A 144,179-nucleotide genomic window follows, 5' to 3' on the forward strand; every position below is an offset into this window, starting at 1 on the left:
TAGGCTTCTCTATAGAACTTTAGCCAAGAACGGCACCAATTTCTATGGCGCCATACCAAAAGGCCCTTGCGGAACTAAGGGAGCTCAAGACCCAATTGCAAGAGCTATTGGACTAGGGGCCTATCAAGCCGAGTACGTTACCATGGGAAGTATCGACGTTGTTCGAGAAGAAGAAAGAAGGCACGCTTCGACTGTGAGAGGCTAGGAAGGTTTATCTTTCCGTGACTGCAAAGGTTCCTTTAGTGCCTTTGCGAATACTGAAGAGTATCGTAGGGCTTACTTACTGATGTTCAATGGAGAGCTTACGCTTTACGATGTTGAAAGTAATTTTGTTTTGGAAATGGATTTAATATCGTGAAGTGGGAAAGGATCATAAGATACGAGTTCACATAATGATTTGGTAGAAGTTTTGCATTTGGCACTGGTATTTACGGTGGAGACCTTACCAAAGGCATACGACGAAGCAAGCTGTTCGACGGCAGAAGCAACTTCAAACCCATCTCGTTAAGCAAGTGATGAGGCTTAATTCGATTGATGGTGATCTACTCCAATTTTTAAGGGGGATAGTCGATGATTCCGAGATCGGTTTAGCGACCTAGTCTAATCTGTAGTCGCGCGCCAATTTCGGGGACGAAATTGTTTTAAGGGGGATAGATTGTAACGCCCCTGAATTTTGGTCAATAAAAATTTCGTTAAATATTTGAATTTTATTTGAATTACTTATTTTCTCTTAAGTGGCTATATGATTCTTGTTAATTTTCGTCGTAGTTAGATTTTGGTTGTTGGTTAACTCTCGACTAGAAACCCTACTTGACCAATTTAGTTAGTTTCTAACTAACTAGTTGGAGGAACCGAGCAACCAACTCGCCTAGTTACTAGATGAACCTTTTGGACCTTTTGAACCTTTTGCCTTTACCCATTGGTCAATAGATGCTAGGGTAATCTTTGTCCATTGGACAATAGGTCTCTCATTTAAATATTTTGGTAAATACAAAGATATAGTATTTTAATGGGGTATATCCACATGTGCAAGTACATTTATTCTTTATTTATTGGGTATTCTTCCACCCCTCCATTATCCATTGGTTAATAACCACAAGGGCAATTTTTGTCCATTGGACAATAAGCTATTCATTATAATATTTGACTAAAAGTACATTTAGTCTTTTCAAAGTCTTATTTTAAAGATAAAAAGTATTTGTACTTCTTTTATCCTTTGGTCTTTACCCGCTAGAGAAATTATTACCCCTTGGTTAAAACCATTAGTCATTCTTTAGTTGACTTGTACTTGAAAGACTTGAGATTTGACTTGTACTTTATTATTATTTTAATGAGGAGAATCTTAGCCTTTTTATTTAATTGAGATACTTGGTACCACACCTATAATATAGGGCTTTTGTCACATGCTTTAAAGGACTTTGATTATTTTAGTATAAAAGTTTCCTTTTAACTTTTGTCCATTGGACAATAAAAGTTAGGAGAATTATTATCCATTGGATAATAGAAACTCAATTCTTTATATAAAAAAAGATTCAATGAAAGATTTGAGGGAAGTACTTGAATAGACTTTTATAATTTACTTTAAAGTACTTTTTGATTATTTTACTATAAAAGTTTCCTAGTAGCTATTGTCCATTGGACAGTAAATGTTAGGAGATTTATTATCCATTGGGTAATAGAGTTATTCTTTTAACCAAGTACATGAGTTTAATAAACTAGTCTTTTTCAAAAACCCCATGGGATGATGTACCAATATTTTATTATGAAAGTACTTATTAGCCTTAGTAGCCTTTAAGGCCTAAGATTCTTAAATTACCCTTAATATTATTTTATATTGGGGTTTTGTACCCAATTGGATTAATTTATTAGGGAGTTGATCTTCATAGAGTACATTAGTACACTAGTCTATTTGTTTATTAGAAACATGTGCCTTATTGGATTTCTTTAATCTAGTACTTTGTACCTTTATATTATATGTGCATATATATATATATATATATATATAAGTATACTTGAGAGAGAGAGAGAGAGAGAGAGAGATGGGCCGAGAGAGAAAGAGAGGAGGGAGAGAGAAAGAGAGAGAGAGAGAGGAAGGAAGAAAGAAGGAGATTTGGTTGTACCTTCCATGATCTTTCTTCATCTTTTCAAATCCATGAGTAAATCTTCTTCCTAACCAAACATAACTCTCCATTGTACTTCTAGGATTTGTTCTAGACCAAATCTTGTACCATTGTCTCCTTTCTTCCAACAAATCTTTCATAAATCCCATCCAAGGACAAATCCTAGCCATGCAAACCTAGGGTTTAGACTTTGACCTTCCATGAGTGCTTGACAAGTGTCAAAAATTGAGGAATGAGAGAGAGGTGGGGTCGGCCTTAGAGAGGGAGAGAGAGCCAAGGTTTTTCCTATAAATAGGACCCCATTCCAAGCATTTCAACTCACACCTTCACCTAGCAATTTCTCTCTCTAGAAAAATTTGTGTTCTTTCTTGTTCTTGTTAGTTCTTCCTTTGTGCTTGAGTTCTTCAAGAAACTCAACCTAAGCCGCCACTAAACCGCCACTCGACCACCCTTCGATCCATAAAGTAGAGTAGCGTTAGTCAAGAAGAAGTTTCAAGAGAAACCATTCTCTTTCGAAGCTCCCGAAGGCATACCGTAGGAAGTTACTCCGTCCGACCGCCGACTAACCTTCCGTAGCCGTTACTACCGCCAAGAAGTAAGGTAGGATTCCCTTATCGTCCACCCCAAGTATAAAGTAGATTCTCCCTATCTACTACTCCTAATTATATGTAGTGCATCTTTACTTACTTATCGTTTGTTTAGAAGTATTTGTATTTTGATCTTTAAGATGGTTATGAGTATGCATATATGAGTTGCTTGTATTACTTGTGGTATGGTAAAGCATAAGTGATTTCACTCCAAAGGCGTCCGTACATGTGGTGTTGTGCTTTGAATAAAGCATAAGTGATACACTCCAAGGGCGTCCGTACATGTGGCGTTATGCTATAAGTGGTGATTTAGCAAGATGAGTAGTATAGAATTGGATGATCTTGGTAGTATGTTTCATGCTTACCTTTGTCCTACCGCGGAGTCTATGCATGTAACGAGACACGAGAACCGAGAAAGTAAAAACATGACACCTAGGGTGTGGTTAATGAAAGGAAATATTTTTCGAGGAAGGAAATATTTAGAAACTACATAATGACCAGTTTTGGGTGGCGTTATGTGTGTGTTTTGTGTGCCAATGGGAACCCGGGACGGCGGAACCATTGTGAGGATACTCGGGAGATCGGAACGGCAGAACCGAGGTTGGGTGTGTGCTTGGTTATCCATGGTACGGAGCCAATGCAATGTGTGCCAATGGGAACTCGGGACGGCGGAACCATTGTGAGGATACTCGGGAGACCGGAACGGCAGAACCGAGGTTGCGTAAGTTAGACGAACAATTTTTGAAATGTTTTGGAAACCGCAATGTGGTCGGACTTGCCCATTGTGTGGTGTGTGTTTTGTGTGCCAATGGGAACCCGGGACGGCGGAACCAATGTGAGGATACTCGGGAACCCGGAATGGCGGAACCGAGGTTGGGTGAGTTAAACGAATGATTTTTGAAATGTTTTGAAAACCGCTATGTGGCCGGACTTGCCCATTGTGTGGTGTGTTTTGTGTGCCAATGGGAACCCGGAACGGCAGAACCATTGTGAGGATACTCGGGAACCCGGAACGGCGGAACCGAGGCTGGGTGTGTTAAACAAATGATTTTGATAGATGGATTGGTATGAGAAAATGTTGACACGGTCTACGATGAGTTGTGTAGGAGAAATAAAGAGAATCATGGACACCTACGATAGTTCGAATAACGATTGTGGATGTGTTATTGATATTGTCTTTTGTAGCTGTGTATATACGTATCATGTGGAAATTGATGTTTTATTATAACCTATTGTCGTAAGGTAAGATAGGTGGGTAAGGATTTTTCTATTGAGCTTTTGTAGCTCATGGTGTTACCTTTGGTGACCCTAACATATTATATTGGTGGTGACGCTGGTATAATGTGTCAGACTTTGTAGATGATCAAGGTGAGCAGTACACCTTGGAGGCCTTTGGAGTTGAAGAGCTGGCTCAGATGGAGAAGCAGGCGGAGCTGTAGTTAGGAACCTTAGTTCCCTTCCCTTGTGTAATAAAAGTACTCTCATGAGAGTTATGATGTAAGAATGAGCTAGACTCACTTTGTTTTTGTAATAAAATGTCTTCTTTAACGTACCCAAAATTCGGGGCGTTACATATTGTATTCTCTTAGACATCCTCAAAAGGAAATCAATAAACTGAAAAACGCAATTTTTACATTGCTACCCTAGCTTCTGTATTCTACAAGCAGAAGAATCTTGTGGACAGCAAGGGCACGTTAGCCCAAGGCCAAGCAAAGCATATCTATGGAACTTGTCCACCCAAGCATCAAAGAACGGGGATGTAGGCCCACTGCCGTTACCACATGTCAACTGGGCGTGCCAGCTCACTCAACGTTTATCTGTCTGGGTGCGCATCTCAGAAGCAAAGCAAAAGACAGTAAAGTACTGGAGCTCAGTGGTAGTCCTTAGGCATTGTTGTCCTTCTAGGAGCCGCCCTTAGCTTGTGTCTGCATTTTCAATTTGTGCATTCATATTGTATACATATCATCGCATATTGTGTGTATCAAAAGTTTAAAGCAGGAAAATTCTATGCTGGAATCGCTTATGTGGGATAGTGCAAGTATGGGGGAATGCCACACGCCACTTTCCTTATCTCATTTGTCATGGCAACCGTCAAGCACACAACCTCTCTATCCTACTCTGCTGGCACTGGGAATGCGCTTTGGGGATCAAAAATCAACCCAATCCACAACGGCTTGATCATTCTGCACACTGATCTGCCCTTTCAAATCAATGACAGCCGGTTCTGTCCAAATCTCAACGGCTTGATCATTCTGCACACTGATCTGCCTGTCTCAAATCAACGATAGCCGGTTCTGTCCAAAACTCAACGGCTCGATCATTCTGCACACTGATCCGCCCGATCCAAATCAACGACAGCCGGTCCTGTCCAAAACTCAACGGTTTGATCATTCTGCACACTGATCTGCCCGTCTAAAATCAACGACAGCTGGTTCTGTCCATTTCTCAAGGGCTCGATCATTCTGCACACTGATCTGCCCGTCTCAAATCAACGACAGCCAGTCCTATCCATTTCTCAATGGCTCGATCATTCTGCACACTGATCTGCCCATCTCAATCAATGATAGTCGGTCCTGTCCAAAACTCAACGACTTGATCATTTTGCACACCGATCTGCCCTTTCAATTCAACGACAGCCGGTCCTGTCCAAATTTCAATGGCTTGATCATTCTGCACAGTGATCTTCCCGCCCATCCGAATCAGCGACGGTCAGCCATATCGTCCATCTCAATCATTCAACGATGGTCAGCCATATCATCAGCTACGATCAGCCATATCGTCCATCTCAATCATTCAACGATGGTCAGCCATATCATCAGTCAACGATGGTCAGCCATATCATCAGCTACGGTCAGCCATATCGTCCATCTCAATCATCAGCTACGGTCAGTCATATCATCAGCTACGGTCAGCCATATCGTCCATCTCAATCATTCAACGATGATCAGTCATATCATCAGCGACGATCAGCCATATCGTCCGCCTCAGTCAAATCAACGATGATCAGTCATATCATCAGCGACGATCAGCCATATCATCAACGACGGTCAGCCATATCATCCGACTCAGTCAACCCGACGGTCAGCCATATCATCAACGACGGTCAGCCATATCATCCTGTAGGGAGGTATTCCCGATGGAGTTTAGCAAATCCTTGTACCTCTCCCAATATTGATAAAATGATTCCCCCTCTTTTTGTTTAAACGTTTGGATTTGATGCATGAGTTCCTTTGTGAGATGAGGGGGAAAAAATTTCATGTAGAAAGCCTTTGATAAATCCGCCCAGTTTGCCAATGATTGGGGCCTCATGTTATTTAACCAAATCTTGGCTTTGTCTTTTACTGAAAATGGGAAGAGTTTTAGCTTTGCGGACTCAAGTTGAGTAGGCGTGGACACTATTGTGGACACCAATTCCTCGAATGCCCTCATATGAGTGTACGGGCATTCTTTGTCTTTGCCATAAAAAGATGGCATCATGTTAATGTGATGCATTTTCACGGTGAAAGTATTCGCCTCGGTTGCGGCCGGAAGGACTACAGTGGGCCGCAGAGTAGAACGGGCCGGATTCATGTAGTCACTCATGGTCCTTTCAGGCACAAGTGGTGGCATTTCGCCTTCACCTTTTCCGGCCATTCTTTCTCGAGGAGGGGTTAGGTCAGAAAAAGGAGTTCTTTGGGGTGATGGTGTCCTTGCTCGAACCCGACGAGGAGTTTTGGGTCTAGGAGGAGAAAAAGATCTATGAAGCCTTTTAGAAGTTGGGCTTCGAAAGGCTCCACGATGACCACCACGCATACACTTGAAAAACCCTTCTCGAGAAACAATGGACAACAAGAATAAAGTAAACAGACAAAAGGGGCTATGCCGCCGCCTCGATAAGAAAAGCAATAAAAGAAAAGGTGATTCGTACTTACTCTAGCTTCGTTACACCTCACGTTTGAGAGGCTCAAGTTAGAGGTATCCACTAGATTAATTACAAATCACACAAAGTAAAAATTAACGAGATACTTACAATGGGTTGGCGAACCTCCAAAGATAAGCTATAAAAGAAAGCGTTCCCCAGCAACGGCGCCAAAAATGCTTGCAACCTTAATGTGTGTTGCAATAAGAATGAGTAGTGCTATATGTACAGAACTATACATATACACACGAAAAGGGGTGCTCCGATCAAGCACCCTACACACCTCGGATGACATTGATTCTCGCGTAGGGCCCCTCGGTTTTTTTTTTTAGAATTTTTGAACGGCTCGGATCGGCCGTCCGGTGGCCGGAGACGGCCCACCGGCGGCCGTCGGTACGAAATCTCTCCTCTCTTTTTTGTACCTCTATCATTTTTGAATAAGAATACCCCAAGCGTAGGGCTAGGTCGGTTGAAAGCATAAATAATACCTAGAAGTCCGGGGTCGAATCCTCAGGGAGCGCATCCATAACTTGTCTCAGAGATTAGCTTGCAGAGAGTTTTAGCGTTAGGACCGCCAACCGATCTTTGGCGTTTAGACGGCCAACTAGAAAGATTTGGTTAACTGGCTACTTATCCTAACTACGGCTTTTTGACTGGAGATTAAACTAAAGGCTCGGTTTAGGGATAACTAACACCCATAACGCAAGGATAAGCTCGATTCTTCTCTTTTTAACGAAAGTGTTAAACATATCTGGGGTCCTTTTTGATCATTTAGACAAACACGAGGAGGGACATAGCTCTAGGTATCAAATGTGGCAAGAAGATTAACCCTTGCCTACATTTGATCCAAGAGAGTAACACCTCACAGTTTTGATTCATAAAATAGGTCCTTGCCATGTTTAAGCTGGAAAACAGGAGTTCTCGAGGGGAGAACGAGCTACACCCCTGGTTACGGGATGTTAATCATCCCATAACCTAGCCTTGCTACACTACTCACACATAATGAAAGGAGAAGTGATATGGATTAGGATTCGGATGAGAGAACACGAAATCATGCTGAAAACAGAAATAAAAACTAGATTAATAAGGATCCCGATGGAACTTACAATATTAATGAAAGCAATCACCCTCCAAATCCCCCAATCAATGCTCCATTAATGAGGGAGAAAAGAGTTGGTGAGAAGAGGCGGTAGAGAGAGAAAGAGCTGATGTCCAATAACATAACATAACCCTAAAAACGTGCAAAAGAGTATTTATAGCACCCCTTTAAAGTTACAAAAGAAAATAGAAATCTACAGAAACTGGGGATTCCTACCGGTAGGCATTGATCTTCTACCGATAGAACGGCTTCGAGCAAAAGGGGGACACTGAACAATCTGGCTTCCTACCGGTAGGCATTGATCTCCTACCGGTAGAACTTGAATGGTGCAAATTTGTGACCTCTTTGATCAGGCGTTGGACCGGTAGAGCAGGCCCTCATACCGGTAGGAATGGGATTATACCGGTAGGCATTGATCTCCTACCGGTAGAACTTCCTTTTCTACGAATATTGATCAGCTTCTTCTGGACTTCTCCAAACTCTCCGGGGCTTCGACACAGCTCCTCTGGACTCCGCTATCGCTCCATTTATACCCCACGGGTCCCCGAATCATGATGGGATAAGCTCATGGCGTTAAATCCGCCTTATTAATGAAAAGAACCTGCAAACACCAAAAACGCACCATTTGCGCAATATCATTCAAAAACATAAAGGTATGCGCGCGCGCGTACCAAAAATGAGCGAGATAAGCCCGAATATAACCACAATTGTGGGCTTATCACCTGCTAGACCGAAAATCTAAGGAGGCAGTACTAGGCAAAAATAAATAGGCAAAATTCAAAAGCTCGCTAGGCCGAAAACCTAAAAAGGAGGCGCTAGGCAAAAGTTAGAGCGTAAAAGGAGAGGTAAAATACACGAGCGAACCCTTGCCTGAACTACGTTCTGACCTGATTCCTTGAAAAGGGATACGTAGGCAATCTCACCTTGAGATTCGGTCATATCCTATCAAAGTTTTGATCCAGGGTTGACATTTTTGGGTCCGCATCGCAATTTGAGATGGTCGAGCACAAGTCAAAGCCGCATTCAAGAGAGTCGGAAAAGGGGAAACCCATCGTCTTTCAACTTTATTGCAAATTACTACTTCTAATACATAAGCTGAGCATAAAAGCCTTAAAAACAGTTGAAGCATGAAAAACAGAACAAAATGCTTAAGAAGCCTAACCGCTCACAGTTTATTCTAAGCATAGCAAAGCGGCCCGGAGTCAGTTAATGTCTTCCCTTGCGTTTACATCTGCTCTTAGCCACTACCTGTAGCGGCTCTTTAGCCCTGTGGTAAATTCTGGCATCTCAGCCTGAAGGGCTCTAAGGCCCCAGCGCCTCTGGTAACCATTGAGTGTTTGAGCGTTGAAATTCGGGACACGAAAATCTCCAAAGCTAATACGGTGATTCTCCTGAGAGGCGCCCAGCTGTCGAAGGATACGGCCGGGAATGTAGAAAGTAAAGATCGACAGTCTTGCAATCACCATCCTATCGAATCCATCGGAATGAATAGCCATGTCCGGGAGGTCCAGCCAAGGGCACCTCCAGGCGATCTCGTCAGGCTGCATTTGTTGCATGAACTCGTACCAGCCTTCTATGTCCAAGTCAGGATACCGCATCTCCCTCTGATGAATCCTCTTCGGAAAGAGATTCCAACCCACCACTGGTGGGTTCAGTAAACTCAATTTGTCCGACAGCCATAACTGCATGAGCGAAAAGACAAGTAAGAAGTCATATAAAGCGTGAGCAAAAAGACAAGTAAGAGGCTAGGAAGCAGCCTAAGCCGAGCGTCGAGGTAAAATGAGAACGTGTAAAAAGCCAAAAAAAGGTGAGCTGAGTGAGGTTACCTGAAGCAAAAGCGGGCTCCCGCTGAAAACGGTCGACTGGCCCGTGTATACCAGATCCAAACCCAAGAGTGTCTCGGCCAGGACCAAAGGGATAACGTTCCTTCGTGCCCCCATCTGGGCAGCAACGCTCACAAGTGAAGGGCTGACCTGCCCATGGGCCGGAATGAGCAGGTAGGCGGCGAGCAGGCAGATTACCAAGGCAAAGCGACGGCGCGCTTGAGCTTCGTCGCTATCCAAATCTTCGTCTGGACTGTACACCTCAATCAGCCGCATGATGTTCATTTGGCCACCCTCAAGGATAGCGTTCGCCAAACCTCGGGAGATGTTGAGCGAGCTGGCTAGCAGCTTAGGCATGCTCGTTTGATAAGGTGGAACAACAAGCGTAGGGGACGAGTAGGTCCGGAGGTATGCCTGGAATTCCTCGATGGTTGGACACATCTCGTCATCACCAAAGCGAAAGACATGGACGTCAGGGTCCCAGAATCTGAGGGCAGCCCGTAGGAGCGCCGGGCAGAGCGGCACGTGTCGAAGAAAACGGAATGAAGCAAGACCGTGATATTGGAAATTGAGCCAGTCTACGCTTAGAAATTGCGCCAACCAGGGCCTAAGTAAAGTTGGGAGGGGGTTGTCCATGGAGAATGCTGAAATATACTGAGGAAAAGAGGAAACAGTGCAGCCGTGAAGGCCACAATGCATATGTCTCTGCTTTATAGGCCTTGGCCATTCCTTTCCATTACCAATGAACCATTCAAACATCATGCTAGCTTCCAAACCACACACCTGCAAAGGACACTGCCTTCTGGGAGCTCAGAAACCATGTGCAAACCATGTGAGGGTAAAAGCAAAGTAGCCCCTGAAAAAGGACAGTTGGTCAGTCAAGTGGATCTGACTCTCAGGAACCTGGCGTACGCCAGTTTATGACTGGCGTATGCGTGTCCCCCACTTACTGGCGTACGGGGCCTACTTCCTGGCGTACGCCAGTAAGGTTCACCAGAAACCATTTTGTAGCGGCTACTGCCTCCGCATGGTCGTTTTCAATTCCAGGGCTGGCTTTGGCCATTTGTGGGTTCTTACAAGTCACAAATGTCATTTGAGACTATGGCAAGGCGTCGGATTCCAAAAGCCACGCTCGATGAAGATTTCGGACCCTCGGCGGCCCATTTTAAGCCAAAATCAAGGATACGGGAGGTCAAATCTCGTTTCAAGGGTTTTTGCCAAGTGTTGTCATACCATGCGTGTTACAGAGGACTTATGTGACTGTATGGGGGTGTCGGTTTCAATCCAGGACCATATCGAGTCATCTTTTGCGTCTTATGTCCATTTTTGTGGCATTTTTGGCTTTTCCTCGGTATTTTCCTCGCACCAGGTCGATTCTACCAGTTTTGGTGGTTTGTACAAGTCATTATACATCTATGTCATCCTTTCAAAGGGTCAGTTTCTTTCGTTTAGGAGAATCTTGGAGTTTGGCCTACTAACGCCCAAATCTCCCGTATCCTTCGCGTGTCTGGGATACATGTCGTATCCTAGGACTTTTCTGTCCATCTTTTCTTCGAGCTAAGTCGATCGTGAACATTTGCAAGTGTCTTTTTTCGATTCAGAACATTCATCAATGCATGTTAGATATTAGCGGATGGTTTGTTCTTTTCCTTTACCAAGTCTCATCAAAGCAAAAGGAAAACGATAAACAGAAAATGCAGAAATTTTATACTACTATGTCAAAGCATAACGGTAGGAATGTATCAAGTATCAAAACGGCACAACGGCCCGGGCAGAACCGAAAGTATCAAGGCACACTCACCCAAAAGGTCAAAAGGCACGCAGGCCCTATCCAAAATGTCAAGTATCTACTCAAAGTATCAAAGTAGCAGCAAGATAAACTAAGGCTTGGTGGTAGCCCTCAGTCATCAAAAAGGTCCTCATCGTCGTCGTCCTCCTCCTCGCTCTCCTCCATCTCTCGAGGGTCCATCTGGAACTTGGGGTCGCTCGCCGAGTCAGAGCCGCTACTAAGGGATGTCTGCTCTTCTTCTTCTTCCTCTTCTTCTTCCTCCTCTCTCCTCTTTTTCTGTGAGGGTCCCTTGGCAAGCCTCTTCTCCACAGGCCTCTTCCTCAGCTTTTGGCGGAACTGGAGCTCCTCGCTAGCCGGAGTGATCTGCACTCCCCGTTCTACCCTCGCCGCTGGCCGAGAGGAGCTCAGTGCTACCTTCTTTGTTGGAGGAGGCCGCACACTCTTCCTCCTAGGAGCCGCCCTAGCATGTCCTTGCAGGGTCATTCAAGTCATTTTAACATACATTGTGCATATTGTATATATTGAAATGCTAAATGCAGGAAACTTTGAAAGCAACCCTATCCAAAAGCAGAATGGAAAGTTATACTTGAGGCTGCACAGCAGGGGCTGGAGTTGGCGGAGGGTAGTGCAACTGCAAAGAGGCGCCGCCGGCTATCTTGTGAAACTCTTTCTCCATGGCCTTCATCAGGCGAGCCACCTCGCGTACCCATTCCATCGGAGCCTGTGATACAGTTGTGGGCAAAGTCAAAATGCAAGTCAGATATATGTGCCGAAAGTAAAGTAAGGAAACTACAAAGGGATGAAGAATGTCATACCGGCCCTGTGATCTCTGCAGGATCTGTCCTGGCAGGCTCAAACCGAACTATGGCCTTCTCTCCTTGCGCGTCCCGCACTGCTAGTGTCCAAGAAAGCCGAGGCAGCCCGGTCGCTATGGCATAGTCGCTCCTCTCTCTCGGCCGAGCTGCCCTGCTTTCCCGGCTCCATCTCTCCTCGCCAGCCTCCAATGCCTCGCCTTGCACGGCAATGTGCTCTAAAACTCCAAGCGGCCTAGCCAAGCGTTGCCTCCGGTAGACAGCATAATCACGCTCGGGCCTCAGGAAAGCAGCAAGGCCGACCGGAACGGTGAAGCGCCGCAACTCAGCCAAGGTGTACTTATCTGTGTGAGAGGCGTGAGGTGGAAGTGGCCCGGGAACCTGGAACTCGAGGGAGCCCAGTGACTGCCGTGTCACCCGGTCACCCAGGTACCACCGCCACCCGAAGGCAGACTCCAACAGCACTCGGCTCGCCGTCACCACCCTGCTCTGCGCTAGGTACTCAGGCTCAGGCTCAGGCTCGGCATTGCTCCATGGGTTCCACTCTACCTGCAAGACAATTGCACAAATTCAAAGGCATCAGCGACAACATTAAAGCAATTCTAAGGGCAGAATGATCAATTTGACATGTTGCTTACCTGAGTACCTGACAGCTCGTCAAGGTACGACCTGAAGGCTAGGAGGCTTCCTCTTGACTTCTTCTTGCCGCTGTACATAGGGCCCCAGATCATGGCACGCGGGAGCATTCTCAGGTTCGGGCACTTGTTCTCCGGTGGGTTCATCTTCAGCACTTCATAGGCCCACAGCTGCAAATTTTCAGACAATCAAAGCATCAGAATACAGTTCATATGCAAATCAAAGACAAGTGCAGGAAAAGGAAAAATAGGAAATGAATTGCAAGCTTTGTTTCTTACCTCCTGTAGACACCCCATTCTGGACTGTCCAGATAACGTTATTTGTCGATCTTTTATTTCCCCAATGATGATTATAGTCGAAAACAGATCGAGGACAAGGGTGTGTTTAAGCCTTGAGCGTCCAAAACCCCTTTCAAACCCATTTCAAACCCTTCAAACCAGAGCCAAACGGCCCCAGCAAAACCCAACTGGCTTGCGCCAGTACATTGGTGACGTACGCCAGTAAGCTGCCACGTGTCAGTCATCGACCATGGGCCCAGCTTTCACTGGCGCACGCCAGTTAACAAGTGGCGCACGCCAGTCAAACCCAGTCAAATCAACTTTATTCAGCCACTTGGGCGGGACTTTTGTGCCACCCTGACGTCGGCTACAGTGTGCCTGATGATTGCTTTCGGCAGGAGGCGTCCCCTCTCTCTCCTACACTCCCCATCACCTAGTCCCATGCATTAAATGCATGGAAGGCTCAAGCCTTGTCCCAACCAGCCAAACAAGGCCTGGCCTTAACTGATCTCAGTCCATTTTTCCTCTATAAATACCCCCCTTGCATTCATTTGCAAGGGGTTAGCCACATTAAAGGGGTGCCATCTCTCTTCTTCTTCTTTCTTCAAGCTTTCTATCTCCTTTCATCCATTGAAAGAGAAGAGAAAGACATACACCTCCACACGTCCTGCTGGAACCCAATCACCATATAAGCCACCATCTTCAACCTTTGAATCCAAAACCACTTCCAAATCTCTATACAAGAAGGTATACCACCCTTGTGTTCTTTCCTGTTTTCAACTCCTGAGGGGGGTCAGTAGGGCCCAGGCTAGTAGATAATGCTAGTCCTGGCCTCAAACTGATAAAACACAGCTATCGTAAGCGATGACACATGGCGCACGCCAGTTCACAACAGCCGTACGCCAGTTTTGGTTGTACGGGCGCAACTGGCGTGGGGATCATGGATCGTCATTTCCTTTGTTTTATCTTTCTGTCGATCACCTCAGCATGCTAATAATCAGTTTACTGCTTTCCGTATGTAGAACTGTTTAGTGGTGGCATCCTGTCATGTTCATTTGTGTCGTATAAAGGCCTCTGGGATCCTTCTGGTCATGTTCCAGAACCCAGATGATGCAAAGCCAAACACTGGAATCAAAGGCAAAAGTGGCGTACGGCAGTCCCATACTGGCGTACGGCATTAGGTTTCTGGGTCCAGTGACTGGCCCTTGTATCTTAGCATCGTCTTGGCCTATCTTTTGTCCCCACACTGTTTTGGGGTATTCTGTTTTCTTTCATGGCCTAAAGCCATTTCTGCTGCCTGTAACTATGTATATTCTGATATATTGGACTGCGTGGTTTGCCCTGGGTGTGCGCTGGTCCTTTTCCAGAGCCCAGAGGGTTGCAAACAAGGACTGAGGAATCAAGGAAGTGGAGTACGCCAGTGTATGTGTGGCGTGCGCGGGTTGTCTCACCATGCAGTGGCCCGACCAGTGCATGCTGGCAGAATCTGCTCACGTCACCATGTGACAGCGTACTGCAATTTGCTCGGAATGATCAGTGCTTGTTCTCAATCTATGTTTAGCATCGTAATCAAATCATTCATAAACATCTTGTCACATAAAATGCAACTTGTTACTGCTTTCGTCCCCATTAACTGCTCCCCCGCCCTAACTGGCTAAAAAATGATAAAATGAGAGAAAAATGCAGAAAGGTTTTCATAAAATGCCCGAGTAGAGACCGATCTCCGGATTGGGCGAGAGGGGTGCCATAAAACCCTTCCCCTCTCGTAACCTGGCTCCCGAACCTCAGATATCGAAGGTGACGACGGACCGGTCCAAGCCTTTTTCAAAATCAAACAAACGTGGCTAACGTTTTCGAGTTCGGTTCCTTGGGTGTTTCAACCGCTAAAACCCGAGTGGCGACTCTGAATCGAGGCGTTTCGCCGCGCATTTTCAAAAGAGGGCCGCGCCCAATCTTTAAAAGGGAACCCGAGGCCGAGCGATTTTCGGGGCGCGTGCCCACACCTCCCACACCCTCTAGTAGCCAGCAATCGCCTTCTTCCCGCGAGAGAACTCTCCCATGAAATCGTAGCACGTGCCCAGAGCTGCTCCTCCCCAGTCGAACCGTGAGGCCGTGCCCAAGTCATAAAGGGCGGCAAGTAGGACAGGTGCACCATGGATCACTTGTTCGGGTACAATGTAGCCCCGAACAAGTACAACAAATAGGCCCTCGCCATCTGCTCCGCCTCCAACTCCGAGTCCGGCTCCCTCCCATGCAAATACCGCTTGAACTGGTCATAATGCACGGTCTCTGCCTCGCCTGCTGGTGCCTGCCCTAAGAACCACTCCAAAGCCCTGGGATCCCTGTAAATCTCCGAGTCGAACGGGATACGCTCCCCTCCTACCCTCAAACCGGTGAGAGCTGTAAAGTCAGACGGAGTCATCGTCATCTCCCCGATTGGCAAGTGGAAGGTATTCGAGGAATCCACCACCTCTCGGCCAGCGCTGTAAGCAGAGCGTGATCGCTCTTCACGACCGTCAATGTGAGAATGAACGGCCGGAACCCTGCAACATCCACCAAAGCCCTGACCCGCTCTGGCAACCCTCGGTACAACTCAAGCGAGCTCACAGGACCTCCATGACCCCGAGTGCTGGTTGCTCCCCTCTGCATAACAAAGATAGGCAACAAAAAGAGTTTTATCAATAGTAGCAATTCAAGCAGTCAATCGAATTCAGAACGTTGAAAGTAACTCTACGGTTGAAACAAGCTTCATAAGGGTCGAACAATGCTACCAAGCACCCGTGTTACTTTGTTCAGTTCTGCTATCGGTTGAATCAACTCAAAGGCATTTCTCTGTCGAATTTCGAACCACGAGGCCTTATTTCTCCCAAGGTACGCCTCTCAATCGATTTCACAAGTGTTTTGTTTGTCAAGATGGTCGATTCAAACTATTGGACACGCCATTCGGGCGTTCAACATGTCATGGCAATCTAACTAGTCGAATTCAAGTTCAAGGGACTATCTTATCAATCAAGGCAGCTTATGATTGATTCAAGCTTGGCACTAACGGTTTTTACCAAAGTAATGGTCGTTCTGCAAGTCGATTCAGCTATGTTAAGTGTTCTATCGTTCAAGTCAAGTTTCAAAGCCGAGGCATATTATACCATCTCCTATTTTCTTAGTCAAGCTACAGTTCAAGGTTCTGGCCTACGTACGTTACAAGCCAAGCTATGACAGTTCAAACTACGCATCGTTACAAATGACAAAGCATGCATATCAAAGTAAGTTCAAAAGAATACCTGTGCCCAATCCACGGACAGATGTCTTTGCGGGTCTCTTAGTACAAGCTCTGCGTCATAGCTCTCCCGCAAAGGTGCCTCAACCCCAGACGGGATAAACAGGTGCGGCTCGGGCAAAACATACGTGGCTGCGTCTAACCTAGCACGGGGTGCCAGCCGTATGGACTCTGCAAGCGTCACTGCCTGCTTAAAGGACCACACCTTCGCCCGAGCCTCCTCGGCTGCCCAGGTCTCGCTCACAAAGGCCTTCTCCTCGTCCCTGGCCCTCTCGACCTTCTCCTCGTCCCTGGCCCTCTCGGCCTTCTCTCTTAAGCGCTCCTCTTCCCGAGCCCTCTCAACTTGCCGGAGCCGATCCTCCGGTGCTGCCAACACCGCAGCCACCACCCCCGGATTCTCCCAAAGCAAGCGACCAAGTTCCTCCTCGGACACAAACTCTGCTAAATTCCCCTGAGTGATGAGTGCATGCACCGAAGACCCTACTACAGGCTGAAACTCCACCTCCTCCATGGGCACTTCCTCGGATACCCCCTCCTCAACCACGGGACCTTTGCCCCTCGCCGGATCTCTCACCGATGTCTCCGGCCGGCCACCATCACCACTATCGTCACCACCACCACAGCTGCCGCTACTGACCCCAACCGAGCCTAGGCCTGTCACGACCAGCCCCTCTACACCGCTTTGGAAGTCCAGACGACGAACCCGTGGGCCCTCTGGTTCAATAACACCTGGCGTACGCCCCACTAACCCTGGCATACGCCGCCCGTCGCCGCCACTTGCCTCCACTGCATGGCCACCATCGCCGTCGTGACCGCCCGTACCCTCTGCACCGGTGTCCGAAGCAACCTCCTCTACTGGTTGATCATCAATTTGTGGCCCCGGAGTCTCGATTTCCTCCTTTGATCGCCTTCCCTCTTCTCCATTGCCGCCATTGCCGCCACCTTCACTAGGCTCGGCCATGGACACACTGATTTGAGCAAGTAATGGTAGAAAAGGAAAGATTGAATGAGAGTTTGGGAAGTTGAGAGAATTTGGGTGTTTGTGGGAGTTCAAAACTGAAACGAATGGCAGTTTCTGCACTGGTTCGGAAACTCATACGACGTAAGAGAGCGATTGGGCCAGATTTGGGCCGGGTCTGGGCTCGGATCTTTGCACAAAGTGGCGAAAGCCAGTTTTGTCAAACCGTACGCCAGTACATATTGGGCCTGGGGCCCAAATCACCCCATGCGACGGAGTCTGTTCTCAAATGGTGTTCTAAATTGCCATGAGTCACGTTGGTACCCGAGTTGAAGTCATCCCCAATCAGAGACCCATCTAATTTCAAATCAACGACGATCCGCTCGTCCAATTTCAAATCAACGATGATCTATCTGTCCAACGACGATCCGCTCGTCCAAATTCAAATCAACGACGATCTATCCGTCCAGCGACGATCCGCTCGTCCAATTTCAAATCAACGACGATCCACTCGTCCAACTTCAAATCAACGACGATGACGATCCATTCGTCCAACGACGATCCACTCGTCCAATTTCAAATCAACGACGACCCACTCGTCCAATTTCAAATAAACGACGATCTATCCGTCCAGCGACGATCCGCTCGTCCAATTTCAAATCAACAACGATCCGCTCGTCCAATTTCAAATCAACGACGATCCACTCGTCCAACTTCAAATCAACGACGATGACGATCCATTCGTCCAACGACGATCCACTCGTCCAATTTCAAATCAACGATGACCCACTCGTCCAATTTCAAATCAACGACGATCTATCCGTCCAGCGACGATCCGCTCGTCCAATTTCAAATCAACAACGATCCGCTCGTCCAATTTCAAATCAACAATCCGCTCGTCCAATTTCAAATCAACGACGATCCACTCGTCCAATTTCAAATCAATCAACGACGATCCACTCGTTCAATTTCAAATCAACGACGATCCATTCGTCCAACTTCAAATCAACGACGATCTATCCGTCCAACGATGATCCGCTCGTCCAACTTTAAATCAACGACGATCTATCCGTCCCAACTTCAAATCAAACAGGTTCTTCAAAATCCATGCATTCTGGATAGCCTTGAAGAGGGTGTCTAGAAAACCTTTGACGTTACTTGTTACCAGTCAATGGTACCTCAAGTGTCGTCAAAGGGGGGCTACTGTAGACACCCCATTCTGGACTGTCCAGAGAGCGCTACTTTTCTGATCTTTTATTTCCCCAATGATGATTAATGGTCGAGAACAGCCTGAGGATGACGGTATGTTTGAGCTTTGAGCATCCCGAACCTCTTTCAAACCCACTTCAAACCCTTCGTACCAGAGCCAAACAGCCCCGGTAAAACCCAACTGGCTTACGCCAGTACCTTGATGATGTACGCCAGTTAACTGCCACGTGTCGGTCATCGACCGTTGACTCAGTTACAACTGGCGCACGCCGGTCAGTATGTGGCGCACGCTAGTAAATCCCAGTCAAATCAACTTTATTCAGCCACATGGACGAGACTTTTGTGCCACCCTAACGTCGGCTACAGTCTCCCTGATGATTAACTCTCAGCAGGGACGTTCCCTCTCTCTCCTACACCCCCTATCAAGGCAAGTCCCATGCATTTAATGCATGGGAGGCTCCCTTCCTCAATCAACCAACCAAACAAGGCCTTAGCTCAACTGATCTCAGTCCCTCTCTCTTCTATAAATACCCCCCTTGCATTCATTTGCAAGGGGTTAGCCACATTAAAGGGTAAAAGCTTTCTTCTTCGATCTTCTTGCTCTCTATCTCTCTTCTTCCATTGAAAGAGAAGGGAGGGCAACCCACTTCCATACACCCACTAATGTCCAGTCACCATACAACCTCCATCTTCAACCTTTAAAGCTCAATACCACCTTTCAAACCTTAAAACAAAAAGGTATACCACCTTTGCGTTCCTTTCTGTTTTCAACTCCTGAGGGGGACCAGTAAGGTCCAGGCTAGTAAGCAATACTAGTCCTGGCCTTAAACTGGTAAAATACGACAACTGTATGAGATGCAACATGGCGCACGCCAGTCCAGTAATGTCGTACGCCAATAGTGGCAGTGTGTGCAATGTTGGTGTGGGGATCATCGATCATCATTTTTGCTTACTTATATTTCTGTCGATCACCCTTGCATGCTAATAATCAGTTTACTACTTGCTGTATGATTAGAACTGCTTAGTTGTAATGGTTAGTGCTTATTTATCATCCGTTCACAAGGCCTCTGGGATCCTTCTGGTCATGTTCCGGAGCCCAGATGATGCAAAAGCCAAGCATTGGACCAAGATCAAACTGGTGTACGGCCTTTAATGGCTGGCGTACGGCAGTTGTCATCATGATCCAGTGGCTGGCCCTTGCATCTCAGTTTAGTCTTGGCCTCGTTCGTATCCCTACACTATTTTTGGGGTATTCTGCTGCCTTTCGTGGCTTGAAGCCATTTCGTTTGTCTGTAACTGTATATATTCTGTTCTATTAAACTGAGTGGTTTGCCCTGGGTGTGCGCTGGTCCCTTTCTAGAGCCCAGAGGGTTGCAAACAAAGACTGTGAGACCAGATAAGTGGAGTACGCCAGTCATGTTGTGGCGTGCGCAAGTCCAATCAGCATGTGCTGGATCGGCCAGTGCATGCTGGTGCAGAACCTGCTCACGTCTTTTCGGGTAGCGTACTCCAACTTATTCAGGTTGCTCAGTGCTTGTTCTCAATCTATATTCATCATTGCAAGCAAGTCATCCATAAACATTTTATTACATAACTGCAAGTTGTTACAGTCTTAATCCCGTTAACTGTTCCCCCGCCCTAACTGGCTAAAAAATGATCAAATGAGAGAAAAATGCAAAAGTTTTATAAAAATGCCTGAGTAGAGACCGATTTCCGGATTGGGCGAGAGGGGTGCCATAAAACCCTTCCCCTCTCGTAACCTGGCTCCCGAACCTCAGATATCGAAGGTGACGACGGACCGTCTATGCCTTTTTCAAAATCAAACAAAACGTGGCAAACGTTTTCGAGTTCGGTTCCTTGGGTGTTTTCACTTCTAAAACCCGAGTGGCGACTCTGAATCGAGGCGTTTCACCGCACGCTTTTTCGAAAGAGGGCCGCACCCCAATCTTAAAAAGGAACACGAAAATCGAGCATTTTTGGGGCGCGTGCCCACACCAGAATTGTACCGCCTCGATTTCCACAGAATTTCGGAAGTATTAACCCTAAAATACATTGTATTTATAAACTATTAGGCCCCTATTTGTCGTTATACAAAATTTACATAAACAAATATACGAAAAAATAAATAAATCTAAAATTTTATTTAGACATCTCCAGAGCAACTCTAATAGATCCCAAACATACTTGGTCTCTGCCCTTAGTATTCCTCCTATGGCAAACTGATCCACCATTGAATTTTGCACCCTCTGGCAAATTGATTGCTGAAGCAACCGATTTACCAGGATACAAACGTATCTGTGAGTGATAATTCATCCAGTAGAATAATCCTAACCCTATTAACCCCTTATTCTACAGTCAACAATTCAACAATATAAGAATTGGTAATACACAGAAAGTACACAGAATAATAGCACATCGTCCTTTTCTTTACTATTCATTAACTTACATGAAATCTAAGGATCTTCTTCACAAGGTTCTTTCCTCCCACATTCACTAACTACAACCGTCTCATGAGTCCACCCTTCCTCTTGCTTGTCCTGCACTGGGATCCTAGGTGAGTGCACCTAAATTATGTACTTAGCATGTTCTCACTTAAGACCATAACAGGATGATCGAGTCCTCCCATGACGTATCGTACATTAGGGTGGGACATCCATTACCCCACGCTAATTATAACCGTCTCATGGGACCCATTCCCTTCCTCAAAGAAACTTCTCATGACGTATCATACATTAACGTCTCACTAATTATAACTGTCTCATGGGACCCATTCCCTTCTTCGAAGAGAAACTTTCCATGATGTATCATGTATTAGTGTCACAACATATCTTATCACCGGGCCCCCATCTCACACAAGGCCCCATTGGTTACCCTTGCCATAGCCATGGCCCAAATCACATCCACAACCTCACACCTCAAACAATTTATCATTTTCCATTTACTTAACATCATTTACGGGAATCACTACTCGTAACCACCTAGTTAACCTAAGTCCATTCTAGCACGTACAATATGATACAATCAATAACAGCTTAATTCATAACATGATATATTTCATGAGATAAAAAATACATATCAAATAATATTGTGCGAGTAAGTAAACACATAATATTGTAATTATGATTAGGCCGATGCCTTTGGTTCGTTTAAAATTTATCGGACCAAAGATTCACTATTATTACCTTAGGGGCCCGATTGGATGCCGGCTTATGAAGGGGGATAACTAATACCCCCCATTTATACCTAGGCCCACGGCTTATCTCTCGTTTGGGAAGCCATTTGAGGTTGGGTATTGTTTTATCCCGTTCTTGTGTAACATCGGAGAAAGGGGTATTAGGGGGTCTTACCTATGAGCAAGGTCTGAGGTATCCATAACTTATACCCCCTAATCCCCCTAAAAAATTGACGATTTCATCCCTCCTTATCCCCTCTCCAACCCCTACACCATTTTTGTTTTCTGGAGCAATAAACCAAAAATAGGAAGAAGAACAGTAGCAACAAGAACAGATCGGAGAAAGGACAGATCGGCGGAGAGAGGAGGGATTGAACCAGTCATAGCTGCTACTGATGCTTCTTCTTTTTCTTCTTCTGCCGCCGCTGCTGCTGCCGCCGTAATTCTCTCGCTCTTTCTCTCCCTCTCTCCCTCTTTCTCTGTTAAACCTTTCTCTGTTAAACCTCTTTCTCTGTTAAACGGTGAAAAGAAAAGGTAACAGTGATAAGAAAGGAAGAAAAGAATAAGAAAAATGATTGTGTGCATATGAGACCTGTGCTATTATACACCCTCACCAATAATTAATTAAAATGAACACATAATTAAATTATAAATATTTTAATTATTTTATAAATTATATTAATTAACTAATTTATAATTATTATCTGTGAATAAAAATTTAATTAAAGTTGAATTTCGTAATTATTTATTTAATCTAATGAATAATCTAACTTAACACTACACAAGGACAAAATAGTCAATTGACAGCTTTTTACATCATACACCCTTCCTTATACCCTCAATTTATCCTTCATCCAAACCAAATATTATTTAATCCCCCTTCTCTAATACCTCATCAAAACAACTTATTATTTAATCTCCCTCCATAAACATCACATCAATGTGGGTCATCCCTTATTAACTAATACCATCTACTATCTTATCCCCTTATTAACTAATACCCCCAATCTTTATCCCGCATCCAAACGGGCCGTAGAGGATAAAACAAGAAATTTTGTAACTCTAGAATATCTGGTACTTTAGTTAGGCCTAAGGATCTAAGTATTATTTATTCGGTTCTAATACTTAAAACATAATAACTGTTACTATAGGGGTAGATCTTAGTTCTCGGATTTTCCTAAAGCATTCCATTAGTATATATACAGTTTGTTAAAAATAAAAATTAATGAACTTGTTTAATATATTTTGATAACGACATATGTTTCTTTACTTACAATAATTACTAGAGTAACCATAGTTCAACTTTTTTTTGTTACAGTCACATTAATTTTTCCGAGAACAGAGCATGGTTTAGTTTAATGGGATTTGATACATGGGCTCCATTTTTAACATTATAACTCATAAATCACAATACAAGGACTTAATATACTTAGGGGAGAGTAGGGAAGTGATTCTTCTACCTCGGTTCCGAACGAGAAGTAAAAATGTGACTTTGGATAAACGGAGAAGACGACCGGAATAGTGGACGTCGGGGCTGCTTCTGGTTGGTTGGTGGATGAGGTTGGGATGCTTGATATTTGTGTGAAAGGTTGGAGGATTGAAATTGAATGATGGGTGGTGCGAGTGACAACCTGATTTTCACTCTCTTTAAAACTCCATGGGAGCTTTCGGAAGAGCTCTCTCTATTTTCTCTCCACAATTTTTCAGTTAAAGAAGTGATTTGGGTATCAATTTTTGGAACCCAAGGGATGTGGGGTTTGTATATGGAAGTGAGAGAGAGAGAGGGGGGGCAAGTTTGGAGGTAGTAGGAATGTGGAATGATAAGGGTTGAGGTGATGGAGTGTAGAACGAAAGTGAGGAAGAGATATACTCGGGGGAGATGAGGAAGAGAGAAGTGCCGAAAAGAAAGGGAAGGAGTCATGTTTTATGGGTTTTCAAATTTAATATTTATCTATCTATCATCAACATCCTATAGGAATGTATTTAAGCCCCACAATCTTCCAAACCCCAAATTCTAATTTCTAAGATTTTATATTTTCTTTAATAATAATAAAAACCCCACGCTCACCTTTGTCACACAATTTCTTGATTTTCCATTTTCTTTAAGGAAAAAAAAAACCACGTTTGACTCACACACATCCATACCCACGTTCACCACCCAACCCCACTACTCCTTCAAAACCCCACCACTCCTTCAATTCTCCATACATAATCATATTTGTGTTTTCCAATATCCTATGCAAATATCACGTTTACCTTATCAATATCCTATGCAATTGTATTTAAGCACCACAACCCTCCAAACTTCTATTCCTAATTTCTTAGATTTTAAAATTTTAAAAATATAAAAAAAAAACCATGTACAACAAACGGATTTACAATGAAACACTCAACAAAATTTTTTTTAAAAAAAAAAAAACTCTCCCACGTCCCACGTTCACACTTCACAGACTAAATTTTACGGAGTAAAAAAAAACTCACCCACGTTCACAACTGCTATCTAAGCCACCATTCTCCCCTATTTATCTCTCACAAGGCAATTCCTATCCACTTTTTCTATTCTTCTACTCTTGAGCTCTCACAAATCTACCAAAAGAGGAATGTTTGCAATTGCCGAAAACGTAAGTCCACCACCCTAGCTTCGATATGCATGTATACTTACTTTTCCCCTTATTCTCGGTCCTAATTAATGGTATCTTACCACCCTAGTTAATTGCTTTCTTCGCTACAACGTTTGGGTTCTATTCTCATCAACCGTTGAAAGGTTAAAACATTTCATGCGTTCATGTATATTTCCAGCCTTCTTGAATTTTTTAATATTTCCACATGCTCCCTCCTAATGGTGTTTCTACTTTTTTTGTCTCTAAGTTTTGATTAAAATAAGAAGTTCGGTTCAACAACGTTTCCACTTTTTTGTCTCTCGATCTCCATTTTTATTTTTTAGGTTTGAGCAACGTTTGCATGATTAATCTTATAGCCCAAAGGTTGGACCACAACAATTAATATTGTGTGAAATGTGATTGCCCCTTTAAAAACAAAAGTAATGTAAGTTGGTATAGATATATGATTAGAAACTAGCGTTGTGTCCGTACAATGTAAAAAAATGAAAAAAACACATCATGGATAAATTGTTGTATTTTTTTATGTTACCATGCTTACGAAATCTTATTTGAATATCAGTTATTGTGTTATGCTAGGAGCTGCTTGAACTTCTTGGGATGCCCATTCTAAAAGCAAAAGGGGAGGCCGAAGGACTTTGTGCCCAGTTAAATGGTGAAGGTCAGGTAGATGCTTGCATTACAGCTGACAGTGATGCATTTCTCTTTGGGGCTCATTGTGTTGTAAAACTCATCCGGCCCATTCGATGCTAATGCTAGCATTCAACCTGTTCTATGCACAAGCAAAACTAGCCCGACCTTTATAGGTACATGGTAATACAAACTGGGTAATCTCTATGTACGGCAAAAACTAAGGAAAACCGAACAGGAAAGTGTTTGGTGTTATACGTTTTTCCCATGCAGAAATACCAGGCAAAGTAGGCAGCATAGGTACGACATGTTGCTTTTGTTCCTGCTTCATATTGTGAACATGATAGTGATGGTGGTGGTAATGATGATGGTGGTGCTGAACTTGGACATGGCCATTTGGAATTGGTTGGAATGCAGAGCTTGGATGAGTATTAACTCCAGATTTGGACATTGGCTGATCATTAAAAGCTGCTGGCTTGGTAAAAGCATTGTTAGTAGTAGAGCCCATGTCGTTGTTGTTGCTACTGCCATGGGAACGGTGATTAGGGGTGCCATTTGAATTAGAATGTAGGTTTTGCATTGATTCTGTTTTTGCTGCTTCTGAGCTATTATCAACTGGAGAACAGTTGCCCACTTTCCTTGCTGGATCCTAATTAGCAGTTACAGTTGTATACCAGCATAGCAATGAGACTCAAATGATTTGTTCTTACTACCAAATGGTAAAACGTGTAAGCTATTTGAAAATAATCTTCTATGCAAAACGGTGTCGTTATGAACCTTTTTCTTTTTCATGTATTATTGCTATCTGTAATTGTGTTTAATATTCACATGCTACCGTTATATTTTTTCGTAAATTAGCGTTCAACCCGTTCTATGCATGGGCAAAACTAACCCGTTCTAGTGTTGTGCCCGTTCGATGCACGGGACAATTAAAAAAAGTAGGTTCGAACGGGTACAATGCTAGAACGAGTTAGTTTTGCCCATGCATAGAATTGAACGCTAGTATGGATGCATGTGTATGTAATTATGGGAGGGTGCCGAGAGAGAGAGAGAGAGAGAGAGATCCCTCAATTTCAGGAAACAAACTATCGCTACTATATATTTACATATGCATATATCTAGATACATGTACACATTTCATTACAAATATATAGATGGTTAAAGTTAATTATAAAAACTAACATGTAATCAATTAAAATTTTGTTACATAATAATTATTAAACTAACTAATTAAAAGAAATAAATAAAATTTGGGATAACAATAAATCTTTTTATTCGAAAAAAATTGGGTCAAAAATCCGGATCGTTGCAAGAATATCTTAGGTTCGGAAGACAAGTTACGAACGGGGAAGGTTTTTAAGGCACCTCTCTTGCCCAATTCGGAGATCGATTTCTACTTGAGCGCATTTGTAAAAGCATTTGCGATACCATTTCATTAATCAAGTTTTAGCCATTTAGGACAGGGGAATAGTTTAAATGGGATTAAAACTATAACACATTTGCAAGATGTGATAGATGACATGCTTGCTTAAAAAATAGCTAGAATAGAACAAAAGCAAATTCTGTGGGATTTAAATAGATTTGAAAGCCATTGTTTTAGAGTGACGTGTTCAGGAAGAAACCTACATTCGCTGATCAGGTCATTGCATGTAAACCACACCTGCGCGCGTCAATCTCAGTCCAGCGTGTGCCAATAGGTTTAAACCCACAGTTCTTGCATGGCGTTCTTCGACTCATCATTACTACAGATGGTGAAGATGTTATTGATTGTGAACCAATATTGGGTTATTTACACAGGGGGATGAAAAAAATTGCAGAAAACCAAACAATTATACAATATTTGCCTTATATAACAACTTTCATTCCTCTGAGCTCTAAAAGGACCATTGCACACCTAGGATAAACCACGCAATTAAATGTCAGCTTGAATATACAATTACAAACGATTGAATGGGTCTGAAAGCCAAATAAATGAATAAATACACCCCATAAACAATGTGGGGATATAACAGTGGCCTAAAGCCAACTTACCCATACAAAGGCCACTCACTGGTTAAGGACAAACCAGCGTGCGTAGGTAAGCCACTGGCGCGCGCCAGTTTGAGTCATCCTTCCAGTGTTTGGTTTTACATGTCGTGGGTTTTAATACATGTCCAGAAAAATCCTAGAGGCATTCCAACAGAACATAAATGAATATTGAAAGACAACTATCAATTTTATCATAGAAAGCACTAAACTGGTTATTCACATGTTTAGGATGATGTATATACAAATAAAAACACAAAAGAACAAGGTTCCTATCCCCACATAAGATCTGCACGTGCAACCACAAAGTGGCACGCGTGAGCTATGGACTGGCGCACGTAGGTCCCCTGTGCCACGGTTTTTGAAATCTTGTTAACTTTAGGGCTAGAACTAGTATTGATTACCAGCTTTGGCCTTGCCAGTCCCCCTCAAGGATCAGAACAGAATGGACAGTAGGTGTTAGACCTTTGTTTTTAGGTTTGAAAGGTGATTGAACTTTGAACTTTGAGGCTTGAAAGGTGATTATGTGTTGGTAGTTGAGGAACAAATGAGTGTGTTGTTGGAGTTGATGGTGTTCTTGCTTGATTTACTCACTTTCTTACCCTTTTTAGCGACTTTTTGCCTAGTCAAACTTGGTAATTAACCCTTGGCTTGAAATAGGAAATGGCTTATATAGAGGGAGATGGTGAGAGAGAGCACTCTACCAGCCAAGCCAATGGCTGGTAGCTTTGCACCAAAGCTTTCCTTCTCATTGAATGAGAGGGGAAAAGTGATGGGAGAGGTGTAAGGACACTTGCCCCCTCCTGTCCAGAGACTTCTCTCTCAGAGGAGAATAGAACCTTCTCTTGCTGCACATAGCCTTAATCATGGCAAAGCAAGCTGCATAAAGGTGATGAGACATAGCCTTGACGAGCGCGCGCAAGTTGTGGACCTGTGCGCGCTAGTCAGCTTGCCCCTGCCCTAGTCAATGGTCCAAGCTGACCATTGACCAACAGGTGGCATTTTGACCTGCGCGTGTTGGGTTTGAACCAACATGTGACAGTAGGGCTCTGGTTAGGTTCAAAAGGGTGTCAAACACTCAAAGTTTAACCACTCGCCATTTCCCGGGTGCTCTTGATCCGTTTCATCGTCAGGGAAAAAAAAACCGAAAGTAAACTAATTCGCAAGTCCAGATTGGAATGTCTACACACACTCTCTCAACTCTACCTCTCTCAATACAATAGAGAGAAAGCAATAAGGGAAACAAGTGGGTAATGGGGAGGAATCCCCTATCGTTGACACACCACATGAGCGAAACCCAACAATCACCCCCTTTCCCATGTGGGGTAATCATTGCATCCGTTCAACCTCTCTAGTAAGTGAATGTGTGACTTCCAAGTCAAACATCTCAACACCCCAACACTGGAGTGCACCGCCTGACCGAGTGTCTCCTTACTTGACTAGATCTTCCGAGGCTAAACCCCACAACGCTATCTGTCTGCAATCCTGCCACTCTAGCATCTTCTGCATCCCCCGTTGAGTTCCTCCGTACCACCAAACTGAGATGTACAACTTGCAAATCCGGGACATCCTCATCTCCTACTAGTTCTTCGTGGCCCATACCGACATAACCACCGATATGCCCCACCCCCTCATCGGGTGCCCACATCCAAACCCGGATGCCGTCATCCGTGTCTGCTAAACTACGAACGCCCGTGCCCAGTCATAGGATACAATCCGTGACTCCATTTCTCCTCCTCATGCGGCCGCATAAACTGGAGAGGATCCAGTCACAAACATCCCAGAAAGAGAAGAATCCTGCGATGCACCCTGTGTCTCTATCTCAATCCCTCTGTCCGGAGCTTCAATGAACACCCCCGCAAATAGTAACAATCATCACCACAGGCCGGTATCCTGCACACCTCCTGATTCGTATCCAAGCACACATATCCGTACTTCTTAGGTCGCGACTCCTCATACTCCATGCCTATTCGTTCATTGTCGATAAACCCATACTGCTTGTTCCGTACCAAACATAAGCTGCATCTGGTTGTACGCTTCACAAGCTTGTATCGGTTGCCCATCATCATCCTCATGTAGCTTGAATCCCAACTGCAACTCCCGACGATAAGTCTTCGATCCTGATTGAACCAGACCGTCTCCAATCACTATTGATCATCTCCGCAAACACTCGATTGCCCTAATCAACCTCCGATCTCTAAGGTTTGTCAATCGTCCAGCCTTTCCTAGTCAGCTCTCATGAGTCACCACCTGCCACTCGTCCATCCTTATTCCATTTCCAGCTTTCCTCAGCATCCCTGGATCATCCATCTGAAACCGCTCTATCATTCTAGTAAGCGCCTCTGTAACTACCAACCCAAGCTCATCTGCACCCCCAAACCGGGATACAAAGCTCGAATGAGTGTCTCCTTACTTACTAACTCTGCAACAGATCACCACCGAACATCCATGCTGCCGGTGCATGTTGGTTTCTATTTCTAGTTTTTTTTTTTTTGGTGATTCCAGTTATTGACATTTGGGTATTTTTTTTAAAGTTGAAAATCCAGGAAATTAGAAATATGAGTTTGGAGATTTGTGGGGCTCAAATTGGATATTGATAACACTAGTTGATGGAAAAATATAGTTTAAGATATTCAACTTAATATGCAATTATAGAATATATAAGATAAACAAAACAAATAAACAAAATCTAAAGAAATTACATTTTTTTTCATTCTTATCTAATAAACAAGGCTGCCTCTAATGACACGAGCATTTTTCCTAATGCCACGAGCATTAATTATTCTGGTGGGCAAAATGACTCGTTTGTCCTGTTTTGGTCAAAAGCTTTCAGTCCATAAAATTTGTTACCCAAACTATCCTTCTGCAAACGAACAACCCTGATTACTCTTTTTCGACTTTTGATTTCCTATGCTTTCAACTGCAACCATTATCTCCATTTTTCCTTTAAGTTTTGTCTCTTTTCGTTTGTACTTGATCGCCAGATTCATTGGAGTATATACATTCATGATTTGTATTGTTTATCGAAAATGATAGAGGTACAGAAAAAGGAGGAGAGATTTCGTACCGACGGCCGCCGGTGGGCAATCTCCGGCCATCGAACGGCCGATCCGAGCCGTTCAAAAATTCTAAAAAAAAAAACCGAGGGGCCTTGCGCGGGAATCAATGTCATCCGAGGTGTGTAGGGTGCTTGATCGGAGCACCCCTTTTCGTGTGTATAAATATAACTATACATATACACACGAAAAGGGGTGCTCCGATCAAGCACCCTACACACCTTGGATGACATTGATTCCTGCGTAGGCCCCTCGGTTTTTTTTTTTAGAATTTTTGAACGGCTCGGATCGGCCGTCCGATGGCCAGAGACGGCCCACCGGCGGCCGTCGGTACGAAATCTCTCCTCCTTTTTCTGTACATATAGCACTACTCTTAACTCATTGTGTACTTGTATACTTAGGAATTGCTTTTCTAAAGTATATGTTTACGGTTTTATTACATTATTCACGAACTACTATTGTTGAGATCGAACCAATCTCAACGGGTTGGTCTTGTGGTCAAGACTTGAGATTTAGGAGTTTACTCTCTGTTAAGATTTTTGGTTCGAAACCTATTAGATGCTATTAAATTTTGGGGTCAGTCCATATAGAGTTTTGTTCTAACTTTAATTAGGACCTCTGCAAATAGCGATGAGATTAGTCTCCAAAGATTAGTTATGATGTATGAAAGCTGTCTCGGACAACTAAGCTATCAAAAAAAAAAAACTAATATTGTTGAGCCTATGTTTAGTGTTTCATTAGTGTACTTTGTTTGTCGGTAAAAAACAAAAATTAATGTTTTTTTATTTTTTTTAAAAAACCTTGATTTGTTTAGGGAGTAAGATTAGTTTTTTCAATTAAAAAATTGACTTTAGCTCACAATCAAACAAAATAACGATTCTACAATCAAAACAAAATTGTCAATTGGAAAGCACGAGAAATCAAAAGCCTTAGAGCATCTCCAATGTACCTCCATTTCTCTAAAATAGAGGATGGATGTGACACATTGAGCGTAGATTTTATAATTTATTCTCTTTTTTCTTCACTTTTTGGGAGAATTTTTGAGGGACCCACCGTCCTTTTTAGAGTTTGGTCCTCCAAAAGTAAATTTGGTCCTCCAAAAATGGAGGATCAAAAGTAAATTTGAAGTGCAAAATTCCTCCAAACTCTAAAAATGCCGATGGGTCCCTCAAAGATTCTCCCAAAAACTACAAAAAGTGAAGAAAAAATGGAATAAATTACAAAATCTCCACTCAATATGTTACATCCATCCTCTATTTTAGAAGAAATGGAGATAGATTGGAGGTGCTCTAAGGGTAATTCAATTAGGGTTGTTCCTTCAAGGAAGGGTAGTTTGGGTAACTAATGTTATGGATTGATAGCTTTGACCACAAGGGGGTAAGAGTGTCATTTTACCCACCAGAACAATTAATTCTCGTGGCATTATTGAAAGGCCTCGTGGCATTAGAATTTTCCATAAACAAAAGGAAAAATGACGCCCCATGATATGTTTTGATAATTAATACCCATCAAGGACAAGCTAAGAACATTTGTTAATGCTGAAAATGTCCTTGACATATATTAATTATCAAAACACGTCATTGACCGTCATTTTCCCCAAATAAAATCTCAATTCTCCTAAAATATCTCTCTCCTCCCTTGTTCACAACCCCCTCCCCCACGTCTCTCTCTCTCTCAGCCACATTTCCCTCTGTCCCAATTTTTGTTGATTAAAAAAATTCAAAATCCTAAGAAATTAAGAATTGCATTTTGAAGCTTTATCAACACTTCTCTACATTTCCATATAGTATAGTATAGATAGATAGATAGATAGATAGATATAGATAGATATATAGATAGATAGACAGATACCCATAATTGGAATAAAAATGACTTTGTTGTGATGAAGCCAAATAGCTCAAACAAAAGTTGGGAAAAGGGTAACCTAGCAAATACCCAGACGACGGTGCATAAGATTACTCTAGCAATTGGATTAAATCCATGAGGGTATATCCCAGTTGAAAGAGGAGGACTTAGACAGAGAAATACCAACAAGATCAGATTCCGGTGGTCATTTCTTGTTGATAGAGACATGGGAGGAAGTTTGGAAAGAGGGGAAGAAGGGAGAAATTTCTCGAAGAGGAACGGGATATTTTGAGAGAAAGGGTGATTTTCAGCATTTTTCTTTTCTTTTCTTTTCTTTTTTTGCAGCGTGATTTTGAGCGTGGGGCTAGTAGGCTATGTGCTCCCTAGCCCCGTTTCGCTTAGATTTTTGGGTTTTCTCTTTATTCAATTTTTTTCGTATTTATTAATTTTGAGCTTAATTTTTATAGATTATTGATTCGTCTCGTTAAGACAACTCGAACAAGTCATAAACTATACGTAATTTTACCCAAATATTTTTTGAAATATTCAAGATAAAGTCAAATTTTTGAGCTTTTTAAGATTTTTCGGATTTATTTTGTATATTTTCAAATGTATTTGGGTAAAAGCAATATTGTTAATTCTATTCCATACCGGCGTACCATATCAGACATAAAAACGGTACACATAAGTGTTCCGTACCGCCCCAAATATTGGTTGATACCAGTTTGTATCGGACGATACTGGACTTGTACCGGAATCTTGACTAGTATGAAAAAATTGGATTATAGACTTCAATTTAATCTCGGGCAGCTTGAATTTTAAGATAATTGAGCAAAACTTTGAGTCTATATATAATACTAGGTGAGCGGCTCGTGCTAGCACGAGGTGTCTCATGCCTGTTATTGGTAGGAGGTGTCTCATGCCTGCACAAATAGGAGCAAGTAAATATTCAGTGATTTACGTATAATATTCATACAATAGAATTCTATCTTACATCCAAAATTTTGGATACAAAGTATACAACAGAAAAAGAAAATGCCACAAATAATGGTCAAATACACATTATTTTCTAAAGACATGTAATAGGTATGTAGTTTTACATTGCCCACAAAGCAATCCCAAACCAATAAAACAATTGCTGATCAAAGGCATCACAAATTTACAAACTCAATTTCATTATATCAAAGTACAGAAATTCATGTAACTGAACATACAATGGATCAGAAAAAATGAAATTCACATGCTCATACGCAAGGCCTTTGAAGAAATTGATACAGCTTCCAGCTGATTAACTTCATATGCAATACTTTGAAGTCACGGCAAAGCTAATTACACAAAAGGGAGTTTCATACATCTTCATGACAAACAACATGAATCAAAAGATTTGTCTCGAGTTTTTAGAAAGGCTTCTAGCTAGAATAGTAGACATGGCTACAAAAGACTACTGTTGAGAGTGCCTTCGTTCCACACTTCTTCAGGGTGTTTGTTGATCAAGAATTGTGTCGTAGACAGAGTGGACATTGAAGACGCATTGGGTAACTGCTCCATACGTGTACATGGATGCCTTTAGGATGAGGACCCATTTTTTCGGAGTGGTTAACTTCTGAATCATTTCAACTGACCCACACATTCAACTCCTTCAGGGCAGCTGCAAATCTGCACCCAGAGTCATTTAATCAGATCAAGAGAGAATGAAGAAGGGAAAAAAAAAATAAAGGCATTTTGTAGTGGAAGTACAAGTAAAACCAATTCATAATGCAAGTTATGGTATCTCAATACCGGCAATAGTGATATCCCCAAAAATCACTCCAAAAACCACAACCAGAAATATTTCAGAACATTGGTTGCATTCACCCCATAAAACTGGAATTCTAGGATACCTAAGTCTAGCTCCCGAACTGCACGGAGAGAGAGAGAGAGAGAGATTATAATCACCTAATAATCTGTTGATGCAAAGTACTATCTACAAATACGAAGATGTCGGCACACACCCAAAAAGAGAGAGAGAGAGAGAGAGAGAGAGAGAGAGAGAGAGAGAGAAATCATTATAATCAGCTAATAATCTGTTGATGCAAAGTACTATCTACAAATACGAAGATGTAAAGTTCAAAGGTGTTCGTGATAATTATAGACCAGGCAGCCAACAATGGAGGAAAATTGTGTTTCAATTGTAACATACAGTCTCTATGATCACTTGGAATTAAATAAATTTACTTATCCTCCATAGATAGCTTTCATGTCCATGACTGGAATTAAATAAATTTACTTACCCTCCACAGATAGCTTTCATGTCCATGAGATTCCTTACAGTGTATCAGCTTATCCCCAACCCATTGAGATGACTTATTCACCACTCGCTTGCAGTGCTCATGGTCGGCTGAGAAATGCTCCGGAGCTGCCTGCCATAAACTCCAACCTGGGAACTCAACAACCAGTAAGGTGGTTTTTCCAATCTTAATGGCCATTGTTCTGGCCATTGAGACCCCCTTTCTGATGCATAAACAGGGACCTTGTGCAAACATATGCTTGCAATGGTACGTACCTATACATCACAGAGATTAATTAAGGGCAGTCAGAAACTCAAAGGAATTGGTGTATGAAAACCGAGAAATCTGCTTTGGTTTCTCCAAAAGTTCACATACGTTCTGCTTAAAAACGTATTTTTTGTTCACTGAAAGGTATCGAACGACTCTAAACCATAAGAAACATAAATACAGGGAAATAAGTAAAACATGAATATATTTTAATTGTGCAATTTTATCTTCCACAGATAGAAGGTTTTCTTGGAAACCCATATCGCTAAGAAACCGGATAAGTAAAGCACATATTTACAGAAGCAAAAAATGTACCAGGCAGCATTTGGATCATCAGACACTTGGCAGACAGGATGCTCATTTTGAGATCTTTTCTCATAGCATTCATTTGATGCTGGCTTCTGAAATATAGCTATTCCCACTTGATTCACTCTATCCTTAGTTATTGAGACAATCTCCCAGTATATTGACTTCAGGAGTAGAAGAATACCTGGAGAATCATCTACCATTCCATATCTCAACATCTTCAGAAAGTTTCTGGTAAACAGGAGTAGCAGACCAGACGAAGAAACCTCCAAGTCGCAGCACACGGTTTAGCTCCAATAGAAGTTTACCGCCTGCATTTGTAGCAAACTAATTTTTTACACAAAAATAATACATCATGTTTATTGAAACGACATTGATCGCATAGGCCAACACTGTACTTTCACTGCACATGAAAAGTGTCATTCAAATCCACAAGTCCTATGGACTCTAGAACAAAAAGAGAAAAACGGAGAGTGAAACAATTACCCTTTCAGATGCAAAATGATGGGTAGGGCTGAAGCTTGGATACGCTTCAGATAAAACTCGGCTGAAACAAAATAGCCAAATGGCAAATGGATTACCAGAAACTCATAAAACTCATTGTTTCATCAGAAAAGTCAAGCAAAATAGCAAATGACTACCAGAAATCAAGTTTTATCTTTTCTCACTCACGTGTGAATCCACTATCCAACTCGGCCGAAAAAACTCATCCAACCTAGATGTACCAACTACACCCACCATCACGCCAACGATCGAGAGAACCAAAGCCAACACACACGCCGTAGACATCAAAAACTACCACACACATCGTAGATTTGTAGATCAACTGTTGGCCCATTTCTTCTTTGCTTTTACTCCCAACAGAAAACCCTAAACCAGAATATGCAGAACGGAGATAGTCTTTTTTGATCGAAGAAGAAGTCAGAGAAAGTGGAATCCAACCTGACCGGAACGAGTAACAACCGCCGACAGGATTGGAGAAAGAACACCGTACAACAACCGATCGGAATATTCACCGCCAAGAAACCCTAAAAATCGTCTGGAAGCATCTCGGCTCTGTTAAGGTCTAGAGAGAGAAACAAAAAATGTATACGTTGGTATGGGAAGGCGCCCAACGTCAGCGTGACACATTACAACAGAAAAAGATGAAATTACCCTAAGAAGCACATAAGAAGGTCGCAAGGAAACTATATCTTGATAATCAGGCCATCAATATCTGGACACGAAATCCAACCCTAGAAATACACATCTTTATGTGTTCACGGAAACAGTTGACAATTGGCCAAGACGCATAAACATATGCGAAACCGGGTAAAATCCAAGCAAACAACAATCGAAACCTTATGTACAGGCCTCATACAACAGGTCTACACAAATAACACTTCAAAATACTATTAATCCCTGAGAAATTGACACACACTATCCCAGAAACCATCCACGAATACCTAAAAAGACTACAATACAATAACCAAACCACACCTCCATACTGATTCCGGCCACATGCACAGAACAAATTGAACAAGAAATATACATTTTTGTATTTGCGGGAAGCCCTCACAATGGCCAAAAGATATAAACACAGGAAGAACTGGAATCAAATCATGTAAAGACATGTAACATACTAAATTTCAACATACAACGAAACACCAACCTGGGAGGGACAGACAAGCACCGACCTATTATGACTATCCAAATTCAAGATGAGCATGGCAGATATAATACCCATACCAGCAGTACTACTGCTTGCATTTTGGTGAAACCGATTAACGATCTTATGACTATCCAATCTCAAGATGAGCACGGTATTTGGACCGAAAGTTGATCTGAGGTGAGCTGCACAGTTGCTCGTATTATTGCCGGACATTGCAAGAAGTCGCTCATTTTTTCCTTTCGAATTGGCCCAAAAACCATCATTTTAATTTCTTGTTGGTATTAGCGCGGTGTCATATTAAAAATCTTCAGGAAAAAGCTTAAACTATCAAGAAATGAGGCTAACAGAGAGTCGCGAGTCTTCTGACCCCAAAACCCATTTTCATCATTTCCACTGCAGCCTCAATTTCCTGATTTGAGAATTATGAAACGACAAATTGTGATGCTAAATTGTATGGATTGAGACTTGAGAGTGCATTTGAGACATGCCTAAGATTTTGCGAGGCAAATCATAATTTGCTTCAGAACCTTAAACTATAACATCTTAGCCTGATGATATGTATAAAGTTATCTAGGACTTGACAGTTACCAACGCTTCCTATGTTTATAAGGAAAACCAACATCAAAACCCTCGATCAGCAACGAAGAAACCCTAAACACGCAACTGCACACCGAAATCAACCTCACGAAAAAACACGCCAGAAAAACATGCAACTGTAGAAACACGCGTCCATAAATCGACATAGAAAAGAAAAATCCAAGAAACAAGAACAGAACCTGACGGAACGAGTAACAACCGCTAATTTCACCATCAGGGTCACCCGTATACCATGACCATATCTATATTCACAAACTGCTGCACTCACAATAGACCTCAAGGGATCGTGGATTCATAAAACAAATGTGGAGAGACAAATTTGATTGTTCTTATGGGCCAGAATTGGAAGCTCGGACCGGAGATTCAATGGGAAGTTTTTGCCTGCTGTGGAAATCACCGGAAATTAGAGAAGTGGTCCATTGAATGAAGACATACAAAAACAAAAGACAAATATACCAAATAGAGATTCAAGAAACTTTTTCTACATCAGGAAGACTTTTTCTCCTAATTTTTCTCAGCAATCAGACCACCACATAGCGTATAATTTTTGCAGCAAAAAGAAGTCCAAATTGACCAACAAAATTCTAGATTGTCTAAAGGTAGAACATGTATCTATCAAAAATAGAAATCTCCAAAAAGGAACACTCACCTTGCTTGGATTGACATTTTGGGAGTAACTTTTAACTATTGGCACAGTTTTCAATAAATTTATCTCTCTATCTCTTTCCACTCATTACCACTCCAACTCTCAAAAATAACTTTCTAAAATCTAAACCAAACAAAGTGACTAAATTTTCCCAAAAAATTCACCAAACTGATCAAAGCTCAAGTTCTTTGACTTCTCCACATGTAAATAAACATAACTAAGACCAATTTGTTTATGGGTACATCGGGTCAAGGGGAAGAAGACCATGAATCAGAGGGTGTCTCCCTTGGATCCATGTACTTCATTGCTACACTTCTTTCTTAAAACATGTTGTGGGTAAAATCCATGTATAACTATTAGTATAGACAAATCTTTCCTAGTACCAAAAATGTACTGAAGTTCACAGAGTCTGATATCATGCACGATAGAACAATGCCTACAATCAAGACCACATGAGAGAAAATTGCATTTGAGAGAAAATTTAAGGGAGAAGGGGGAGGGAGAAAAAATTGAATTCTCACCACCACTTGAGGGGTATATTTAAAAGCAAATGCATTCTGACTAAGCTCAATTACTTTTGAAATATCACACAAACGAACATAAATAAAAATGTGAAAGCCAATACTTTAAGGGGGAAAGCCAAAAAAAATACACGAACAACCTACCTAGAATAACTCCATTAAGCAATAAAAAAAATCAAGCTTGGAAACAAACCCCACTGACCACCTACTCTTTGAAGTGCTGAGCAGAGTCGAGATACGCAAGACCTGGTTCCCAAGCTGAGCATGACTGGCACCCGAGACCAGAAGTGCCTACAATAGTATGAAACAGAAGGAAATTTCAGAAAGCTACTTAATGTGAAATAATAATTGCGCATTCAGCCAAACAAATTTAATAAAAGTAAAATGTATGGTCTGGTCTAATGATGAAAGGTCAAATAGACCAGATCACGGACATACCAGACTCATATTGCCAGCAGTTTCAACATGTTAGAAATGTTTTACGCACAAGATTCTGTTTCCTCACAAGAAGTTCCGTTTGGGATACATTCAAAGTTAAATTTGGTATTTAGCATTTTACCCAAAAAAAAAAATTGGTATTTAGCATGTTTAATATACACGTCAACTATAATGAGAAACATCTTCGGGTGTAAACTTTTGCGGTCATCTTTGTCAAGAACACTAAAGATTTACAGAGTTCTAATATTCTTAAGCGGTTACCGATCAATCACATTTCTTTGCAAGACATCTACCTTTTTTCCCCTCAACTGGAATTGCTCCAACTGATTCGTGTAAACCTACAGTCATTTAAGGAAACTCACTTTCTAGACTTCTCGATTCAAGGGAAAACAAATGTCAAACTACAGTTGATTACTCTCTTATGTCGCAAATGGGAACCTATTCATTTTTTCCCCAATCCGTAAGTCAATGCTTAGAAGTGTTATGAGAAGCAAATCAAACTAGGCAATAGATCATATGAGAAAGTCCAACTATACAGACCCATTGTCAATTTACTGGCCATTGTTCCTATATTTTTTCTCAACTTTGATTTTCGTGGGTTGAATTGAAATACCTGTTCAATAAACTTGGTTAGCCCAACAGGCCACCCTTGCATTCCTTTTTACGAAATTGTGGGTGCTCATTTTTTTTGTTCATACGTACACCAATTTGAGCGACATCCACAATAATCGGTACACAAAACAAAACAACTCTCCCTTCTGGGTGCTATTCGTAATGTAAAAAATGCAAGACATCTCACAATAACTGTAAAAAGCGATAAAAAACAGCCAAATCATAGTTAGTGGCTCTATGAGCATATCTTGGCAAGATATTGGATGAACACTATCAAAAAAAAAAAGACAAATAGATTAATAAATTTCACCTTTCGTTCTTGAGAGAGAGTTCCAGACCTCTGAACGAGACCGTTGATACTCCGAGACGACAACCGAGAGAGACTGTTGTTCTACGAAAGAGAAAATTTGTAAAAGAGGGAAACACCATTACACCATTACACCAAGTGAAGCTCATCCTATTTGTCGCAAGGTTGATACAAAATACACGAGGGCTAGGGAAGATTATGTTAGTCAAGTTCTACTAACTCGGACTTTAATTTCAAGTGATTGGATTTGGCTACAGCCTCCACGCATACTTTTTTTTTAAGTAATGTAGTATGTCCCGGAGTAGCTTGTGGGCTTCTCGGCCCTCTAACAGTCGTTGCACATGCTTATGAAAAAGTGGGCTAAATACTACATGTATTGAACTTCGACAGCGGAGAATCAAAAAGGCAGACTACTTCACCCACACCATTGTTCTAGACTTCTTGATTCAAAGGAAAACGAATATGTCAAACTACAGTTGATTACTCTATTATGTCGCAAATGGAACCTATTCATTTTTTCCCCAATCCGTAAGACAATGCTTAGAAGCGTTATGAGAAGCAAATCAAACTGGGCTATAGATCATATGAGAAAGTTCAACTATACAGACCCATTGTCGATTTACTGGCTATCGTTCCTACATTTTTTTTGAACTTTGATTTTCGTGGGTTGAATTGAAATACCTGTTCAAGAGACTTGGTTAGCCCAACAGGCCACCTTGGCATTCCTTTTTATGGAATTGTGGGTGATCATTTTTTGGGATCATACGTACATCAATTTGAGCAACATCTACATTAATCGGTACACAACAAGACAAATCTACCTTCTGGGTGCTGTCCCGAATGTAAAAAATGCAAGACATCCCACAATAACTCTGAAAAGCGATAAAAAAAACAGCGAAATCATAGTTACGGGCTCCATGAGCATATCTTGGCAAGATATTGGATGAGGCCATGCATGATCCGGCATAAGCATAGACTTCAAGTGAGTAACAGAATTATCTCAATAACTTTGTATTCCCTGTTGTGTTGGCAAACTATATTCCATGTTATCAAATCCCATAGGGAAAAAAAAAAGATTTCATGAACCCAACAAATTAGCTGACCGTAGAAATTTTTATTGCGAGGGGATATGTGATCAAAACAAGAACTACGTACTGGAACGGATTTTTCTACCAAACCTCTTATTTTTTTATAGCAACAAATATTTGTGGTGACTTTGGCCAATGCTCAAGGACAAAGCCAAAAGGAAAACTTAAAAAGTAGGAGTATCGACTACGTCAATACTCGGTGCGAGAAGGGGAAAATGTGGGAAAGAGAATATACCACGAAAAGGATCTTCATTCAAACTACCATACAATCACCAAATCATACCTAGAAAGGGGAAAAACAAAAGTTAGTTACCCAGTGATTGAGATGAGCCCACAACTATGATACAATATACGAAGAAAAGGTAAGACACAAATGTCATACCCGTTGATTTGGAGCAAACTATATTGGATATATTGTATGGGATGGCTAAATGTTGATTGCCATGACGAAAGCATAATTGATAACCAATGGATTTAGGAATCTTTACTATTAACACAAACGCAAAAGGAGGGAAAAGGGTATGCTAAATCTAGGGGAATAACATTGCAAATTAAGTTGATATAGCTACTAATGCAACCATGAACATAAAGTGGTTCTGAAGGAAAACCATAACCATATATCACATTAGGTTCAAAAAGAGCTGGCTTGAGGTCATGTTTTTCACCGAGAAGATTAGAAAGCATAGCATAAGTCATATGTTGTAAGTCTGGTAGCCATGAGGGTTATATATACAAGAAGAGAATGATAGCAACGAAACATTCCATATTCACAGAACGTGTTAAAGAGGGAACATTAATTGTAGAAGATTTAGCATTGAAGTGTTTGTGACTTCATTGCCAAAAAAAAAACCCTCTACTTTTGCAATGATCCCATCCAAATCAGTTGGCCTCAAGACAGATCTTCAATCTGAGGAAAGCATTGAACTCTATACTATGAGGCATCAACATCCTCGAAAATGAGTCTTCTACTTCCCTGTGTCTACCTAACTCCCAATTTTAAAAAGCATCAAGGGCCTATAAGCCCCACCATCAGCTACTTCATGATATACCAAAATTAGCATCTGCAGGTGCTTCTGGTTTTGAATAGAAGCCCCAACACAACACAACACAAAACTAAATCCCACTTTAGAGAATACCCCAAGACTCCCAATCTTAGAAAACCAGACATTACACCCCACACTTTGACTCATATAATACTCAACTTAGACACCAAACACAAAATCAGACACTGGCCACACCAGAACCCAAACATACACTCACATTCTATTACCATACGTACCCACAAGCACACATGTGGATCTTTGAAGGTTGCATCCAGAGCATATATTTCAAAATCGCTTGGAGTAGCATGGGATCCGTATATGAAACCATTAGATAACAATCACTGAATGAAATGACAAGTATCACATGATAAGATGTGAAGCCTTAGGATACAAATTGTACAAACTTGTTCATCCACAATAAACTTTATTAGATACCTATTACATAACCATCAAAATATGGACTAAACAAACAATAATCAAGTGAAAGCCATGAGTACAATGGGTAAAACCATATTTTCTTAACCCCAATGGATTGGCCAAGTGGCCAAGGATTGGGACTCAGGGTTTGAGACCTTGAAACCTCACAGGTGCTATCAAATCCTTTAGGGCCAATCCATGCCTTTAATTGGGATCTCCACAAGTGGGCGGTGGGATTAAACTCACAAGTTTTACAAAAAAAAACAAACATATTTTCCTGGCATCCAAAAGAAAGAGGAGGCTCATAGTTTCCCTCAAACAGAAAATCCCAGATATCTTTCCTCCCAAACAATAGAGTTGAATTAATTAAAACCAAAATTCACCCACTGTGCATCAAGTTTTGAAGGCTGCAAGGATATATGGAGCTAATTAATTTTCTTTTTGAAAAAAAAAACTCACGTGTTGAGTATGTGAGGGAGTAGGCAATCAGAGATGCGTTTAGATGGCTTGTACTCATAAGCTCCCTCGCAAAGCCCTTCTCTTTGCTCATATCCTTTACAGCGTCCTCGTAATCTTTCATTACATAATCCAAACAAAATCAGAACAGCAAAAAACCCACACTTCCATACTCACTCTGGTCACATGCACACGAGAAATTGAACGACAAAATCACAATAATCGATCTACAAATCTGTTCACACCGTGCTCAAAACGTAATCGACCTACGAAACGTGATAGAATATGAGCAAGCTCCAACCACAAAAGAGAGAAACAAAATGAATATAAAATGGTAGAATATAAAATGCAGCATAACTTCTCCTTTTAATATATATCTTACCTTCTTTTCTCTTCCCAAAAAAATTAAGTTAGATTCTTGTACTATTTCTGATGGTAATGTCGAGACTGGACACTATGCTGATATGATTGGAGCAAGTTACACACTCGGTCCCATTTATGATCGACATAGCAAGCATGGATTGTTCCATTGATTTAAGTCATCATTTCCTCTTCAGAATTATTTGTGTAAAAATCAGAGTCTTTTTGTAGGAAAAAGCCAAGATCTGTGCGTACGCCCCCATATTCCTCAATATTGATTAAGCCTTGGATAATGTGCCTCATTTTACCCTTTTGTTCGTTTCATGATTGAGCTCAATCTTCCATTTTAACAATTTCCTCTAACACAAAAAACAACCACCCAAAAAACACAAAACAACCACAAAAGGAAGCTAGCACACCGTAACTTTCCTCAAATGCAAAAACAACCACCCAAAAAGATATGCTCATGACTCAAATAATCAACCCATAACCACTGAAACCTTTGATTGTTCACCAATAAACCGTAGGAAACACCATTTGGTAAGTGCAATAATGACAAAACGAAGTAACACCCAAATCACAGTGAAGAAAATAAATTCAAAAAATCACAAAAATCAAGCCAAACCCTAGAAGGAGATACAGAAGCCGTCAATCTAAGCAAAGAACAAAGAAACAAAACGAAGCAACCGGAAAACACACAACACGTCCATAAATCGACATAACAACCGATAATTTCACTACCGGATGAACGAAAGGAACATCAGCAAATCACAAAGTCTCCGGCGAAGAACCCTCCAACACTGTCTCCTCTCTCTCAAATCAACCAAACTCAAGCAAGCAATAAACCTGAACAGTTATCTGTCGACGCTCAGCAAACAGGCAGAGAACCCGGAACATGCAAACAGAGAACTCGAAGAGAGAGGAAGCAGCGCACAGAAGATAGCTATCAAGGAGATACGACTCCACAGGTTTAGATCCTCACACTCGTTTCTTCCAAGAGCAACACCTACCACCGATCAACAACGGGGGACCATGCACGCACGTCACCGTCCGTCGCCCAGGCTTCTTCTCCCGTTCTTTTGTCGCTGTCTCCTCTCTCTCTTTCTCTCTGTCTCTCTCTGCTGTCTGCCCCAAACTAGACGAAGCAAAGAAAAAGGCAGAAGCAAAGCAGAGACGTGGCTTGATCTAGCCCACATTCTTCACATGAAGCGGATAAATGCCCTCGGTGTCAAAACAAGTAGCTCTCCAATTGAGGGGCACAATTGAAAAAATTATGGCAATCGTTCAATTGGCTGCAAGGCTCTTAGTTTTAAAGTTTTAGACAAAAAAAATATGGCAAGTGTTCCAATTGCTTTTGTTCTCTTAACCTTAATTTATTATTAAATCTATTTTAAGGTATATCAAAATGTTAGAATTTATTTTATACATCTACTTTGATTTTTTTTTTACATATATTAAAATTATATAAAATATAGGTTACGGTCAATGCAGAACTGTACCAACATATACACTAGTTCTTGTACGTACTGTCTCGATAAAGAAAATAGTATGTTTGTGGGAACATGATTGATAACTTAGGGTAAAAGTTATAATTTTTTATTTTTGGATTCTTTCATTAAGTCAAATCAATAATTTATTAAAAATTATTAAAAATTAATAAATAAATAAAAATTTAGTAAGAACAAAGGGAAAATCTACCGTCAGCCTTTAGGGCTGACAATAGTGGATGCACGCGCGACTCCACGCGCTCATTTGAGAGCAGTTTTTTGTGAGTTCCGATGCATGACGTTACCCATTGAAATTGATTGAAATTTTTGGGCCAAATGACAATATTAACCCTCATCCCACTTCTCTCACGCAGACCAGTTTCCAAAACCAAAAACCTTTTTAGATCGAAATTGCAACCGACTTGCAAATCCATCGCCGGCTGAAAAAATCGGCAACTCCGTGATAGCAAATATTATTGTGTACTGATTCTGAGACAATTCACTCACAGAAACCCGGAAACTCCCCTCCCTCCCTCCCTCCCTCCCTCCCTCCCTTCGGCTTCCCCCTCTCTGAAATTTTGTATTCTTCAGTTTCTGAACTTCGATTATGAGTCAATGGCAGTGGTTGAAGACAAAGCAGTGTTGAAGAGAGAGAAGAGCGTGTGTGTCATCCTTGGATGGAAACCGAACTGTAACAATTTGCCCAATATTTACTGACCCTCTGTCTCCTCCAAAGAACAAGTCTTTGAGCTTTCTTCAAATACTCTTCTTGTTCACTAGGTGGGTTTATCTATTTTTGCTCCTAGTTTTCTCTTGATCGGCTTTTTTTTGCTCCTAGTTGCTTTCGGAATTACATACTAGTATTTAATTTAATTACCCCAACTTTTCCGAGTAAAAAAACAGCAGCGAAGAAACCCATTTTCCCACAATCTCACCCCCACTCTCTCCACGCAAAAAAAAAAAAAAAAAAAAAGCAGTTAAAAAGGAGTCCCCCCGGCTCAAAAAAAAAAAAAAGCAGTTAAAATGGAGTTCCGAGGCAATATAATTTTTTTCTAATTGTTTTTTGATTTGCTAGTCACAATTATGAACTGATTGTGGGCAATTTGGCTCTATAATTCGACTATCTCACAGTTCTGAAAGGATTTGGGGGGAAAAATTAGAAATTAATTTTAATTTTTGAAATTTGAAAGAATCTGGAAAAAGAGAGCTAAGAGGTCAATTTTTCATCAAAAGCGGGTGAGGAGAAAAGGGTTTTCCCAGAATTGGGAGGGATTTCACTGCCATTATTGTGGAGAGAGAAAGAGAGATAAGGTTATTTTTGCCTTTTTAAGAAAAAGAAAAGAAAAGGAAGGTTAAGATTGTCATTTCGGAGAAGGATGACAGACAACAGTACAAAGGAATACAAAAGTTGACTTAGAAAACAAGGAAAGAGCAACACGTGGTTTTTTTTTAATTTAAAGCGTCAGCCCAGTAGGCGTATTTTAGAAGGACCGAAGAACAAAAATCAAAAAATCCCTTAGCGGAACGGGCCTTGCTGCCTACCTAAATCCCACCCCAAAACCCTCGTCTCGCGCGGCAGCAGCCGCAAGTCCCATAACCATAGCCCGATTGATCCTAACCATACGTTCATCATCTCTCTCCTACCTCCGCTTTCTCTCCTCCGTGTCGTCATCCCTATCCCGGGCCCCACCTCTCCCCGTCTTCGCCGACCCGACCCGGTCCACCTCCCTGGTCTCACACTCCATCCGGGTTGTGTCGCCCAGATTGGCGGCTCGCCTGACCGCGATTCGGTGCAGGGTGAACCTATAGGGCGGGCCGGCCTAAGAAAGAATGTTAACCTGTCGCCGCTCAACCTCCGGATCGAATTTCAGCAACCGCCCGCCGACCGAGATGGCCCCGCTGTTTCCGGGGTGCGATTACGAGCACTGGCTCATAGCCCAGGGGCGAAGGGGCGACCAGGCAGCAGATTATCGATTGTTACGTCCAAACCCTAGCCAAGGTCCTCGGAAGGTAATATAAGTAGAGAGATGCAGATGATCGATTGCTACATCCGAACCCTAATTTTTTTGGGGGTGCAACGAAGAATGTTATATTTTTTGTTTTCTGTTGGAATTTAGGGTTATTGCATTTTGCCAAGTTTATACTAGGGTTTGACTGAGGAATGTTTACAGCTAATTACTTTTGTTTTCTGTTGAAATTTAGGGTTATTGAATTTCACCATGTTTGTATTAGGTTTTGACTAAGGGAATATTTATGGCTCATTTCTGTCTCCGAAGGTAGAGAGAGTTTGAATGAAAGTCTTAACCCTAGCTAGAAATTCTTCAATGTTATGTTAACTTTATGGCTTAGTATCGTCTTTTTAACAGGAATTTTGTTGATTCTATTATTTGGGCTTGCCTCAATTCTGTTTTGTAATGGATAGCGTCTCACGTATGCACTGAAATAGGGCTTTGGCTTTAGCATAGTCTTGTAGAATCCTAAAAGTTCATGTGAACTTTCACTCTCCTCATTTTTTTGGTCAATTATGGTCGGATTAGTTGGCTGAAGTTTCTGTTTGGTTATATTTGGTGAGAAACCTGAAAGCTTCCTTTTTCCCAAACTGTGATGGGGCTCTTAAAATACTTTGTTGTTAAGTTGTTTATGATGTGTCTTTCTTCCACTTACAAAATAAGCACAGTTACAGAATATTGGGTAGATAAAATAATTTGCGGAGTTAGGTCGTTTATTTCATTTTCCATTTTCTAAATTGAATCGGTTAGTTTCTAACATCACTCCTTATTAGCAAGACGTCAAGTAAAGGAGAATGGAAAAATCTTAGAACACCAATGAACATAACATTCTGAACTTGTGGATGAGAGAGGGTGATATGTGAGTAGATTACATACTTTTCACCTCCTAGACTTGCAAATGGTATTCCTAAAATGCCATTGTTTTAATTTTCCCATTCTGGCATTTGTTACCATCTCCTAGACTTGCAAATGGTATACCTACCGCTATTGTTTGGATGGCCTCTCTTACAAAATAAATACTTCTCACAAAAACAAATGGATGGCCTCGACATGAGTCTCCAACTCTGAATCACTCATCAATGCCACCTTCGCGTCTTGCCCTGCAATTTCAGACATTTTCTGATTAATAATGTACTAGGACAATGACCAAATACGAGTGATTTGGGGGAATGGAAATAAAGCCCTTGACTTATAGCTTGGGGTTAGGCAGTTTAAGGGTGAGTTTCACGAATGTGTTGTCAAGACACTTTTCCATTTCATTGATTTTAACAAATGTGCAACCTGTTTCTCTTCTCAGGCCTCAAAATTGTGTTATTGGCGCGTGGGTATGAGTTCCAGTCTCTGATAAAGACGGAGTTGCATTACTTACGCAGCAAAGTAATCTCTTTCTTTGGTATATTGTACACCAGATATACATGGTGCCAATCACATTGACGAGATACTGTTTGGAAAGGTAATTGAATATATTGGAGCAAGAATGCATTCATATGATAGTTGATACATGTGCATTTGGCCTGATTGTAATGCTTATAGCTTTTATGGATACTTTTTCTTTTATTGATTAGTTTATAGACACTTAATGAACTATATTTGCAGAGCAAAGTAAAGAATTGAAGTTACTGTGTCTAGGGAGAATAAGAGACTCTATCAAAGCTGAAGCAAACCACAGAAACTAACATTTTTCATTCTTTTCTCTTCTTTTTCCTAATTCTAAGCACACCCTTAGATTGCAGAAAAACATCCGTTACAGGAAAACACTCTTTAAATAATGTCTAACCAAGTGACAATTGTTATGGTTGAAGCAAAAGTTCGACGCCCTAAGCAAAAATTATGGATGAATGTCTATAGATATAGCTGTATATATTGTAAAGTTGTTTTGGATTGTTAACAACAAACCACACACCACCCCCCCCCCCCCCCCCACCCAACCACCACCACCACACACACACAAACCAGAGCATTCTTATTGTATCCTGAATCTGGTTTCTTATTCTTTAGGGGTTTTTCCAGGTGTGGGCAGTCATAACTGCTTATCTGCCAACCAGATTTAAGGCTTGTAGACATACACTAAGATGCACTCTACTGCTGAAATACACCGATTTGCAAAGATTGGTAAGGCTGCTCCCTCTCTCTCTCTCTCTCTCTCTCTCTCTCTCTCTCTCTCTCCTCAAACATTCCTTTGCCATTTGGCCCATTTCTATAACACATTCCTTGCCCAAATTTCCGGTGGTCGAATGATAGGGAAAAAGGTATCTATATTACTGGTATCTAAACACACCCTTAAACCTTCTTGTTCACAGTTTTTTTCTTCTTCTTCTTCCTTTTGGTTCATTCACATTAGCATGAGAACGGGCAGTACTAATGGCTAACTGGCACTACCAGGATGAAATATTTCAAGTACCAAAGTACCATAATACTTTAGTGAAATGTTTGTTCCTGGGGATGATCATGGAGATTCGGGGATATCTCACCTATGTATTCTTCAGGTTTTTTTTAAAAAAAATTGTTGACTTTGAGAGTATTGTATCACGACGGAAATGCCCTTTTGATGCTTGTGTATGTAGTTGACCATAATCATATTCTTAAGCCTTTGGAAGCAATTTTTCCGTAATCATGTGCAACTGAGGTCGGTTTTCCGTTGCTTTGTTGTCAAGGCAGAAGTACAGTTCAATTGTTGTAGCAGTTGTTGCTGTCCTTGAGAGAAGATGCTCGATTATTGCTCCATTTATGTGTTCGTAAGGCTATGCGAACTGAGGTGAGTAATTTCTAGGGTTTCAATCGCCAATATCAGGTGTGTTTCTTGTTCTCTATTTCTTCCAATAGCTGATCGATTAACCTTTACCTTTGTTCCCTACTGAATGTCCGAGCTTTCGTCCAATTCCTACCTTATTCAGGTTCGATTAGTTCTTTCCAATCTATTTGTGATGATTATTTTTGAGGTATTTTTTGGAATTTTTGTAATACGGTGCGTTGTTTGTATCGTGTACTGAAAATGGGGATCTGATTTTTCGATGTTATTTTTCCATTTCAGACCTAAATTTGTTCTTTGTTGATTTTGCTACGAGGCTGCTTCGTAATTTTGATGTATTTTTTCCTTGGCAATGTCGAAAGATCCTGCTTTCTTTCAAGAAACTGATATTTCATGTTTCATGGATTGATAATTTTCGTAATTTGGTTGGAGTTGTGTAAGTGCCATACGCAGAATTTGTATTATGTGAATCTGTTTAGGCTCACGCAGGTCTGTCAGTCCACCCTCTATCTTGTCTTCCTTTATGCCAATAATTATAGGGTTTTGCATGCTTTTAAACGAGTTTTAGTTGCCTAACCGAACTCTCCATTTACTGTGCTACTTACCGATCTTCCCTTTTTCTTTCATTGTGGAATTCCATAGTACAAAATTGAGAATATATTCTGAATCTGCAAACTGCTTCAAATCTTATTCGCTTCTCATCCGAGGGGGACTTTTTGATGTATGGGATAATGTTACGAGTTTAACGATGTCTGTCCATCGTATAAGATTATAACTCTATTTCATTCTCGAATCATTACAAAATGACTTATCAACGCGAACTTTTAATTGGAAGCCAAACAATGCATTGCTTGTGGTCTCTAGCCTAATGGATACCCATAGACAAACCTCCAAACATTATATAGGTATATCTCGCATGCTTTCCTACAGTATTAGACTTGATAGACAATAATAATAGATAGAGTTCTGAGCAATTTCCATTTTGCTTCCAATCTTAGTATGTTTAACCTTGCATTTGACCAATGTTTTCCTTTATATGGACAACCTGTATCAGGTACTTGTAGTGGGCTCATGTATTTCTGTTGTAATATACTCCGTCCATCCCGTAATGTTTGGGTTTTTTTGGGATTCCAACCATTTAAGAAATATCATGATTACAAATTAAAAGTACTTCAATTTCCTAAAATACCCCTTATTTGTCATCTCATACAAAGCCAAAAGATTCCAAGTTTTTGACTCAAAATTCACAAGCACAAGCTTTCTCACTGTTCTGGAACTTTTCAGCCATACAACTCTACAATTTGATTGTGATTTGAGGGGAAGGGCAAAATAGAAAATTAATCCAATGATACCCATTGAAAAGTCTAAATGGATAAATTTTTTGGGACAACAAAAGATGGCATCATGGGACAAGAAAACGGGACGGAGGGAGTAGGTGCTATCACGTCGTTGCTATTGACATTGATCCTCAACAAGTGGAAATGGCATTAAGTAACGCAAAAGTCTACGGTTTCATTGTTGGAGACTTTATCGAACTTGCTCCTTCTCTAAAGGTATACTTTTGCTATTGTGGAATGAGAAAATATTGGAATTTAGAAGTAAAGGAAGTCAAGATGTTACTTATAGAAAAAAAAAAAAAAAAAGAAGGAAAAGCCAATGTGTTTTTATTCTTTTACCTGGATGCATTCTAATAAGGCTTTTATTACGATAGCGAAAATTTGAGGTCAACAATATTTTCAACACCCCTGCCCCCACCCATCTCTGAAAGACACAAATTAAAAAGCTTGTTTCAATGCCATGAGCTCATTTTTCTGTTCAGAGCGTGGTGTTGTTTTCATGTTTCTGTATATTTAAAGTGAGTTCTTATCTCTATTTTTTGCACACACACATTATACAGGGAGTGCTTAACTTGTTTGATTTGGGTTTAAAGTGCTTTCTGTTTTTTGGGTTTTTTTTTGAAAAGGGGGTTTAAAAGGATCAGTGGTTTTTGTTCTGAAACAAAGTTGAGAACTTTTAAGCATTTTTCCACTTGGGTTGGACTTCCAAGTGTTCAATTAAATTAAGACAACTCATTAGTGGTTTTTGGTGAGAGTCTTTCAAATTGGGGATTCATAGATTGGTGGGTCTTCGGACCGGTCAAATGAGTAACAAACAAAGTTGAAAACTCTTTACAATTTTTTCCCTGTGGTTTTGTGCTAGCAAATGTCGTCAATAAGCTCTAATTTATTATTTTCTTGCTCATGCTTGTTCCAATGTAGACTCATATTATTTCTCCAAATAAACTGAGGACGAAGTTAATGGGGCATCAAAGTCGTAAAAAGAAAGAGGGATCAAACTCTTCAAGAACATTTCCTTCCTAGCTTGAGGATTCTGAGTTTGCCAAGAACAGTTTGTTAGCCACCAAGAGTGGATACTTTGATGAGGAAGGTAAGGAATTGTGTTCTAAAACTAGATTTTGACAACCCATCCATTTGCTAAGTACTGTTTCCAATTGTTAAGTGGCAATAAATAAACTGAAACTGGTTTACTCCACTTTTTACTGCATATGTATTTATTCCAATAATTATAGATTGGTGGGGATTCATAGGTTGGTAGGTCTTTGGACCAGTCAAATGAGTAACTAACAAAGTTGAAAACTCTTTACAACCTTTTCCTTGTGGTTTTGTGCTAGCAAACGTCGTCAATAAGCTCTAATTTATTATTTTCTTGCTCATGCTTGTTCCAATGTAGACTGGTATTATTTCTCCAAATAAATCGAAGACGCAGCTAATGGGGCATCAAAGTCGGAAAAAGAAAGAGGGATCAAACTCTTCAAGAACATTTCCTTCCAAGCTTGAGGATTCTGAGATTGCCAAGAACAGTTTGTTAGCCACCAAGAGTGGAGACTTTGATGAGGAAGGTAAGGAACTGTGTTCTAAAACTAGATTTTGACAACCCATCCATTTGCTAAGTACTGTTTCCAATAGTTTAGTGGCAATAAATAAACTGAAACTGTTTTACTCCACTTTTTACTGCATATGTATTTATTCCAATAATTATTTAGTTGGGACATGATTTTTGAACTCCTCTATTTTACAAATGCAGTCCACAATTTGTCTTTTTGGTGCTTAAGTTAATACACAACGCAATTTCCAATTCACATTAGAAAATGGCTGTTGATTTTGCCACTTCCTTTTTTGTTAATGTCACTCCCCTGCAAGTGTATTTTTGGTGCAAAAATACACTTGCAAGGGAGTGCCGTTAAAAAAAAGGGAGTGGCAAAATCATTTCCCTAGAAATTATGGAGTGCATTTATAAAATAGTGGAGTGCAAAAGCCATTTCGAGATGGTTGTCTCCAGGAGAAACTGCTATGCATATTTGGGAACTGAGTCAATGGATATGGTTGCCAAATGCGCGGCTTAGTTTGGTTGTTTCAGTTAGATCATCCCCAATTTTATTAAAACCACAGTTGTTCACTTGTTGTTTCAGAATCAGTTCTTTGTTTTCTTGAAACTATCTTTTTAAAGGCAAGCACTTTCATTGTTTACATCTGTATTTGTTTTTTACACAAAGTGGTTTTCGAGTATTTAGATTTTAAAAAAATAGAGTCCCACATTGCTTAGGTGTGGAATGGGTGATCACTTAATAACATGAGGGAGCTCTTCTCTCATTGCCAATTGGTTCTGAAATGGATATAAAGTTTTCACATTGGAAGCATCTATTTGGTGTTTACTTAAAAGTGGATTCGGCTTGATAAAATTCCCTACAAACAAGTTTCGAAATCTATCAACTAAGAAGTTTCATTCTATTTGTTTTGATTTTTGGCCCATCCATTCTATTGCAGTTTCCAGTTCAGAAGTTTCATCAGTTAAATTATCAAGCCATGCGATGCCAGAAGCTGGACAAGCTGATCTGAGTACTTTCCAGCCAAAAGAAAATACTAAACTGCATCAATTTTCAAAGAGCGATAGCAGTAATTCAAGTGCAGTTCACCCTGTGAGGTCACTAGGCGAGGGCAATCTTGATTACGATAGCATTGCCAGGTCATGTAGCTTCAAGTTTCAGTAAGGAGAAAGGTCAATGCAAAATCCCTTGACCAGATCACTGTCACGAAATATGCCATCCAAGTGGAATGGAGCGGAGAAATGGATTATGAAGAAGCAAAATGTGCAAAATAGTTATTCCAAGATATCACATATGCAAAGCCAAGTGAACAAGTTATCGGTGACAAATATGGTTAGGGTTGCACCGGAGTCTGGGGGTTATGATCAGAAGTTGGCGGTTAAGAGGGTTGATTTCTGTCAACCGACATCTCAATTTGGCATGGAGAAGTTCTCTTGTGTACCCTCTACCAGTCACCCTATTCACGGTCAAGCCAGAGGGGCAACCGTGGAGGTTGATCTCTGTCCCGAAAGCGAGGATTTGAAGAAAGTATACAATGGGGCTTCATCTTGTACTAAAGAGTAGTCCAACTGAAGATGCCACAGGTAGTGTTCTAAAACTCGCTACTCGGTACTCGCTCGGCCAGACACCTTGGAGTGAGTACTTGGCGTTAGTCGGTGAGTAATGCCCATCGAGTAGGGATTAATCCCCTTGGCCAGGCACCTTGGAGCGAGTACTTGGTGAGTACTCAGCGAGGAATACCTTGTTTTAGAACACTGGCCACAGATGAATCATCTCATTTTTCCTCCTATCCCTATCAACTTATTAGTTTAACAAGGTGATCGTATTGATGAATAGATATTTATCCATTTGATTTCCATATGACTATTAGTTCAGAGTCTTCTTCTCATGGTTTTGTTATTAAAAATTTCAGGTTTTAGACAACCCAAATGGCTGCTTTACTGCATATGATGTTTATTATGGTGCAATGCTGGATTTACCTAGTCCATCTTGGCAAAGCAAAGAGCCTTAAAAGGGCAGCGAATTGTTTTGATTGCTAATGGACTTATTTATAAGGTCTATCTTTAACTGTTATGGGCTGGTCAAACTGGATAGAGTTGCTGACCAGTGGAGATTATACATGAAAATTTGCATTAGCATTTAGGCTTTCATCCTGTGCCGCAGGTGTTGGCTTATGAGCTTGTAAATGCTCCTTTCTCCTGCCTCTTTTTGACGGAATATTGGTCGTCATTGTGAGTAAACAACTAGTATCTTGTCAAATGGCTTTTCATGCTTGGTCTTACAAGCATGGATTTACCAAGTCCATCTTGGCAGAGCAAAGAGCCTAATAAGGGCGTTGAATTGCTTTGATTGCTTATGGACTTACATTAAACCTGTCTCTTAACTGTTCTGGCCTACTCAAAACTCCATAGAGTTGCTAATTAGTGGAGATGAAATATTGCATTATCATCTGCCTCCGGGTTCAAGCTACTTGTATGGTGTTGATGCTTGTTAGGTTTTTGTTCGCAAGGCATTATTTCTTGACAAAATTAGGTCCAGAACAGTATTTCTGTTTAAGTAGGCTCAAGGGCCATAAGATGGAGGTATCTCTCTGGAATTTAATTGAGTCCAGCTTGATAAAGGAAAGACCCTTAAAAGAGCAGTGAACAGCTTTGAATGCTAGTCGTCTCGCATGAATATCTCTTGTTTGCTATCATTGGAGTTGGAAAAAGTAGATTGCAATGTCCCTTTTTGCTTCTGGTTTACACTTTTTGATCAGCGTTTTACACAAGAATTGTGGTTTACTTGGGATTTTATCACGACGTCAATGTTAGCATTCTATGTTTACAAAATCTTGTGCCATGGGTGGTCCGTGGAACACTCTAAATTTGCAACTCTTTCATTGTTTGTTGTCAGTTCATTGTAGCTTTTACTTCTCACAAAGTATCCATTGCTGCTTTGGTTTTAACTCTGTTTATGTTAAAAGTACTTTTGCAAAATAAGTTTAATTTTTGATGAACTGTAGTTTTTCTCAGAAATAAAAGCTCGGGATAGTTCGAAGTGCTTTTGTGAATTTTATGTCATAATATCTTAGGGCTTTTGGTGAGTTTTATATTCTTGACAATCCACTTTGTTGACTAGCTAGCTCTGCTTGTGTGAAGTTCAATTTCTTGTTTATCTTTTCCTTGGACTATTATAATTGGTGGTTCGATTCTCTCTCATCACCTCATATTCACCCTCATAGCTGTGATAAATATTTGTATCCATTAGGGAGGACATTTGAATTCTAGTTTTAATCCTCTATATTTTGCAGCTGAGCTGTTTGTGAATGGAGAGATTGTTCAAAGGTCTCCAGAGAGACAGGAGGGTGGAGCCAGTGCCTCAAAGAGCTCAAGACAGACCAAGATACAATGACAGGACCCGCTATGTCAGGCGCCGGGAAAATATGCGGTGACCTCTCTATTATGCAGGGTGAGAGAAAGAGGGGTCAAATCTGCACAAGAACGCTTATTGCATATTGGTCTACGATATCAGAGAGGGTTGCCTTTCGTATTAGATAGTTGTTATTTACGGTGTCATGTTGATGTTTTGTGCTTGGACGTGTGACTAAACTGTGTCCTATGAACTTCAGAACCTCATATGCGTTGTCAATAAGGCGACTGTATGTTCCTTGTTCTGTAACCTTCTCTTTCCAATTGCTGATTGGCGTTTGTCTCTTTGATTTTGCTTCCCAATGTAGTACAGTAATTTTATTGTAGAGGGTAAACTGAGAAGAGTGTGCTCCGACAGTTGCTTAAGTTATCATTGCTCTAGATTATGAAACTGTTTCTGAAGGCTACATTGTGATACAATGGTTGGCATCGGTTGTGTTAAATTGTGATCAGAGATTTGCGGGCAATGTTTCATTTGTTTTGAAAGTCTACGATGTGCTCTAATTACGCGGAGGATGGGTAATGTGAGTAAGTGCAGGAGGAACTGAAGCTAACTATGACTGGTAGACAATCAAGCTTTCCTTTCCCCTTACCTTCTCTTCGGCTTTCTAACAGGTGCAGCCGTGCAGGGATTTTTAGTCTTCTTCAAGGTCTCAAGACTGACCTACCGTTATTGCTAGAGTACAACACAAGCTAGCGGTTTATAGCACAAATCTTCCGTAGATGCGCAAGTTTCTGGTTGATCCACTTCTACACCATCTTCTACCCTATAAATCACTTGCACAGATCGATCAAGTTGGTTGCTCGATTTTTCAGGATTGATGTTTCTTCAATCTTCTCTTGAATGTTTGTCCTGGGATCAAGTGCACCCCTTCAGAACCATCTGCTTCGAGGTGTACAACCCCTTTCGGAATTTGTGATTTCTACATACAAAACTTTGACACAGTTACATCCTAAACCATGTCTCCATATGCACCCATGGCTTTCGTAAATTGAAGCCACCATATCCGCCTACCTACTAGTGACAAATTGTCTCCTGCTTATCTGTGCCCTTTGACCCAAGTCTAACTCGTTCAGGCCCCGTTTGATAATAGATTTGAGGTTGGGATTGGAGTACTAATCCCATGGGAATATTCAATGTCTATGAACTCTACATACGTCCTGTCGAATTCATGTGCATTTTTTAATACATTTATGGATATTCATTTGTGCCCGATATATAGATAGGTACGTATTTGTACGAGTTGGTTAAACTACATAAAAAGCAATAACTATATTTGATTCAAGAAAAATTACAACCATAAAAAATAAAAAAGTGCAATGGGGGCCGTGCCCAAGTGAGGCTACCGTGGCTTCGCAACTAAGTATGCATGTAAGCTTGTATTTAGAATAAAAGCAATGTTAGAGACACATCGAATATTACATCTATTTTTACATCTCTCCCACAAATAAAGATTAGACCCACAACAATATTTAGAGAGCTAGGGTCTCATAATCACTTATGAAAGAAAATGTACAAATGGATGTACATTTCAATGTGTTCCTAGCATTTTTGTTAGAATAATTACTGATTATTAGAGATAATGATGGTTCTTTAACTTTAAAATTACCTTTACTCTTTGTTTTTATTGTTTTTCACCCTACTGTTTTGTCTTCTTGTTTATCGCTTAATTTTCTTCCCCCTCCCCTCTTTCTACAGTAATAATAAAGCCAATAACAATTTCTTGCATTTTTTATGCTTTTACCCAAATTTTGAATTTGGGGGAAGGATTGCAGATGCTCTTGCAACGAAATACAGTACTAATTTATTTATTTTTGTTAAAAGAAATGGTGACAGTGCGAGCTCTAGACGTAGTTTCGATTGATTTTTTAAATTGTGTATTTAGTTATGTTTGAAGGAACCCATTGCATTATCAACAGTCAACGTTGTAAAACTACCCGACCATATGGTGCGAGAATGAGAACATGCGGCAGGCATATGTCGGTATTATACCTAGTATAATGGGACGGATAAAAAAGAGGGGGGTTTTAGAGGCCGGCCTGGTTTTTTAGGTTTGGTTTGAAAACAATTCTGAACATATTATCTTTACACATTCTTTTTAAAATAGTCCTGATTCATATTATTTTGGATAAAAATACTCCTAACAATTCACATAGTTAGTTAACATATTATTTCGGATAAAAATACTCCTTCAGACAAAAATACCCCTAATAGTTCCAGAAATTCTATTGGTTACGAAAAAGGGGTGCTCGGATTAAGTACTCTACACACCTCGGATGCCATTGATTCTCGCACGGGGCCCACTCGGTTTTATTTTTTAAAATTTTTGGACGGCTCGGATCGGCCGTCCGGTGGCCAGAGACGGCCGTCCGGCGGCCGTCGGTACATTTTCCCTACGGTACCGTCGGTACCAATAGCAGGACTCTAATAGTTCACATAGCTAGTTAACATAATATTTGAGACAAAAATACCCCTGAAAATTCACATATCCCAAGTTAACATATTATTTTGGACAAAAATACTCTACTAAACTGTGGCTATGAGAACTGGAGCTATGACAACTATGGCTATGAGAACTGAACTATGTGAACTGGAAAATACACAGTTCACATAGCCTCGTCACATACTAAAATTAATAGTTCTCATAGAAAATACACAGTTCTCATGGACAAAACATAGCTCTTATAGAAAATACACAGTTCTCATAGAAAAATATGCACACAAACAAAAATTGAACAGACAATAATAACAATCAAACACAAATTCATCCACATCACAGCTTATTTTTTTCAATATTATATATATATAGTCCCCTTCTCCTAAGAACCACCTTAATTTAATAAAATAAGGACCTCTCTTTCCCGATAGAATTTCGATGATCCAAGCCGCTCAATGTGTTCAGAATATGATTTTAAGGGTACCCGCTAGAAATCAGCAAAAAAAAATGACCGGTAAAGCTTCATCAGAGCAGTTTTTATTTGTTTTTGATCGAACGGTTTAAATAAAAACTGCTTGGATGAAGCCCTTCTCGGTCATTTTTTTTGCTGATTCCTCGCGGGTACTCTTATAATCACGTTCTGAACCATTGAGCGGCACGGATCATCGAAATTCGAACGGGAAATGGGAGGAATGGAGAGGTCCTTATTTTAACTAAAATAAGGACCGCCTTATTTGGAAATGACTATGTGTATATATATACTAGTGGACCTCCTTATTTGAAAATGATTGTGTGTACCCTTCTTTTTTTCCGTGTTCAGCAACTACTTATTAAAGACATTTTAACTCTACACAAACGGCCCACTAAGAAAGCCCATACACTAGACCCTACACAAACGAACGGCCAGCTAAGCCAGCCCATACCCTAACCAAGCAACCCCCCAAATATACTAACTTCGAAAAAACAAACAAATCTACAGTATACGGGGTTCACTATTCACAACCACAACCTCTGAAATTTCGATCACGAACCACCGGTCGCCGCCGACCTGAAATTTGGAACAGTCGCCGCAAATCTGAAATTTGGATCACGATGGCGGCGGCTCCCGGTCCCCAAGCCCCTCCCGCTAATGATGTGAGAGAGCACGATAAACAACTGAATGCACACCGAAGGCTAAGAGATTTTACTGTTGCGAGGAATGATGTCGATACGCAAATATGTGCTCTCAGAGAATCCAAGAGAAGGATGTATATTTCTGTGGCTGAATTATTGAAGGTACACGCTATTCCAGTCATTAATAATTTTGACGTCGAGTGTGTTCTGAGGTTGTGGACGGAGTGCGGTTGGCGCGGCTGTATCGTTTATCCGACGGAACCCGCCGCTGATTTTTTGACACGAGATCCCGCGTTAACTCCAGCGGAAGTTGCAAATTTGATAGATGAAATACACACTTTCCCATTAACCGAAAACTTGGGACAATTTGACCGGCCCCAACAAATTATAATCCACAGACAGTTGTATGCTTACGGCCACTGGGCAACCCAAGTAGATGACAATGTCCATCAGATAACAAATCTTGAGAGACTGTATTGTTGAGCTGGTGTTAGAGTCTTGAGTGAGACATGTCTTCCCGTGGTTAACGAGGCGGACACGATATCTGTCAGTAGGTTGAGGGCTGAATTTGGTTGCATACTAGACCCGATGTATCCGCGTGATATTACCGATTTCCCAGATGTCGAACAACATCAACATGTGAGGGCATCGGCTGAGGCGAATGGCTTTTGGATTCGATGAGGAGACATATAGTCGATGAGGGGATACGTAGGGGATGTTTGTAAGTAGTGAGAATATTTACTATCTTTGTAGAATGCTGAAATTGTTATTAATTTTTCTTGCGGTGGCATCTATTTTGTAGTGTTTTGGACGATTAAGTGAAAGTTTGTAACTTGTGAGAGATGTTTTTTACTGGGGTGTATGGTGTCTATTTTTTGTTTCCTTTTCAGGATTGCCGTAAGTTGTTTTGTTGTTTCTTTATAATCTGTCTGCATATTTGTTGTGCCAGCACTATTTAAACAATTTTGTGTTGTGTCAAATCCAGCATTAAGGCAGGAAATAGTTTTGAACCATGGATAGTTTCTGGTTCCCTAAGAATTGATGGATGATGACGTTAGTTCCCTCTGAAATCTGAATTTTGGAAGAATTAGATGATATCATCGGGAATGGCTTAAAGGAACTATTTTATGACGAGAATGTTGAAGCGGTAAAATCTTGGCAAATTCATTATGATGATTCGGCCATCGATAGGTTAAATTTTTTTATTTTTTTTTCTGTATTAGTTTATCGTTTGAGATATGGAGATGAATATCCCTCACATTTAACTGTATAATTTGTTAGGTTACTTGATCGTGAACAGATTGGAGACAAGGGGGCTAATTTGGATGAAGCAGAAGAAGATGGATTCTTCAAGGCTTTTAAGGTTTGTCACTGTTCTTGCATGTTTCTTTTTATATGGCTCAGTACTGGTCATTTACAAGAAGTAGACGTGGTCAGCAAGTGTACTCCCTGTTTCTCTGAATTTTTACCCTGGTATAACATGATATATAGTTTGTAAGTCTCAGTTACCAGACCACTCGAGTATCATGTTACTTCATCCTTCGATGTTTTTCCTGATACCTCGAAAGGAAATATTTCGATGTTATCAAGAAAGATAAATATTGAAATACCTAAGTACATCATTATTAGGGTCCACTGGTTCCGTGGTTAAACCAACCTTGAGGTTGTGGATTCGAACCTGACCGCAACTGTTTTGTTTAGATAATGCCTGAGGCTACGTGGCATACTATTTGTTAGGGTCCCTGGTTCAGTGGTTAAACTAACCTTGAGGTTGCAGGTTTGTACCCGAGCACAACTTTTGTTGAGATAATGGCTGAGGCTCCTAGGCTTTCATTTTTTTGAACCCTACTGCAGCATTGGCACAATGCCATCAGTGCATTAACTGACACTTTACCGTAGTAGAACATATATCATTCTCAATTAAGAAGCACAGACACTTCTACGGAGGCGACGTGTGAGACGGATGCCCATATTGGACAATGACATTCGATCCACCTAAAACTAAATGCATTAATATCGGGCACTTACCTGGCAGCGATACTTCATAATCCCTCTCAGCATGTCCTAGGCAATAAATATCCTCATTTTATTAGTTGCATTCTTTGAAAACCAATGATGGATTCTAGATATGTTGCAGTATATTTATAACTTGAAGACGATGTGTTAGGTGCTTGTTCTAGGAATGCAATTTTTAGAACTGTTTTGTGCTCTCTAAATGTGTTGAGTGCTCCTTCTACATATGGTTAAAATAATGCCCCCATAACTGGTATATGAGACCTGGCCTAGGCAATTGGTTTAAGGTTGGATGCCTCCAAAATTTAACATGGTATCTCTATATCTTTACTCTTCAATGATTGGTTCCATTGGTTTGGGCCGAATGCGCATAATGTTTAACTATGATCCCTATAAAGTGGATCCGTTTTTTACCTCACCGCATTGGAGGGACTGTTAAGAGCTTGTCCCACATTGTTTAATTTATCCTCCAAATTTTGTGTCCGAGTTTCGACAGTCTCTCCAGTCGCAACTAATTGATTGAAGGCATGTATTGCTTGAACTGATTTCACTCCTCTATTGGTATGTAAAGCTCAAAAAGCCTTCTACCAAATGTAGACCTTAGTGATACATATTTCCTACATGTTAAAATTTACCAATTGTCCCAAAAGGTTTAAGTGCTAGGCAATGGACCCAACCACATATATCAAACCATCTAGCTCACTCCCTCACATGCAAAGGGGAGAAGCATAGCAGTGTCTTAAAACTTAAACTGTTAGGTAATGGGTTCGCAAACATATATCAAGATATCCAACAATTGTTCTGATGGTATTGGCTGATATCGTCTACATTTTCAGTCTTCAAGGAGTTTTGAAGTTTTACTGCCTAGTTTCTCCTAGCTTTACCTGGTTTCGGGTGTTGAAATTTTCATCTAAAAAGTTGTAAATAACAATGGGCTCACTGTTTGTGAACATTTGAGAAAGAGATTCCTGTTAGATACAGCAGAAATGGGGTCGACCTATTCTTAGATACAGCTGATATGGGGTCGACCTGTTCTCTCTGTGTAGCTCCAGAAGAAATTTCAGTCGCTGACTGTGGTAACCCAGATCGCTTGGAAATTTGTCGGCTTTATGGCGAGGTAAAGTTCATAATGTACAGAATTGGTTACTTATATAATGAGTTTAACAAATCACTTTATCCATCAGCAGATGGATATATAAGAACATGAAATCCAAGGGACAACTTTTCCGAATTTTTCCTATCAAGCCCCTCAATTTGAGTACGAGATTTGAGAAGATAGTGTATCTCCCACAGCCCCATTGTACTTCTCCGACCTCCAAGTGAATCAACAGCTAACAAAAACCATGATTAGAAGTCCAAGATATTCACCCGGTGCATCTGTACTGAATAGGCATCTCCAGTTCTTTGCAAATTCACAACTTCCTCGAATTGATGAATTTTCAAACTTCCACAACTCAAGTGGTGTCAATCACCACAAACAAGCATAAGTCCAAAAGCGTAATCCAAATCCACAACAAAAACTCACAATCAAATGTAACACCGTGTTTTTACACTCTACCTAACCAGATAGATAAAGCAATAATCATATAATTAATAATCTCCTTTTATGTTGGGGTTTGTCTTTTTTTCTTTTCTTTTCTTTTTCTGAGTGAACATTATGAGGGATGTTAGTAAGATGTTTGTGATCACAAGTCACAAGTATAGAGGGTTCACTCTTAACCCAACAGCTATTCATCCAACTTTGACATGTAATGGTCCAATGCATATCTAATGCATCCCACATTTGATTTCCTTTCCTACATGATCAATACCTCGGGTTTGTTACGTGTTTCGTTACAAAACATTGCTACCCCAAATTAAAAAATTGGGCATATGACTGTGTGTTGTTTGTTTTCTGTAGCCACTACCAACAAGAACATCAAAGCATCCTACATGTGGAGGTGTAAAAGAAAAATGCAAAAGACTACGCAATGACACATGAGCATGTCGTAACCAGGAAGAAGCTACATGGAGCCCCATACCTTCAACTAAAATACAAAAGACTTGAGAAAATAATTCCTACTAACCTCCCTGCTTTGGAGAAAGACTAATAAAAACATCTCTCCCTGTCACTATCAGAATTGTCTGCCGCCACCATTTCATACCAGCAAATGAGAATTAGCAGAAACAAGGTCTGACAAACAGAAGCATAATTATGCATATCCATAGACAGTGAGTAGGATGGTAGATTTTAATTAACAGAGGAATTATACTTCCTAAAACCTATAGCAATTGAAGAGAGCAACTTATTCCTCTTTCCCAGTACAAAAATGCTAATTTGAGTACGAGATTTGCCTTTTGTTTAGAATTGGGTTGCCCTTTTTGTGTTCTTCATAGGTTCTGTGTCCTCTTTGGTTTTTTTGGAATTCCCAATTGATTCTCTTTCTTTATATGTTTTCCTTGAAATTTGGCTTGGAGTCCTAGGACAACTGAGCAATTTCGCGGTCTATATTTAGTTCTATTTTTTGCTGTTTTAGTTGCCTTGGATTTATTTGTGTTGAAAATGAAATTGGAGAAATGTACCCATCTGCAATACCCCTTTTTTGATTATTTTTCGGTGTCAAATTTATGTCTCAGTTCGTTTCTGGCTCATATTGTCGTGTTGTGTTATGGCTTTTGAAAAATTTAGTGCCAAACAAATCTGTTGCGATAGTCCAAATTCATTTATAAATCTCTAGCTCGGTGTTAGTCTAACAACTACACTCATGATCGCAACCAACATAAGTTATCCATTTTCGGTCACATTCTTCTATCTCCTTCCCACTGAGATTGTTAAACTGCCTTTTGAGTCGAACCGTTCGGTTTGATTTCTCTTAGGAATTGAATTGTGTCTTTGTATGATCTCAAATTCAGATATGAGCTTCAATTTCACTGCTTTGTCTGCAATCCCTGAGAACCTTTTGGACATAAATCCACTCCTACTACCAATGCCTTGTTTATGCAATTCATTTGACTTCTAGTTCTTGCCAATAGACACGTTGTCTTTTTTTGTCTATTAACTTGTGCAAATGTCAGTGCAGTTTGGTTGAGAGTCAGTGTTCTTTCAGTTGCCATTTTTTGGCACATTCGAGCTTGCCCTCACCAAAAGCTAAGAGTTAAAATTGCAAAGATTTATGTTGTGTTCTCTTTCCTTTTAAAAAGCATTTTTCAAAAAATTCCCCCTAGATTCCCCATACTTCCAATGTTTCTCTCTCTATCTCTCCCCACTTATTATCCCTACTATTTTTCAAAAAACTTTTCAAATACCAAACCAAACACAGCACTAAGAATGCAAATGATTTTAGGGACAGTGATTCAATTCTTAGTCTCTCAGCTGAGTGCTGGCCCACAGAAAGTAGGAAACCACAGTCCATTTTGTAAAACATTGTTGCTCTATTGTATCTTCAGCTTGAGAATCACACAGTTGCTTTCATTCTATCGGATGGATTTGACTACATCGTTATTGTTTGTTAGCTTAATCAAAAGATCTCCTGTACCATTATCTCTATCTTCTAATGTGTTTTATTTCGAAAATGTATTCAATAGATTTTGACTTACTTTGTTCAGTGATTAAATATTATTTAGCAACTACAAAAGTTTTCAATTTGAAGAAGGTTTGTCTGAACTAGAAAATCCTTGCAAGTAGGGGTTTATAGGATGTAGTTCTCCTCAGCTTGTGTACTTGTGACGTACATTCATTTTTTTGTATTTTCATAGAAATGAGACCCTGTATATTTGCATAATAATGACATTGCCATGCGGGGTCATATATGCATGCATGTGTGTGCAAGTTTCACACTTCTTCCAAACGAGCAGATGCTTCTGTCATGTTTCAATGTTGTTTGACTGAATTTGACCTTAGATGAGCTGGTCCTTCTTTTTCTTTGATGCTTTTGTATCTTTCTTATGTTGCCATTCTTGTCCACTTACTTATTTCTAAACACTTGTATGGCGCTATAGGCACACCTCTTTGGCACAATGGGCCCCCGGAGAAGCCAATATTGTGTAATGCTTGTGGACCGTGGTGGAGAACAAAAGGAACATTTGTAAACCACACCTCTTTTCATGCTAGGGCAGAACCTGATGAATTTGAGGATTACAAGTTTTCAAAAAGTGAGGGGCATATCTATTAACAACAAAGAAGCTAAGGTGCTAAAAAGAAACAAAACCATAAGGTCCGTAACAATGCAGTAGTTGGAGGGGTTGACCCAGAATATACTCACGGTTTCCGGAAGGGTCTAGATGAAGATACCAGTAACCGTTCAAGTTCTGGCTTTGCTATAGCTAACTCTGATAGCTGTGTGCTGTTTGGTAGTGCTTATGCAAGTGATTTGACAGGTTGGTTAGTCTCTGTATCTGCATGGTTTATATTGGTTCTGTACAAAGCACGAACCTATCTTTTACCTCTGCCAATGTAGTATTTTATAGTGCAAATTTCCAGTGGAAGGGTCATATTCCAGTTCAAAATTGCAAATGCCCGTCAAAACACAAATCGTATATTTTGAGAAGAGGGGGACCAGGGGGTTGATCCGTGTCGGGTTTTTTAATATTTAAGGGAAGTATAGGGGATAATGTGGCTGCAGGACTAGAATATTGATCCGTATGATAGAATTCTGCAAATTTGTCTTTGGATTCCCTTTTTGTTATTGGCTTGCTGCTGCTTGTTGCATCATTTTCCATCTGTCTTACCAATATAAATGCTAAACTTGTTTTGCAATGAGACGCAACAAATAGAAACCTAGATTTTATCTTCTATGTATCTCAACCCCATCTTTAGTTGTTTCACAAATCGGGTGCTTTTTCCTTTAGTTTCATTCACTGGGCAATTTTTTTGGTTCCCCAAGTTCTGAACACCCTCAAGTATTGTCAGTCCCACTTGTGAATTTGACAAATTTGTCATCATATGCTTGTATTAACGTCATTTATAGATTTGCAGATCCAGCTCATTCCGTTGTATGGGACACAATGGTACCTGGAAGAAAGAGAACATGTGTCGGTCGTCCAAAGCCATCTTCAGTGGAGAAGCTTACTAAAGATCTATGCACGATCTTACATGAAACAGAGGTCCTCCCACATATCTGTATCTTATGAAGAGGATTTTCTTTTTGAGAGCGACACAAGTATGGTCTCTGTTGAGATAGGACATGGAAGCATTCTTATTTGATATCCGAGCTCTATATCCTGGGAACAGGAATCTGAAGCTAGCTCTCTTTCAGTTGAGAACAAAAGACACCCACCAAACGAGGCAATTCACATTTGGCCGCCCTTCCTGTTGATATTTATAAGAAAAAAGGTACCAACTTTCAAGTCCAGGGATAAAAAAAATGCAAGAAACCTAATGGACAAGGGCTGCAACATATGTAGATTAAAAGGATTGCGTTTCTTCTAAGTTAACCAGGAAAAGTCAAACTCCACTCGTGGTACTGGTTTTACGAGTGTGAGAATCAAGGATCAAAATGTTGTTTCGGCTAATTCTAGATACTCCATTAGGGGAGATTATTGAGGGAACAGGAGCTAACTTGCGGCACCACATTGATGGCCCCGTTCGTGCTTTCCCAAGCCTTTATTTCACTCTTTTCCTTAGTTTTCAACGAAATGAGGGAAAAAAAGAGAGAACTACAATTCCTGGAGAAAATTTTACCCAGACGAAGATAGAAAATAGAAACTACGATTATTCTCTGCAGCCTTTATACCCAATATCTTTTTTTTTTTTTTTTTTTGAACGGCAAAAGCAACAATTTTAATAAGGAGAGGGGGAAAAGGTACATCCAACTAAAAGTTGAAAAATACATTCAAAAGGCAAAGTCCAAATAATACAAATAAAGCTTAACACCTCAAAAAACCTAAAAAGTCTGAATCAAACAATTAAGCACAAAAAAGAGCAGCTAGCCCAGAGGTCTAGGCCCAACGCAAGCTGCCCAACCAAGCTGCCTAACCGGATAAAATTCAACCCAACCAAGCTGCCCGTTGCTGCCGCCCACAATTAGACAGCAGCACCCCGATCGCCGGCCAAACTTCTCCAATCACCACCATGCCTCCACAGGCCATCCCAACAGGGAAAATTGATGCAGCAATCAAACAACCAGCCATTTCTGCGGGTGCTTACCAAGACGTTAAGCAAAAACTGCAGCACTCAACAGTAACCACAGCAGGAGCCACACCACCCGTAGTCGATTGTTTTAATAATGGATTTTGTGCTTTATTAATGCTGAAATTGTTATTAATTTTTCTGGCGGCCGCATCTATTTTGTAGTGTTTTGGATGATTTAAGTGAAAGTTTGGATGATTATTTATTATCTAATTATTTTACTTTCAGCAACTTTTGTTAATATCTTAACTTTAAAATAATCTTCCCTTCGGACTAGATTTTTGGCAATCGATCACATTGCGTGAGATTGTAGAAACCGCCTTTTACAGGAATGCTGGTTTCTTCAATTATTATTAATTATTGTATTTATTATGGTTATTAATCAATCTATTTTCTTAAATAAAAATAATACAAGCCTAGACTTTTGTTTTTATAAAAACTTTCTTTCGATGAAAGTTTCTTACATGTTTATTAACTTGTTGGTCACACAAGACTAAGGGCAATGACCCATTCATAAAAAGTTTATGATTACCTTGCTTGTTGTTGTTTAATTATTTATTTTGATTAACTGTATATTGCATCGATACTTAATTTGAATGCTAGATTGGACTCTAGAAACATTGGGTAGTATGCTAATAGAATTTATCTAGACAATACTAAGTCAATGGAAAAATGGTAAAGTTGTGGAATTGCGAGATTGTGGATTTGATGGGTGACCTGCGGGGCCCGGTGATGTTATTTATTTTGATTAATTGTATATTGCACCGATACTTAATTTGAATGCTAGATTGGACCCTAGAGACATGGGGTGGTATGCGAATAGAATTCATCTAGACGCTACTAAGACAATGGAAAAATCGTAAAGTTGTGGAATTACAAGATTGTGGTTGATGGGTGACCTGCGGGGCTCGGTGATGTTACTGTGGTGACCTTAACGTATGGTACACCATGGGAAGTTCCAAAGGGTAATCGTGCCTTGCAAGGCCAGCAAGGGGGATTGTCCCATGCCACGGTCATAGTTAGCGGCTTAAATATGGTGGCGACCCTAACGTATGGTACATCATGGAACGTTTCAAACAGTAATCGTACCCCCTGCTATGGTCTTAATTGAATTCACACGAGGTACATAACTTGGGTGAATTCATTTAGAACCCCGCGTGCAGGACAAGCAAGGGGGGATTTTCCATGACACGGTCATAGTTAGTGGTTATGGGAGGAAAAGATCTCGTGGATGGGATCTCAGATTTCACGTGGGGTTAATGGATAGTAATAAATCGGTTTATGTGTAAAATATCTGTTTGACTTTTTCGATTTAATATTATCTTGTTACCTGCTAGTTGTTGTATAGTAGGAGGGGTGGTTGGGTTGGATTATTCTACTGGGTGATTTATTACTCACGGATACGTCTGTATCCTGGTAAATCTTGCTAGAGGGCGCAGGATTCAATGGAGGGGATTCAATGATGGTGCAGTTCGACACGGAAAGAATATCAGGAACGAAAATCGAGTATGCTTCGGATTCGTATCAAGCCTAGAGTTAACTCTAAAGTTAATGTATTTTGAATCAGTAAATTTATCTTGTGATTGTAATAGCTAAACCTTTATTTTGAAAAATTATATTTATTTTCTTGAGAAATTATTTTATATTGCTTTCGAAAAATCGTGGCGTTACAAAATGTACAAATGGATGTACATTTCGATGTGGTCCTATCATTTTTGTTAGAATAATTACTGATTATTTGAGACAACGATGGTTCTTTAACTTTAAAATTACCTTTCTGTTTATTTTTATTGTTTTTCACCCTACTGTTTTGTCTTCTTGTTTATCGCTTAATTTTCATGCCCAACCGTTTTACAGTAATAATAAAGCCAAAAACATATTCTTGCATTTTTTATGCTTTTACCAAATTTTGAACTTGGGGGAAGGATTGCAGATGCTCTTACAACAAAATACAGTACTAATTTATTTATTTTTGTTAAATTGTGTATTTAAGATTGCGAGTTCTAGACGTAGTTTCAATTGATTTTTTAAATTGTGTATTTAGTTATGTTTGAAGGAACCCATTGCATTATCAACAGTCAACTACCCTACCATATGGATATGGTACGAGAATGAAAACATGCGGCAGGCATATGTCGGTATTATAACTAGTATAGGGGGACGGATAAAAAAACGGGGGGGGGGGGGGGTTTATGGGCCGGCCCGATTTTTTAGGTTTGGTTTGAAAACAACCCCGAACATATTATTTTTATACATTCTTTTTAAAATAGTCCCGATTCATATTATTTTGGACAAAAATACTCCTAACAGTTCACATAGTCAGTTAACATATTATGTCAGACAAAAATGCCCCTAATAGTTCACATAGCTAGTTCATATAATATTTCGGACAAAAATACCCCTGACAATTCATATATCCCGAGTTAACATATTATTTTGGACAAAAATACTCCTAAACTGTGGCTATGAGAACTGGAGCTATGACAACTATGGCTATGAGAATTGGGCTATGTGAACTGAAAAATACACAGTTTACATAGACTCGTCACATACTAAAATTAATAGTTCTCATGGACAAAACATAGTTCTCATGGACAATACACAATTCTCATAAAAAAATACACAGTTCTCATAGAAAAATACGCACACAAACAAAAATTGAACAGACAATAATAACAATCAAACACAAATTCATTCACATCACAGCTTATTTTTTCGATATTATATATATATATACACACACACACTAGTGGAGTAGCAAAAATTTACACAGACAAAGGAATAGCCTAATGGGTTTTTTTTTTTTGGAAAATGACGGCTAAGGACAAGTTTAGATAATTAATACTTGTCAAGTACATTTTCAAAATTAAAAAATATTCTTTGTTTGTCCTTTAACGGGTATTAATTATCTAAATACGTCATTGGCCGTCATTTTCCCTTTTTTTTTTTTTCCGTGTTCAGCAACTACTTATTAAAGACATTTTAACTCGACACAAACGGCCCACTAAGAACGCCCATACACTAGACCCTACACAATCGAACGGCCAGCTAAGCCAGCCCATACCCTAACCAAGCAACCCTCCAATATACTAATATACTACCTTCGAAAAAACAAACAAATCTACAGTATACGGGGTTCACTATTCACAACCACAACCTCTGAAATTTCGATCCCGAACCACCAGTCGCCGCCAACCTGAAATTTGGAACAGTCGCCGCAAATCTGAAATTTGGATCACGATGGCGGCGGCTCCCGGTCCCCAAGCCCCTCCCGCTAATGATGTGAGAGAGCACGATAAACAACTGAATGCACACCGAAGGCTAAGAGATTTTACTGTTGCGAGGAATGATGTCGATACGCAAATATGTGCTCTCAGAGAATCCAAGAGAAGGATGTATATTTCTGTGGCTGAATTATTGAAGGTACACGCTATTCCAGTCATTAATAATTTTGACGTCGAGTGTGTTCTGAGGTTGTGGACGGAGTGCGGTTGGCGCGGCTGTATCGTTTATCCGACGGAACCCGCCGCTGATTTTTTGACACGAGATCCCGCGTTAACTCCAGCGGAAGTTGCAAATTTGATAGATGAAATACACACTTTCCCATTAACCGAAAACTTGGGACAATTTGACCGGCCCCAACAAATTATAATCCACAGACAGTTGTATGCTTACGGCCACTGGGCAACCCAAGTAGATGACAATGTCCATCAGATAACAAATCTTGAGAGACTGTATTGTTGAGCTGGTGTTAGAGTCTTGAGTGAGACATGTCTTCCCGTGGTTAACGAGGCGGACACGATATCTGTCAGTAGGTTGAGGGCTGAATTTGGTTGCATACTAGACCCGATGTATCCGCGTGATATTACCGATTTCCCAGATGTCGAACAACATCAACATGTGAGGGCATCGGCTGAGGCGAATGGCTTTTGGATTCGATGAGGAGACATATAGTCGATGAGGGGATACGTAGGGGATGTTTGTAAGTAGTGAGAATATTTACTATCTTTGTAGAATGCTGAAATTGTTATTAATTTTTCTTGCGGTGGCATCTATTTTGTAGTGTTTTGGACGATTAAGTGAAAGTTTGTAACTTGTGAGAGATGTTTTTTACTGGGGTGTATGGTGTCTATTTTTTGTTTCCTTTTCAGGATTGCCGTAAGTTGTTTTGTTGTTTCTTTATAATCTGTCTGCATATTTGTTGTGCCAGCACTATTTAAACAATTTTGTGTTGTGTCAAATCCAGCATTAAGGCAGGAAATAGTTTTGAACCATGGATAGTTTCTGGTTCCCTAAGAATTGATGGATGATGACGTTAGTTCCCTCTGAAATCTGAATTTTGGAAGAATTAGATGATATCATCGGGAATGGCTTAAAGGAACTATTTTATGACGAGAATGTTGAAGCGGTAAAATCTTGGCAAATTCATTATGATGATTCGGCCATCGATAGGTTAAATTTTTTTATTTTTTTTTCTGTATTAGTTTATCGTTTGAGATATGGAGATGAATATCCCTCACATTTAACTGTATAATTTGTTAGGTTACTTGATCGTGAACAGATTGGAGACAAGGGGGCTAATTTGGATGAAGCAGAAGAAGATGGATTCTTCAAGGCTTTTAAGGTTTGTCACTGTTCTTGCATGTTTCTTTTTATATGGCTCAGTACTTGTCAGTTACAAGAAGTAGACGTGGTCAGCAAGTGTACTCCCTGTTTCTCAGAAGTTTTACCCTGGTATAGCATGATATATAGTTTGTAAGTCTCAGTTACCAGACCACTCGAGTATCATGTTACTTCATCCTTCGATGTTTTTCCTGATGTCTCGAAAGGAAATATTTCGATGTTATCAAGAAAGATAAATATTGAAATACCTAAGTACATCATTATTAGGGTCCACTGGTTCCGTGGTTAAACCAACCTTGAGGTCGTGGATTCGAACCTGACCGCAACTGTTTTGTTTAGATAATGCCTGAGGCTATGTGGCATACTATTTGTTAGGGTCCCTGGTTCAGTGGTTAAACTAACCTTGAGGTTGCAGGTTTGTACCCGAGCACAACTTTTGTTGAGATACTGGCTGAGGCTCCTAGGCTTTCATTTTTTTGAACCCTGCTGCATCATTGGCACAATGCCATCAGTGCATTAACTGACACTTTACCGTAGTAGAACATATATCATTCTCAATTAAGAAGCACAGACACTTCTACGGAGGCGACGTGTGAGACGGATGCCCATATTGGACAATGCATTCTTTGAAACACCAATGATGGATTCTAGATATGTTGCAGTATATTTATAACTTGAAGACGATGTGTTAGGTGCTTGTTCTAGGAATGCAATTTTTAGAACTGATTTGTGTTCACTAAATGTGTTGAGTGCTCCTTCTACATATGGTTAAAATAATGCCCCCATAACTGGTATATGAGACCTGGCCTAGGCAATTGGTTTAAGGTTGGATGCCTCCAAAATTTAACATGGTATCTCTATATCTTTACTCTTCAGTGATTGGTTCCATTGGTTTGTGCCGAAAGCGCATAATGTTTAACTATGATCCCTATAAAGTGGATCCGTTTTTAACCTCACCGCATGGGAGGGACTGTTATGAGCTTGTTCCACATTGTTTAATTTATCCTCCAAATTTTGTGTCCGAGTTTCGACAGTCTCTCCAGTCGCAACTAATTGGTTGAAGGAGCCCAGAGTAGCCCACGAGAACATCATTGATTTGTGACATGACAGGCATGTATTGCTTGAACTGATTTCACTCCTCTATTGGTATGTAAAGCTCAAAAAGCCTTCTACCAAATGTAGACCTTAGTGATACATATTTCCTACATGTTAAAATTTACCAATTGTCCCAAAAGGTTTAAGTGCTAGGCAATGGACCCAACCACATATATCAAACCATCTAGCTCACTCCCTCACATGCAAAGGGGAGAAGCATAGCAAATAGTGTCTTAAAACTTAAACTGTTAGGTAATGGGTTCGCAAATATATATCAAGATATCCAACAATTGTTATGATGGTATTGGCTGATATCATCTACATTTTCAGTCCTCAAGGAGTTTTGAAGTTTTACTGCCTAGTTTCTCCTAGCTTTACCTGGTTTCGGGTGTTGGAATTTTCATCTAAAAAGTTGTAAATAACCATGGGCTCACTGTTTGTGAACATTTGAGAAAGAGATTCCTGTTAGATACAGCAGAAATGGGGTCGACCTATTCTTAGATACAGCTGATATGGGGTCGACCTATTCTTTCTGTGTAGCTCCAGAAGAAATGTCAGTCGCTGACTTTGGTAACCCAGATCGCTTGGAAATTTGTCGGCTTTATGGCGAGGTAAAGTTCATATTGTACAGAATTGGTTACTTATATAATGAGTTTAACAAATCACTTTATCCATCAGCCGATGGATAAATAAGAACATGAAATCCAAGGGACAACTTTTCCGAATTTTTCCTATCAAGCCCCTCAATTTGAGTATGAGATTTGAGAAGATAGTGTATCTTCCACAGCCCCATTGTACTTCTCCGACCTCCAAGTGAATCAACAGCTAACAAAAACCATGATTAGAAGTCCAAGATATTCACCCGGTGCATCAGCACTGAATAGGCATCCCCAGTTCTTTGCAAATTCACAACTTCCTCGAATGGATGAATTTTCAAACTTCCACAACTCAAGTGGTGTCAATCACCACAAACAAGCATAAGTCCAAAAGCGTAATCCAAATCCACAACAAAAACTCACAATCAAATTTAACACCGTGTTTTTACACTCTACCTAACCAGATAGATAAAGCAATAATCATATAATTAATAATCACCTTTTATGTTGGGGTTTGTCTTTTTTTCTTTTCTTTTCTTTTCTTTTTCTGAGTGAACATTATGAGGGATGTTAGTAAGATGTTTGTGATCACAAGTCACGAGTATAGAGGGTTCACTCCTAACTCAACAGCTATTCATCCAACTTTGACATGTAATGGTCCAATGCATATCTAATGCATCCCATATTTTTTCAAGGGCCCCAATAGAAATAAACTCAATCCTATACCTATAGGTGCTCGATCCATACATCTAAACTTTCTTTTCAGATTTTATGTATGGATCGAGCACTTATAGGTATCGGATTGAGTTGATTTCTCGCGGAGGCCTTTGAAAAAATATTTTAAATTTAATGAATGGCTTGGATCATTTGTGTGGGACCCTTAGTGGGCCCCACACAGTGATCTATGCACAATATGTGCACAAAAAATTTGTGTGAATAGTCGGACTCAAAAATTTGCGGTGACCTCTCTATTACCCGGAAGATAACCCAATAATTTCCCCCCTATTGACATTCGTCTTCGGCCAAATCTTGTTTTAGCATGTGTAACTTTGAAATACTAAAATGGCCCACCAAACAAAAATCTAATTCTCCGATTCGTTTTCATTCGTATTGCTCAATCTAATGCTTTACATTATAGTCTTCTCACATCACACCTTGTGATGATCTATGCAATGAGGTGTAGGAAAACCCTATCTCAATCTCTTTCGTATACTTGGAGCAGCATTAGATCAAGGATTTGTCTACCAGTTATGCTTAATTAGTCCATGCTTAAATCTCATAGAATCTAGACACAAATTTAGCACCTTATTCATGCCCTAATGGCCAAATCTAGCATATACTGAATAATTGTGGTGATGCTTGTTATCGGACACATGAATAGATGTGCACACACTCTGAATATGTATCATATATGTATTTAGAATCATTCAACGTGTGTACCCAAAAAAAAAAAAAAAAAGAATCATTCAATGTGTATTATGAACTCCACATCTATCATGACAAATTTGCGTACATCAAATGATTTTAGACACATCTATGCAATGCATATTCATTTGTGACCGTGACATTTTAGGGTAACAAACACCAAAAATGCCAAAGTCTAACATTTAAAGTTTAAAAAAGAAAATAATTTTCACATTTTCTTTTTAATTATTGCACTTCTTTTATTGTTTTTTTTTAAACTTGCATATAAAATTTTAACTAAAAGACAAAATGAAATGCCATAATAAAAAAGAGTGAAAATTATTTTCCGTTAAAAAAATAGGTCAGTAATTGATAATCAAAAAGTCAAAAGTGTAAGCCAACACCATGCTTTCTGGTTTATAGTTGTTTGGAAATGAGGAAAGTGGGGGTGGGGGGGGGGGAAATGAGAAAGGAAAATGGGAAAAATGAGATGAACATAGAAGGAAAATCTAATTTATAATTGTTTGGAATTCAAGGAAAGTGGGGAAAGTGAGAGAAATGAAAGGAAATGATAATGCCAAAACTGTTTTTGTTGGTACCAAAACTTCAATACATAAAAAAAACTTGTACCATGTGCAGTGTATAAGATTTTTATACACTAAAATCTTGACACCAACAAAAACAGTTTTGGTATTATCACTGCCCATAGGAAAATATGATAAAAGGAAAATTATACTATTCACAATTTCTAAAGGAAATTGACTTCTACACTCTCCTTTTTACCGCATACATTCTATTTTTTGTCCTTATTCATGTGATTTATCTTTTTACACTTTCATAAGTTCACTTTTTTAGACATTAAGGGGCAATCAAGTAAATTCATACCAAATAAAGACAAAAATATAAGTGTATTAGTAAAAATGAGAGTATAGAAGTCAATTTCCTTTTTAAATACTTCTATTTTCTCTGTCTTTCTCTCCAAATCAAATAATGGGGAGAAATTTTTCATTCTTTTCCACGAGTTCCAAAAAAAGGCGTAAAAGCTCGTCATCTGTACACGCTTCTTAACGAGCTTCCCGTGTCTTTTCCAACTCCCACCGATCAGTCAGTCCGCCAGAACACTCTATCTCTCTGCTCGAATGAATGAGAGGGCCAACTAGGCCAACTGGCCAAGCATATACTCCCTGGTTGCGGCGGAGCTCTGCGCATAAACTCCGTCGATGGCGGCGAGCTCTCCGGCGACTACTCCAAGCTTTCCGGCATCATCATCCCCGGCTTCGCCTCCACTCAGCTCCGAGCCTGGTCGATCTTGGACTGCCTTTACTCCCCTCTTGATTTCAATCCCCTTGATTTGGTCTGGCTTCGACAGTCGACACCACCGAAGTACTATTACTCTCTCCCTCTCCAACGTTCATTCTAACTTGAACAAGCTATTCGTTCAAGCTACTTTTGCTCGGCTCACTTAAAGTTCGTTTGAGATCCGATTGTATTATAAACAAGCTGAGTTTTCGAAACTTGTTTTCATGGAATTAGGGCATTGTTACAACTTCTGTTTTGTCAATACCCTCACCACGTATCGTAAATATGCTATACGTCCTTTGGTACTGTCATGGATGATCAAGTAATATTCTACTGGTCGTGCAGCTTCTTTCTGCTGTCAATTGCTGGATAAAGTGCATTATTATTGATCCTTACAATGAAACATATCACCCAGAATGCAAGTCTCGCCCTGATAGTGGTCTATCGGCAATCACAGAACTTGACCCAGGTTACATAACAGGTATTCTTCATTGCGTTCTTGCTTTGGCTCTCATCCGCTTTTTTTACTTGGTTAGGTTATGACCCTTAGTTTTGTAGTTTCCTGATGTATGATACAAGATTGATGTCAGTACACTTATTACTAATGGTGTTGATTGTATGAAAGTTTGTACTACGGTTGCTGAATACTTGGGAAAGTAGTTACTACAAATTCCTTATCAGAACTAATCAATCGGGCTTTCAACATCTGTCATTTACACCTTATTTACTCTTTTAAATGACCAAAGTTTATGCAAAAGACAAAATTCATGCATAGACAAACTGAAGTGTAGGTTTTATCTAAATACTGAATTGCAGTACTGGTAATGAATAGGTTTTCATGCATATACTCTAGATTGAATTGATATAAAATTATACTCTTGTTGGCATAAATAGTATTCTAGACTAATTGCCAACTTTCCCTCAAACTAAACTTATCATCCAAACTTTACCCTGTACCTATTTATTTTCCTATGTTGTTGAAGGCAGAATTTTTTTGGACTTTACAGATTGCCAGCTGTAATACTAGTGAATGAAAGGAACATCTGTCTCAGTGACTGAAACGTCTTTCATCTGCTCATGCATCTGACCCTGTAAGGAAGATGTATTTGGAACTTCCAGTCATGCATACTTACGATAGTTGTGCTACATTATTTTCCTCAGAATTATATCCTTCTTCTCATATTATAAAAAAAAAAAAACACAAAATGTTTATCTCCGCTGCAATAATTTCCTTAAGATGTGAATTTTCTACCGTTCAAAGAAAAAAAAGAAGTTCCTTAAGATGTGCAAGATGTCTGCCTGCCACTGCAACAAGTATAGGCAAATGTTTATCTCCACTGCAACAAGTTCCGGAAAATATATAAAATGTCCATCTGCCTGTACTGGATGCTATAATTAACTTGATTTCTTCTTTCCCTGAAAAGTAATGCATGGTCTTCAGGTCCTCTTTCGTCAGTGTGGAAAGACTGGGTCAAATGGTGCATTGAATTTGGTATTGAGGCTAATGCAATCATTGCTGTTCCCTATGACTGGAGATTGTCGCCATCAAAGCTTGAGGAGCGAGATCTCTACTTTCTCGAACAAAAGTTTGTATATATCTTACATTCTTTCTTTCTTGCACTCTTGTTGTACTGGCTGTGATGCACATTTTTTGATAGATTGTTTTTTTAGTACTTGAACTTTTTCAGAGACACTCTGTAGTAAGGCTGGAACTTTTTCAGAGCCTCATTTTGTAGTAAGGCTACAAGATATATATGCATGCATACTGCTATGTGATTTGCATTGTACCTTTACTAGCAACATGTTTGGTAGCCTAATGTGATTTTTTTGCACTATAGTTGAGTTCCACAACTCTTTTCTTGTACTTTTTCAAACAATTTGAAGAGTTGGATCCGGAGGCCTGAGGATTGGCATCTCATAATTATTTAACCGAGACTTGTAATGTAGACTGTCATCTGCACTTGTTACATTGTGAATTATAAATTACCTCCTATTCCTCATTGGACTTGGAAAATTGATGAAATTAAAATTAATTCACGGACATCATATGGCTTGTTTTCTTATCTGTAGAGGACTTTCTGTCTGCTTTTTTCCTCGGCTTACCTTCACTTGGGGAACTGATGAGTTTCCTCAGAGACTATTGCTCTTCACTTGAACTTGAGCCTTTCCTTATTTTGGTTGTCATTCCAGGCTAACATTTGAAACTGCCCTGAAACTTCCCGGTGGACCCTCAATTGTTTTTGCCCATTCATTGGGCAACGACGTCTTCCGCTACTTTTTGGAGTGGTTGAAGCTGGAAATAGCACCCAAAAGATACGTCAAGTGGCTAGATGATCACATTCATGCATATTTTGCTGTTGGTACGGCGCACTACTTTAGAACTAGTGTTACTTTTCCGTACAGACAAATCTAGGCATGCATTCTTTTGAACTTGTTATTTTTATTTGATATCAGGATCCCCATGTCAATACCTTTTTTACACTATGAAGTTAAGTGTATAATAGGTATTGATTCGGTGGTGTTGGTGAAAGACGAGGAGATCAGGGATAGATGGAAGTCGTATTTTGAGAAATTGTTAAACGAGAAACATGAAGGAGGCTTTGGTGACGAGGAAGTTGATGTACCTTGGCAAGAACATAGAATATGAGTTCTATTGGAGAATACAAAAGTCCAAAGTACTCAAGGCTTTGAACAGGATAAAACCGGGTAGGGCCTTAGGACCAGATATTATCCCTATTGAAGTGTGGAAAAGTCTACGTGACTTGGGGGTGACTTGCTTGAGAAAGTTGTTCAACAAGATTATTATGACTAGGAAGATGCCTGACGAATGGAGAAGGAGCACCTTAGTACCTATCTATAACAATAAAGGGGATATTCAAAGTTGCAACAACTATAGAGGTATTAAGCTGATGAGTCACATTAAAAGTTCCCGTGCAATTCTTGTAGGTCTGGTAATCTGGTTGAAGTGAACCTAGGAGTTGCTAGTCGGATGAGACGGTACATATGAATCAAAATTCTAGTATAGGATGTTTGATAAGTCGCGGCTTTCAATATCTCCACTTTGAAGTAGTCTGTTGTTTAGCTTAGATGATAAAGAGGGATTCGAGAACAGGTGGCGTACTATTCCCTTTCTTGGTGCATGAATTGGCTCGGACCAAAAGTCAAAATCACAGGGGCACCTCAAGTACCATATTCCTTCAAGTGCACGTAATGAACTATTACTTGCTCCCATAATTACTTGCTCCCATAATTACATCTCAAATCAAAACAAGTTTCTATTGTGCTTAGGAATGGCTTGTTGGTAACCTGGCTTAGTTGCTTGTTTCTTGAAGTAAGCAAATAGGCGAAACACAAAATAAGCTAGGGTTGGTTGGTTATCGCACTAGCTTATTTACTTCTTCTTTTTTATCGACAATAGCTTATTTACTTACTGTTATGCGTGATGGACTGATGGTGCAAAAATAATCAAGAACGCATGTTGCTTTGCCAAACCATTTTATTTGCTTCAAATAAGAAAATAAGATGGTGGCCAAACGAGGATAGGTGAGTTTCGGAGAGTCACAGGAAACCCCTTTCTTGGTCTTGGCAGTTGGCAGTTGGCAGTTGGCACAGATTGCGGACAACCTCGTCCCCATTCCCATCCCTAAGGATACTTTAACGGGGGCATGATTGGAACTCTACTGTCAGGGCAGGTACCCTTTGAGGAAAGTTTTTTAACTTGTATGTTTTCAACATGCGACAACAACATATGCATTTTGGGTGTCTTGATGCCTCAATAGAAATGCTTCATATAGTGTGTAATCATTTTTATTTCTTAACACCACATACCACATTATGCTTTAACTTGGGACTGACATGGGCAAAGAGATATTCAAAATGTAGAAAGAGTTTATGGCAGCATTTACGCATCATCCCTCACTAAAATTCTCAAAAACTGTGAGAGTAGAAAATCATTTAACATCCTCAATTACTGCTAAAATTTGGAGAGAATAAATACACCATGACAGCAGTTGTTCTTGATGGTTTCTCATCCTACAGAAGAAATAATGCGATCTATTCTGTCCCACTATTTTGTCCAGTGATTAAATGAGCAAAGACTCGGAAATTGATAATATCTCACAGCATCATTTAGCACTTCAATTTTGATGGCTTTTTAATTTAATTTCTTTTCCATAATCTCACTTTGCATATTTCTCTCCTCTAATCTGTCCTATTTGTGGAAATAAGGGGCCACGAAATATGCACTGATGTACTTGGAACTGAGGCCTCATTTTCACCTTCACTCTTAAACCATCTGATAGTTCTAGCATTTCCTATTAAGAAATTAACTTATTGTCTTTGCTTCTTTGGGTTTTTAATGAATTCAGTCAGAGCATGATGGGTCAGACGTACAAGTGCACCTTAATGTAGAACATCATCATGAAGAGGATATAGTTCCCAGCATGATGAGGTCACCTATGGTGAAGTACAAGATTCTGAGAATCTTCCTGGGAGAAGGACAGCTGTTTGGGATCTTGACAAGGGTAGGCCTCAAGGATACAAGGCTCAGTGACAGTATATACTTGGCATGAAAAAAAAATGCTTAACATGAAACTTTTTTGGCTGAGCATGAGTCATGATTATTCTTGATGTATGCTTAAAAGATAAAACACTGTTATAATATACATATTGCTGCCAAAAGCCTTGGATGAAATAAGTCACCACCAACTAGTTGCTTCTTTGCTCCTAGGCGAGCAAAGGTAATTACAAAACTTTGGTTCCCATATTCGTCTTTGTCGTGGATTCACTTTGTCACTTCTAAGCACAACACTTGCATTGAAGGTCAAAGTTTAATAAGAGATGGAAATGATGCATCCCAAAGTGAAATAAGCCACATATGCATTCTTGCAGCTAAAGCCCACAAGACCTAAGGCATTTTTAATGCTCGTGTTCCCTTAGTGGCATAAAAAGATGTTATGAAAGCTTCTTTATCTCCCTTCTAAGCGACAGAATGGAAGATCAACAGAGTCCATACGGCCTTGCAACTTGGAGAGATAGGAAAGAACCTAAGGTTCATATAGATGGATCCAGTTTCATTCTTTCTCTTGTATATTTTTTTTTTACATTGTCTGCTTTCTTGTAACAAACCACAGGAACATTGTTAAAGCTCCAGTTCTAATGCGGGAATTATGGCTTGAGATGTGGCACAACATCCATCCTGATGCAAAATCAAAGTTTGTTATGAAAGGTAGATCTATTCCTTCCATATTCTTGGTGTTTGTTAAATTTTAGTACCTCTTAAGCTTTACATAGAACAGCTAAGCATGGCCCTCTGAGGGATGAGGACTGTTACTGGGACTATGGTAAAGCTTGTTGTGCATGGCCTGAGCATTGCGATATTCTTACCTTTTGAACATCTGTGTTCCCTGGGATTCTATGGCCATCTGTTTCACTTGCTGCATAATGTACAGATATGTCTTTGGAGACGTTCACATCGGGCAGAGCTGTAGGCTAAAGAATTCTTCGGCTGATCTGCTCTTGCATTATTTGTAACTTGTGAGGTAACTTTCCTTCTGTTGCTTCCCTGTGGGATTTTTGTGAGAATTTTGAGTGGTCAAGGCCCAAAAAAGTCGAGGATAGTTGTCCTTGGATTGTGTTTGTGAGGTGTATGAAAATCATAGTTGAATGTGATCAAGCTTTGAAATTTTGAAACAACCAACTATGAGGGTAAGCGTTTGAGGAACTGAGCATGGTTGGAATCTGCCATCATGTGTCTAGAGTGATTTATGTGCTTTTCTGTTGAAGGAAAACAGCAGACTGAAGTAGCAGGCCCAATAAGTCAGCCAATGAGGTCATGGGTTGTGTATTGTTGTTTAAGAGTTGGAATCCTCAACTGTGACTTTGAGCGTACTGTGTTGAATTTGTTTCATAGCTTTTGAAGACACTATTAAGGAACCTTTCTCAAAACTTGTAAGTTAGTTCAAGTAATGTTTGATTTGTGATTCCTAAAGAAGTAGTAAATGTATTTGATTGGAGATTGATCCTTTGTTTCTTCTCTGTCAGGACTCTTTTGATGTGTTTCTTCAGGAGTCAGGCATCTCACCGTACAGTATTTCCATCGGTGCCTCCATGTACCATGAATGTGCAAGTCTCGTCTCTCACTAATGCAGATTCTGATAATTTAGTTGCTCCTTATATATTGTGGTATAGACTCCTTGTTTTCTTCTCTACTGGTTCTTTCATACAAGTAAAACATATTGGACGCTGTTGAATGGCAATCTCTGACGAATGCCAATGGTATTGGTGTGGTATTGCAGTGAAAACACTGGAAGCAAATGGCTATGAAGGACTCAGAAGTAATCCCCCAACCCGTAGGCAGAGTTGACATTGTGAAAATGGCCGATGACCAAAGATTGAAACTCTATTTTTAGTATGAGATGTAGAGAAGTATGTTATTCCACTATTCCCATGAAAAGTAATCCTGCGGTATATTCATGGAAGCATTTTGAACAAAAAGTATGATGTCGTATATTGAATTTCGGATTTCAAGCTCTCTATATTTGTTTGCAGCTACTATATTTCTCTTTTCTCAATTTGTTAAACTCTTATGTCTCTCGGTACTTTACCTCAATAAAATAGCTCTAGGCCACTTATTTCGGTCTTATTAATAATGTTTTTAAAGAGCTAAAAAATTAGTTATGTATAACTTAAAAGTATAAATATGGAGTGGGTGGTGATAATGCCACGAGCCTATTTTTAGTAACATGAATTTTGTAGTTCATTGACTATTATGCCCTTAATTGAGAAAGTGAGAGAGCTTGCCTCCTCACTTGTCCTTTCCTCTCCTAATTACAGAGAAAACCCACAATTGCACATAAATTCTTCATTGTTGACGCCCCCTAACTTCACCCTTGCTTGATCGTTACGGTGACTTTTGAAGCGGTTTCGGGGATTTTACCGCGGGGTCCAAATTTTGGACCCAATACACGCGCAAGTTCAGGTCACTTTTTAAAAAGTACGCACAACTCTTTTTTTGTTTGTGTGAGTGTCAAACAAGCCCAACTCCACAGCTGAAAAATTTGACATAATAAAATCCTATAAAAGTGTTTAAACTATTAAAATCTTATGAAATCAAGTGCATCCTAAAAATCCTATGAAAGTGTTTAAACTGTTAAAATCCTAAAATAGGAAAGTAAACCCTAAAATTCTATGGCCTAAACCCAAAAAAATAGTAAAATTTCGCCGGAGATGATTGCCAGCCAAAAGTGGATGACGGATGGAGGTGGGGAGTGGGAGGAGAGTAAAGTGTAAAATTGTGAATAAATGGTACTCTTATTAATAAAGTTATATATACTACTTAGAAGTAAATAAAAAATGAGTTTATCCTTAATGGGTTTCACTTTTCTGTACGGTAAAAATCTCTTTTTCACATCTTCAGGAAAAGCATCATACAAAGGTTTCCCTTAAGTACAGATTTCCCCTCCAGGTTTGAGAAATAATTTTTAACCCCTTGAGATTTGGTAATGCATTTCACTTACACCTAATTGTTCGATATGGTTACACTGGATTGTGTTGAACCCACTTAAGAATTCCACACAAATGATTAGAATTATTTAATTTGTTTAACACGTGTTCTTAAGGGCCTCGCAACTTTAAAGACTGAAAATTTGACCAGTCAATCAAGTTTTCGTTGATATTTGGCTTAGTCAATTTCTAACGAGGGCCCTTAAAAATAGGTTTTATACAAAGTTAAATGGCTCAAATTATTTGTGTGGGACTCCGAGATGGGTCCAACACAATGCAGTGTAAGCATTTCGAACGAGGGGGTATAATTGAAATGCATCACAAAATCATATACCAAAACCTGAAGAGAGAATCTGTACTTATCAAAAACCTTGGGGGTGTCAGTGATATTCACCCTACATGAAATAATCCTGTACATAACAATTATCGGATTATCTAGTCCCGCAGGGCCCGCACCTGTCCTCTGCCCTCTTACAACCGCGCTACCAACACAGAGAATTCTACCCAGATTGCACACATGTCATTATGTGAGGCCCACTATGGGTCCAAAAAAATGTTTCGAGCCATTAATTAAATTTATTTTTCTTTCAAGGGCCCTCGCAAAAATCAGTCCAATACAAGACATATAAATGTTCAATTCAATCATCTAACTTTTTATTAAATTTTTCGGATAATGAAAAGTTAGATGATTGGATCAAATATCTATACTTATTGGATTGCACTGATTTTTAGCGAACGCCCTTTAAAAGTATTTTACATTTAATGAATGATTTGAATCGCTTGTATAGAACCCAAAGTGGCCCCACACTTGAATTTGGAAAAAGTCCGTGTGAATAGATTTTTCCACCCTTTTATACCAACAACCGGAAATTAAAATATTAATAAGTCTAGGAACACTGCACAAATAGAAGTGTCGAATGGACCAGGCCGGCACGACACGGGCACGGTACGTTACAGGCACAGTCTTGGCTTGGCGCGGCACAACATGTTATAGTCTTAGTGAACACGAGACACAACACGGGCACGGAAGTGGACGGACACGAAACAAAAGTTGGCCTGACACGATATGGTCTTAACCGGGCACGACATGGGCACGACATGATTCTAGTCGGGTACGGAAAAAAATAATTTCAACTTTTTGGAATAATTTTAAAAAAAAGGGATTTCCTCCATAGGCCCTACCTCCTTAGAGAACCATCAGCATATGTTTTTCTGCAACTGTATGTCTCAACCTAGGCCTGTCAATGGGCCGGATCCAATCCGGATCCGATAAGACTCAAATCCGATAGTGAGAATCCGGATCCGGATCCGAAATATCAGGATCCGATCCGAAAATCCGGATCCGACCCGGAAACTTTTTTTTGCTTCAAAAATTTTAGCAAAAAAAAATTATTTTTTTCAAAAAAATACAAATTTTTTTCAAAAAAAATTTATTTTCCGAAATTTTTAAAAAAAAAATTAAAATAAAAAATAAAAATAAAAATACAACTTCTTAAACATTTTTTTTTCAAAATAAAAATTTTACTATTTTTTTTAAAAAAATTAAAATTTTAAAAAAAAATAAAATTCGGATTCGGATTGATAACGGATTTAATCCGATCCGATCCGAATCCGATCCGGATCCGTATTGAATTACCGGATTCGGATTATCGGATTGATGTTATCGGATCCGATCCGTTGACAGGCCTATCTCAACCATAACTTAGGTGCAAGAGAGCTAACACGTCCCACGCACTTATTCGAGCTTGGGTGAACTCCAAAAAAAATTCAAATTAAAAATAAATTATTAAATGTGTGGCCTATATTTAAGTAAATAAATTTTAAGGAGTTTAATTTCACGTGTTTAAAAATATTTTAGATAATTTAAATTAAAAATTAATTATTACCGGTTAAAATTTAAAATGAGATCTCAATATTTAGACATTTACTCCGAGTAATTGTCAAGTTGAACGAGGGAAATTGCACGCCTTTATTACGTGACACCTCCTCCGTGAATAACCCAGAAGTAAGCTATAGGAGAAATCACTATTCAGTACCGAACATACCCCAAGTTTTTCCCAAAACCCATTCGGCTTTGGCTCTTGCAGAAATTAGGGCATGGACGGACGTGGCCGCAACACCGATCTTCTTCACGGTGGTCGTCGTCGTCGTGGTGGGCCCACAATCGGCGTCAATGTCTTGGATGCCGATGCCGATGGACGGATTTGCCTCCGTGTTCCCGCTCATACCACTTTTGGTAACTTCTTTTATTCGGGAGAAAAAGGAAAATGGATGAGTATTCCTTTCTGGGTCATTTTCTGTGTTTCTTCACTTGGTCTGGGTTTTCAGTAGGTTTTAGGGAGAATAAGAAAGAAAATTCTATAAGCTTTTGTTACTCTGTTAGATATACGAATTCTCTCCTGTTTCCTCTCTTCCGTTTGACGTGTGTGCGTGTGTTAATTGGTGCTTAACCTTGTGGGTACCTCATGACTGTTGATTTGACGAGAAATTTTCGCTCTCACTGCACTTCCATTCGTAAATGTTTGCAACCATGTTTGCATGTTAGTTTTTCGTATGTCTCTTTTGGTTTGAGTTTTGAGGGAGGTTTTTCGGTAATGAATAAAGAGAGATAGATGTATAAATAAGAGTGATAATTGAAGAGAAAACTTATTGAGTACTGAGTGTAGAGAGAGGGGTTGGTTCAAGAGACCCGAAGCAAACACAATGATTTGTAATGTACTGAATGCAAATAGGTTGGTCATAGATTTCTTTTCAACGTTGATTAGATTAGGTTAACTTGGTGACCTAGTATATGTGGTGCGTGCATATATCTCTATACGTTGCTTGTGATGGAGGAATTTTTTCTTGTTTTTTGACATGCTTGTTTCATTATGATTTATAAGTATTGGTTAGAAACAAAAATTATAAGAAGTGTTAGGATGCTCTCCCTGTCATAGGTACATGCTGCTCTGTTTGTGGATATACTGGAGGTAGTTGATAATCAAATATAACAATATACATATTCCGAAGTACCAAAAAAATATATATATATATATACACACACACACACACACACTCAACTTGAAGCATGTCCTAATACAGAAAAGCTAAGATAGGCAGCTTGTTACATCGGACGTGCTTTGGGCTTACTTTTATTTGTGTTTTTGAAAGGGGAGCTGAAAATGCATATTTACGAAGAAACTCGGTTGGTGCCTGATAAACAAAGATTGCTGTTCGAAGAAATGGAGAGAGATGATCAGGAGTATTTGGACACGGTGGGTGTGAATGATAATGCAAACGTTTTTCTCGTGGAAAAAAAGAAAAAGAGAACGTTTGAAGAGGGTGAGGGCAGTAGATTATCTAGCGCTGCTGAAGTCAGACCAGAGAAAGAGGTAGATTGCTTTTACCTAGGCTTGTTTGTTTCGAAGTGGAACATTTTACAATGTAAATTTTCCATGTAAACTAATGTGGGAAAGGAATCCTTTTCCAATTGTTTCCTGTGTTTGGTTGGCACTCGAAAAACTTTTTCCATTGCAAGAAATTTCATGAAACAGAGAATCCGAGACAACAAGCAAAGACAATGTACCAAGATACGCATTAAAGTCATGAGAGTAACCTATATCTACATGACTCCTTGTAATTTGAAATGATATCACCTTTAGCCATACGAATATACACTATTTTACTTGGTAAAATATTTCAGATAACGGAAACTTTGCTATCATTTCCATAAAGATATTTGAGGTTCAAACAAAAGTAGCCCTAGTTTCTCCCTTATTTACACACATTCCTTGGGGAGTAATTTCTGGTTCTTTTGTTTAACAGCCGGGATCCGTGGAAGTCCCAGTCGAAGATCCGCTTGAGAAGGAGAACAGGCTTAAGGCGTTGACATCTTGTGCAGCCGTTGCTAAAGTCAGAGCAGAGGATGATAAGCTTTCAGAACAGGTGAGTCCCTTCATACACCATTACTCACCTATCACCTATTTCCAAGTTAAGGTGGTTCTCTTGTAGGTGACTCCTTGTAATTTGAAATGATATCACCTTTAGCCATACGAATATACACTATTTTACTTGGTAAAATATTTCAGATAATGGAAACTTTGTGGTATCATTTCCATAAAGATATTTAAGGTTCAAACAGATGTAGCCCTAGTTTCTCCCTTATTTACACACATTCCTTGGGGAGTAATTTCTGGTTCTTTTGTTTAACAGTCGGGATCCGTGGAAGTCCCAGTCGAAGATCCGCTTGAGAAGGAGAACAGGCTTAAGGCGTTGACATCTTGTGCAGCCGTTGCTAAAGTCAGAGCAGAGGATGATAAGCTTTCAGAACAGGTGAGTCCCTTCATACACCATTACTCAACTATCACCTATTTCCGAGTTAAGATGGTTCTCTTGTAGCTGACTCCTTGTAATTTGAAATGATATCACCTTTAGCCATACGAATATACACTATTTTACTTGGTAAAATATTTCAGATAACGGAAACTTTGCTATCATTTCCATAAAGATATTTGAGGTTCAAACAAAAGTAGCCGTAGTTTCTCCCTTATTTACACACATTCCTTGGGGAGTAATTTCTGGTTCTTTTGTTTAACAGTCGGGATCCGTGGAAGTCCCAGTCGAAGATCCGCTTGAGAAGGAGAACAGGCTTAAGGCGTTGACATCTTGTGCAGCCGTTGCTAAAGTCAGAGCAGAGGATGATAAGCTTTCAGAACAGGTGAGTCCCTTCATACACCATTACTCAACTATCACCTATTTCCGAGTTAAGATGGTTCTCTTGTAGCTGACTTCTTGTAATTTGAAATGATATCACCTTTAGCCATACGAATATACACTATTTTACTTGGCAAAATATTTCAGATAACGGAAACTTTGCTATCATTTCCATAAAGATATTTGAGGTTCAAACAAAAGTAGCCGTAGTTTCTCCCTTATTTACACACATTCCTTGGGGAGTAATTTCTGGTTCTTTTGTTTAACAGTCGGGATCCGTGGAAGTCCCAGTCGAAGATCCGCTTGAGAAGGAGAACAGGCTTAAGGCGTTGACATCTCGTGCAGCCGTTGCTAAAGTCAGAGCAGAGGATGATAAGCTTTCAGAACAGGTGAGTCCCTTCATACACCATTACTCAACTATCACCTATTTCCGAGTTAAGATGGTTCTCTTGTAGGTGGCTGCACTGAAAGGAGTTGTGAATGGTGGGACCCAGGCTGGAGAGAAGGAAATCTCGGAGCTAACTGAGTTGCTAATGAAGCAGCTGCTGAAATTGGATGGCATTGAGGCTGTAGGAGAAGGGATAGAGCAGCGAAAGCTTGAGGTTAGTGCTCAGTGCCACTAAGTGTGCTGCTATTATTTATTTTTTGTTTTTGTCCGCTGGATATAATTCTTGTCACATGCACAACCTTAGACTCGTAACCATGGTTTTGAGTTCACAGTTTACTCCTAGAAGAATTAGGGTAAATTATAGTAAACCCCCCTCAACTATCACCTATTTCCTAGTTACCCCCTTGAAGTTTAAACTCAAGACACTTAGCCCCCTTTGTCTACTATGTTATGACAATAAACCACTTCTCTCACCTAATGGCATTGGATGGAATATACCAACTGAGCAACACATGACCTGTAAATGAGGTTTCTTTGACAAAATTACCCCTCTTTTATGTATAAATGGGTTATCTAAACAAGTATAATATTCATTTTTTTCTTGCTAAACCACAGTTATCATCACCTCCATAACCAATATTTTGCACCATGACAAAGCAGCATTACCTCCACTAAAAATTAGAGAAGAAGTGAAGAACCCCAATTGACTCAATTGTAGGAATAATGTCCTCCATTTGTTCTACTCCCGGAAACCCCATAGGCACTTGAAGGAGTTGTGCTTGTTCGATAAATATTCCCTCCATTCTTGACAAATGCGGAGTCCCACAAATGCATATCCCCTCCCAGAAAACCAGTGAAACCAATATGGGTTTCTCACTCTAGAAATTTGAGCCCCTCTCTAACACTAATACTCCAGTGCTCCCCCCAAATTGATGACGATCCTAAGGTGTTCGATTTTCTGCAAGAAACGATCGGGATCTAGCGACAATTGACCACCCTTCCACCTCCATTTCCACCGTCCACTCCACGAAGCAAACCTCTATCGCCCAAATCAAAACATGAAAACTCCGGATGATATTGGTTCGATTTGTTCGGTTTTTGCCAATATTTCAATTGAGCCGATCCAAACGGTTTTCGAAGATCCAAAACAGACATTGATCACTTGATGAGTGAAACCGTTCGGTTCGGTGTTTGCAAAAGCGGTTTGGTTCGGTCGATGCGGTCGGTTTTGCAGTTTGAGATTTCACAGCCAGCACCCAACAGGCAGACCACATATCGAACATCGAACTTGGATGCTGCACGAGCACTGAACTAGCGGCACGTCCACACCCATTTGGTCTTCTTCTTATAACAATCAATGGCAAGTAATGATAAATCTTGTTTATATGAATGAGATGAGGGATTGAATAGGTGAGATACTCGGATTTGTGATATAGTGTTGGGGAGTCTAAGCTGCCTGAGGTTTTTTCGTGTGCGTATAGGCCCAATCCGTTGGGGAGTATCCACGGAGTCCAGACCACATCACATGGACCCAATATACATTGAATTACAATGACCCATATCCACTTAAAAGGCTAAGCCTAGGCCTTATAAGTGGGACTCAATCATTCGTACATGTTCTGATGTTCCTAACAATCTCCCCCTTATGTGGGAACCATGCATTGGGCCCTAGCTCCCCTCGATCTGATCCACTCGACTCCCCCTCAATTATTGATCTATTTCCTTCTCCAATACTATGTCCAAACTCGGGCTTATTCATAGCACCCACTCCATCGAGAACCACCATACTCCACAAGAGCCACTTTGCTGCCGACCACCTGCCGCAACGCACTAGGAATATCCCTGCTCCATCGAGAGCCACCTTGTTGCCTGCCACCTTACGCATGCACCATGAATTTCCTGGCTCCATCGAGAGTTACAATGGATTTTTTGACTCCTCCAAGAGTCTCTGTGCAAGCCCACAACCACCTATGCTTCCAGGAGAGTCAACCATTGGCTCTGATACCACTTTGTTGTGCGATAAGCAGAAGACACAACGTATCTATCAAGCAAAATCAATCTCAAACAAGAACAATAAGATAAAGAATGAAAGGAAAGCAAGAAACCAAGCACACAAGAACATGAGATTTACGTGGTTCGATACACAGGCTGTGTATCTACTCCACGGGGGGAATGGACGAATCAATTCACTATACTCAATAAGGATTGCAAGCTTCGATCTCCTCACAAGTGTATCTCTCTGTCTCTCTAGGTTTCTCTCACCAAAACAAGTGGTTAACCCTAGAGAGTGTTGAACACACATATTTATAGAGCAACCCATGGGCCTAACCAGTGTTCTAAAAGTCGCTAGGCGGTAGTCGGGCGGCTAGGTACCGCCTAATGCCTAGGCCGATTAATCAGCGCCTAGACATTAGATGGATTTTCTTCTTTTTTTTAATTTTTTTTTATTTTTAAATATTCTCCTACCCTCTCCCTAAGTTTTGAGAGCAAATATAACAACATAAGTAAAACAAAAGATTAAATATGGCACTCCAATCGAAAATTACACCGCCTAATCGTCCGCCTAGCCGCCCAACCCTGTCTAATCCACCTAGCGCCTAGTCCTTAATTTTAAAAAATTTCCCCGCCGAGTCGCCTAATCGTCTGCCTAGCTCCACCTAGCCGTCTAGCCCCACCTAATCTGCCTAGCGCCTAGCCCGCCTAGCCGATTAATCGCACCTAGCGACCGATTAATCGGCCCGGCACCTAGACAATCGCCTAGGACCTTAGGCGTGGCGGTAGGGTACCGCCTAGTGCCTAGGCGCCGATTAATCGGCTGCCTAGGCCGTCTTTTAGAACACTAGGCCCAATTGACCAAATGGGCCCTTAATTAAATTGAAGCCACACACGACATATAGCTCGGAGATCGCCACCATTGATGTGGCACATAGAGAGAGAGAGAGAGAGAGAGAGAGAGAGAGAGAGAGAGAGAGAGAGAGAGAGAGAGAGAGAGAGTTGAATCTTCAATGTTTCATGCCTTGTTTGGATGGAGATTTGAAAATTCTTGGGTTTGGTTTTGGGGTAATGAGTGGAGAGAGAAATTAGAGTAATAATTGGATATAGAGGTAATGAACGGAGAGAGATAGAGAGAGAAATAAGAGTAATGATTGGAGATAGGGGTAATGAGACTTGCTGCCAAACAAGGCTTTAGCTTTTTCTGATATAGGGTTTCTAACTTTACTCCTTGTTTGGGCACGTGGAGAGCAAATGAGACTTGCTACCAAACAAATGAACGGTTGGGATTAAAATCATATGGAAGAGTTAAAGTGTCAGTTCAGTTCAGTGCATTTCACTTAAAAACCGAAACTGAACCGAAACTAAGTCATTCCAGTTTTAAAAAGAAAAAAAAAACAAACTATATATTTTCTGAAATTCAAAACCGAACCGAATAACTCTTCAAAACCAACCGAATTTGTTAAAAATGCATCGGTTCAGTCGGTCGGTTTAGTTTTTCTGTTAAAACTTTCATCCCTAATCATAACACAAAACCCACGCAATTATAGCCCCGAGAGAGGGAGACTCCATCACCATCTAGCCTACCGCCAGTTGAGTCCTCATCGACTCTAATCTTCTATTCCTTACCGTCACAAATAATTCGGGTTTGTGTTAATTAACAGTTTCGGTGGTTGATTGGGTACAAGGAGAGGAGAGAAGAATGGTGGTTGGGTTTGATTTTGGGGTAGGTGGTGTGTTGTAGGCTTATTAAGCAGTGAGGGCTGTGGGATCATTGTGAGTGGAGAGCTCTGAAGTCTGAATGGTGTTTGTGGTTGTGACTTGAGAATGGGTTTGAGGAAGAAATGAAGCCGCCGAGGGTGAGAGGGCAAACAAGTAAATTAAGCTATTCCCTTCACAGTGTTTGCTCAATTTCCAATTTTCATACCTAAAGGGGGTTAAGTGTCTGAGTTTAAACAATAAGTGGGGAACTCGGAAAGAGATCATAGTTTAATGTAATTTACCCCTAGAATTATTAGCGGTAGAATCTGACCGAGCAAAGTTGTTAAATCTGTTCTGTACCGGCCGGAATGGGCTGGTACGTTCCGTACCGGAGCAAAAACAGGATACTCTGCACTACGTTCCGTTCTTCCGGTCCAAAAACTGCCCTATCTTGGTTGTTCTGGACTGTTCTGGCTGTTTTGGGTCATTCCGGACATTTTCCGGATCTTGTCTGGTACCAAAAACTTTGTTTTTGGGATTTCCGAACACAAAAGATGCAGATTTTCCCGATCTAGCGTGAAAAATAGTGATAAGAGTGACAAAAGGGCAGAAGGTGGGGGATCTTGATCGGCAAAAATGGTGGTTTTCAGATGAAAGAAATGGAGGGAGGAAACTCAGGAAAGAGGAGAGGAGGAGATGGGAAGAGGTAGGAAAAAGGGCTCAGACTGCTTTTTGCTTATCTTCCTCTTTATTGCTTTTTTCTTTTTCTTTATGTTACCAAGATACTAGTAAAGGTTTGAGCTACGGGGTTTTTCGAGGAAAGAAATAGCAAGGAGCTTTTATCTCATGCATGCACACATAAAATGTTTCTCTGACCACAAGAATAAATAATTGCTCCTTATAAAGAAGTGAAGTATATTAAATTTTTTCAATTAAAAATAAATACTTGCTTATAGTGATAAATTCGAAAGGGTATACATATATCAAATATATATATAAAATATTAATTGTGGTAAACCTGGAATGGTACCGAGATACAGACCGGTACCGGTACATACCATTCCAGTAGTGAAAACGGTACACTAGCCGGTACGGATTGACAACTTTGTGACCGAGGTTCAGCTTGATACACTGCGTTCCATTCTTCCGGTCCAAAAACCGCCCTATTGTGGTCGTTCCGGCTATTTCGGGTCATTCCGGACATTTTCTAGATCTCGTCTGGTACCAAAAACTGAGTTGTTTTTGGGATTTCCGAACACAAAAGATTTTCCCATTCTAGGATGAAAAATAGTGATAAGAGAGACAAAAGGGCAGAAGGTGGGGGATCTTGATCGGCAAAAATGGTGGTTTTTAGATGAAAGAAACGAAGGGAGGAAACTCAGGAAAGAGGAGAGGAGGAGATGGAGAGAGGTAGGACAAAAGGCTCAGACTGCTTTTTGCTTATCTTCCTCTTTATTGCTTTTTTTATTTTTCTTTATGTCACCAAGATACTAGTAAAGGTTTGAGCTGCTGGGTTTTTCCAGGAAAGAAATAGCAAGGAGCTTTTTTCTCATGCACACACACATAAAATGTTTCTCTAACCACAAGAATAAATAATTGCTCCTTATAAAGAAGTGAAGTATATTAAATTTTTTCAATTAAAAATAAGTAATTGTTTACAGTGATAAATTCGAAAGGGTATACATATATCAAATATATATATATATATATAATATTAATTGCTGTAAATCCGGAAAGGTACCGAGATACAGACCGGTATCGGTACATACCATTCTAGTAGTGAAAACGGTACGTTAGCCGGTACGGATTGACAACTTTGTGACCAAGGTTCAGCTTGATACATGGTTCTCTATGATGTTTTAATTTCAATGCTGGTTTGTTACATTGCTTTACATGCTTATACGTAAAAATCTCCAGTTATATGAAGCGAGAGTGGGGGCAGGGCGGGGAGTGATGGCACATAGTAGAGTTTAAGGTGGGGTGCCTTGGGGAGCATTGATATGAGAGGGTACTTACATTTAATGAAGTATTTGTTAATGGTAAATATCGGAGATTGGTTAAATTTCAAATTTTGTTTCTTTATTTTATGAACATAGACATACAGAGTGGTAGAGTGGATTTAACTTATTTTTATTTTTGCTTAATTTGGTAGTTCACTTTCTATCCTGATTCTCTATCAAGTTTGAAGGTTGCTATTAGTTGATTGTTGTCAAGGTATTAAATTCTGTTCCATTGTTAGCTTTCTTTTTTCTTCTATGCCATTCACATTTTTTCCTCCGGCTGCTAGCTTTGCTTTGTCTCTACTCATCTGCTTAGGGGTATTCTTCTTTTGTGTGGGGGCTGGACCCATTTGCTGTGTACATTTGATTGCTCCATCCCAGTTTGAAGGGGCATTTTTATCTAGATGGGAATGTCGATATTGAATGGGATTTCTTCCCTAAACCGTGGATTTGCACTCCAAGTGGAATTGTCATCCCTAGGCGATTTGTTACACAGCTATGATAAAAAGTTCTGTTGATTTTCTATTTTCTACAGTAGCGTTTCTTATGGACCCCATTCGGTTCCCATAGGTCTTCTCAAGTTTCTTGGAAAATTGCCATGAAACGCAAGATAGCTGTGGGAAATCATTGCAATCCGCCGTCTAAAGTTTCCCTTTAGTAGGTTATTGGATGCATCGAATGTGGATTTTGTGGCATAATTAGTGTGGAAGACATTGAAGAGCTTCATGCTTGGCATTGGAAAAAAAACCCTCGGATTGTTCGACTGTGCTAGAACATCGTCCTCAATTTGATGGAAGTTCATTTTCCTAAGTAATGATGACATAGAATTAGATTAGGGTCTCAAGCTGCTAATGGTTGAAATTCACGTAGTTAATGTAATCTCAGATTCCTATTTTGTTTGTGATTCAATAGAAAGCTTGTTTAACAGGTGGTCCGTATACACAGCATTTTGAAGACACTGGACTCTCTAAAGGGAATGAACTCGAATCCATTGGGCAACGACAGCAGGAATGTATGAGTGGCCCTCCACCCTTTGCATCATCTACGGCAGTGAGTCAAGATTGGGAACACTTCATTTAGCTACTGTATGAAGCAACAGTGTTTACTTCTACATTATGATTGAAGCAACAGTGTTTACTTTTGTCCACCCTCTGTCCATTTTTAGTTCACATTGTTCTTTTTTACTACAAATGTCATTAGTGCAAGGGCAAAGATGATTGAAGCAACAGTGTTTACTTCCACATTATGATTCCCTATTGAGTACTCGAATTTCAAAAGTGACCTTCCCTTTTGATATGGGTTAATCAGTTAATAGCAGCAGCAGAAACTTGGCTTTAGCATATTCAACTTTCGGATGGGTTGTTCTTGTTTGCCTTAGCTTATTTAGGTCTGTTGATTATTACCTTCTTCCTTTTTGTCTTCCATCCTTTCGTAATGGGCGTTTATTATGCTTGCTGTTGGTAGCTTTCAGTTTTTGCTTTGGTCTATAACTGTTATCTGAACTCTCTATTGATTTCTGTTTTTCTGTGTATATAACTATATATGTTCTCTTTGTTGACTTTTTTGATTAACAAAAAGAAGTGCGCCCCCGTTCTAGAAACATTCTTAAAAAATACGTAGCATTTTCAAACTCAAAAATAATGTAAATGAAAAATAATTTTTCGACTCTTTTTGCACCAATTAAAAACTCTCAATGAGATCTATTAAATAAAAGCTACTCCCTCCGTCCTCTTATTATAGTCCAGTATTTTATTTTTGGTTGTTCCTTAATAAGTGTCCATTTGGTAAAGTTAGTGGGTAAAAGTTGGTATATTGTCTATTTTATTCCTAAAAGTAGATTTCATTTTGAAAAGTTAGTGAGTAAAAAGTGTAATGATGATGGGTAAATAGAAAAAGTGGAGGAAAAGGTTGATGTGAAAGGTATAATGATTTTTTTAATAAGTTATAGTTACGAAGTAGGACATTTAAAAAGGGACGGAGGGAATATATTGATAGAAAAATTATTTGCGTAAACACATAATTTTTTAGTTTAAAATTTCTTTATTAAAAATAAGTACTTATTGGAAGTTTTGGAACAGGGCCTTATCTGTTTCTTCTGTGTTAACAAAGGCTTAATTTCAAAAATACTCCCTCAACTGTTACCTTTTTGCAACATGACCTCATCTAAAAAACCCAACATGACTCCCTCAACTATCAAAATCAAATTCATCACCCCTTCAGTGAAAATATTGCCAATTGTGTTTAACATTTGTCAAACGTTTTTAACGGATCAATGAATTCGAACCCTGAAATGCCCTTTACACAACTCACCCCCCCCTCCCCCCCGCTTTCTCTTTCTCTACATACCAGACCGGATTCTTTTCTTCAACCTCCAACCCAGATTTCTTCTCTTCTTCTCTCTCTCTCTCTCTCTCTCTCTCTCTCTCTCTCTCTCTCTCTCTCTCTCTCTCTATATATATATATATATATATATATATATATATATATATACAGTCAGTCTCAAATGAGAGAGTTCTTATTTTAGTTAAAATGCGGATCTCCTCATTTTTCCCATTTTTCAATAGAATTTCGATGATCCGAGGCGCTCAATGTGTTCAGAACGTGATTTTAAGAGTACTTGCGAGAAATCGGCAAAAAAAATGACCGAAAGGGCTTCATCCGAGCAGTTTTTGTTTGAACCGTTCGATAAAAAATAAACAAAAACTGCCCGGATGAAGCCTTTTTCCGGTCATTTTTTTTGCTGATTTCTCGCGGGTATCCCTAAAATCACGTTCTGAACACATTGAGCGGCTCGGATTATCGAAATTCAATCGGGAAAGGGAGGTCCGCATTTTATTAAAATGAAGTGGTCCTTACGAGAGACGGGCTGTATGTATGTATATATATATACACACATATACATACATAAATACATACAGTTTTGTTCACATCAGGACTCCCGAATGGGAGATTAGGTCCGGACCTCGCATGTAAGCCGTTGGATCTAATCCAACGGCTGGGATTAAAAAAGAAACTCGTGGATCTAATCTCGGGTAAAATAGCTCCCGGGTCAGCAGTATTTGGGTAAATCACACATGCGGGCCATCGCTTCCCATTTCCACAACGCGTTCCACAGAGAGAGAGAGAGAGAGAAGAACTACGACCGACGAACGATCGATCTACAACCAACGATTTTCAGAGATTAGGGCTGCCAATACCAAGGTCTCTCTCTCGAAATTGATTTCCAATTTGGGTAAATCAGATGATCGAAGCAAAAAAAAAACCCATAACTGTTCGAACAAAAAGAAATTCTGGAAATCAATTTCGAGAGAGAGAGACCTTGGTGTTGGTAGCCCTAATCTCTGAATATCGTTGGTTGTAGATCGATCGATCGTTCGTCGTTTGTAGTTCATCGTTATTCTCTCTCTCTCTCTCTCTCTCTCTCTCTCTCTCTCTCTCTCTCTCTTCGGAACGCGTTGTGGAAATGGGAAGCGATGACCCACGTGTTTGATTTACCCAAATACTGTTGACCCGGGAGCTATTTTACCTGAGGTTAGATCCGCGAGTTTCTTTTTTAATCCCAGCCGTTGGATTACATGCGAGGTCCGGACCTAATCTCCAATCCAGGGGGAGTCCTGATGTGAACACAACTTTGTGTGTGTGTGTGTCTATATATATATATATCCCCCAACCCTCAACCCTACGCCCAAGCTTCCATAACCTCCATAACCAAAAAATCAAACCCAATAATTCAAATTCGAAAAGACAAAGGGACCTAAGTTCAAGCATGTTTTCTATGTAACAAAAAAGTTAGATTAAAGAGGGAGTTAGATTAAATTCGAAACCCAAAAAGTTAGATGGTGCAGGCTGTGGTCAGTGGTTTTTTTTTTTTTTTGGTTGTAGGATTTCTTCCATTTCGATCGATCCAGAGAGAGAGAGAGAGAGAGAGAGAGATCGTTTTTCCCTAAGTCCCACCCACCGTGTTTTTTAACCCAAGGGTACCTTGGTCTTTTTCTTTTAGTCCATCCAATTTTTTAACGGAAATGAGGGAAAGGGGTGAAATTGCCGAGTTTTAATAGTTGAGGGGGTCATGTTGTCGGATTTGTTAGATGATGGGGTCATGTTGCCAAAAGGTGATAGTTGAGATGATGTTTTTGAAATTAAGCCAAAAAAACCAGAAATGCTACTGGTACCTGTACAGACAGATTGTACAGCTCACTTTTGGGTCCGTCTCGGGTCCAACAAAGATAATCGAAGCCGCTCATTTTGTTCATAATATTTTTTTTGGGGTCTCGGTAAAAAATCAGGTCCATTTGATATCATTAAGGGTGTTTACGAAACGTCCAATTTCACTTCAAAATTTAGGCTAGCAAGTTAGCAGATATGGACATTTCATAAACACCCTTCACGATATCGGATGGAGTTGATTTTTTGTAGGGACCTTTAAAAAAATATTTTGAACAAAAGAACGGTTCTAATTATCTTTGTTGGATCCGAGACGGATCCAAAAGTTTGCTATACACGTTGTCTGTAAAGCTCTTGCTGTACCAGTAGCACAGTTCAAAAAAAACAAGCCCATGAGCTGACAATCTTCCCGACACCCCAAAACGTGAATTACCACCTGACCCTTTTTGGGTGACTTTCTCAACCAACTACTTGATCCAAACCAGTATTCACCCAACCCATGTACACATTGTGTCACGCTAGTCAGAATGCCACAATATATTTATGTACCGAACTACAATGTTCATGAAAATGTTTATGTGACCTGAATATCATATTTATTCTCTCTCTCTTTCTACTGACATCACTTTTTATCTCCTATGTGTGATAATTAGATGCACCCAGATTGCTGCGTGGTATTTTACGTGGTACTTCTGACAAATCATGCAGTGATCAATCTTTACGGATAAAATGTCATGATTCATTTTTGTTGGATTGTTGAAAGACAAGCTCAGCTGCCTCATATAGCGTGTTTCGGTAAACTCATTAGCAATAACATCATGTAAGTTATGCCATATGGTACACAGTAGAGGTGGCAATTTGCAACTCGACCTATAAATACATTCACTTATAACCCAACTCAATTCGCCCATATTATACAATAGATTGATATGGGTTGAACTCATATTTAAATGAGTTTAAATTATTAAAAATAGATCCAATATGAGCTGAAATTAAAAGCCTCACCGGCCCAACTTCCGATGTTGGTCGGCGTTGGAATCTATTCGAGAAGCCGTCTTGCGGTTTAGACCCTTTCCAACCTCCTCTGTATACGAACAACCATGTATTTACCCAGCTCTTGAACAGAAATATATGCGTGGGTGGTTCGAACTTCGAATGCGTAGCGCTGCATTATTGGTGATACCGTGATGGAGCTTTCAGAATTTTTAGGAAAATAATTTTGGCACTTTACTTTTTTATATATGTATTCGTAGCACTCCAAACAAGGCCGGCCCAACCCTAAGGCCCAAGAGGCTTGGGCTTTGGGCTTCCAAAAAAAATCTAATTTTTAGGAGCACTCTAATATTTTTACTGTTTGGGTTTGAGTAATACTCTTTTTAAGCCCAATAGAATGAAAAAAAATGCCCAATTAGAGGTAATGAGTTTGTCCAACCCACTATCTCATAAGCCCAAGTATCCAACCTACTAAATCCCCAAAATCACTTCCCTGAAATCAGCGAATAACACCTCCCAAAAATCATTTCCCCCCAAAATTTGACGATATCGTATTTTGTGTTTATATGTAATGATTAGTAGAATTTTATATTGGTTTGGTTTTTTCGTATTGTGATTGTTGCTGTAAAAATTGTTACGTATTAATTCTTTAAGGATACACTTTTTTTATTAGGCCTTGGGCACTAAAAACCCTTTGACCGGTTCTGACTCCAAAACTTGTCTTTTAGCACAACTTTCAAAACAGATTGGAAGACAGGTTTTTTAGTGCATATATAAAAAATTACACATAGCACAACTTTTAAAGTATACTAAAAGACAAGCTTTGGAGAGCATATATTAAATAGTAAAGTGTCAAAATCATTTGCGGAATTTTTATTGTCCTAGGTTCGGTTATCATTCATCTTCACCGTCAATTAGGCTTCGAATTTTTATTAAACATATGCACCGGGGATTTTAGGTAGCTTTACAGGGTGGCCCGTAAAAATGAAGAAGAAAAAACTTGGGGAGGAAATAGAGGGATCGGAAACGAGAAATAAAACCATGGCTACACCATTTTGGTGTACGCCAAATAGGCAAATATACATCACATTATGTTGGATTCCACTTCGGGATCTCATTCAAATTTCGAAACAGCTCAATCTGCAAATGTTTGAAGGTTCATAATGTTGAAATCTGACAGGACTAGAGAGTGAGAGTGCAAAATAGTCTTTCGCGAAACACACGTGGGAGGCTATTAGACACAAAGGTCCAAAGGGACAGATGTGATGAAGCCTAGATCCAATCTGATGCAACAAATTCAGCTTTCAATTCCAGACTCTTTTAAGCCTCAAAGGGATGGATGTGATGAAGTAGTGTGGATCGGACTATCTCTCTGACTGGTGCTTATACTACAAAACACACGTCGGAGACTATTAGACACAAAGGTCCAAAGGTTCCATGGCCCTCTCTTGTTTGGTCTTCTAATAATGTTTCTAAATGGTCTTTTCTTTTATGGTTAGCATGTTTGAAGCGGCTGGCAACTAAAGAAAGACTTCGCAAATGGGGCATGAAGATTGAACCTGGTTGTGTTTTGTACTCCCAATGCGATGAGACTTTGCAACATTTGTTTTTTGAGTGTGGTTTTTCCAGCTCTATTTGGGAAGTGATCTTACATAGATTCCAGATTTACCGGAGAGCTACGGCTTGGAACATGGAAGTGAATTGGGCAACTAGTTTCTGTCAAGGCAAAAGTTTTCGTTCCATGCTGTTCAAATTAGCTTTTGCTGCCGGAGTGTATTTCATCTGGGCTAAAAGGAATTCCATAGTATTTGGGGAAAGGCCTAGAAGTGCCAATGAAGTGCTAGCTCATCTTGATGAAAATATAAGGCCAAGGGTCTGTGCTTGGAAGGACTTTCCAAACTCACTTGAGAATCAAAGGCTTTGTAGCCAGTGGAATATCTCAAGTAGAGTCCTTGGAAATGCTACCCCGTAATTTTGTTCTCTCTTTGTTTCTTCAAATGTAGATTGTAGTGAGGTTATACTTCCGTGTATAGGTACTTGTATTGGGATTTATTCCCTTTGTTTTCTGGTTTGATTGGTTATAAAATGGCACACTTACCAAAAAAGTCTTTTGCGCGAGTTGATTCTGAGTAATATTTGAAAGACAAATGCTACGAGGTGCCCTTGGGGCACAAGTTTACGTACAGTTCCGTAAGTACTTTAATTACATTTTTTTATACTCATTCCAAGATCTATTAATAATAATCTTGAGAATGTAAATCACTCCATCAAAAGAGGTCAACAATTTTTTGATTGACAAAAATGACCATGACTCTTCATTTTCATCTATCTTTTATTCGAGAAACGAAAAGGAGTGAAAATGAAAAGCAGTGCCGCCATTTCTTTTTCCATTAGAGACAAATGCTCAATATAGCAGCCAATAAAATGAAAAAACAAAAAACTCAACAGAGCTTACCAACTAATTGTTCTCATCAGTTGTTCACAAAAGAAGAATAAAATCACTTTGAGCAACATAGGATTGAATCCTATATTTTGTGTGAAGTATTAGAAATTAGAGTTTTCGTCAATTTTTATTTTTGATATCTCACCTGTTTTTTACGGTTGTTATACAACTGTAATTTTTTCTTCTCTCTTTTAGATGTTGAAAAATGAGACTCCTAGATTTTTATTTAATGGTATGTGGTAGTATTATCCAATTGATAATTTTCCATATTATAAAGATATTGTTCCATTTGTTAGGGGTTTTTTTTTCTTTCGATACATTGTTGACACTATTTGTAATGCCCCTGAATTTTGGTCAGTAAAAATTTCGTTAAATATTTGAATTTTATTTAAATTACTTATTTTCTCTTGAGTGGCTATATGATTTCTCGTTTATTTCGTTGTAGTTAGATTTTGGTCGTTGATTAAACTCTTGACTAGAAACCCTACGTGACCGATTTGGTTAGTTTCCAACTGACTACTTGGAGGAACCAAGCAACCGACTCACCTAGTTACTAGATGAACTTTTTGGACCTTTTGAAACTTTTGAACCTTTTGCTTTTACCCATTGGTCCATAATGGTTAGGGTAATTTTTGTCCATTGGATAATAAACTTTTTTTTAAAAAAGTACATGTAGTTTTTTTTTTTTTCAAAAAATTTATTTTAATAAAGGTACTTGTACTCTTTTGTCCATTGGTTATTAACCGCAAGGAAAATCATTACCCATTGGGTAATAACCGTTAGGGAAGTTAGTGACCCTTGGGTAATAACTCTTTTGACCAAATAAAATACCGATGTGACTAGGGAACCTTCCAAATAAAGTTGATTTGACTAGTCAACCTTTTCAACCCTAGAAATTACTTATTTATTTCCTTTTATTATTTTGGTTTTATTCTTTGTCCTTTGGACAATAAATGTTAGGGGAACTATTATCCATTGGATAATAGAAACCCAATTCTTTATATTAAAAAGTTTTAATGAAGGATTTGATCAAAGTACTATTATAAAATTACTTTAAAGTACTTTTTGATTATTTTATTATAAAAGTTTCCTAGTAGCTATTGACCATTGGACAATAAATGTTAGGGAATTTACTATCCATTGGATAATGGCCTTATTCTTTCAACTAGTATATGGGTCCATTAAACTAGTCATTTTTCCTAAAAACCCATGTGATGAAGTACCCATATTTTATTTGGTAAGTACTTAGTAGCCTTAAAACCTAAGTCTTCCTAAGTACCCTTTTATTATTTTATATTAGGGTTTTGTACCCAATTGGATTAATTTATTGGGGAGTTGATCTTCCTAGAGTATATAAGTACACTAGTTTATTTATTTAAATGGGACATGTGCCTAATTATAATTCTTTATTGGGTATTTGATTTTGTAAATCTTGTACTTGGTACTTTTATTTATTCTTCCTTGTTTATATATATATATATGTGTGCGTGTGTGTGTGTGTGTGTACTAAGGAGAGAGAGAGAGAGAGAGAGAGAGAGAGAGAGAGAGAGAGAGAGAGAGAGAGAGAGAGAGAGAGAAGTAGACTTGTACCTTCCTTGATCTTCTATATCTTCCTACATCTTTCAATCCTTGGGAGAATCTTTTCCCTAACCAAACTTAACTCCTCCATTGTACTTCTAGGATTGTTTAGTACCTAAATCTTGTACCATTGTCTCCTTCTTTCCAAACAAATCTTCCATAAATCAATCCTTGGTACAAACTAGCCATGCAAGCCTAGGGTTTTAGACTTTAACCTTCCATGAGTGCTTGACAAGTGTCAAAATTTGAGGTAGAGAGAGGGGGGGGGGGGGGGGGGGGGGGGGCGGGGGGCCATTAAGAGGGAGAGGGAGCCAAGGATTTTCTATAAATAGGACTCCATTCCAAGCATTTCAACACACACCTTCTCATTGCTCTTCCTTCTCTCTAGAAATTCTTGTTCTTTCTTTTGTTCTTCCTTTGCTCTTGAGTTCTTCAAGAAACTCATCCTAAGCCACCACTAGACCGCCACCCGACCACCCTTCGATCCATAAAGTAGAGTAGTATTAGTCAAGTAGAAGTTTCGAGAGAAACATTTCTCTTTCGAAGCTACCGGAGACCACCGTAGGAAGTTACTCCGTCCGACCACCGACGTACTTTCCGTAGCCGACTACCGCCTAGAAGGACTGTAAGGAAACCCTTACTTACTATGTATTTACTTACTTACTTAAGTACAACGTTATTGTTTTGAATTGTTAAGAAAGAACGGTAGAATATTCTTATCGTCCACCCCAAGTATAAAGTAAGGAAAACCTTACTTACTCCTTATTTACTTACTTCCTATTTACTTACGTACTCAAGTATAACGTTGTTGTTTTGAATTGCTAAGATAGAACTTATCGTTTGTTTCAAAGTATTTGTATTTTTGATATTGATTATGAGTATGCATATATGAATTGCTTGCATTACTTGTGGTGTGGTAAAGCATAAGTGATTTCACTCCAAAGACATCCGTACATGTGGCATTGTGCTTTGAATAAGCATAAGTGATACACTCCAAAGGCGTCCGTACATGTGGCGTTATGCTATAAGTAGTTATGAATGTGATAAGTAATATAGAATTGGACGAACTTGTTAGAATGATTCATGTCCTACCGCGGAGTCTTTGCATGATTACGAGACACGAGAATCGAGAAAGTAGAAACATGGCACCTAGGGTGTGAGTCATGAAAGGAATGTTTTTCGAGGAAGAAAATATTTTGAAACTACATAATGACCGGTTTTGGGTGGCATTATGTGAGTCGTGTGCGTGTGTAAAAGAAATATTTGAAAAGGATGAAATGTTTTGGAAACCGCAACATGGCCGGACATGGTAGCCCATTGTGTGGTGTGTGTTTTGTGTGTGTGCCAATGGGAACCCGGTGCGGCGGAACCATTTTGAGGATACTCGGGAACCCGGCGTGGCGGAACCGAGGTTGAGTGTGTGCTTGGTTATCCGCGGTACGGAGCCAATGCAATTGTGTGCCAATGGGAACCCGGCGCGGCGGAACCATTATGAGGATACTCGGAAACCCGGCGCGGCGGAACCAAGGTTGGGTGTGTGCTTGGTTATCCGCGGTACGGAACCAATGCAATTGTGTGCCAATGGGAACCCGGCGCGGCGGAACCATTGTGAGGATACTCGGAAACCCGGCGCGGCGGAACCGAGGTTGGGTGTGTAGCTTGGTTATCCGCGGTACGGAGCCAATGCAAATGATTTTGAAAATGTGTGCTTGGTTATCCGCGGTACGGAGCCAATGCAAACGATTTTGAAAAGGTTGATTTGTAAGTGAAATTGTTGACACGATCTACGATGAGTCGCGTAGGAGAAACACAAAAATCTTGGACACCAACGATAGTTGATTAATGAATGTGGATGTGTCATTGTTAACTGTGTATATACGTATCATATGGAAATCGATGTTTTATGATAGCCTTGTTTGTAAGTTAAGGTTAGTGGGTAAGGATTTCCCTATTGAGCGTTGTAGCTCACGGTGTTGCCTTTTGGTGACCCTGACATATTATATTGGTGGTGACGCCGGTATAATGTGTCAGACCTTGTAGTTATTCAAGATGAACAGTTCACCGTGGAAGCCTTGGAGCTGAGGAGCTGGCTAGGATGGAGGAGCAAGAGGAGCTGTAGTTAGGAACCTTAGAACCCCCTTCATTTGTGTAAATATTGAACTCCTGTTGAGAGTTTGTTGTAATAAGAGCCAGACTCTATTTTGAGGTTTTCAATGAAATTGTTTATTTAACGTACCCAAAATTCGGGGCGTTACACTATTGAACGTATTGTCCATTTGGAAGGTGTTTCTCCACAAAAAGTGCAAAAACCAAATGGCTTGGAATCACGGGCGTGCCAGGACTGGATTGCAGTCCAAACTGTATTTCAAGGCCTTCGTGCCTCAAAAATCTGACTTCTTTCAAACGATGGTGCTAGGCCCAAAGGGTAAGGCCTCGTGATGGTTCGTTGTTCGTCTTTGCTGGATAAGGACTTAAATATTTCCTAACCGTTGTTAGAAAATGGTTAAAAGAAAAGGAAAGGACTGAAAGGTGATGAAGGAACGAAAACAAACTTTATTAATCGGTTAACAAAGTTTGGGTACAAGGAAATAAAATGACATAAAATCTAGTCCGTGCTAGATTGAACGGCAAAATAAAGACAACTGAAAGATAAATTGGGTAAGCTGTGGGCTTGATTGGTCGTGGACCTTGGCCAAGGCCTTCAGAACTTTGATTTATAGGAGCTACAGGCCTTGAGCTGCTTCAAAATGCTCCAATGCATGGCTGCCACATGGCCTTCTATCAGAGGCTTGAGCTTGAGCAGCTTCAAAATGCTCCAATGAGGGGGCTGCCTCCTGAACAAAACGTGCCTTATACTCCAAGAATATGGCAATGGCCTGAGGAGTCCTCCTTCTCTGTGCAAATCTTCTGAAAAAGGGCATAAAGAATTTCAGGCCCTGCAGCACCCAGACCATGTTAAGCTGCTTGGACACTCAAGCTATTGCTTGCATGGCTATCTTCCGGGCCCACCATAGCTGCAGGCTAAAAATACCCCAGGCCCCTCATCATTTCATTGGGCCTTCAACTCCTTGTGGGTCCCAAAAACCCTTTGAGCCTAATTCTTTACGGAAGAAGGATCGAGAAAAAGATCAAGCAGGCCTGGGAGAGCTACTTGTGAGCAGCTTGCTTAGGTCTGCAAGAGTCACTCACTAAAATCTCCAAGGGCTGCATGCACGCCACCTGTTGCTGGTCTCTGCATTATCCTAAAGAATGGGGTCCCGCCACTACAGACCTTGAGCTGCTTGTGAGCAGCTTACCCAGTCTTGTCCAGCAAGAATATTCTAGGCCTTTGAGCTGCTTGTGAGCAGCCTTGAGGCCTTTGAGATGCTTGTGAGCAGCTTCGAGGCCTTTGAGCCGCTTCGAGGCCTTTGAGCCGCTTCGAGACCTTTGAGCTGCTTGTGAGCAGCTTGAGGCCTTTGAGCCGCTTGTGAGCAGCTTGAGGCCTTTGAGCCGCTTGTTGAGGGCTTTTAAAGATGTTTTCTCAACATAATGGGCCTATTTCCTGGTCAAGCCTGAACGCGTTTGGTAAGTCATGGGCCTTTTGCCCATTGTAAGCCTTCTGAGCCCAAGTCTGGCGAGCATGAACCAGGGTTTCTATCAATTTGGGCTTAATTCGTGGGCTTTGTTACTCTCGGGCACTTGGATTAGGCCTGGACGATATATTTAAGCAAGTGTATTAATTTAATCCTTAGGCCTTTGACTGGTTTGGGCCTATACGGAAGGCCCATCATTTCCTAAGAACCGGCCCTAATTCGTGGGCAACTGGTCGTAAGGTCTTTCAAGGCTAGGGACTCGACCCTCAAGGCTACCTTTTAACCCGTAAATCCATTTCCTGATTTTTGGCCAAAAATGGGTGTAAACATTGCCCCCCCACGCCTTGATTTTGTTCAAAAATTTGAGGCGTGTACAAGTTCCATTTTGGCCTTTCTGTAGCTGTATCGCGTCAGGACCTCCTGCAAGGCCTTCCTCCTTTACATCGCCTTTCATGATGGAAAGTTGGTGCTCCTTGGCCATGGCCTCCTTTGACAGAATAAAAACCATGTTGCAAGTCTCCGAAAAGCCTTGAGTGGGCCTACATTCCTTAGTCAAGGGATTCAGGACTTACTTGCCCGCCGAGGCCGACTCACTACCTAAGCTTGGGCCAGAAGTAGTGGCCATGCGATCAGACCTTTGAAGGATTCTTACCTGGCATGGAGGCTCAGTTGGAACCTCTTCCACGGTTCCACCATTCTTTCTTTGGGCTTGCATTCTCTTCTTGGACTGGAAACCTCATCTCCCTCCGAACATGAAAGGCTCCTTTGCACAGGCATCTTTTCCTTGCCCTTTCTACTGCTTATGAACTCCACCGCCTCGTGAAAGTCCATCTCCGCGTCACCTTGCTTCAAAGCTTCTAGGTCTTCTTAGGGATTTTCCTTTGGCACATTTCCAGGCCTGTTTCCTCTTGAGCTCTCCTGGCAACCTGCCTAAATCTTTGGTAACGTCGCTTCTGTGATCTGGATAAAGGTGGCCTCACAGCAGGGAACTTAGGATGCTCTACCCTGAACCACTCGTTTGGTGGAGTGTTTTTAGGCTTCACAGTCTTAGGCCTCCTTTCTGCCCAGGAAAAGGCCTCAAATTCACTGTTGCGTCTCATATCACTGGCCTGGCATGACTGGAGGTGAGAAAAAATGGATGGACGCCGGTGAGTTTCCTGCCATTGGTCAGGCCCATCCTCATGAGGCCTTACCACGATGCTCTTCAACTGTGGTCTAGTTGGCTCGACTGTCTGTCCACATTTGTTACAGACCAGGGAGCACCTTGGTTGGAAGACCTTCTTAACCTCTGACGCAGGCCTTCTCCACCGCGACGGCCACTGTTCAGTCTTATTCATGGGATGAGGCTTTTTGCCCTCCTCTTTAGAAGATGGGTCCTCACGGACAGGCCTCCGTGCTTGACGAGATGGTTCTCCTAGGCAGATATTAGGTTTTGGAGAACTTTTAGGCATGCCCCTCATATTGAAGGATACCATATTGGTACTCAGGCCTGATGGAAATGGATTTGCATCCACTCCCATGGCCTTCTTGTCTTTGGGTTCAAACTTAAACTCTCCACGTTCGATCTTGTCCTGAATATCATCCCGGAAGACAAGGCAATTGTTGGTGGTGTGACTCCACAAATTGTGATATTTGCAATATTCTCTGCCCTTCATTTCTTCCGGTGAAGGGAACTTATGGCCTGGGTGGAGTTTTACCAGCTTGTCCACCATGAGCTGATCGAATATCGCCTCAGCTCTCGTGACGTCTAACGTGTAAACCCTGTTTGACTTGCCCGTTGATGCCGCAAGGTCTGTTTTCTCCAACCTGCCAGTCTCTAAGAAGTAGGGCTTCTTATTGATCAGCTCTGCAACAGCTACCTTTGCTTCATACTTGGGCTCCATCGTGGCCACCGCGTAGTTTGGGTCCCTATAATAGGTTCCCTTTGAGGCGGCCATACGGTCTTGCTCTTGCCTTAAGATCTGCTCATACCTTGCTGCCTTGGCAGATAGCTCGAAGAGATCTCTGAACTTTGTCTCGTAAAAGTTCTTCTTCAACTCGAAGCCCAAACCATTCAAGGCCAAGCGCACATACTCTCTTTCGGGCAGGGAGACCTTGCACTTAAATCTAGCCTTCTTGAAACGGGCCAGATAGGTTTCTACTCCTTCATTTGGCAATTGGCAAAGGCCTGAAAGGTCTGCCATCGTGACCTTTGGCTCTACCCTGTAGAACTGTTGGTGGAAGGTCTTTTCCATTTGTCTCCAGGTCTGAATGGAATTGGGAGGCAGATTAATGTACCAAGTGAAGGCAGCGGCAGTCAAGGAGTTGGGAAACAGCCTCAACTTCCACTCGTCCTTAGTCCCCGCCTCTCCACATTGGACTAGGAAACGGGCCACGTGCTCCACAGTCGATTCTTTGGCATCCTCGCCAGAAAATGTGTGGAACTCAGGTATTCGGAAGCCTTTTGGGAATTGCAATTGATCGACCTCGTCTAAGTGGGGCTTAGTATACATAGGCCTTCCCATAGGCCTAAATTCTGGTCCCAACTCGTTCTGAAGCAACGCTATGATCTGGTCTCTGTCGGGAACTTGCTCCAGGGGAGGCGGCCTTTCCTGCTCGATGTGGGCTAGTTGCTGCTGGCCTTGCCATGCCCCCCGAGCATCGGCATTTGGTGCCACATGGGGATTATGGCCTCCCATTGGAGGAGGACCCCAGTCTTGGTTTTCGATGTAAGGTCGAGGAGTGGAGTTTCCCCCCAGCATGAAACGTCTCTCCAAATTTTCAACAGGCCTTTGCTGGTTTTGGCTTGTTGGGTCTTGAGTTGGATGGTGCATTCCATAGTGAGCCGGGCCACCACAAGAACTAGAGGCCTGGAATCCAAATGGTGTTGGTGACGGGTAGCCCACAGGGGGCTGGCGTCCAGAGAGACCATTAAACAACCCAAGATGAGGCATCACCGGTGTTCGTAAGGAAAGGTCGGGAAGGCCTTTCTGCTTCCTTTCCTCCTTCATCATCTCCACCAAGTCACTCATGGTCGCGGACATTACGTTCACGTTGGTCATGAGTGACCCCATGGAGGCTGCAAGTTGCATGTTTGAATCTCGAATTTCCGTCATTACTGAACCAACATATTGGGAAATTTTTTGTGACATCTCACGGTTGGCCTCCAGCATATAATTTCGTACACTGCCCATAGACTCGTTCAAGTCTTGAACGCTGAGGAGAGGCTGTTCAAGGCCTCTGCCTAGATCTTCATGAGTTGCTTGTTGAACACTTAGATCCTCCTGAGAATTAGAGCTTGAAACGCCTTTCTAAGTTTCTTTCTTTGCCATGATCACCCTTTAAATACTAGGGTCCCACCGGGCATGCCAAATGTTTCTCCACAAAAAGTGCAAAAACCAAATGGCTTGGAATCGCGGGCGTGCCAGGACTGGATTGCAGTCCAAACTGTATTTCAAGGCCTTCGTGCCTCAAAAATTTGACTTCTTTCAAACGATGGTGCTAGGCCCAAAGGGTAAGGCCTCGTGATGGTTTGTTGTTCGCCTTTGCTGGATAAGGACTTAAATATTTCCTAACCGTTGTTAGAAAATGGTTAAAAGAAAAGGAAAGGACTGAAAGGTGATGAAGGAACGAAAACAAACTTTATTAATCGGTTAACAAAGTTTGGGTACAAGGAAATAAAATGACATAAAATCTAGTCCGTGCTAGATTGAACGGCAAAATAAAGACAACTGAAAGATAAATTGGGTAAGCCGTGGGCTTGATTGGTCGTGGACCTTGGCCAAGGCCTTCAGAACTGTGATTTATAGAAGCTACAGGCCTTGAGCTGCTTCAAAATGCTCCAATGCATGGTTGCCACATGGCCTTCTATCAGAGGCTTGAGCTTGAGCAGCTTCAAAATGCTCCAATGAGGGGGCTGCCTCCTGAACAAAACGTGCCTTATACTCCAAGAATATGGCAATGGCCTGAGGAGTCCTCCTTCTCTGTGCAAATCTTCTGAAAAAGGGCATAAAGAATTTCAGGCCCTGCAGCACCCAGACCATGTTGAGCTGCTTGGACACTCAAGCTATTGCTTGCATGGCTATCTTCTGGGCCCACCATAGCTGCAGGCTAAAAATACCCCAGGCCCCTCATCATTTCATTGGGCCTTCAACTCCTTGTGGGTCCCAAAAACCCTTTGAGCCTAATTCTTTACGGAAGAAGGATCGAGAAAAAGATCAAGCAGGCCTGGGAGAGCTGCTTGTGAGCAGCTTGCTTAGGTTTGCAGGAGTCACTCACTAAAATCTCCAAGGGCTGCATGCACGCCACCTGTTGTTGATCTCTGCATTATCCTGAAGAATGGGGTCCCGCCACTACAGACCTTGAGCTGCTTGTGAACAGCTTACCCAGTCTTGTCCAGCAAGAATATTCTAGGCCTTTGAGCTGCTTGTGAGCAGTCTTGAGGCCTTTAAGATGCTTGTGAGCAGCTTCGAGGCCTTTGAGCCGCTTGTGAGCAGCTTCGAGACATTTGAGCTGCTTGTGAGCAGCTTCGAGGCCTTTGAGCCGCTTGTGAGCAGCTTGAGGCCTTTGAGCCGCTTGTGAGCAGCTTCGAGACCTTTGAGCTGCTTGTGAGCAGCTTCGAGACCTTTGAGCTGCTTGTGAGCAGCTTCGAGGCCTTTGAGCCGCTTGTGAGCAGCTTTGAGACCTTTGAGCTGCTTGTGAGCAGCTTGAGGCCTTTGAGCCGCTTGTGAGCAGCTTCGAGACCTTTGAGCTGCTTGTGAGCAGCTTGAGGCCTTTGAGCCGCTTGTTGAGGGCTTTTAAAGATGTTTTCTCAACGTAATGGGCCTATTTCCTGGTCAAGCCTGAACGCGTCTGGTAAGTCATGGGCCTTTTGCCCATTGTAAGCCTTCTGAGCCCAAGTCTGGCGAGCATGAACCAGGGTTTCTGTCAATTCGGGCTTAATTCGTGGGTTTTGTTACACTCGGGCACTTAGATTAGGCCTGGACGATATATTTAAGCAAGTGTATTAATTTAATCCTTAGGCCTTTGACTGGTTTGGGCCTATACGGAAGGCCCATCATTTCCTAAGAACCGGCCATAATTCGTGGGCAATTGGTCGTAAGGTCTTTCAAGGCTAGGGACTCGACCCTCAAGGCTACCTTTTAACCCGTAAATCCATTTCCTGATTTTTGGCCAAAAATGGGTGTAAACAGAAGGATCCTTGTTCAAACTAAGAAAACCTTTTCTTGTTTTGTTTCGAAAACAAGTCACAGTAACTAGTGATTTTTTTTTAAAAAGAAAATGACGGTAATATTGTCATTACAAAAGGTATTTATCCAGAGAAGTCAGAGTATGGAATGCACTTCTTAAGCAGAAAGTCTACACACACAAAAGATCTGTGCACAGATTTCGTTGTGGAGCCCACCACGGGTCTCACACAAATCATCCAAGCCGTTCGTTAAATGTAAAACATTTTTTCAAGAGTCTCCGAAAAAAATAAGCTCTATCCGATATCTATAGATTCTCGATCCAATCATATAACTTTTCATTATCCGAAAATCTGAATGAAAAGTTAGATGGTTAGATGAAGCACCTATAGGTATCGGATTGAGGTTATTTTTTACGGGGACCCTTGAAAAAATATTTTACATTTAATGAACGGCTCGGATGATTTGTGTGGGACCCGTGGTGGGCTCCACAACGAAATCTGTTCATAATCTGTGCATAGATCTGCTGTGTGTGTAGCAGGACTCCTTCTTAAGGGAAGTATAATATTTTTGCAAACACCACTACCATCAAATTTATAACAAACGTCCAAGACCACTTGGCTTTTTTCCGAGTAATAACAAACTTCCTATTATTTTGCAAGTAGTATAGGAGTAGTAGTAGGATAGTGGTTCGAATTATTGGAGTAAAAGAACGTAGGAGACTAAGTCAATAGGTTCACAGCTAATTATCCATGTTACAAGTTTTACATGGAAAATAATACTCATATATAAATGTAAAATATTAAATTAGTAACAACAATGTACTCAGCACCAAGATATATACATAGTCCAACCGTGCTTAGTCGATCGGGTCATACTTCTCACCATCTCCCCACAAAGCATATGCTTTAACGGCATGAACAGTTTTATTGCCAAAATAATTGCGGATGTTTTTTTCCATAAGTGCAGAGGTCTTTTAAAATATCTCTTCTATTGCTGATCTCGCGCTTTGGATCCCCTATACCAATCTCTTATATTGCTGATCTCGCTTTGGATCCCCTATACCAATCCTCAAACCCACGAACAAGGTTCCAGCAGATCACAAACAATGCCACCACCAGCTGTTTCAGGAATTGGATCCCGCCCCTACCCGTAAAATGCACCCCTTGTGTTGCCCACCGGTACGTAGTACGAGCCAGCGGAGGGCTGGCTCTGCTAGGAGCCCAGTCAGAAGGCCGCCTAATAGTCCGGCCATGGCACGTGTGTGGAATTAATACTCCTAGTGTATATCATCCACCTGATCATAATCTCTAACCATCAGTTGTTAATTATATACATTTGTTCTGGTAACAATGAAGACTATGATACATGTTGTCAAACGTGGCCTATTTCCAGGAATCCCTGGATTTATTTTCTCGGTCTATTCTTATTGGGACCGGAGGGACATCACACACACAATTTCAGAGAAAAACTCACCAGCCTCATACATGCAATGGATTAAAAAAACTCTACAGGAGCCACATTCCGGCATCCCATTCTCCATTGCCCCTCAGCCTCACCTTTGTCTCACTCCCGTGCTCTCTCTCCATGAGGGGCCACATGCAACTGGCTCCCCACTTCTCGCTCACATAGCACACTGTGGGCACATGCCGCAAAAATTAGATAATGGGTGCGCCCCTTTTAGAACTATGCAATTTGAAAGTTTGTCACCCAAAGAACCGAATTTGAAACGTAACTCTGTTTTGATTTTGATTTTGAAAAAAGCTTGCTACTGGTCCGTCACCAGAATTGTAACGCCTCGATTTCCACGGAATTTCGAAAGTATTAACCCTAAAATACATTGTATTTTATAAACTACTAGGCCCTTATTTGTCGTTATACAAAATTTACATAAACAAATATACAAAAAAATAAATAAATCTAAAATTTTATTTAGACATCTCCAGCGCGACTCTAATAGATCCCAAACATACTTGGTCTCTGCCCTTAGTATTCCTCCTGTGGCAAACTGATCCACCATTGAATTTTGCACCCTCTAGCAAATTGATCGCTGAAGCAACCGATTTACTAGGATACAAATGTATCTGTGAGTGATAATTCATCCAGTAGAATAATCCTAACCCTATTTACCCCTTACTCTACAGTCAACAATTCAACAATATAAAAATTGGTAATACACAGAAAGTACACAGAATAATAGCACATCGTCCTTTTCTTTACTATTCATTAACTTACATGAAATCTAAGGATCTTCTTCACAAGATTCTTTCCTCCCAAATTCACTAACTATAACCGTCTCATTGGTCCACCATTCCTCTTGCTTGTCCTGCACCGGGATCCTAGGTGAGCGCACCTAAATTATGTACCACTTCAAGAACAATTGCATTGGGTGACGAATGAAAATTGTCACAAATTGCATGTTTTTCGTCACAAATAATATAGGTGACGAAAAAAATTTGTCGACTAAAGGTTGTCGAGGATTCTTACCTGGTGACAAAATCTATTTTTCGTCACCAATAGTACGTATTGGTGATGAAAAATTTCGTCACGGAAAAATGACGTAGTGATGAAATTTTCTTCGTCATCTATTGTGCTTTTTTACGACAAAAAATTTCGTCACAAATTATTCCCCTTGGCTTGTCAAAGGTGATCCATCGGTGACGAAATTTTTCGTCACCAATATAATAAATTGGTGACGAAATTTTTCGTCACAAAAGACATTCTCAAATGTGAAAAAAATTCCACTTTCTTGCTCCTGTTGGGTTTCAAACCCGAGTCTCCTTGGTTTTGCACGCATGCCTTAACCACCTACATTACACACACATTTCAACATATGTTTGAAATATCTATTATATAACACATATATTTAACATTAAAATATATTTTGAACAATTAAAATTATCAATTTTGATAAACATGAAAGTCGTAGCTCTTTATGTTATTGTTCAAATTCAATTTAAATTATCTCAATTGGAGTTCTGAGCAAAAAGTTATGCCCAAAATATACTTGGTGACAAAGTGTAATTCATAAATTTCGTCACCAAAGGTGTCCATTTGGCAACGAAACAAATTTTCCGTCACTAAAAACGTAAAAAAGAAGACGAAAATATTTTTCGTTGCCAAATTGGCCCATTTGGCGACGGAATATTTTTTTCGTCACCGAATAGTTATTTTTGGCGACAAAAAATAATTTAGTCTCATTTTTTACTCTTTTGGCGATGAAAATTTTATTTTGTTGCCAAATAGGTACCTTTGGTGACGAAGATATCTTTTTCGTCGCTAAATAGTTATAATTGGTGACGAAATAATTTTGTCGCGGAAGTTGTCAAATCAATGACGAATTTATTTTTTCGTTGCCAAATATATTCATTTAGCGACGAAATTAAATTTTGCCACTATTTTTTCGTCACTGAACATACTTTTTCTTGTAGTGTACTTAGCATGTTCTCACTTAAGACCATAACAGGATGATCGAGTCCTCCCATGACGTATCGTACATTAGGGTCGGACATCCATTATCCCACGCTAATTATAACCGTATCATGGGATCCATTCCCTTTCTCAGAGAAACTTCTCATGACGTATCATACATTAACGTCTCACTAATTGTAACTGTCTCATGGGACCCATTCCCTTCCTCAAAGAGAAACTTGTCATGACGTATCATATATTTGTGTCACAACATATCTTATCACCGGGCCCCCATCTCACACAAGGCCCCATTGGTTACCCTTACCATAGCCATGGCCCAAATCACATCCACAACCTCAAACCTCAAACACTTTATCATTTTCCATTTACTTGACATCATTTACGGGAACCACTACTCGTAACAACCCAGTGAACCTAAGTCCATTCTAGCACGTACAACATAATACAATCAATAACAGCTCAATTCATAGCATGATATATTTCAGTTAGATAAAAAATACATATCAAATAATATTGTGTGAGTAAATAAACACATAATATCGTAATTATGATTAGGCCGATGCTTTTGGTTCGTTTAAAATTTTATCGGACCAGAGATTCACTATTATTACCTTATCTAGGGCTTGATTGGATGACGTATAAATTTTGGGTGTATTATTTATGAAGGGGGTTAAGATAGTAAGGGGTATTAGTTAAGAAGAAATGTCCCATATTGATGTAACATTTATGGAGGGGGGATAAAATAATATTTGATTTGGATGAAGAATAAATTGGTGGTATAAGAAAGGGTGTATGATGTAAAAAGCTGTTAAATGACTCATTTGCCCTTATGCAGTATGAAATTAGGTTATTCATTATATAATAACAAAATTCAATAAAATTAATTACTTTTCACAATTTAAGGAACAATAATTTAGTTTACAAATAAAAATAATTTATTTAATATTTATAAATAATAAAAAATCAATTTCAATTGTATTTAATTCAATTTGTGATTTGTTTAATATGAAAATGTACAAATGTTAAGTTGAATTAATTTTTTGTTATAAGTTATTTTATCTGTCAATTATTAGTATTATTTTTTCATAATTAAGCAATACTCCCACATGCACCAAATCATTTTTCTCTTCTTTGTTTTTATACATGGTCACACGACTCACACATGCACCGAATCATTTTTCCTTCTTCTCTTCTTTGTTTTTATCGCCTTGAGAGAGAGAGAGAGAGAGAGAGAGAGAAAAGAAGAAGAAGAAGAAGAAGAAGAAGAAGTTGTTGCTCTCCGATCATGGTGAAACCCCCCCTTCTCTTTCTCTCTCTCTCTCTCTGATCTGTTGTTGATGTTCATCTTCTTCTTTTTGTTTCTGTTAACTATTCATTTCTCTGAAATTTAAGGTTTGAAATTCGAAATTGGGGGTTTGTGGTGGCGGCGGTTTGTGGCGGTTCTGATGGTTTGTGTGTGTGTTTTTGTGTAGGTGTGGTGGTGATCTTCTCTTCTTTCTTCTTCTTCTCTTTTTTTTTTTGATCAACTTCTTCTTCTTCTTCTTCTTCTCTGTTAACAAAGAAAGAGAGCCGTTGGAGAGGGGGATGAGGAGGGTTGTTTTGGTCAAAAAGCAGGTGTATTAGGCTGGCTAAATTATGGAAAGCTCAAGGGGTGGCAATAATTTAGCACCTCATACACTGGATTGAGGTGTATACACGAAGAAGGGGGAGAGTCCAATACATGTGGAAATTGGGTTGCCAAATCAAGCTAAATCAGTCTCATCATCCCTTATCCGGGTGTATTGTGGAACACGCCCAATTAAAACAGCATCCAATCGGGCCCTAGAGGATAAAACAAGAAATTTTGTAACTCTAGAATATCTGGTACTTTAGTTAGGCCTAAGGATCTAAGTATTATTTATTCGGTTCTAATACTTAAAACATAATAATTGTTACTGTAGGGGTAGATCTTAGTTCTCGGATTTTCCTAAAGCATTCCATTAGTATATATACAGTTTCTTAAAAATAAAAATTAATGAACTTGTTTAATATATTTTGATAACGACATATGTTTCTTTACTTACAATAAAATAATTACTAGAGTAACCATAGTTCAACTTTTTAACTGAAACTCGCTAACAGATTATACTTTTAAATAGTTTTTGATTTTCTTTTATTTTTTTACTAACTTAACCTGTTCATATAAAGTCTATACTTTATTGGTTAATTATATATGGTTCACTAAAGTAATTTGTATTAGCTATTTCATCATACGTATTACTCTATTCAATTAGTATAAAATCTATTTACCATTCTTGTTAACATAGGTTTAATTACAAAAACTAATAGCTACTTTTACTTTTAGTATTTTAATCTTTTATCACACTAGCTATAAGTGATATTTTTAGCCACTATTTTTCTAGTTTAGATCCATGAATATTATTTACTATTCTTATAACTTGTTTCCTGGATCTCTAAGTTTTAGTTCTAACTTATTTACTAGCTATAACAATTTTCGAAGTATAGATGGCCCTTTTTGATTTAAGTAAGATTTTGATCACAAAATTAACATCTAAATGATAATGATACACTTAAGCAATCTAAGATATCATTCTCACATACAAACAATGATAAGGTAATTAGAACGAGATCCTCTAGCGCAACATGCATGGTAACAGTAGCTTCACATGAGCAAAAACAATTATCATAAATCATGTTTATATACTTCAAGGGGCTGATTTTTCATGATGAGGAGTATTTCTAGGCTTAACATCATAGTGCAAGGTCTAAACCATGATAAAAATCATAAACATGCAAACTGTTTTTTTTGTTACAGTCACATTAATTTTTTCGAGAACAGAGCATGGTTCAGTTTAATGGGATTTGATACATGGGCTCCATTTTTAACATTATAACTCATAAATTACAATACAAGAACTTAATATACTTAGGGGAGAGTAGGGAAGCGATTCGTCTACCTCGGTACCGGACGAGAAGCAAAAATGTGACTTTGGATAAACGGAGAAGATGACAGGAATAGTGGACGTCGGGGCTGCTTCTGGTTGGTTGGTGGATGAGGTTGGGATGCTTGATATTTGTGTGAAAGGTTGGAGGATTGAAATCGAATGATGGGGTGGTGCGAGTGACAACCTGATTTTCACCCTCCCTTTAAAACTCCATGTGAGCTTTCGGAAGAGCTCTCTCTATTTTTCTCTCCACAATTTTTCAGTTAAAAAAGTGATTTGGGTATCAATTTTTGGAACCCAAGGGATGTGGGTTTGTATATGGAAGTGAGAGAGAGGGGGCAAGTTTGGAGGTAGTAGGAATGCAGAATGAGAAAGGTTGAGGTGATGGAGTGTAGAACGAAAGTGAGGAAGAGATAAACTGGGGGAGATGAGGAAGAGAGAAGTGCCGAAAAGAAAGGGAAGTAGTCATGTTTTATGGGTTTTCAAATTTAATATTTATCTATCTATCAACAACATCCCATAGGAATGTATTTAAGCCCCACAATCTTCCAAACCCCAAATTCTAATTTCTAAGATTTTATATTTTCTTTAATAATAATAAAAAAAAACCCATGCTCACCTTTGTCACACAATTCCTTGATTTTCCATTTTCTTTTAAGGAAAAAAAAAAAAAAACCACGTTTGACTCACACACATCCTTACCCACGTTCACCACCCAACCCCACTACTCCTTCAAAACCCCACCACTCCTTCAATTCTCCATACATAATCATATTTGTGTTTTCCAATTCCTTGATTTTCTATGGGGCAACAGAAAACATAGATTTTCACGTTTAGAAAATTAGAGACTGATCCCTCTTTTTAGGTTCAGTATTATCCCAATCCTATATATTTTTACCGAACCTAAATAGGTTTCGTAGGTTTGGTTATGTTGTTTAATGTCTTTTTTGCCCACAAAGATCCACTTCACATACAAAATAAACTCCCTCCCCTCTGTCTCTCCACCGCCACCAAAACCTCTCTGACAGACCAACACCTCTCTCTCTCTCTCCCTCCACTGATGGAGCACCTCCGACCACCGCCGCAGTCTCCTCTCTGAAAATGTCGCGGACCACTGCTGTCTCTTCTCCTCCTTTTCGACCATTCTAGAGGTCCTCTAGGTTCTCAACGATTACTACTTTGATTGCAGGTCCTATCTCAAAAACGGCCGGCATTCGAGAGAACCGAGAAGAGATTTCTATCGTCGCTCGTCAAATCGAACACAGCCGGTTCGATCGGAGGAGTACAACGGAAAGAGTTCAGTTGCCGAATTGTACGGCGATTACAGCTTCAATTAGGGAGAGAGTCGACGGCCATAGAATGAACAATTGAGTATTTCGGTGCCTGCCTGCCTGGTCAAGTTCATAGGCATACCAGAGAGTGAGAAGTATCAGAGAGAGAGAGAGAGAGAGAGAGAGAGAGAGAGAGAGAGAGACTGGGTCGAAGGTGGGGCCGAAAAGATGACGGGGCTTGAGGAGGAGCTTGTCGAGGTCTCTCGTTCTACTAACGTGCACCATCAAGTCTGCCATTGAAAGACTCACTGGTTCGAACGCAAGCTTAATTATACAGTAGTGAGTTGTCTTTATGGCGACGAAGAAATTACATTTTCGTTATGGATAAAGTTTTGAGCCCATGCGGAAATCAAAGTTATCAAGGTTATGTTTGTCTTCTTCTCTTTTGATGTGTTACTGTGTGTTCGGAGCTACGTGAACTGTTTATTTTAGCGTGTATTGAGATTATATGAATTGCGTATTTTTCTATAAGAACTGTGTATTTTTTATGAGAACTGTCTATTAGAACTGTGTATTTTCTATAAGAATTATATATTTTTTATGAAAACTGTGTATATTAGTGTGTGGTAACACTATGTGAACTGTGTATTTTTCAATTCACATAACCAGTTTACATAGTCCAGTTCTCATAACCAGTTAAAAAAGTTAGTTCTCTATGAAAACAATCACTTCTCATAATTAATTCTCTCATAGAACTGACTATGAGAATTGACAGTTAAAAATTCAATTCTAAATCAATTTATTTTCTATGTGAACTATTATTTTTTTATTTTTATTAGTTTTTAAAGACATTGCGATGAGAACATTTTTAACTAGATTTGATTTTGATTACCTTTTTGTTTTTATTCAATTTTTTTTGTGTATGTATTTTCTATGAGAACTGTGTATTTTTCTATGAGAATTATGTGTTGTTCATAAGAACCATCTATGAGAACTCCATATTTTTCTATGAGAATTATATATAGTCCATGAGAATTGTCTATTAAAACCGTGTATTTTCTATGAGAACTATATATTTTTTATAAGAACTGTGTATTTTAGTGTATGGTAAAGCTATGTGAACTATGTTTTTCAGTTCATATAGTTCAGTTCTCATAATCAGTTCACAAAGTTAGTTCTCTATGAGAACAGTCAATTCTCATAGAATTGGCAGTTCACATAGCCAGTTCTCATAACTCAGTTCACATAATCAGTTCGCTATGAGAACTGAGCAGTTCTCATAAAACAGACTATGAGACTTGACAGTTCTCATAGTCAGTTCACATAGCTAAGGGTATTTTTGTCTGAAATAATATGATTCACGAATTAATTCTAAAAATATAGCTCTCATAGCCTCAGTTCTCATTGCCATAGTTCAGGGGCATTTTTGTCCAAAATAATATATTAATTCGGGCAATGTGAAGTAACATGGATATTTTTGTTCGAAATATTATGTTCACTGGTTATGAGAATTGATAGTTCTCATAGCCAATGGCATTTTTGCCCGAAATAATAGGGGTTAGGAGTTGATTCTAAAAATATAAATTTTATTAAAAATGGACATGTACATAAAAAGTTAAGAAGAATGGGCAAAATAGTAAAAATGCATAAAAAGTAAAAAAAAAGACTAAAATAAAGAAGGAATATTTTTGTCAGGACTTAATTAAGTCCGAACCTACTTTTTAGGGTTGGCCTCTAAATCTCCTCTTGATGATATTTCATGATCAATATCCAATGCAAATATCACGTTCACCTTGATCAATATTCTATGCAATTGTATTTAAGCCCCACAACCTTCCAAACTTCTATTCCTAATTTCCTAGATTTTAAAATTTTAAAAATATAAAAAAAAACCCATGTACAACAAACGGATTTACAATGAAACACTCAACACTCGCAGAATTAAAAAAAAACCACCCACGTCCAAGAAACACTCACAAAAAAATTAAAAAAAAAAAAAACTCGCCCACGTCCCATGTTCACACTTCACTGACTAAATTTTACAGAGTAAAAAAAAACTCACCCACGTTCACAACCGCTATCTAAGCCACCATTCTCCCCTATTTATCTCTCACAAGGCAATTCCTATCCACTTTTTCTATTCTTCTACTCTTGAGCTCTCATAAATCTACCAAAAGAGGAATGTTTGCAATTGCCGAAAACGTAAGTCCACCACCCTAGCTTCGATATGTATGTATATTTATTTTTCCCCTCATTCTCGGTCCTAATTAATGGTATCTTAACTTTTTTGTTTTTTAGATTTTAAAAGTAAGAGGTTACGTCCACCTACCACACCAAATTAGTTAATTGCTTTCTTCGCTACAACGTTTGGGTTCTATTCTCATCAACCGTACAACGTTTGGGTTCTATTCTCATCAACCGTTCAAAGGTTAAAACATTTCATGCGTTCATGTACATTTCCAGCCTTCTTGAATTTTTTAATATTTCCACATGCTCCCTCCTAATAGTGTTTCTACTTTTTTTGTCTCTAGATTTTGATTAAAGTAAGAAGTTCAGTTCAACAACGTTTCCACTTTTTTGTCTCTCGATCTCCATTTTTATTTTTTAGGTTTGAGCATCGTTTGCATGATTAATCTTATAGCCCAAAGGTTGGACCACAACAATTAATATTGTGTGAAATGTGATTGCCCCTTTAAAAACAAAAGTAATGTAAGTTGGTATAGATATATGATTAGAAACTAGCGTTGTGTCCGTACAATGTTAAAAAATGAAAAAAACACATCATGGATAAATTGTTGTATTTTTTTATGTTACCATGCTTACGAAATCTTATTTGAATATCAGTTATTGTGTTATGCTAGGAGCTGCTTGAACTTCTTGGGATGCCCATTCTAAAAGCAAAAGGGGAGGCCGAAGGACTTTGTGCCCAGTTGAATGGTGAAGGTCAGGTAGATGCTTGCATTACAGCTGACAGTGATGCATTTCTCTTTGGGGCTCATTGTGTTGTAAAACTCATCCGGCCCATTCGATGCTAATGCTAGCATTCAACCTGTTCTATGCACAAGCAAAACTAGCCCGACCTTTATAGGTACGTGGTAATACAAACTGGATAATCTCTATGTACGGCAAAAACTAAGGAAAACCGAACAGGAAAGTGTATGGTCTTATACATTTTTCCCATGCAGAAATACCAGGCAAAGTAGGCAGCATAGGTACAACATGATGCTTTTGTTCCTGCTTCATATTGTGAACATGATGGTGATGGTGGTGGTAATGATGATGGTGGTGCTGAACTTGGACATGGCCATTTGGAATTGGTTGGAATGCAGAGCTTGGATGAGTATTAACTCCAGATTTGGACATTGGCTGATCATTAAAAGCTGCTGGCTTGGTAAAAGCATTGTTAGCAGTAGAGCCCATGTCGTTGTTGTTGCTACTGCCATGGGAACGGTGATTAGCGGTGCCAGTTGAATTAGAATGTAGGTTTTGCATTGATTCTGTTTTTGCTGCTTCTGAGCTATTATCAATTGGAGAACAGTTGCCCACTTTCCTTGCTGGAGCCTAATTAGCAGTTACAGTTGTATACCAGCATAGCAATGAGACTCAAATGATTTGTTCTTACACCAAATGGTAAAAACGTGTAAGCTATTTGAAAATAATATTCTATGCAAAATGGTGTCGTTATGAACCTTTTTCTTTTTCATGTATGATTGCTACCAGTAATTGTGTTTAGTATTCACATGCTACCGTTATATTTTTTCATAAACTAGCGTTCAACTCGTTCTATGCATGGGCAAAACTAATCCGTTCTAGCGTTGTGCCTGTTCGATGCACAGACAATTAAAAAAAGTAGGTTCGAACGGGCACAATGCTAGAACGGGTTAGTTTTGCCCGTGCATAGAATGGGTTGAATGCTAGTATGGATGCATGTGTATGTAATTATGGGAGGGTGCCACGAGAGAGAGAGAGAGAGAGAGAGAGAGAGAGAGAGAGAGAGAGAGAGAGAGAGAGAGAGAGAGAGAGAGAGAGAGAGCATAATCCCTCAATTTCAGGAAACAAACTATCGCTACTATATATTTACATATGCATATATCTAGATACATGTACACATATCATTACAAATATATAGATGGATAAAGTTAATTATAAAAACTAACATGTAATCAATTAAATTTTTGTTACATAATAATTATTAAACTAACTAATTAAAAGAAATAAATAAAATTTGGGATAACAATAAATCTTTTTATTCGAAAAAAATTGGGTCGAAAATCCTGATCGTTACAAGAATATCTTAAGTTCGGAAGCCAAGTTACGAACGGGGAAGGTTTTTAAGGCACCTCTCTCGCCCAATCCGGAGATCAATTTCTACTTGAGCGCATTTGTAAAAGCATTTGGGATACCATTTCATTAATCACGTTTTAGCCATTTAGGGCAGGGGAATAGCTTAAATGGGATTAAAACTGTAACACATTTGCAGGATGTGATAAATGACATGGTTGCTTGAAAAATAGCTAGAATAGAACAAAAGAAAATTCTGTGGGATTTAAATAGATTTGAAAGCCACTGTTTTAGAGTGACGTGTTCAGGAAGAAACCTACATTCATTGTTCAGGTCATTGCATGTAAACCACACCTGCGCGTGTCAATCTCAGACCAGCGTGCGCCAATAGGTTTAAACCCACAGTTCTTGCATGGCGTTCTTCGACTCATCATTACTATAGATGGTGAAGATGTTATTGATTATGAACCAATATTGGGTTATTTACACCGGGGGAGGAAAAAAATTGCAGAAAACCAAACAATTATACAATATTTGCCTTATATAACAACTTTCATCCCTCTGGGCTCTAAAAAGACCATTGCACACCTAGGATAAATCACGCAGTTAAATGTCAGCTTGAATATACAGTTACAGACGATTGAATGGGTCTGAAAACCAAATAAATGAATAAATACATCCCATAAACAATGTGGGGATATAACAGTGGCCCAAAGCCAACTTACCCATACAAAGGCCACTCACTGGTTAAGGACAAACCAGCGCGCGTAGGTAAGCCACTAGCGCGCGCCAGTTTGAGTCATCCTTCCAGTGTTTGGTTTTACATGTCCTGGGTTCTGATACATGTCCAGAAAAATCCTAGAGGCATTCCAACAGAACATAAATGAATATTGAAAGACAACTATCAATTTTAGTATAGAAAGCAGTACACTGGTTATTAACATCCTTAGGAGATGTATATACAAATAAAAACACAAAAGAGCAAGGTTCCTATCCCCACACAAGATCTGCACGCGCAACCACAAAGTGGCACGCGTGAGCTATGGACCGGCGCACGTAGGTCCCTTGTGCCACGGTTTTTGAAACCTTGTTAGCTTTAAGGCTAGAACTAGTATTGATTACCAGTTTTGGCCCTGCCAGCCCCCCTCAGGGATCAGAGTAGAATGGACATTAGGTGTTAGACCTTTGTTTTTAGGTTTGAAATGTGATTGAACTTTGAACTTTGAACTTTGAGGCTTGAAAGGTGATTATGTATTGGTAGTTGAGGAACAAATGAGTGTGTTGTTGGAGTTGATGGTGTTCTTGCTTGATTTACTCTTACTTTCTTACCCTCTTTAGCGACTTTTGTCCTAGTCAAACTTGGTAATTAACCCTTGGCTTGAAGTAGGAAAGGGTTTATATAGAGGGAGATGGTGAGAGAGAGCACTCTATCAGCCAAGCCAATGGTTGGTAGCTTTGCACCAAAGCTTTCCTTCTCATTGAATGGGAGGGGAAAAGTGATGGGAGAGGTGTGTAAGGACACTCGCCCCCTCCTGTCCAGAGACTTCTCTCTCAGAGGAGAATAGAACCTTCTCCTGCTGCACATAGCCATAATCATGGCAAAGCAAGCTGCATAAAGGTGATGAGACACAGCCTTGACCAGCGCGCGCAAGTTGTGGACCTGCGCACGCTAGTCAGCTTGCCCCTGCCTTAGTCAATGGTCCAAGCTGACCGTTGACCAACAGGTGGCACTTTGACATGCGCGTGTTGGGTTTGAACCAACACGTGACAGTAGGGCTCTGGTTAGGTTCAAAAGGGTGTCAAACACTCAAAGTTCAACCACTCGCCATTCCCGGGGTACTCTTGATCCGTTTCATCATCAGGGAATAAAAAACCGAAAGTAAACTAATCTGCAAGTCCAGATTGGAATGTCTACACACACTCTCTCGACTCTACCTCTCTCAATACAATAGAGAGAAAACAAAAAGGGAAACAAGTGGGTAATGGGGAGGATTCCCCTGTCGTTGACACACCACATGGGCGAAACCCAACAATCACCCCCTTTCCCATGTGGGGTAATCATTGCATCCGTTCAGCCTCTTTAGTATGTGAATGTGTCACTTCCAAGTCAAACTTCTCAACACCCCAACACTGAAGTGCACTGCCTAACTGAGTGTCTCCTTACTTGACTAGATCTTCCGAGGCTAAACCCCGCAACGCTATCCGTTTGCAATCCTGCCACTCTAGCATCTTCTGCATCCCCCGTTGGGTTCCTCCGTACCTCCAAACTGAGATATACAACTTGCGAATCCGGGACATCCTCATCTCCTACTAGATCTTCGTGGCCCATACCGACATAACCACCGATATGCCACACCCCATCATCGGGTGCCCGCATTCAAACCCGGATGCCGTCATCCGTGTCCGCTAAACTACGAACGCCCGTGCCTAGTCACAGGATACGATCCGTGACTCCATCTCTCCTCCTCATGCGGCCTCATATACTGGAAAGGATCCAGTCACAAACATTCCAGAAAGAAGAGAATCTTGCGATGCACCCTCGTGTCTCTATCTCAATCTCTCTGTCCATAGCTCCAATGAACACCCCCGCAAATAGTAACAATCATCACCACAGGCCGGTATCTTGCACACCTCCTGATTCGTATCCAAGCACACACATCCGTACGTCTTAGGTCACGACTCCTCATACTCCGTGCCTATCCGTTCATTGTCGATAAACCCATACTACTTGTTCTGTACCAAACATTAGCTACATCTGGTTGTACGCTTCACAAGCCTGTATCGGTTGCCCATCATCATCCTCATGTAGCTCGAATCCCAACTGTAACTCCCGACGATAAGTCTTCAATCCCGATTGAACTAGACCGTCTCCAATCACTATTGATCATCTCTGCAAATACTCGATTGCCCTAATCAACCTCCGATCTCTGCAGGTTTGCAAAGTCAATCGTCCAGCCTTTCCTAGTCCGCTCTCATGAGTCACCACCTGCCACTCGTCCATCCTTATTCCATTTCCAGCTTTCCTCAACATCCCTGGATCATCCATCTGAAACCACTCTATCATTCTAGTAAGCACCTGTGTAACTACCAACCCGAGCTCATCTGCACCCCCAAACCGGGATACAAAACTCAAATGAGTGTCTCCCTACGTACTAACTCCGCAACAGATCACCACCGAACATGCATGCTGCCCGTGCATGTTGGTTTCTATTTCTAGTTTTTTTTTTTTTTTTTGGTGATTCCAGTTATTGGCATTTGGGTATTATTTTTTTAAAGTTGAAAATCCAAGAAATTAGAAATATGAGTTTGGAGATTTGTGGGGCTCAAATAGGATATTGATAACACTAATTGATGAAAAAATATAGTTTAAGATATTCAACTTAATATGCAATTATAGAATATATAAGATAAACAAAACAAATAAACAAAATCTAAAAAAATTAAAATTTTTTCATTCTTATCTAATAAACAAAAGGGAAAATGACGGCCCATGATATGTTTTGATAATTAATACCCATCAAGGACAAGCTAAAAATATTTGTTAATGCTGAAAATGTCCTTGACAGATATTAATTATCAAAATACGTCATTGACCTTCTTTTTCCCTAAACAAAATCTCAATTCCCCTAAAATATCTCTCTCCTCCCTTGTTCACAACCCCCTCCCCCACGTCTCTCTCTCTCTCTGCCACATTTCCCTCTGTCCCAATTTTTGTTGATTAAAAAAATTTAAAATCCTAAGAAATTAAGAATTGCATTTTGAAGCTTTATCAACACTTCACTACATTTCCATATAGTATAGTATAGTATAGTATAGATAGATAGATAGATAACCATAATTGGAATAAAAATGACTTTGTTGCGATGAAGCCAAATAGCTCAAACAAAAGTTGGGAAAAGGGTAACCTAGTGAGTACTTTGACGACGGTGCATAAGATTACTTTGGCAATTGGATTAAATCCACGAGGGTATATCCCAGTTGAAAGAGGAGGACTTAGACAGAGAAATACCAACAAGATCAGATTCCGGTGGTCATTTCTTGTTGATAGAGACATGGGAGGAAGTTTGGAGAGAGGGGGAGAAGGGAGAATTTCTCGAAGAGGAACGGGGTATTTTGAGAGAAAGGGTGATTTTCAGCGTTTTTCTTTTCTTTTCTTTTCTTTTTTTCAGCGTGATCTTGAGCGTGGGGCTGGTAGGCTACGTGCTCCCTAGCCCCGTTTCACTTAGATTTTTGGGTTTTCTCTTTATTCAATTTTTTTCGTATTTATTAGTTTTGAGCTTAATTTTTGTAGATTATTGGTTCGTCTCGTTAAGACGACTCGAACAAGTCAAAAACTATACGTAATTTTTACCCAAATATTTTTTGAAATATTCAAGATAAAGTCAAATTTTTGAGCTTTTTAAGATTTTTGGGATTTATTTTGTATATTTTCAAATGTATTTGGGTAAAAGCATTGTTGTTAATTTTGGGATTTATTCTGCTGTCTTGTTATTATGAATAGGAGCTACTTTGTGGCGGCCATACTTATCAAGACCTGCCACCTTCATTGGGCCAACCCCTTCATCATATAAATGGGCCTCAGCATGATTCGTAGAGGCCTGAAAAGGTCTGCGGTCAGCCCATACCACCTCCACATCGTCTTGATTCCAGAAAATAAGGTATTGGTGAAGGGTTGAGGGAACTGCTAGGCAAAAGTGAATCCAATCTCTCCCCAACAGGACGTTGAAGGAAGAGTGTGAATTAACAACTGTAACGCCCCGGATTTTGGGTACGTTAAATAAAACATTTTATTGAAATAAAAGCTGAGTCCGGCTCTTTATTACAACAAAAACATAAAAGAAGTACTTTTATTACAAACGGGAGGGAACTAAGGTTCCTAACTACAGCTCCGCTTGTTCTTCCATCACAGCTAGTTCTTCGGCTCCAAAGGCCTCTAAGGTATACAGCTCGCCCTGCTCATCTATGAGATCTGACATATTATACCCGCGTCGCCACCGGTATAATATGTCAGGGTTACCAAAAAGGCAACACCGTGAGCTTAACGCTCAATAGCATAATCCAAACCCTCTAACCCTTAGCTTATGAACATAAGAGCATAATAACAACAACTAAGATCATGCATAAAGTCCAAACAAGTATTCAAATCCACATTTCTTACTCAACTAACGTTATGTTCATTATTTAGACTCATCGTAGACCATGTTATTAATCCAATTTCCTTTTTACCCAAAAACTCCTTTTTAACTCACCCAACCTCGGTTCCGCCGCGCCGGTCTCCCAAGTATCCTCACAATGGTTCCGCCGCGCCGGGTTCCCATTGGCACACAACCGCATTGGCTCCGTACCGCGGATAACCAAGCACACACCCTACCTCGGTTCCGCCGCACCGGGTTTCCGAGTATCGTCACAATGGTTCCGCCGCGCCGGGTTCCCATTGGCATACACACACACATAACTCACATAATGCACCCAAAACCGGTCATTATGTAGTTTTCAAAAGTATTTCCTCCCTCGGATACACACTTTTTCATCTTCATTAACACACCCTAAGTGCCATGTCTCTACTAGCTTGTTTTCCGTGTCACGTTTATCATGCATAGACTCCGTGGTGTAAGACATTCCATACAACAAGTACTTTATAAATCTCAAAATGAATCCAACAAGAATATACAATTCTAGACTACGTAACATGCTTGAATCACAATAACAACATCATGCATCTTCATACGTTCTTATCAAAAGATAACCTTATCTACCTTAAGTAAAAAGATCGAAGTTACTTTCTAATGAACTTATATGATACAAAACTACTTTATACTTAGATAGAAGGTAAGGATAACTACTTGGGATGGAAGTTAAGGAAATCCTACCGTTCTTCTTGGCGGTAGAAACGGTTACGAAAGTTCGGTCGTCGGTTTTTGGATTTCGGCGGCGTAACGGCGTCGGTTTGCTTCGAAAGGAAAAGAGATGAACTTTTCTCTTCCTAGAAACAACTTTCTAACTTAACTATGGTACTTTAAAGATCTAACGGTGGTTTTGAGAGGTGGTTTGGTGGTTTCTCTCAAGAACACTCAAAAACACAAGAAAAGAAGAACTTTGGAAGCAAAAACTCTTGGGATTTCTAGAGAGAAGTTGGAGCAATGGTTTGAGGTGTGAGTTTAAGCTTGGAGTGAGCTTCTATTTATAGGCCAAGCTCTCCCTCTCTCCCTCTTTGGCCGGCCCCCCTCTCTCTCTCTCTATGTCACACTTTATTTCACATGTCATGCTTGATAGAAAGCTTGATGGGTTAGGCCATGGGGCTATTTAGGCTTGCATGGCTATTCTTAGTCCTTGGATGGGATTCTTGGAAGATATGTTGGAAAGGAGGAGATATGGGTACAAGATTCTTAGTTTAAACAAATGAAATTGGTACAAAGGAGGACAATGGAGGAAGATATGGAAGATATACATCTTCCAAGTTTGAAAAGATGAAGAATCACCAAGTACAAGTCCCATCTTTCTTCTTCTTCCTTCTCTCTCTCTCCCTCTCCCTCTCTCCTCTCTCGGCCTTTCTCTCTCTCTCCCTCACGGCTCTCTCTCTCCTCTCTCTCTCTCTCTCTCTCTCTCTCTCTCTCTCCCATGTACTAGCTATATACATATGTATATATATGTACAAACATGTAAGAATATAAATAAACAATAGGTACTTTTGGTACTAAGGGCAATTTAGTCTTAAAGGGTCAAGATTTCTCCAATAAACAATTATAAAGTACGAGTACTTTAATTAATAAAATAATATACTTTTGTACTCCCGGGAATCTTAACAAAACATTAGTTTAATGGGATAAGTACTTTGTTTGAAAGATGAGCCTATTACCCAATGGTTAATAGAATCCCTAATGGTTATTATCCAAAGGATAACAAGGTACGGGTACTTTAAATACTAAAATATGTTTTTGGAAAGACTACATGTCCTTTTTATAAAATTCCATGTGTTTATATATATATGTACTTAATCAATTAAATAAAGAAAGGGCTTTTGTCCATTGGGTAAAGATTACCCTAACGGTTATTATCCAATAGTCCAAGGTTACATGGGTACTTTTATTAGAAAAAATAATTAAAAGTACTTTTTAAAATAATTATAAATGTCAATCATAGTACTTTATTTAAATCTTTCAAAATCCTTTTATTATAAAGAAATGGGTTTCTTTTATCCAATGGATAATAGTTCCCCTAACAATTATCGTCCAACGGATAAAGAATAAAACTAACATTATAAAAGAAAATAATTAAACAATTACTAGTCTAGGGTTCAAATAGTTCAAAAGGTTCAAGAGGGATAAAACGGTCAATCTTTGGTTAGGGAAAAGTAACTAGGTAACTTTCTAGTTAGGTTACTCCATCAAGCCGGTTAGAAGCTAACTAGGCTTGCTAGGTCGGACTAAAAGTCAAGAAACGATTCTTGAGGGGCTAAAGTGCGATTAGGGTTTCTAGTCGGGAAATACGATAATAAGGCATTCGATTTCCTAAAGACCAACCGTAATAAGAATTAAATAAGAAAATCAACAAGCAGTTAAGAGAAATTAAGAAATTTCGAATAACAACGAGATTTTTATTGAACGAAAAATCGGAGTTTTTACAACAACAAAGAAATGTGTCGTTAAGGTCTTGGATTCTACTGTTAGGTTCATGATCAGAATACCTTGACAAGCTGTCTCCTTTCTAGTGAAATCAGTCAAGGTTGAAGTGCATGAGACTAGGTTTTAATTAGTCTTCCCAAGCTTCTGCATCATAAACCTAGGAATGAGATTAGCTCCTAACCCATTGTCCACAAGAAGACGATTGATTGGTATCCCATCAAGACAACCTGTGATGTACAAGGGCTTGATGTGTTTGTTCATCTTGAGACTTGGTCTTTCAAAGATCATACTAGTTGCCCAATCGTCAGTCTTCCGTTCAGTCTCATCCTTTAGCACAATCACTGAAGGCCCGTTCAGTCTTACAGAGAAGGACTCGTTTAGAATTTCAGCAGTCTGCCCCATCTCCACAACATCTCTTTCCATGGCTGTTGGAGTGTTATCCTTGGCTTCCAGATCTGCTGGTAGGATCACAACCATGTTGCATTGCATATTAGAACCCTGTCAAGGCTTGAACTCCTTGGCTTGTGGATTCAGATTCGACTTGCCCCCCGAGTCTGATCTTGTAGGTTCAAGGGCTATCTTCTAAAGCAAAGTGACTTGTCTTGGTGGAGGCTGAATCCTAGCCTCCTTAAGAGTTCTTTCCAAGAGAGGTTGTTTCTTGGATATAATTGCTTGCTTTGGAGGTAGTTTGGTAATAACCTCCTTGTACGTCTTCTTGAATGGGACCTGCTTTTGGGGTAAAGTCCTTAGAGGAGGCTTAACGATAGGCTCTTCCATAGTCCTTTCCAAAGGCTTGTATACTCTTTTTGCCTTAGGTTCTTCGACCATAGGCTCTTCCACTGGGATCTCCATCTTTGTCTTCCCTTTGGGATCATCTTCATTCATGGGGTCGTCGAAGAGGTCTGTCTCTTCTTCAGCCCTTCTAGTTGCTTGTCTGAATCGTTGGCGGTGTCTTTTTTGAGATTTGGACAAAGGCAGAGATTCAGAGGGAAACTTTGGATGTTCAACCCTATGCCACTCATCTGGAGAAGTGACTGGAGGTTTCACAACCCTTGGCTTGCCCTTGGAAGGAGCGAAAATCCTTAAATTGCCCAGCTCTTCTTCAACTTCAACCAACCCTGGCTGAATTCGGTTGAACACAAATTCACGTACAACCCTTCTTCCTTTAGACCTGTGTGACTCCTCAGACCTTGGTTCAGTCCTTCCCACGATAATGCTCTTCAGGGTTGGTTTGCTAGGCCTGCTAGGACTAGCATGATGACCGCACTCCGTGCATATCATGGAATAGGTTGGCCTTTCTGGTTTCCTCACCCCTGTAGGTCTGGACCACCATGAATTCTGCTTTTCAAACCTTCTGACCCATTCAATCCTGAAATTCCCTTCATCATAATAAGGATCTTAGTACCTGCCCGGGCTGGACTTGTAAGCTGCTCTGGAAGGAGCTCTCAAACTTATCTTCTGCCTAGGAACATTCCTAGGCTTGCCTCTCATGTCGACGGAGACCATATTTGTACTCAGCTCTGAGGGGAAAGGATTGCCGTCGACCCCCATGAGCTGCTTGTCCTTCTCAGGAAATTTGACTCCCCCGATCGATTTTGTCCTGGATATCATTTCTAAATACTATGCAGTTATTAATTGTATGACTCTAAGAGTTGTGGTACTTACAATACTTTTTGCCCTTCAGTTGTCCCAAAGTTGGAATCTTGTGGTCAAAAGGTAGTTTGAGCAGCTTGTCGGCTAGGAGTTGATCAAAAACAGCTTCAGCCCTTCCAACGTCAAAAGTATAGGCCCTGGTTGGCCTATTGAAAGTGTTCTGGACTGGCTGTTTTGTGGGCTCCATCTTGACAAAGGCCTTGCAAACGTATGACTTTTTGTTGATGATTTCAGCCACTGCCACGTCTGGGTCTGCCTCTGTTTTCACTGCAGTAACCTCGTAATTAGGGTCACGGTAATACGTTCTTTTGGATGCTATTTTCCTATCCTGCTCCTCTACCAAGAACTTTTCATAATGAGAGGCTTTAGAGGACAATTCAAACAAGTCTCTGAATTCCATCCCATAGAACTTCTTTTTCATTTCAAAGCCCAAGCCGCTTAATGCTATACGTACGTATTCGGCTTCTGGAAAGACTATCTTGCACTTGAATCGAGCAGTTTTGAAACATAAGAGGTAGGATTCCACAAATTCCGGATGGGTTTGACGATAGCATGATAGGTTTGCCAACGTCACTACTGGTTCTACCCTGTAGAACTGCTAGTGGAACATCTCCTCCAACTGTGCCCAGGTCTGCACGGAGTTAGGTGGCAAGTTGATGTACCAAGTAAAGACTGTCCCCGTAAGAGAATTGGGAAAGAGCCTCAACTTTAAAGCATCGATGGTTCTAGCCTCTCCACATTGAACTTGAAACCTAGCAATGTGCTCAACTGTTGACTGCGGGCTCTCACCATTGAAGGTCTGAAATTCTGGAACTCAATAGCACTTCAAGAAAGGTGTATTATCCACCTCCTCAGTATGAGGCTTCCTATACATTGGCCTTCCCAAAGTTCTGAAACCAGGCCCTAACTGCTCTTGGAGCAAGTTCAGGACTTGATCCCTTCCTATAGCTAGGTCTGGCATAGGAGGCGGCTGTGGGTGTGCCTCTTGTGCTTGTTGGTTTTGGGCTGGACTTGCCCCCCGAGTATCAGAGCTGAGGAGTATGGGCAACTCCTTTGTCCTTTCCAAAGCCCTGGCCTCCTTGCAAAGGCCTTCTGTCTGTCTTGTCAGGTTTGTTCAGGTCTTCAACTAAAACAAACCTTTGATCGTTATTTGCTGGAGGCGACTAAGCTCCTCTAATCACGACTCCCTTCTCCTTTTGCCCCCCGAGTGCAGGGCTACTGGATGATGTAGCCTGATAGAATGTCTGAGGTGGGGGAGGTACTCCTAATAAGCCAGCTTGGTCTTGACCGTTGCCATAAACACCAAACTGTGGAAAGCCCTGCTGTAGAAGAGCGAGCGGTAGCCTCTCTGTAAGCATAGCGACCATTTTATGGACTGCTATGGTTAGACGTTCCAAGGACTGAGAGAACGATTATGAAATTGAGTGTGTCACATCGCGGGAGATCTCACGTCCTGCCAAAAACATATAATTTTTGACGCTGTTAGTAGCGTCGGTAATATCTTGAGCGCTGATCTGAGGACCAGCTTCCTCGAGTAATGGGACGTCGACTGCCACTCCTTCAGGACTCTGTGGTGGATCCGGGATGGATGGATCTGATTGTTGCTGCTGTTGCTTCCTTGCTATAATAAAACCCTTAAATGATTAGGGTTCCACCGGGCGTGCCAAAAAGATGTTCGGCTCCGAAATGGCTCAAGGACTGAGCGGGCGTGCTAGGACTTGTTGCATCCAATGCAAAGGACTAAGTGCCCCTTTTTTGACTTCTTAACCGTGAGGGTGATAGAGCTGCAACCTAATGGCTGGATTGCAGTGAAGGTCCGTGGTCTCTATGAGCGAAGACTTAATAATTTCCTAACCATGTAGGAAAAGAAGTAACAACGTAAGAATAACTTTATTATATCGTAATAATAAAGTTGGGGGTACAAGAGAGATAGGAATAACTTTGTTATATCGTAATAACAAAATTGGAGAGATAGAAATGAGGGAGAAATGAGATAATTGCTTTGCTAGGAAGGCTTTGGTTTAAGCATTAAGCTTGATTGGTGTGTGAATCCTTTTTTCTTCTTGTCTTCTAGTATTTATAGGCAAGGTGCTTCACGATATTTCTACATGCAAAGGCCTTGTTGTCCTCCTCTTGTGGCGCCATGTGTCCTTTGTAACTTCCACTTCATGGGATCATGGGGTCATGGGTAGTTATCAAAGAATTACCCATGTGTTTACTCTTGTTCATGGACAGTTACAAAGATACTGGGTCACCTCCATTTGCTATTTTCATGGGTTATCAAAACCACCAGTCATTTGACTTAGTCAAATGTCTTTTTGCAAGTCAACAAGCACTTACCCACCTTCCACTTTTCATGGAATTTACAGGCAATGGGCCATTTAATTAAATTAAATGGCCTATTCATGTGTTTAAACCACAAAAATGCTTCCAGAGACATACTCAACTTCCATGGGCTATGGCCCCCTCTATTCTTTCTTTTATATATAGGCCCAGAACACTAAGTCCGTGGCCGAATTAAATTAAGATTAATCGGGCCCAATAAATATTATTTTGGCCCATTAATTTTAACCCAATACATCTATATTTTTTGGCCCAATTTAATTAAACGATAATTAAATGGCCTTCCAACGCTTGCCCAGGACTAGGTGTCAAAAACGGGTGTAAACACATTCTGATCTTAATTGTGCCTATTCCAATGACTTAACATGATGCATATTCCAATGACTTAGCATGATGCATCATTACCCATTCGAACATTACCACAATTCACTGACCTGTAGGTGTCAAACCATTCCCTGTTAAGCGTCACATGAAACGAACATGCTGAATCCAGAATCCATGAGTCTGCCAGGTGATTCGAAGTTGCCGAAACCGAAAGCTTATCACCATCATCTGATTCCTGCTCTACAACATTCGCAGATGTTGATGATCCATCTTTCTTCTCCCCTGCATTTCCCTTGTTCTTCCAGTTTGTTCCTTTTCCCTTCAACGGATAGTTCTTCGTGTGTCTCGGTTCATGACACCTATAACACTTGAATTCAAACTTGCCCTCTAACCTGTCCTTTGACTGTGACCTTTCACGCCCCGAAACTGATTTACCCCTCTCCTTCTTCCTCCAACGATCCTCATAACCCCTAACTACCAGCACTCTGCAGCGATTCTGTTTGTTGCCTGCGTTGATTATACGCTAAAAGGACTGTAGTGACTTCCTCCAGTTCTAGGGTTTCTTTCCCCCAGAGTAGGGTTGTAACGAGGGTTTTGAGAGAACCCGGTAGAAAACACAGCAACATCAGCACCTAATCTTCCTCGTCAAATTTCATGTCAATCCGTTGTAGGTCACTCACAATTTGGTTGAACACGTTAATGTGCTAAATCGAATCTGAACCCTTGACCATCCTCTGCCCAAACAACTTATGCTTTAGAAACAGTTTGTTCATCAAAGACTTTGACATATACCTGCTCTCCAGTTTACCCCAGACCCTAACCAGCGATTCATCACCAATCACGTGATACATGACTTCGTCTGCAAGACACAAACGAATCGTACTCACCACCTTCATTTGGAGTTCTTTCCAATCGTTGTTAGACATGGCCTCTGGTTTCGTCTTTAACCCCCTATACAAGCCCTACTGTACTAACATATCCTTTACCCTCTGTTGCCACAATCCGAAATTCGAAGTTCCATCGAACTTCATAACAGATGAACTCACTGACATTGTTCTTCCGTGTGATCCAAACAGCCTGAAGCTCTGATACCACTTGTTAGGATCTAAACACAAACGCACACGATTCACGAGTATAAACAGTAAAGAAATTGACACAGCAATATACGTGGTTCTCCAAAACCGGGTACGTCCACGGGAGTGAGAGAGCAGCCCTTCTGATTGATTGATGATCACGGTTACATAGGGTTTTACAATAGAGAATATTTATACCGCTCCATTCCTACCCTAACCCGTACACAGTCCGGTATTGATACAGCTATGACCTGTATCGATACCCAATTCTCTAACCCGTACTTGATCCCATCGGTATCAATACAGGTAAGGCCTGTATTGATACCGCCTCCACTAGCGGCCTTCTCCGACTTCTCTCGGCGACATCCAACACGCCTGTTTCTAGAACTCTTCGGTATCTCTCCGTACCTAACGTATGAGCCATAGTTCTAACACCTATGATAGTTCACTAGGAGCTTTCTGTGACCTCTTATATTAACAACAAACATCACTTGTTTCATCAGTCTCTTATAAGCTGTTCCTTAATTGAAATGGATGAACTTAATTTCACATATTAGCTCTGGCGCTTGTGATAGCTGTATCCTTTTGTAGATCTTGGCTGCATTGGACAACAAAAGATATGGGCTTCTATGGCGGTAACTAATCAATTAGAAAACAAGGAAAGTGCCTTATAAGAGCAGTGAACCGCTTTGAATGCTAGTGGACTCACGTTAATATCTCTTGTTTGCTACTTTAAGCTTCTTAACGGAGTTGCATATCGGTGAAGTTGGAAAAGATAGATTGCAATGTCCCTTTTTGCTTGTGTTTTACTCTAGAATTGTGGTTTACTTGGAATTTTGTCACGACGTCAATGTTGGCATTCTATGTATACCGTGGCATGGTGGAACACTAAGATTAGCAATCTTTCGTTGCTTCTTGTCAGATCATTGTAGTTTTTACTTCCCACAAAATATCTATTGCTGCTTTGACTTTTAATCTGGTTACGTAATTCTTGTATAAAATAAGAGTTGTTCTCGATAAACTGTATTTGTCCTCGGAAATGAAAGCTTGGGATAGATCCAAGTACACTTTTGTGAATTGTATGTCATAAATAATGTCTTATTTGAGTCTTTGGGTGAAGTTTTGATTCTTAACCAATCCACTTGTTGACTAGTTAGCTCTGCTGTTTCGAAGTTCCATTTCTATTTATATTTTGCTTAGACTATGATAGTTATTGGTTCCGTTCTCCCTCATCACCTCTTATTCACCCTCTTAGCTGTACCAAACATTTGTAACCATTAGGGTGGTAATCCGAACTTTAGTCGTAATCCTCAATGTTTTGCAGCTGAGCTGTTTGTGAATGGAGAGGTTGTTCAAACTCAAAGGTCTCCGGAAAGACAGAGGAGTGTGGAGCCAGTGCCTCAAAGAGCTCAAGACAGACCAAGATACAATGACCGGACCCGCTAAGTCAGGCACCAGGAAAATATGCGGTGATCTATCTATCCCAGAGGGTGAAAGAAAGGGTGGTCAAATCTGCACGAGAATGCTTATTGCATATTGGTCTAAAGAGTCCAGAGTGGGTTTAGCTTTCGTATTAGATGGTTGTATTTACAGTGTTGTGTTGATGTTTTGTGCTTGGACGTGTGACTAAACCATGTCCCATGAACTTCAGAACATCGTATGCGCTCGTCAACAAGGCGATTGTATGATCCTTGTTCTGTAAACCTTCTCTTTTCAATGTGCTGATTGGCATTTGTCTATTTGATTTTGCTTCCTGAGATAATAATTAATTTTTAGATGGTAAACTGAGAAGAGTGAGTTTGGACAGTTGCTTAAGAAATCATTGCTCTAGGCTATGGAACCGTTTGGATGAGGCTATGAAGCCTACGCAGTTATATGATTGTTAGCACTATCAGTTTCGGTTAAACTGTGATCCGAGATATGCAGAAACTGTTTCACTTGTTTCGAACTCTTGCCATGCGCTCTAAGTGCAGTGGTGGACGAGTAATGTGAGGAAGTGCAGGAGGAACCGAAAGCCTTCTGTGACTGGATTGATAGACCATCAAGCTTTTCCCCCTTCTCTTTGGGTGCAGGGCTTTTTTGTGTCTTCAAGTTCTCAAGACTGATCTACTGTTATACCTACGAGGCTACGATACAACACAAGCTAGCTGCTTACAACACAAATCTTCCACGGATGCAAAAGTGTGCTGGTCCAGTGTCTACGATTATTTTTTGTCATTCTCATCCCGAATTCAACATTTTAAGGGGAAAAACTTACCCGGCAACAGACTGGGAGCCATTAATAACAGTAAATAAATAAACAAATAAATAAAGAGTTCCATACACCAATCAATATTTCATCAGGGACGTTACCAAATCGGATGTTCAAACCAAAACCTCATCGAATTACTATAGTTTTAGCATGTGTAACTTTGGAATACGTACCAAATTGGTCCACCAAACAAAATCGAATTGTTAATAGTAAATAAATAAATAAAGAGTTTTGTACACCTATATGTCATCAGGGATGTCACCAAATCGGATGTTCAAACCAAAACCACATCGAATTACTATAGTTTTAGCATGTGTAACTTTGAAATACGTACCAAATTGGTCCACCAAACAAAATCGAATTGTCCGATTCAATTTTATTCATATTGCTCCATCTAATCTCTTTCACCAATTATGCATATATGGTGCACAAGTGTTTGTGTACCATATATGCATAATTAGTTCATGCTGCGAATAGCATCTTATTAATAAATCTCATGAAATCTGGACACAATTTTAGCACCTTATTCGAGCCCTAATGGCCTAAGTCTAACTCATTCAATGTGTATGAACTCTACATGTCATGTCAAATTCGCACATATCTGCATACATCTAGTTAAGAATGACCAATTTGGATGATCTGAATTGTTCGTGCGGAAGTCTACCTTCCCGATCAAATTTCAATGATCCAAACTGTTTAATGTGTTTGAAACGTGTTTTCAAAGGTATCCGCGTGAAATCGGCAAAAAAATGCCCGGTTGTGAGACTGACCCATAATCATTCGACATATGATATATAATTGCTTTATTTAATTCTAAACACGTAATCTTTTTTAGCCTTTAATAGTTGATAAGGTCACGTAATCTTTTTTAGCCTTTAATAGTTGATAAGGTGAGCCAGAACGGTAAGTAAAGCATGTATCAAAATAGAAAACAGGCTGTCCAAGAGAATGGATCCCGCGGCCGGTGAATAGATATCATGGCCGAAGGATCCTTCTGGATTAATGTATCGGCCATGGGAACAATGTCCCTGCCGATGTTTTTCCTCACACCAGAACGAACAATTAATCAAAAACTTAAAATACTACGATTAAGATGCAATGACTGAAAAACAAATCAAACCATAGGCCCCTAGGCCTCACCACCTTAATCCCTCAGTGCACAATTGCTTCAGATTGAGAGAAATTGATTGACTTCTTTCTCGAAACCCTAGGGTTAGGATTTGTACTTTGGGGGTTTGATCGTCGAATTGCGGCTGCCTTCGGGATGTTAGGGCTTTCGTAGAAAGAGTATGAGAGTATTTTTGCAAGGATTCGTGGCTAGAGAGGGTGGATTGTATATTATTTTTGAATCCTAAGTGCCTTTTTATATAGGCAATTAGTAACTCACTCGGGCCAATCAAATGGCATGATTCAATAAGGTAGTTTAGGGTTAGAAGATCTCTACTCGAATATCTTTTCGTGGCCCAAATGAATCGGAAAAAGGCTGCTAAGGTTTTGAACATCAAATCAAACAATTGACAGAACATTCCAGAATCTGGAAAAATGACAATCCGGTGGCCGAGGAATGGTTCTCGCGGGCAAGGGATCAAACTCTCAGAGAGATTTTCGAGCAACATATTTCACGGGTGAAAGAATGAAGTGGAGGCCATAAGATCAATCTTGCGGCCGACGGATGTATTTTCCTAGGATGCTGTATTTTTGTCTGAAAGGTTGTATGGCTCTGAATTGGGTCCTCTAAGTGACTAAAAGTACTCACCAAAAGTCCTAAGGTTTACGATAAGTCAATTAACAATCACATAATCCATTCATCATCCGGAATGGTCCCCGAGGTGAGACTTGAAATAATCATTAGGCCAAATTGAGGTGTACAGCTGTACAAGTGAATATTGTACAGACCTAGAGATGTGCCTAGCATCTCGTTAAGAGCATGGATGCCCATGACCACCCGAAAGAAATTGGCCGAAACTTGCATGGGGGATAATCTATAGTAAGCAAGTACTTGCAGGAGAAGAGGGGCTAGAGGAAATCTAAGGCCACCTTCCACGACGGCGACTACGGGAATGTTGAGAGTATCATGGTCAAAACACTCACGAACAACGTCTTTGCTGGCGAGAGTGGTAGCTACATTATCGGGAATCCTGTAACGAGTCCTAAAATTGGTCATGGTTTGGGGGTGTTGCAATGCCTCCTGAACCTCCCCATTGTTGTTGCAAGAGACGCTATTTTATAAAAGAAAGGGAAAAATGACGACTTTGAGGCAGTAAGAGCATCTCCAGCCTTAACCTATTTTAAGACTCAAATTTAAAAATAGGACAAAAACCACAAAAATCTCTCTCCAATCTTTGATCCAAACCCTTCCCCATTTTGGGTTTTACCCATTTTTTTGCCCAAATCTGAGACAACTTTTGTCTTGACCCATTTCTCCAACGGCTAGTTAGAGAAAGAGAAAGAGGAAGATGTGTAAAATTTGAGTTTGATGGTTGGAGACGTGTCTACCCAAAATGGATTTTTACCCAAAATTTGATTCAAATTTGAGGAAAAATATGGGTGAAGGCTGGAGATGCTCTAAGAACCCTAAGAAAGAGAAATCCTAGAGTCGACGAAAACGACAAGGGAGAAAGGGGTAACAGGTGACTTACGGTGTGTAGGATCAATGGACCTGGTGCAAAAATGAGGACCGGAGAGATGAACAGTGCTCCAATGGCGAGGGGTGCCTTTTGATCTTTCTGCAGAGGGAAATGAGAGATAGATAGACAGTGGATTTTGAAATGGGGCGAAACCCCCCATATACTCTAATGAGTGGGTGACGTACATGAAACGTCACCCCAGACGCCGTTTGGGCATCTCGTTTTACGGAACTGTCCATCGCATTGAATGCGCATGGTACGAAATGCGCCACGTGTAAAGGTAGAGCAGAAAAGCCTGTCCAGCTTGAAAAGTTGGGACGATTCAAGCTGGGACGACTGGCCTGGTCCAGCAGAGGAAAGTTGCACCAACTGAAATTTGGAGCAAAATAACATGTGCGAGCAAGACGAAATTGTTCGGCATGGGAGAAGCTTTGCTTGTCATTTGGTACTGAAACAACAAGTAAAGCTAGGGAGCAATTGTAGGGAGGTATTCTCGAGCAAGTCAAAGTAACACCCGAGCACGCGACACGAGAGCTCAACGATATAGGTCAACCAGACCACTCTCCTGAGCAGTATGGTGGTCGGCGGCAAAGGTGAAACGGCACGAGAGGCCAGTAACAAGCATAAGCTGTTCGGCCATGAGATAGCCGAACATGAGAAGAGTCTTGACTTATGTTTCCTTAAGTGGCAAAGCGGTGAAGGAATTCTTGAAGATTCCAGTACAGCTGTACTCCGTAATGGAGAAGGATCCCACGAATAAAGGATCTATGTAAGACTCCCAACAAGGAAAGGGTGTTTGGCCCATTATGGAAAGAAGTCTTATATGGACAGAGAATGCAATTCGGTAAGGGAAAGAGAATCCTTTGTATTCTAGATTTCCTATACGAGATAAGGAAATCTAGGGCGATTGGGATGCTTGGGCTGCAAGCATATGCACACTTATATAAACGAGAGGTAAACCCAGAGGTAAAAGGTACGCAATTCATTGCAATACGATTATTTCCTACTAATAATTAGGATTTGCTGTAGTACGTGATACTAACTTAGGCATCGGGAGCCTTTGCCGACGAGAGGCAAAGGTGCGCTCACCCCTGTCTGTTTTGCAGCTAGGGTTCAAACGAGGAGGCACGGGACGCCGTACATTCCAAAATGCTTCTACAAGCAATAGGTGGAATTTTCCCACTTACAGGAGGTCTTTTTTTCTGTGGGTGTTTTTTTTGGGAGGTGGTGGTGGTATTCCGTTTTTGCTTATCATTATAATGGTTTCCTTATTTGAAAAATAGGTGATACTTCTATAGATTCAAAACTTTGACAGCCCGTCATTGTAACTGACTAACTGTGTGCAGAAAGATTCGAAGCATTTAATTTTAGCTCATCTTTTTGATAAACCCTGCTTTCTAGGACTGCTTGGACTAAAAGTTATTGCCTTTTTTCTGTTGTTAGCTTTCCTGGTTTGTATCGAATATATCCCTTTTTTTTCCTCTCTCAAATATGCTGCATCAAAAGAAGAAACGTTCTCAAGAGATGAGACCTTAGGCCATTCTAACTTGAAGTGTTACCCTGAACCACTAGATGTTCCTATATGTGGTTATGGGATATAATTGGTGAGGGTCCATAGGGCTCCAAGTATTGGCAATATATATCCAGTTGGATTCATAGATGTCAGGAGTAATGTAAATTCCATATTTTGGGGAGGAAAAAAAACCTTTGTTAAATGTGTGGTAAATCAAGAGTTCACAATGAGTATCTGCGCAAACATTACATCAGAAGCAGATAAGTATCCAATGTTTAGATAGTCCTCCCGTATGTTCCAGAGCGACTATCAAGTAAATGTGAGTTTTTTCCCTCGGTTATAGTAAAACCCATGTTAGCTCCTATTCCAAACGCATGCTTGCATAGCTTCCATTATTACCTTGCAGGCTGATGATATTTCTGGTTTTCATGCCAATACTCATATACCTATTGTTATTGGATCTAAAATTCATTATGAGGTTATTGGTGATTCTCTGTACAAGGTAAACAACAATAATTTGTTTGCTCTGCTTCTGCTACTGCTACTGCACTTGAACAAAGAACGAAGGTTGTCTTCTGAGGCAGGGTTTCTTACAGTAGAAGAGTTTACTGTTTTCTTTTTG

General features: G+C 40.2%; 4 protein-coding genes, 1 long non-coding RNA gene and 1 pseudogene across 18 annotated transcripts; 5 read left to right on the forward strand and 1 right to left on the reverse strand.

Annotated features, from left to right (window-relative positions):
* Positions 1 to 32,987: 32,987 nt before the first annotated feature.
* Positions 32,988 to 38,635, reverse strand: LOC131314043 (uncharacterized). 2 transcript variants are annotated; one of them, XM_058342538.1, is made up of 5 exons: positions 38,294 to 38,635; positions 37,097 to 37,301; positions 34,679 to 34,980; positions 34,100 to 34,371; positions 32,988 to 33,485 (listed from the first exon to the last, which is right to left on the reverse strand). In XM_058342538.1, exons 3-5 carry the CDS (start codon positions 34,749 to 34,751, stop codon positions 33,438 to 33,440), a joined length of 393 nt encoding a protein of 130 aa, XP_058198521.1. In that variant the 5' UTR covers positions 34,752 to 34,980; positions 37,097 to 37,301; positions 38,294 to 38,635; the 3' UTR covers positions 32,988 to 33,437. The 2 variants fall into 2 exon arrangements, with proteins under 2 accessions (XP_058198521.1, XP_058198520.1); XM_058342537.1 differs by lacking the exons at positions 37,097 to 37,301; positions 38,294 to 38,635 and having other exon boundaries at positions 34,679 to 35,500.
* Positions 38,636 to 45,776: 7,141 nt separating this feature from the next.
* LOC131315011 (uncharacterized) lies at positions 45,777 to 55,743 on the forward strand. 7 transcript variants are annotated; one of them, XR_009196572.1, is made up of 8 exons: positions 45,777 to 46,302; positions 47,599 to 47,754; positions 48,300 to 48,413; positions 48,960 to 50,603; positions 51,309 to 51,477; positions 51,781 to 51,949; positions 52,875 to 53,652; positions 55,227 to 55,743. XR_009196572.1 is itself a non-coding variant. In XM_058344051.1 (4 exons), exons 2-4 carry the CDS (start codon positions 51,469 to 51,471, stop codon positions 53,096 to 53,098), a joined length of 402 nt encoding a protein of 133 aa, XP_058200034.1. In that variant the 5' UTR covers positions 48,502 to 50,603; positions 51,309 to 51,468; the 3' UTR covers positions 53,099 to 55,589. The 7 variants fall into 7 exon arrangements, 2 of the variants coding, with proteins under 2 accessions (XP_058200034.1, XP_058200033.1); XR_009196569.1 differs by having other exon boundaries at positions 48,312 to 48,413; positions 48,956 to 50,603; XR_009196570.1 differs by having other exon boundaries at positions 48,312 to 48,413.
* Positions 55,744 to 59,147: 3,404 nt separating this feature from the next.
* LOC131315012 (uncharacterized) lies at positions 59,148 to 66,516 on the forward strand. Of its 5 annotated transcripts, none has more exons than XR_009196575.1 (4): positions 59,148 to 60,086; positions 60,196 to 60,258; positions 61,955 to 62,025; positions 65,863 to 66,516. XR_009196575.1 is itself a non-coding variant. In XM_058344053.1 (4 exons), exons 1-4 carry the CDS (start codon positions 60,023 to 60,025, stop codon positions 65,957 to 65,959), a joined length of 270 nt encoding a protein of 89 aa, XP_058200036.1. In that variant the 5' UTR covers positions 59,148 to 60,022; the 3' UTR covers positions 65,960 to 66,516. The 5 variants fall into 5 exon arrangements, 2 of the variants coding, with proteins under 2 accessions (XP_058200036.1, XP_058200035.1); XM_058344053.1 differs by having other exon boundaries at positions 59,148 to 60,042; positions 60,177 to 60,258; XR_009196574.1 differs by lacking the exon at positions 61,955 to 62,025 and having other exon boundaries at positions 59,153 to 60,086.
* A 6,728-nt stretch (positions 66,517 to 73,244) lies between these two features.
* LOC131313793 (phospholipid--sterol O-acyltransferase-like) lies at positions 73,245 to 80,501 on the forward strand (annotated as a pseudogene).
* A 632-nt stretch (positions 80,502 to 81,133) lies between these two features.
* On the forward strand, positions 81,134 to 82,441 carry LOC131315014 (uncharacterized). Of its 2 annotated transcripts, none has more exons than XR_009196576.1 (4): positions 81,134 to 81,258; positions 81,329 to 81,571; positions 82,074 to 82,158; positions 82,328 to 82,441. It is a non-coding gene; the product is annotated as an uncharacterized LOC131315014 (long non-coding RNA). The 2 variants fall into 2 exon arrangements; XR_009196577.1 differs by having other exon boundaries at positions 82,074 to 82,152; positions 82,328 to 82,437.
* Positions 82,442 to 85,481: 3,040 nt separating this feature from the next.
* Positions 85,482 to 95,647, forward strand: LOC131315010 (BAG family molecular chaperone regulator 4-like). 2 transcript variants are annotated; one of them, XM_058344049.1, is made up of 8 exons: positions 85,482 to 85,770; positions 86,685 to 86,905; positions 87,339 to 87,458; positions 87,726 to 87,845; positions 88,111 to 88,230; positions 88,496 to 88,615; positions 88,682 to 88,828; positions 95,236 to 95,647. In XM_058344049.1, exons 1-8 carry the CDS (start codon positions 85,632 to 85,634, stop codon positions 95,323 to 95,325), a joined length of 1,077 nt encoding a protein of 358 aa, XP_058200032.1. In that variant the 5' UTR covers positions 85,482 to 85,631; the 3' UTR covers positions 95,326 to 95,647. The 2 variants fall into 2 exon arrangements, with proteins under 2 accessions (XP_058200032.1, XP_058200031.1); XM_058344048.1 differs by having other exon boundaries at positions 95,253 to 95,647.
* Positions 95,648 to 144,179: the final 48,532 nt, after the last annotated feature.

This window comes from Rhododendron vialii, chromosome 13a, assembly GCF_030253575.1.
Source record: "Rhododendron vialii isolate Sample 1 chromosome 13a, ASM3025357v1".
In the NCBI taxonomy this organism is placed as follows: domain Eukaryota; kingdom Viridiplantae; phylum Streptophyta; class Magnoliopsida; order Ericales; family Ericaceae; genus Rhododendron; species Rhododendron vialii.

What these genes read in the sequence shown, in the direction of transcription:
- LOC131314043 (XM_058342538.1), bottom strand. Translation starts at nt 34,751, where the DNA reads ATGAATGCTATGAGAAAAGATCTCAAAATGAGCATCCTGTCTGCCAAG. An exon ending in GATGATCCAAATGCTGCCTG is followed by an intron (nt 34,372 to 34,678) that starts GTACATTTTTTG and finishes TGTGATGTATAG; the next exon opens with GTACGTACCATTGCAAGCAT. An exon ending in ATGAAAGCTATCTGTGGAGG is followed by an intron (nt 33,486 to 34,099) that starts GTAAGTAAATTT and finishes CTCTGGGTGCAG; the next exon opens with ATTTGCAGCTGCCCTGAAGG.
- LOC131315011 (XM_058344050.1), top strand. Translation starts at nt 50,532, where the DNA reads ATGGCATTAAGTAACGCAAAAGTCTACGGTTTCATTGTTGGAGACTTT. An exon ending in AACTTGCTCCTTCTCTAAAG is followed by an intron (nt 50,604 to 51,780) that starts GTATACTTTTGC and finishes GTTCCAATGTAG; the next exon opens with ACTGGTATTATTTCTCCAAA. An exon ending in TGGAGACTTTGATGAGGAAG is followed by an intron (nt 51,950 to 52,874) that starts GTAAGGAACTGT and finishes ATTCTATTGCAG; the next exon opens with TTTCCAGTTCAGAAGTTTCA.
- LOC131315012 (XM_058344052.1), top strand. Translation starts at nt 60,023, where the DNA reads ATGACGAGAATGTTGAAGCG. An exon ending in ATGACGAGAATGTTGAAGCG is followed by an intron (nt 60,043 to 60,176) that starts GTAAAATCTTGG and finishes ATAATTTGTTAG; the next exon opens with GTTACTTGATCGTGAACAGA. An exon ending in GATTCTTCAAGGCTTTTAAG is followed by an intron (nt 60,259 to 65,862) that starts GTTTGTCACTGT and finishes ATAGATTTGCAG; the next exon opens with ATCCAGCTCATTCCGTTGTA.
- LOC131315010 (XM_058344048.1), top strand. Translation starts at nt 85,632, where the DNA reads ATGGACGGACGTGGCCGCAACACCGATCTTCTTCACGGTGGTCGTCGT. An exon ending in ATGATAAGCTTTCAGAACAG is followed by an intron (nt 87,459 to 87,725) that starts GTGAGTCCCTTC and finishes TTTGTTTAACAG; the next exon opens with TCGGGATCCGTGGAAGTCCC. An exon ending in ATGATAAGCTTTCAGAACAG is followed by an intron (nt 88,616 to 88,681) that starts GTGAGTCCCTTC and finishes GTTCTCTTGTAG; the next exon opens with GTGGCTGCACTGAAAGGAGT.